The following is a 131425-nucleotide window of genomic DNA, read 5'->3' on the forward strand; positions in this document are numbered from 1 at the left end:
AGCGTAGAGCATATTTACCGCAAATGCAACTCTCGATACCAGAGTTGCTTACGGACGCGGCCGGCCTCAAAAACGTGCTCGTGCACGATTCTCCCATAGGAAACAATGGGGCTGTTTGAGCTGAAAAAAAACCTAACACCTGCAAAAAAGCAGCGTTCAGCTCCTAACGCAGCCCCATTGTTTCCTATGGGGAAACACTTCCTACGTCTGCACCTAACACTCTAACATGTACCCCGAGTCTAAACACCCCTAACCTTACACTTATTAACCCCTAATCTGCCGCCCCCGCTAATGCTGACCCCTGCATTACACTTTTAACCCCTAATCTGCCGCTCCGTAAACCGCCGCCACCTACGTTATCCCTATGTACCCCTAATCTGCTGCCCTAACATCGCCGACCCCTATGTTATATTTATTAACCCCTAATCTGCCCCCCACAACGTCGCCGACACCTACCTACACTTATTAACCCCTAATCTGCCGAGCGGACCTGAGCGCTACTATAATAAATGTATTAACCCCTAATCCGCCTCACTAACCCTATCATAAATAGTATTAACCCCTAATCTGCCCTCCCTAACATCGCCGACACCTACCTTCAATTATTAACCCCTAATCTGCCGACCGGAGCTCAACGCTATTCTAATAAATGTATTAACCCCTAAAGCTAAGTCTAACCCTAACACTAACACCCCCCTAAGTTAAATATAATTTTTATCTAACGAAATAAATTAACTCTTATTAAATAAATGATTCCTATTTAAAGCTAAATACTTAGCTGTAAAATAAATCCTAATATAGCTACAATATAAATTACATTTATATTATAGCTATTTTAGGATTAATATTTATTTTACAGGCAACTTTGTAATTATTTTAACCAGGTACAATAGCTATTAAATAGTTAAGAACTATTTAATAGTTACCTAGTTAAAATAATTAAAAATTTACCTGTAAAATAAATCCTAACCTAAGATATAATTAAACCTAACACTACCCTATCAATAAAATAATTAAATAAACTACCTACAATTACCTACAATTAACCTAACACTACACTATCAATAAATTAATTAAACACAATTGCTACAAATAAATACAATTAAATAAACTATCTAAAGTACAAAAAATAAAAAAGAACTAAGTTACAGAAAATAAAAAAATATTTACAAACATAAGAAAAATATTACAACAATTTTAAACTAATTACACCTACTCTAAGCCCCCTAATAAAATAACAAAGACCCCCAAAATAAAAAATTCCCTACCCTATTCTAAAATACAAAAATTACAAGCTCTTTTACCTTACCAGCCCTGAACAGGGCCCTTTGCGGGGCATGCCCCAAGAATTGCAGCTCTTTTGCCTGTAAAAAAAAACATACAATACCCAAGCCCCCCAACATTACAACCCACCACCCACATACCCCTAATCTAACCCAAACCCCCTTAAATAAACCTAACACTAAGCCCCTGAAGATCTTCCTACCTTGTCTTCACCATCCAGGTATCACCGATCCGTCCTGGCTCCAAGATCTTCATCCAACCCAAGCGGGGGTTGGCGATCCATAATCCGGTGCTCCAAAGTCTTCCTCCTATCCGGCAAGAAGAGGACATCCGGACCGGCAAACATCTTCTCCAAGCGGCATCTTCTATGTTCTTCCATCCGATGACGACCGGCTCCATCTTGAAGACCTCCAGCGCGGATCCATCCTCTTCTTCCGACGAATAGACGACGAATGACGGTTCCTTTAAGGGACGTCATCCAAGATGGCGTCCCTCGAATTCCGATTGGCTGATAGGATTCTATCAGCCAATCGGAATTAAGGTAGGAATTTTCTGATTGGCTGATGGAATCAGCCAATCAGAATCAAGTTCAATCCGATTGGCTGATCCAATCAGCCAATCAGATTGAGCTCGCATTCTATTGGCTGTTCCGATCAGCCAATAGAATGCGAGCTCAATCTGATTGGCTGATTGGATCAGCCAATCGGATTGAACTTGATTCTGATTGGCTGATTCCATCAGCCAATCAGAATATTCCTACCTTAATTCCGATTGGCTGATAGAATCCTATCAGCCAATCGGAATTCGAGGGACGCCATCTTGGATGACGTCCCTTAAAGGAACCGTCATTCGTCGTCTAGTCGTCGGAAGAAGAGGATGGATCCGCGCTGGAGGTCTTCAAGATGGAGCCGGTCGTCATCGGATGGAAGAACATAGAAGATGCCGCTTGGAGAAGATGTTTGCCGGTCCGGATGTCCTCTTCTTGCCGGATAGGAGGAAGACTTTGGAGCACCGGATTATGGATCGCCAACCCCCGCTTGGGTTGGATGAAGATCTTGGAGCCAGGACGGATCGGTGATACCTGGATGGTGAAGACAAGGTAGGAAGATCTTCAGGGGCTTAGTGTTAGGTTTATTTAAGGGGGTTTGGGTTAGATTAGGGGTATGTGGGTGGTGGGTTGTAATGTTGGGGGGCTTGGGTATTGTATGTTTTTTTTTACAGGCAAAAGAGCTGCAATTCTTGGGGCATGCCCCGCAAAGGGCCCTGTTCAGGGCTGGTAAGGTAAAAGAGCTTGTAATTTTTGTATTTTAGAATAGGGTAGGGAATTTTTTTATTTTGGGGGTCTTTGTTATTTTATTAGGGGGCTTAGAGTAGGTGTAATTAGTTTAAAATTGTTGTAATATTTTTCTTATGTTTGTAAATATTTTTTTATTTTCTGTAACTTAGTTCTTTTTTATTTTTTGTACTTTAGATAGTTTATTTAATTGTATTTATTTGTAGCAATTGTGTTTAATTAATTTATTGATAGTGTAGTGTTAGGTTAATTGTAGGTAATTGTAGGTAGTTTATTTAATTATTTTATTGATAGGGTAGTGTTAGGTTTAATTATATCTTAGGTTAGGATTTATTTTACAGGTAAATTTTTAATTATTTTAACTAGGTAACTATTAAATAGTTCTTAACTATTTAATAGCTATTGTACCTGGTTAAAATAATTACAAAGTTGCCTGTAAAATAAATATTAATCCTAAAATAGCTATAATATAAATGTAATTTATATTGTAGCTATATTAGGATTTATTTTACAGCTAAGTATTTAGCTTTAAATAGGAATAAGTTATTTAATAAGAGTTAATTTATTTCGTTAGATAAAAATTATATTTAACTTAGGGGGGTGTTAGTGTTAGGGTTAGACTTAGCTTTAGGGGTTAATACATTTATTAGAATAGCGGTGAGCTCCGGTCGGCAGATTAGGGGTTAATAATTGAAGGTAGGTGTCGGCGATGTTAGGGAGGGCAGATTAGGGGTTAATACTATTTATGATAGGGTTAGTGAGGCGGATTAGGGGTTAATAACTTTATTATAGTAGCGCTCAGGTCCGCTCGGCAGATTAGGGGTTAATAAGTGTAGGTAGGTGTCGGCGACGTTGAGGGGGGCAGATTAGGGGTTAATAAATATAATATAGGGGTCGGCGATGTTAGGGGCAGCAGATTAGGGGTACATAGGGATAACGTAGGTGGCGGCGATTTGCGGTCGGAAGATTAGGGGTTAATTATTTTAAGTAGCTTGCGGCGACGTTGTGGGGGGCAAGTTAGGGGTTAATAAATATAATATAGGGGTCGGCGGGGTTAGGGGCAGCAGATTAGGGGTACATAAGTATAACGTAGGTGGCGGTCGGCAGATTAGGGGTTAAAAATTTTAATCGAGTGGCGGCGATGTGGGGGGACCTCGGTTTAGGGGTACATAGGTAGTTTATGGGTGTTAGTGTACTTTAGGGTACAGTAGTTAAGAGCTTTATAAACCGGCGTTAGCCAGAAAGCTCTTAACTCCTGCTTTTTTCAGGCGGCTGGAATCTTGTCGTTAGAGCTCTAACGCTCACTGCAGAAACGACTCTAAATACCAGCGTTAGAAAGATCCCATTGAAAAGATAGGCTACGCAAATGGCGTAGGGGGATCTGCGGTATGGAAAAGTCGCGGCTGAAAAGTGAGCGTTAGACCCTTTAATCACTGACTCCAAATACCAGCGGGCGGCCAAAACCAGCGTTAGGAGCCTCTAACGCTGGTTTTGACGGCTACCGCCGAACTCTAAATCTAGGCCTATATTTTCTAAGACACTGTATGTATATAATTTTGTCTCTGCATTCCTGTCTCACTGCCCTCACACCACCAATCCATTTAGGGAAATATTTATCCATGGCATAAACTAATATCACCAATTCTCCAGCACCAAAAGGTTCAGGACGCGACATGTTTGACGATGACGTGATTAATCGTTATGTCAATCATTAGCGCATTGATATTGATATGTATCCCCGAAAAATTTAAAAAAATATAATGTATATGTAGATTAATGTATTTTATGAAGGTTTGTAAATTGAATCGATGTTTATAGTTATTACAAATGATATTTTGTTTCTAAACATTTTCTAAACATTTTCTTTGTTTCAGATGTGTTGATATGTATTAAAATTTACTTTGGTTTACAATTGTTATTTTGTTTCAGATGTGTTGATATGTATTAAAATTTACTTTGGTTTACAATTGTTATTAATAATATTTAATATATAATGTTTCAAGATTGTCATTTTGTAATAAAATAATTTATTTTCCATTATTTTCTATATGCCACTATTCTTTTAACAAATCTTGAATGGAAACAGATATTATTAAGGATAAGAAAATAAGTGTTAAGAGTAAGCCCTTAAGGTATTTTTAATTGGAATATGGGACAACCTAGTAGCTGTTAAAAATTGAGATTATAATAAAACAAAGCAAATTAGCAAGTCTTTTTTAACTCAAAAATCCTATCTGAAAACATAAAGCACTTTGGAATATTCTGTCGCTTGTTACAGCTACAATTCAATGACACAATACAATGAATTAGCATCAGCTATGGAGGGATTACATTTCACTAATCACATTATGTAAAAGAGTGAGAGCAGCTGTAGACACTAGTGTGATGTCACAAAGACAATGTATTACCTATAATATATTGTCTGTAATAACTTTGATCATAAACTTTATTTATTTGAAACCTTTGATAATTGAAGAGCAACAACTGTTATGTATTTAACTGTTTATCATGAGTGATTTTTAATAACCTTAATTCTTAAAAAAAAGTAGAAGACAAGTTAATAAAGAAAGTTTTTTTATTTATCAACTGAAACTTTAATCTTCAAAATATTGTTCTGAAACCATGTCATTTGTTGCCATACCACGCCTATTAGCTTGTTCTACACATATTTCTTCTGGTAAATCATCAGCATCTATGGTATCTTCATCTTCTAATGGACAGCCTCTTTTTATTGCTATATTGTGCAGTATGCAGCAAACCAATATAATTTTTGCAACTTTCTCAGGTGCATACTGCATAGCACCACCAGAACGATCAAGACATCGAAACCGCATTTTTAAAAGACCGAAAGTCCTCTCAATAACCCCCCTGGTAGATCGGTGAGCTTCATTGAAACATACTTGACTTCTGGTCTGTGGGTTGTTATAGGGAGTCAACAGCCATTCTGTACATGAGTACCCTCCATCTCCTAATAGAAGATATAATAAATATAAATATTAACATAAGAATAATTATAAAGATTGAGAACTATACAATACAAATTTAAAATATACAGATTACAGTCGACAAATTGGGCGTAATTTTTGTACATTGAAATGAGAGACAAATTAGACGCCAGTTATGCTTACCTAGAAGCCATCCTTCAGGCATATTTCCGTCCTCGAACTTCCGGTATAAGCCAGTCTGACTTAAGATGTAAGAATCATGACAGGAGCCAGGAAAGTTAGAACGGACACTGATAATCCTCATGTTGGGGTCACAGACCATCTGGACATTCAAGGAATGGAAATGCTTTCTATTCCTATAGATCTCCTCACGAACTTGAAGTGGTCTTACAGCAACATGGGTACAGTCTATGACACCAAGGACATTGGGCATCCCAGCCATCCTATAGAAATTTGACTTTTATAGATTGCCATTCTTCAGGGGTAGATGGCAAACAAACATATCGAGGAAAAATTACCATCATAGCCCCAATGACTTTGGATAAGTGGCGTGAAAAAGCTGATTGACTCATTCCAATAATGACGCTAGAAACTGCCTGAAAGGAGCCTGTTGCCATAAAATGCAATGCAGCTAATAGACATCGAAACCGCATTTTCAAAAGACCGAAAGTCCTCTCAATAACTCCCCTGGTAGATCGGTGAGCTTCATTGAAACGTACTTGACTTCTGGTCTGTGGGTTGTTATAGGGAGTCAACAGCCATTCTGTACATGAGTACCCTCCATCTCCTAATAGAAGATATAATAAATATAAATATTAACATAAGAATAATTATAAAGATTGAGAACTATACAATACAAATTTAAAATATACAGATTACAGTCGACAAATTGGGCGCAATTTTTGTACATTGAAATGAGAGACAAATTAGACGCCCGTTACGCTTACCTAGAAGCCATCCTTCAGGCATATTTCCGTCCTCGAACTTCCGGTATAAGCCAGTCTGCCTTAAGATGTAAGAATCATGACAGGAGCCAGGAAAGTTAGAACGGACACTGATAATCCTCATGTTGGGGTCACAGACCATCTGGACATTCAAGGAATGGAAATGCTTTCTATTCCTATAGATCTCCTCACGAGCTTGAAGTGGTCTTACAGCAACATGGGTACAGTCTATGGCACCAAGGACATTGGGCATCCCAGCCATCCTATAGAAATTTGACTTTTATAGATTGCCATTCTTCAGGGGTAGATGGCAAACAAACATATCGAGGAAAAATTACCATCATAGCCCCAATGACTTTGGATAAGTGGCGTGAAAAAGCTGATTGACTCATTCCAATAATGACGCTAGAAACTGCCTGAAAGGAGCCTGTTGCCATAAAATGCAATGCAGCTAATAGTTTCAGAAGTCCTGGAATAGCTTGTGAACGAGCCGTCATCGGCTCCAAATGATCTTCAATCTCTCGATACAGGTGTAATATGGATTCACGATCAAGCCGGAATCTTTGTATGATCTCTCGGTCAGAAAGGCCGTGCAAACCAACCCGTGGAAGGAATACATGGGGGACACGAACTCTCCTTCTTCTAACCATTCGATTAGCGACATTTCCAGTATTCTGGCTTCTAGCCCGGATTTGCATCACACGGAGAATAAACAAATACAGAATTCTCTCCATAGCTGCTGAAATGAACAATGTAAGTACAATGCTGATATTACTGCCTTTTATATATGTCTAGACTGGCGTCTAGAGTGACTTTCCTATTGTTTTGTACCTTGCCCACCACCTAAAAGGTGGCGAGGCAAAAATAACGAGGTGGGGGCGGAAATTGATGCGAGCGGACAAATAGATTTTTTAGTACATTCGTTTTTGGCGAGTTGGTGGTCAAATGTGTCTAATTACAGTGAAAAATGGAGAGGTAGCGAGGTTTGGCGGATAAGTACGCTCGCAATTTTAAAGATGAGAGTTTGAACATAGTTGACGGCTTTGTACATATCAGTTTGCGAGTTTTGACGCGAGATTTGTTGCGGGTAGCTCGCTGACTGCTTAGTACATGGAGCCCTAGGTCTGTACATTGTTAATGGAAGGGTAACAGGAGATAGGCTGGGAAGTTTTACATTTAAAGGGCCATTATACACCCCAAAAAATATAGACTATTTAAATAAAGCACCAACAGAAGATAAAGTTTGTAATTGGCAATTTTGCTGCTAAATCCCCTAAAAATGATTATAAGGTTTCTAATCCTCTCAGTGCATGAGAATACGAACGTAATCAACACTAGCTTCAGAGCAAGGCTTTTTCTACACTCCCTATCCTGTCCTTTACACCCAGCCCCCATGCTGGGGCTGTCTGTGTAACAGATAAGGCTGTCACAAATCCCCTCACCTCTCTCAGCGTTTCTCCCTGACTGTTTACACGGGGCACAATCTCACTCCCCCCTCTGTCCTCCCGGTAAGCTCTGTAGACACAAGGGGAATATTTCACTCACAGCTCTATGAAACATGATCCTGAGATGTTTTACAGAGCTGTGTGTGAAATAGAGTGAAAAGTAGATTGTGTTTTTATTCCATTCAAACAGCCAATATCTGCATTAGCAAGTCACACTAGTTTTGAGAATCATTCGTATCTCACAATTTATGGGATGTTTGCATTTGCATAATGTATACATCTCTTACAGAAATGTCACTGATATCTTATGTGTATAGCAGATAAATGATGGATTTTACTATCTATTAATGTCATTTAATAACAGACTGTTACCAACAAAGTTTATTCACCCTAAGTAATAGTGGTAGCCAAATGTGGTAGAAGAAATTGTTTGTTTCCCCTAAGCCAGCCGTTTCATCTGCACCTCGGCAACATCCAAAGCTCCGCCCCCTGCTTTACAGATAATAAAATATGAATATTTATGAGGAGGCAGAAGAGTGGGAGTAGCTGCAGGGGGGCGGAGCTCTGAATGTTGCCGAGGTGCAGATGAAACGGCTGGCTTAGAGGAAACCAACAATTTCTTCTACCACATTTGGCTACCACTATTACTTAGGGTGAATAAACTTTGCTGGTAACAGTCTGTTATTAATTGACATTAATAGATAGTAAAATCCATCATTTATCTGCTATACACATAAGATATCAGGGACATTTCTGTAAGAGATGTATACATTTATGCAAACATCCCATAAATTGTGAGATACAAATTATTCTCAAAACTAGTGACTTGCTAATGCAGATATTGGCTGTTTGAATGGAATAAAAACACAATTTAATTTTCACTCTGATATTTCACACACAGCTCTGTAAAACATCTCAGGATCATGTTTCACAGAGCTGTGAGTGAAATATTCCCCTTGTGTCTACAGAGCTTACCGGGAGGACAGAGGGGGGAGTCCCAGAGGGGGGAGTGAGATCGTGCCCAGTGTAAACAGGGAGAAATGCTGAGAGAGGTGAGGGGATTTGTGATAGCCTTATCTATTACACAGACAGCCCCAGCATGGGGGCTGGCTGTAAAGGACACTAGATAGGGAGTGTAGAAAAAGCTTTGCTCTGAAGCTAGTGGAGATTACGTTCGTATTCTCATGCACTGAGAGGATTAGAAACTTTATAATCATTTTTAGGAGATTTAGCAGCAAAATTGCTAATACATGTCAGTTACAAACTTTATCTTCTGTTGGTGCTTTATTTAAATAGCCTATATTTTTTTGGGTGTATAATGGCCCTTTAACTCATTAAGTGGTAAAAGTGTAATTGACTATGTGATCACAGACCTGGACATCAGAAAGATAAATTCTCTGATAGTAAGATCCCAGTCCTACCTATCAGACCATGACCACATTGTCCTACACATCAATAGTTCAAAGAAAATCCCAACAGGGAAATCCAGTAAACATCTGTACAAAATGCCCCCTAATTACCTGTGGTCCCAACAAAGTAAGGAAATCTATATGAACAGCTTGGAAACAATGGAGATAACTAATTAAATTAATTATTTCATTAACAGAAGATACAGTTATACTCCATATGAACCAAATAAAGCAACAAATAATATAGCAACTATTCTCCATAGAGCAGCAAACAAATCCCTTAAACTGTTAGACAAAAGACACAGGAAAAATAACAATAACAATTATTGGTTTTGATAAAGAGTGTGCAGCTCTAAGTCTAGAGAAAATTATCAAACCTTAAACACAGAGAACCACTGAGAGAGGATCTGAGGTCCACATATAACAGTATTGTAAAAGAGTACAAAACTACCCTCAAACACAAGAAAATAAACAACCTAAATTAAACACTTTCCCATATTCAAGAATCAATAGATAATAATTCCTTCGGGAGCTTGTGGACAAAATTTACCTCAAAAGCCACTGGGCATATTCCAATACAAGATGGTGACATATGGACAGATTATTTTCAAACATTATACAAAGATCTAGAACCTAATAAGCTCAGTATGTCACAAAAAGAAACTCAAGAAAAACTGTTAAAATTAGAAAATGTAATAAAGAAGTACCAAACTCCTCTAGACTTCCCCTTCATACTACGGGAAGTTCCAGAAGGCATACGGTCATTAAAACCAAGAAAAGCTTGTGGATCTGACCAAATACTAAACAAGATGCTGATTCACAGCAGCCCACAGCTCCAAGAGGCTCTCACAAAACTGTTTAATATCATCTTACAATCAGGACACTTCCCAGAAACATGGACAGATGGTCTGATTACCCCAATCCACAAACATGGGAATCTAACTGACCCAAATAACTACAGGGGAGTCTGTGTAAACAGCAATGTGAGCAAGCTCTTCTTCACAATCCTTAACCAGAGAATATTAAAATTTCTAATAGACAGCAGAACCCTGCACATGAGTCAGATAGGTTTCCTCCCTAAACAAAGAACCACAGACCACATATTCACATTACAAGCTATCACTAACAAGTATGTGAAAAGCTCACCAAAAGGGAAGATGTTTGCATGTTTTGTGGAATTCAAAAAAACATTGACTCGATCTGGCACCCTGGCCTATACATGAAACTGCTGCAAAGTGGAATTGGTGGGAAGACATATGACATAATAAAGACCATGTATTCATCCCTCAAATGTAAAGTAAAAATAAACACACTACAAACAAAGAGCTTTGAACAAAAGAGAGGTGTCAGAAAAGGATGCAGCCTTAGCCCCACATTATTCAACCTGTACATTAATAATCTGCCCACAGTACTAGAGAAATGCACAGCACCGGGTATATCCCTGAATGGGAAGGAAATCCATTGTATCTTGTATGCAGATGACCTGCTCATCCTGTCCCCCACAGCAGACATACTGTAAGTCATGGGCAATGGAATGGAAAAGTTATTATGGAAAAAAACTAGTCATGATTTTCCAGAAAAAGCCCCAAAATCTCCAGCAAAAACTCAAATTCCTATTGTTCTCTAAAGAGGTAGAGCACACATTAAATTATACCTATCTTGGGCTTACACTGAGTGCATCAGGAAGCTTTAAACTGGCCATCAAAACACTGCAAGAAAAAGCCATTAGAGTATTCCACGCAATCAAGAAGCCGCTAGCCAGTTTAAACCCGCCTACAGAACTGTTACTTAAGGAATTTGAAAGCACCATTGTACCAATCCTGCTTTATGGCTGTGAGGTCTGGAGCCCAACACTGACTCAGAACTACCGAGAATGGGACAAAACTCTCACAGAAATTGCACATCTCCAATTCTGTAAATATGCACTGCGGGTACACAGAAGTGCCCCTAACAATGGGTGCAGAGCAGAGCTGGGAAGATTCCCATTGCTGCTACCAATGCAAAAAAGGGGGTACAAATTCTGGTGTCACCTCACAAATAGTGACACAAGTACACTTTACCACCAAGCACTCTGTGACCCAGCATCAAAAGCATTTAGAGAATATATATCAGACCTGCAAAACCACATCAGTGAAAGCACAGCCCATGAGAGAGTGTCACCAAATACCTTACAAACAGCTCTGAAGGAGAGGTGCACTGGGAGGAAGAGATAGGACAACAGAACAAGCTGGAGTGTTACAGGTTGCTACAAAGGAGTACAAACTAGCTGAGTATCTCACAAGTGTCACCAACCCAAAGCACAGACAGATATTCACTAAATACAGAATCTCTAACCACTAATAGAGACTGGCAGGTATCAGACAAAATGGAGACCCAGGGCAGCCAGACAATGTGCACAGTGTAACATCGGGGACATAGAGACTGAAGCGCACTTCCTCTTGCACTGTACAAGATACAAACTCTTAAGGGATAAATACTTCCCAAAAATAATGACAGAAATAACAGACAAGGATAGTAGCAAAATATGTAGCAGACTGTCACATGACCAGAACCCCCAATCTGATTAAATGGAATGTTATCATATTTACTCACTATACTCTTACTTTATAGATTGTTATTTATCTGTTTTATTGTAACATATTACTTTGGCAACACATGTAATAATGTCATGCTAATAAAGTATTCTTGACTTGAGAGAGAGGGGGGTCTGAGTCTGTACAGGGACTGAGGTGTGAGGGGGATGATATTCTGTACAGGGGCTGTGGTGTGAAGGGGTTGAGTACAGGGGCTGGGGTGTGAGACAGAGAGGGGCTGAGAGTCTGTACAGGGGCTGTGGTGTAAGGGAGCTGATATTCTATACAGGGGCTGCGGTGTGAGGGGGTTGAGTACAAGGACTGGGGTGTAAGACAGAGAGGGGCTGAGAGTCTGTACAGGGGCAGACGTGTGAAGCAGAGGGGGCTGAGAGTCTGTACAGGGGCAGACGTATGAGACAGGGGGGCTGAGAGTCTGTACAGGGGAAGATGTGTGAGACAGAGGGGGGCTGAGAGTCTGTACAGGGGCAGATGTGTGAGACAGAGGGCGGCTTAGAGTCTGTACAGGGACTGGGGTGTGAGACAGAGGGGCTGAGAGTCTGTACAGGGACTGGGGTGTGAGGGGGGCTGATACAATGAGCAAGCTGTATTTGAGGGAGTGAGGACTTGATAAAGTACAGTTTGTGTGTTAAAAACAGTGTGTGGTGGGTCTGGACTGATACCTCAATAACTCAAAGCCAACTCTAGTATAAACTGTGATCCCTCAAACACAGTTAGAAGCTAATGGATAAACAAGAAAAGATAAGAGTGGCGCACTGGGCTGAGTTATAATAAGATCAAATGCAAATATCCAATACACTAAGAAATATACTACAAATTAGAGGTAGTGGTAGTTAAAATCCGGACCCTGGAAAAACAAGATGATAAGGCACGTTGTGCTGAAACGCGTAGAATGACTTACAACCTATGAATCACCCTCAATTGGATTATCTGAGAATACCAGTGAACTTTTCAAATTTGGTACATTTTTCCAGGGTCCGGATTGGTCAATCCAGTCAGGTGACGAAGACACGTACACGCTGACAGTGAAGACGCTGAAGCCACGCTTAGGAGTGAATCAATACTCGGCGTGTAGTGCCCGTAGTTGATTGCTCAGTGAAAGCGTTCACACAGCACTGGAGCTGCTTACAGCCATCAAGTCTGTTAGGTACGTTCAAGCTATCCTAATCTAACATTGGAACGTTGTTTTAACTGACCGGTCAGCACTTGTTATGTTTCAGGAACTTTTCTGTCTTAACTAGGACTCATTAAACTGGCTTAGGAACAATTGGAAAAACATAGGACATCTACTAAGTGACAGTTTGTTATCCGTATATATACCTGGACTGCAGACAACTTTTTATCTATATTCACCACAATTGTCTGCTAAACTGATTCCAACAGACTATTTCACAGACCTATTTTCAGGAAACAGACTTTGCTGGATGATATTAAATCACCATTTGGTCTGTCACAAACGTGCAGCTGTCTTTTCTACAGTTTTTTCAAATTTTATAAATTATCACTTGCACTATTGGGTTTTATTAATACCTTTTCAAGGAGCCAACATACGAGTGATATTATTAGTTGATTAGTTTTATTAGATGTGGCCACATCTTATTCCATTTGAATGAATGTATACATATTTTGTTTCTGATTTAATACTTGAATGAATGCATTTGCCTTTTTGTGTCTGAATAAATACCTTTAATGAACTTTATTTATTATTTATGATTTTTTAGCACTGTTATTAAACGTTTCTATATGATATATTTATCTTGTTATTTTATGGTATTTCGCTACAACAATTTTTCATTACCTTTAGTGATATTTATGACATTTTTTAACTACCACTACCTCTAATTTGTAGTATATTTCTTAGTGTATTGGATATTTGCATTTGATCTTATTATAACTCAGCCCAGTGCGCCACAGTTTGTGTGTTAGGGTGATGGGTACAAGTCTGACCTGTTTATAATAATTGTATATTTATCACTTATATATGTGATGGGGTCACAGGAAGCCAGTCTGCATGGTTGCACCATACAGGATGTGACATAACTGGGAAAAAGTTTGTAAAAAATATGTTTCTTATTGCTATGAGATATTATTATTATCACTGTTGCTATAATTGACCATTTATGACTATCTTAATGGCATTACGAGAGGTGAATAGTAAAGGGCGACATGAAGCCATTTAATTAAATATGAAGAGGAAACCACATCTCAGAGTAATGCAATAAATATAATTATATGAAGCACAAGCACAGCTGTTCAGAGGGTAGTAGGTATAAGGACCAGGCTTACAGCACATGTAGTAGGGCAAATACTTACTTGGTGCACAGTATTTGTTGTGTCCTCACTTTAGCAGCCTCACATCATTTGTAAGTTTATCCTATGATCAAGATAAAATGTTGGGTATATTATTTGTGGCAGATTCCGGTTTGAGCATAAATAGCAGATGAAGAACTGAGGGTCATTAGGACAGAGCTACCAGTTTGGGATAATCCCATAAATTACAGGATGACTGGTAACCAGGGAGCTTTGATACTTAGTAGTTAACATTTGTTTCCTTATTTGTTATATAACTCTGCATATTCCTGTATACAGTCATTTTCTCTTGCTTCTCATGATACTAATATTAAATAAATGTGTCACCCCATAACATTTGACAAACCTGCTATATAGAGATTGTCACATTTTATAACTTTATATGTTATCTTCTCTATATGCAGCTGGTCACATATATAGTATTAGATTGTGTATAAGTGAAATAAATATCACATAATCATCTCTTTACCATTATAAAAATACAGGAAGAGCTCTGATTATTTCTGATCTCTCATGCTGCCATCTTTCTTTCTTCTTGCAGTTGTCATATTTATAGCATCTGACTCAGTCACTGAGAAAAAAAACAAGATGAACAAATACAGGAATCAGATGGCAGAGCAGTTCCTGAGTCAGGCCCTGGGCATCATCTGCCTGCTGACCGGAGAGGTGCGAGCTGCTGGGTAATGTCATGTGACACTGGTCCTATTTACTGTGCTGCTTCTGATACACCAGACCTATCTTACTAACCATAACTTTAGTTTACCCAGAGCATCTCACTAACCATAACTTCATCTCACCCAAACCATCTCACTAACCCTAACTTCATCTCACCCAGAGCATCTCACTAACCCTAACTTCATCTCACCCAGACCATCTCACTAACCCTAACTTCATCTCACCCAGACTAACACTCAACTTCATCTCACCCAGATCATCTCACTCAACTAGACCATCTCACTAACCCTAACTTCAGCTCACCCAGACCATCTCACTAACCCTAAATTAATCTCTACCAGACCATCTCACTAGCCCTAACTTCATCTCACCCAGACAATCTCACTAACCCTAACTTCATCCCTCCCAGACCATCTCACTAACCCTAAATTCATCTCTACCAGACCATATCACTAGCCTTAACTTCATCTCACCCAGACCATCTCACTAACCCTAACTTCATCTTTCCCAGACCATCTCACTAACCCTAAATTAATCTTTACCAGACCATCTCACTAGCCCTAACTTCATCTCACCCAGATAATCTCACTAACCCTAACTTCATTTCTCCCAGACCATCTCACTAACCCTAAATTCATCTCTACCAGACCGTCTCACTAGCCCTAACTTCATCTCACCCAGACCATCTCACTAACCCTAACTTCATCTCTCCCAGACCATCTCACTAACCCTAACTTCATCTCTCCCAGACTATCTCACTAACCCTAACTTCATCTCTCCCATGCCGTCTCACTAACCCTAACTTCACCCCACTGAGACCATTTCACTAACTCCAACTTCAGCTCACCCAGACCATCTCACTAACCCTACCTTCACCTCACCCAGACCATCTTACCCAGACCATCTCACTAATCCTAACTTCATCTCACCCAGACCATCTCACTAACCCTAACTATATCACACTCAGACCATCTCACTAACCCTAACTTCAGCTCACCCGACCATTTCACTAACCCTAACTTCAGCTCACCCAGACCATCTCACTAATCCTAACTTCAGCTCACCCAGACCATCTCACTAACCCTAACTTAAGCTCACCCAGACCATCTCACTAATCCTAACTTCAGCTCACCCAGACCATCTCACTAACCTTAACTTCCGCTCACCCAGTCCATCTCACTAACCCTAACTTCAGCTCACCCAGTCCGCCTCACTAACCCTAGCTTCAGCTCACCCAGACCATCTGACAAACCCTAACTTCAGCTCAACCAGACCATCTCACAAACCCTAACTTCAGCTCAACCAGATTATCTCACTAACCCTAATTTCAGCTCACCCAGTCCATCTCACTAACCCTAGCTTCAGCTCACCCAGACCATCTGACAAACCCTAACTTCAGCTCACCCAGTCCATCTCACATACCCTAGCTTTAGCTCACCCAGACCATCTGACAAACCCTAACCAGACCATCTCACTATCACTAACTTAAAGGACCACTCAATGCAGTAGAATTGCATAATTAACAAGTGCATAATAAAAAGACAAAGCATTAACACCTACTCTTTATTTCAAATAAACAGTTTTTTTCCTGACAAATTTCTTTTTTCTCCCATTTTGCCGGCCCCCTGTATCATGTGACAGACATCAGCCAATCACAGACTAGTATATGTTTACCCTGTGAGCTTGTGCACATATTCAGTAGGATCTTGTTCCCCAGAAAGAGTGTATATAAAAAATATTGTGTAAAAATTGATAATGGAAGTAAATTGGAAAGTGTCTTAAAACTGCATGCTCTATGTTAATCTTAAAGGTTTATTTTGACTTGAGTGTCCCTTTTAACGATTTAATGCCGTTGTATTCCGCCACAACGGCACTGAGATTTAAAGCAGTTATGACGGAATACAACATCATCGCAAACGGCTGTCCTGAAGCCTACTAGGCTTGCAGGATTTGATCGCGGTCTGGAGGGCGTTCCTAGTGTCTTAGGGACGAACCCCAGACCCGATCCCATAATTGAAATCTCGCGATCTTTTGCACGATCGCGTGATTTCAATTTGTCTACATCGGAACACTGTTCCGATGTAGACTTTTTAAGCAGGTCATGAAAGGGTTAAAGTTGTTATTGTTTCAAAAGATAGTTAATTTCTTTATTACCCAATAACTAGTTTTGGATAACCATCACTGTTATACTAATATACTTTTTGCTTTATGATTACCTGTATCTAAGCCTCGGCAAACTGCCCCTTATCTCAGTGCTTTTTACAAACTTGCATTTTCGCCAACTAGTGCTGGTTCCTGCATTACTCCACAGTAGTGAGCACAATATTATCCATATGGCACACATAGACTTGCAGTTTTTTGCTGTGTAAAACTAATAAAAAGCCAACCAGAAAGAAAGAGCAATGAGCAGCAACGATGAAGTAAGATAAAACGTAGCTTTTATTAATACATAGGCTTTAAAAGTTCATGGAGGTGCAAAGATACAAGTGAAATATGACAGTATACGCGTTTCGGCGTTGTGCCGTAATCACTACTTACGGCACAACGCCGAAACGCGTATACTGTCATATTTCACTTGTATCTTTGCACCTCCATGAACTTTTAAAGCCTATGTATTAATAAAAGCTACGTTTTATCTTACTTCATCGTTGCTGCTCATTGCTCTTTCTTTCTGGTTGGATTTCTATGCCCTAAAGAGCAGCAACACTTCCTAAGTGGCAAGCCGTGGAGTCGGCTGTTTGGTGAGAGGATTCATAGTATCGATATCTGGAGATCAGCATTGGCTCAGACGCACAGGCCCACGGACGCACCTCCTGTTTCCAGCTCCCCCATTGGTTCACAGAGTATTGTGGTCACTTCCGGTTTTGACGGCTCTACAGAAGCTAGCGGCTGCACATCGGTGCAGCGTCTCTTCACCGGGACCCACTGTGACGAAGCCTGGTCTTCACAGGGACGACTGGAGAACCAAGGATTGATAAACAGCAGCTGAGGTGCGGGGCGGTCGAGTGACAGCATCTGTAACGGAGCCTGGACTTCGAGAGGACAGATCGGTGAGTGCACTGAGCCGGCTTATAATTACAGATATTGTTTGGCAAGTACTGTTTTCTTTAATTGCACAAGGGATTTGTTTTCCCCATTGCCATCGTGGACATTCGATGGCAACAGCATCAGTATCTACATGAAAGAGCAGTTTCCGATCTAATCTGGAACTTTTTTACTTGCTTTCTGCATTGGTTGTTTTCCATTGAATTAATACTCACTATTTACCACACTGAGTGATTTCTATGCCACATTAATCTCTTGCTCATCCTGCTATTTGGTTAATTTATTAAACTAATAAAAAGCACTGAGATAAGGGGGGGGCGGAGCTAGCCACGGACTAGAGCAGACGTACAGTGAAAGAGCTCCGTGGCCACTACGGCATAAAACTGCATATTCAGGCAAAAGAAAGGACCTAGAGAGCATGTATACTGCGAGTCTACACTCCTGTACTACTTGGGTTTGAGAAATCTTCTTAAACAAGGGGAGACATTTATTCAGCTTGCTGGACCGAATCACTGAGAGAAGTGGAGAGCGGACATCTTTTTACCCGGGTGGCACAGCATAGCCGGCTGGTATGGAGGCTCTCTATAACAAAGTGGATGCAGTACTACAAGGCATTGAGAAGGAGCTTAGTCTCTTAATAACAAGTCACAACTCCCCTCAACATCTGCCCAAAACGGACCGAGGAAGCATGGAAACAGACTGTTCCTCTACTGATGGAGAATGGAACATTGAGGCACAACCGGAACTTGACAATACTCCTGAAGCGGAGCAAGAGACAATTGCGGTGAGTGTGACAGGAGACTACACACCTACCTTGCAGATACATATTTTCCACACAGCTAAGTCTCTTCTTGCCCCAACACGATCTTCAGACCCATATGGCAGTTACGATGCTGTTTGGGCGCAACAGATCTGCGTGACTTTGGCCCTTAAGAATCCTGTTCTGGATAACCCTGAGTCAGATGACCTGCAGATACTCTCGAATCTTTATAGTGACCGCGATCACTTACTCTTTCAGATCTGTTCCACCCCAGGAGGGTGTCGCATCAGTGAGACTGATCCGAGCGACATGGAGGGGAGAGAGTCTAGACCCCATGATTGGAAATTCAGGCCTCTGGATTTTGCAGGACTAAAGCAGCTTACTAAGTTTGATCTTTACAGGTTGGGAATTGGTTGAAGATTAACCTCTGGCTTTTCATATGGCTCATTGTGGATAATGTGGTCGTACATATTTGCAGTGACTTTTCTCAATTTAAACTTTTGTTCTTTTATGGTTATTGTGCATTACGGTTGATGCCATAGGATAATGTTCTCATATATACTCCCTGTTTACGCAGATTAATTTGTTAGAGGTTTGTAAATATTTGAGATTTAGATCTGATTCTAGTTAGAACCTCTCCTGTTCATCTTAATCTTTCAATTATACCTCACTATCATAGGCTCCTGTGTTTTAGATCTATTACAGTATTAGCCCTGCTTATGCCACCAGTGTCCACCCTGGTTACTTCACTACCCATAGTTCATGCCACCATATTGACAGAGAAAGAAAGTTTGTCTGAGATGTTTACTTAATAAAGGAGCCTACACATGGGTCATAGGATTTCAATGGTTTAACATCAGAACTCATCCAGGGGCAGGTGGTCCTGTAAATTAACCTATGTTATTCAGAGGCCCTATGAAAAGATACTGTAAGGTGTTTTAGCTGCATATTGCTCAGTTTAAATTTTCATAACCTCACCCTAAAAGGCTTCCTCTTAAATTTCCCTATTTTTAGTTAATCTCAATTCAATATATGCGGCCCTACAGGGATATAACCTATGTAAGCTAGTTCTTAACAGATATAGGTAATTGCTTATATAATTGGTTGGCCCTCATAGTACACTATATTGACATACCCACTATGTCTCCGACCAATTGATCTGTATTACAGTTCTTACTTTTACACAATTTGGTATATAGATGTAGTGAGGTGGGGTGCTGTCTGCGGCCGGGACGGTATCCTTTTCAGATGATAAACTGCATACCTAAAAAACTCTATTACTATTATTCTATTCTACCCTTAGAAACACAAACTAGTATATATATATATACATAAAAGGTTAGATTGGGTTGGCTTTCGCCATACTTGCTGATACTCCATTATTACATTTGCATATGAGTGAATATCATTTAAGCTATTCAGTTATGTAGGGTCTGGTAACAAAGGATGACTCACTATTATACTTTAGGGGGCTTACCACTACTAAAATCTTGGTCCTGTTCTTAAAGTTAATAATTACTAAGTATAGTGTCAGGATTAGGCTAGGTTTTTGTACATTGCCCTTGCAAATACCATTATAAGTGTGCCATGTGTATATTTCCTGGTGTGCAAACAGCGAATACGCTGTTCTTTAAGGTCCGGGTGTGACTCCTGTGAGCTCAGTGCTAATCAGTTTCCATATGAACTAACAACTACTCACTCAAGTTATATAATGACATTGCTATGGTTCAAGGCATACTATAAAACACTACATAATTAATACTTTTACATTTAGCTCCGCCCCCCCTAAATATTGTGTTTATTAAATAAACAAAGGAACACAGATTCCAACCAAACTTTTCCGTTAACTCTTGATTTATATGTTTCACCTATAGGAAGCAAGAATCCATATTAAATCCACGGGGTAAGAGATTTATAATATCACAACGACTAGTTCGGATGTCTTAATTCACTTGCCGAGACATATTCTCACTCCATTAATACCTCTTATATTTATATATTACTATGCTTCCTCAGCTTGTTATCACCACCTCCCTTGTTGTTAATGACTATACATATGTTTATTTATGCAAATGTAGCTGCAAGGGCTTAAGTGTGTCCCTATATGATACATATTTGATAATCCTACATATAAACGGACAACTATAGTCACTAGGGCTTAAAAGTGGCCCTATATGTTTACCTGAAACTCTGAGGTTGGTAGTATTATGGTTTCCTTAGTCTATGAACAGTACTGTATGTTGTTATCGATTGTCCTTACAGGGCGAGGGACTATGTAATTGGTTGGTTTTTTTTGCTGTACTGTACTGTACTGTACTGTTTTATTCTTAACCTCAATAAAAATTATTAATAAATAAAAAAAAAGCACTGAGATAAGAGGCGACCTGCAGGGGCTTAGAACAGGCAGATATTTAGAGGTTTAGTGGTTATAAAATATATAAATACAGGTATACCCCGCTCATACAGCGGGTTAGGGACCGGAGCCCTGCTGTAAAGTGAAAACAATCTTAAAGTGAAACAAGGCAGTTTTAGCTTTATTTTCACTTGCCAGTGTGTTTAAAAACTTGAAAACCTGTTAGGACTAATATATATTAGGCAATATAGTGCTATTTTTAGTTTAACACTAGCACAGTATTCAATAAATACTGTACCTGTAAAATAATGACAATTACTGTAGTAAAATTTGGCAGACTATAACACTGAGACACAGATTGCACTGTGATGCTGTAAACAGAATGAACTGCGCATAACAAAATGGTGCCAGTCACTTTTCTTGCAATCTAACGAAGATTACAGCACTGTTTCAAAATCCTTGGAGGTTGAACCTCAGCTCCACAAAACACTGTATTAGCGAAGTGCTGTAAAGTGAAGTGCTGTAAAGTGAAGTATACCTGTATAAGATTATTGGTTACGCACATCTGGGGAATGGGTAGTAAAGGTGTTATCCATCTTTTTAAATATTTTTTAAAAATCAAGTAGACTGCCCCTTTAAGCTTACTCACCTGCACAACCCTCCAACACAAATCCTCCCCCAGTACCCAGGACCCCCTGCACATCTGCTGCTGCAAAAAAATACTAATCCTAACACCCAAGACCCCTCCCACCATAAAGAAAAATCCCAAGCATACAAAGCCCTACTACATGACCTCTATTGCTAAAACTCCCTCCAGAACCTAAAGGCCCCCAACTATAAAAAAGCCTTAATACCCAAGGGACCCCAGCACCGAAGGAACCTCCTGTCAATCAAGGGCTCAACTCACCCCTCCCCCATCACACCCTCTCAAATGTTCCAGTAATGTCTATATTCCTGAGCTCATGTCCTCAGTCTGTAGCAGCATTTATCCATAGAGGTCCCACAAAATTATCCACTATAATTTATTTATTTATTTATGTTTTGTGATGATCAAGAGAAGTAAACAAGAACTTGTTAGTCCAGGCAAATGGAGTCTGATGATCTTTCTCATACATATTATAGGAATACACCATTGTGAAGAAGAGGCCCTCCCACAGCAGCATTCAATGGCTGAGCGGAGAGGTGAGTACTGCTGGGGAATGTGACTTATACACAGTGACTCACTTTACTGACCCATCTGACCCTGTGTGTATTTCCTGCCTTCTGTCTGTGTCTCTGCATGTTCTCAGTAACATTATTCTGGCTCTGTCAGTAAAAGTGTGTGACAGAACCAGTCCCTGTGTCAGCACTGAATGAGTTGTGTGTGTTTCAGGTGCCTATAAAGTGTGATGATGTTGCTGTGTATTTCTCTATGGAGGAGTGGGAGTATATAGAGGGACACAAGGAGCTTTACAAGGACGTCATGATGGAGACTCACCAAGCACTAAGGACTATGGAGATCCCAGGAAACAAGAGCTCAGGTAACGCTGTGTAGTAATAAATATCTCACTCAGGAAATGCACAAACACTACAGAAGTAACTGAAAGAGTGTAAATCTACAATCTGTCATGTGTGATATGAGCTGTCTGATTATAAACTAGTTTTATACCCAACAAAAATAATAAAAACAAAATTAAAGGGTAAAGCAGGATTAATGTTAAAGGAATTATATATTCATTTATATATGTAAATATTTTAAACGTAAAAAGTAACAGATGCTTTGTTTTTGTTCTTAATTATATATATATATATATATATATATATATATATATATATATATATATATACCTGTATATATTTTTAGATGCAGTAAAAAATTGTTTCATATCCATTTAACAAAATAAACTGATTTTATTCTTTATTAGAACTAACAGGTCACAGAGATGAAAATTTAGACACTGGATCACATAGAGACCTTGTACAGAATATTCAGCCAGTGGAGACCCCATCAGACATCTCTGCAGGTAACAGATCTATGGCAGAAGCTACTAGAAATGTTTTCAAATAATTGTGTAATATTACTGTATAATCAGATTGTGTGAGATAACTGCACTTAAATCCATTTAACCAAACAACTTATTTTATTCTTTATTATAACTAACAGGTCACAGTAATGAAAATCTAGACACAGGATCACATGGGGACCTTGTACAGAATATTCAGCCATCAGATGTCTGTGCAGGTGAGTGATCTATGGTATAAGCTTCACAATTAGAAAATGTTTTCCTTTGTTACCAAAAAGTAAAGTGTAAGTCCGTAGCGCTGAATAAATGACATTTCCTAGCTTGCAGATTGTGACAGTAACCTGTCAATGCGCTGTTCCCTTACTTCAAATGCCCGCTTGATCTTTATTTAGCTGTATTAGATTGGAATAAAGCAGCCTCATTAATTATCATCTCTTTTATATATTCAGCGCTATGGACTGACACTTTAGTTTTTGGTGACGGTGGCTCACACAGCCTTTCCCCCTCTATCTGATCGATGCAATCAGCCGGGAAATCACAGGCGCTACTTTTAATCACAGTAGTGCTGTGAGAGCTGATACCAGCTACAGCAATTTGCTTCAATCAATGCCACTTAGGAAGGGTACAGCGCACACAGGTGGGAGGCAGAGATCGGGGGGGGCTGTGAGAAAGCACAAAGCTCTACACTTGTGAAAAGCAAAGCAAGAACTTAAGTTTTTAACAGCAGGTGGGAATCTCTGAGTTTGCCTAGAAAGCATCTGTGCAATATGCAGTGCTTGACTGCAGGTCACAAATACATCTTTATCCTCTTGACGAAAACGGCACATTGAGCATGCGGGAGATATAGGAACGCGCAGGATCTACAGGATCCTGTAGTGGAAGCTTTGGGAGACGTCAGAGAAGGAGGGGTCAGGCGGCCATTTCAAAACGGCCAGATGAGAACTAGTAAGTGTATTTACTGGCAAAGTTTATTTAGATGAAAATTGGGCTACAGTTGGCTGTAAAAATCGTTAATTAGCTAATCTAAATAAGTTTTTTTGGGTTGACTGTCCCTTTAAGGTCTGAAATATGTTTTGGGTTTATATGCCTCATACTCATACCTTCACATTTGCAGTATATTTGAAATATTTAACGTAACATTGGAATTTACAAATCTAATAAAATTACATTTTTGATGTTATTGATCAATCTCAATATGCCCCAAATATTAAAGGGACAATCTAATTTTTTATGTTTTTCAAAAAAGATAGATAACGCCTTTACTACCCATTCCCCAGCTTTGCATAACCAACATCGTTATATTAATATACTTTATAACCTCAGTTTACCTGTTTTTAAGCCCCTTCTGGCCACCTCTTATCTTGGTGCTTTTACAGCAATACAGTGCTAGTTCATGTGTGTCACATGGATAACATTGTTATATTAATATACTTTATAAACTCAGTTTATCTGTTTCCAATCCCCTCTTATCTCTGTTCCTTTTATTAGCTTTTTACAGCCATGCAGTGCTAGTTCGTGTGTGTCATATAGAGTGCTCACTCCTGTGTAGAATGATAATAATTATGCAGGAACAACACTAATTGGCTGAAATGCAAGATTGTGAAATAAATTGAGATAAGGGGGCCATCTACATAGGCTTAGATACAAGGTGATCAGAGGTAAAAAGTATATTAATATAACCGTGTTGGTTTTGGGTAATAACGGCATTGTCTATCTATTTAAACAATAACAATTTTCATGTAGACTGTCCGTTTAAGTGTATGACAATTAAGTACCCATTACTTTGTTAAACATTAGTAGATTAGCTTTTGGGGTGAAATGAAATATTATTTGCAATAAATGTTCTTACAGGTGACATTAATACTGACGTAGATGTTAAAACAGAAGATCTGAGTGTAACGTGTCAGCTGGAAGCTCCAATGCAGGAAATGTGTGACAATGAAGGTAAGTGCATGTGTGTGATAGTGAAGGTAAGTGCACGTGTGTGACGTGGCTTCTGTTTATGAGGTATTCCCTGGCTTTTATAGCTTATTATCTGTAAGTGCTGTACATTATATCACCAGTCAGGGTGTCACCTCAATCACACACTGAGTGTCACAGTACAATATAGCCTGATACTCACTGCCTAGTGTTTAGTTATCCTGATCACATAACACCCAAGCCCAATACAGCTGCTGTCATTTATATCTGCCAGAGTATAATCATTACTGTTGTCATTTCATCAGCTGCAGATACATCAATAGCACTTTGTAGGGGCATAAAATAAACCCCACAGCACTATATGATCTGCTTATCTGTATGACCTGTCTGTATATTGTGAGTTAAAGGGGCATTGTAAACCTTCTATAATACTGTCAGGGTTTTTTCCCTGTTGTTTTCCATGTGCTGCTGGCAGCCATTTTACTCACCTCTCTTCCTGACTATGGTGCATTGTGGGGGATGCTGCTCATTTCCTACACTTCATTTTATGGCCAGACTGGTGTGCATCATCCATGTGAGACAGGATGCAGCCTCAGAATTGTGATGTTATCACTTATTATTTAAAGGGCCTCTGTTCAGTATGCTTTGCCTTTGCATTGTCTCAGACCTGTTTGTGAGAGCTCCTGTGTATTACCTGGCTGCCTGACGTTCCTCCTGGTTCCTGATCCCTGGCTTGTTCCTGACTCTGCTGTTTTCCTTGTTCCTGATTCCGGCTCGTCTGACTATTCGCTTTGGCTCCTGACTCGGCTCATCTGACTACCAGCTCTGGTTTTGATTCCTGGCTTATTTGACTTATGGACTTTTTATTATTTTTTGCTATTAATAAAGGTGTGTTTATTTTTGCACTTCTCGTCTCAGTCTGATTCCTGGCACCCTGACATTACGCAAAGGCCATGAATCCTGATGGTGCTTATAATCCACCTTTACCTGCCATCATTTCCAGGATGGATGAACAGGATCACCGCTTGGATTAATTTGCACTAACCCTGCAAACCCTGCTGACTCGCACTGCACATTTGGATCAAAGTGTCCCGCAAGTTATGGCTGCTCCTGTTTCCGCTGCTGCACCTATGCCTACCAGGAGCATGTCCGGTTCTGCACCTATACCTCAGCGATATGGAGGCAATCCTATTCAGTGCATAGGGTTTTTGAACCAGGTGGGCATTTACTTTGAGATGTTACCTCAGATGTTTCCCTCTGACAGAGCTAAGGTGGGATTTCTCATCTCGTTACTCTCTGACACAGCGCTTGCCTGGGCTAATCCCTTGTGGGAGACTAATAAACCTGTGATTTCAAATTACCCTGAATTTGTGGCCTCCTTTTGAAGGGTATTTGATGTTCCGGCTTGCTGCTCCTCTGCTGCTAAAAGACTCATGTCCATTCAGCAAGGTACAATATCTGTTGCTCAGTATGCTATTGAGTTCCGTACGCTTGCCGCAGAGGTAGGTTGGAACAATGAAGCCCTTGTTGCCGCCTTCTTTCATGGGCTCTCTAAAGACGAAGTTGCTGCCAGAGATTTACCAGAGGATCTCGAGGCATTGGTGTCTTTTTTGATCCTAATTGACATCAGACTCAGAGAGAGGCCCTCTTTCAAGGAGCGCTTGCAGAAGCCTCCTGTTCCGTTGTCTCCTACGTGTTCATTCCCACCCATGCCTCCCTCTCCTCCCATGCCTCCTGGTCCCGAGTCACCAGGTACTGCTGAGCCAATGCAGTTGGGATTCATGCGTCTCTCCGCGGCAGAGAGGGCCTTTAGGAGGAGGGAGGGGCTCTGCCTCTATTGTGGGTTACAGGGCCACCTTTTGAAGTCTTGTCCTACACGGCCGGGAAACACTCACACCTAAGGTCCTGTCGGGGCAGACCTTGGGTGGTTTATCCTCGTCCCCGGAACCGCTTAAGGAGAAACCTTTTGTCACGGTTGTCCTTTCCTGGGTGGACTCCTCCATAGTCACTCAGGCTCTTGTTGACTCCGGTGCTGCGGGCTATTTCATTGACAGTGCTTTTGTATCAAAGCACTCCATTCCTCTTTTGCCTCGGTCCGTTCCGCTTGCTATTGAGGTCATTGATGGCAGGCCCCTTCAGCCCGCACTCGTTACTCACAAAACTGCTCCGTTGTCCATGGCTGTTGGGGCTCTCCATTTTGAAACCCTCCAGTTGCAGGTGATAAACTCTCCACATTTTCCGGTTGTTCTGGGTTATCCCTGGCTCCAAAAGCACAATCCCAGTCTCGACTGGCGCAGGTCCGAAATTTTGTCGTGGTCCCTGCAATGTATTTCCACTTGTCTTCGGAAACCAGTTAAAGTCTTGTGCACTTCTTCGGTATCTCAATTGCCAGAGGAGTACTGAGAATTCCTAGACGTGTTTGACAAGGTGCGTGCCGGTACGTTGCCTCCTCACCGGTCTTACGATTGTGCCATAGACCTGCAACCCGGAGCCATTCCTCCTCAGGGCCGGGTGTACCCTCTGTCTGTTGCAGAGAATTGTGCTATGGAGGAGTATGTTGCCGATGCTCTGTCGCAGGGAATCATCCACAAGTCCTGCTCTCCTGCAGGGGCTGGCTTCTTCTTTGTGAAGAAAAAGGGTGGCGAGTTAAGACCATGTATCGATTATAGGGGTCTTAATCGTCTTACCATTAAGAATGCTTACCCTATTCCGCTCATTACGGAACTCTTTGACCGCCTCAAGGGAGCTATGGTCTTTACTAAACTTGATTTGGGAGGAGCGTACAATCTCGTTAGGATTAAGGAGGGTCACTAATGGAAAACAGCATTTAACACCAGGAGCGGGCATTATGAGTATCTTGTAATGCCCTTTGGCCTATGTAATGCTCCTGCTGTTTTTCAGGAATTTATTAATGATGTCCTACGAGATATGTTGCAACAGTGTGTTGTGGTGTTCTTAGACGACATCCTCATACACTCACCCACACTTGAGGCTCATCGTTCTGATGTTACACAGGTTCTTCAGAGACTACGTGAGAACGACCTGTTTTGTAAACTCGAGAAATGTGAGTTCCATCAGACTCAAGTAACCTTCCTAGGTTATGTTATGTTATCTCTGTTGCAGGGTTCTCCATGGATCCTGACAAGTTATCTGCAGTGGCCTTGCCCAGTTGGTCTTCGGTCTATTCAATGTTTTTTGGGGTTCGCCAATTACTATAGAAAGTTTATTAAAAACTTTTCTTCCTTGGTCAAACCTATCACAGACATGACCCGTAAAGAGACTGCCTTTGCTGCCGCTGCGTCTGAGACTGGAGTAGGTGCCCTCTTGTCTCAACGTCCTACACCTGATGGTTCCTTGCATCCGTGTGGTTTCTTCTCTAAGAAATTGTCTCCAGCGGAGTGCAATTATGAAATTGGCGACAGGGAATTACTGGCCATAATTTTGGCACTCAAGGAATGGAGGCATCTTCTCGAGGGTACTAGCGTGCCAGTGCTCATTCTTACTGACCACAAGAATTTAACTTATCTATCTGAAGCAAAACGTTTGTCGCCCCGACATGCCAGATGGGCGCTATTTTTGTCTCGGTTTAATTATGTGGTCTCCTACCTGCCTGGTAGTAAGAATGTTAGGGCTGATGCCTTCTCTCAACAATTTTCACCTCTGTCCAAGGAGGAGTCTGTACCTACTCCAGTTATACCTCCTGACTATATTTTGGCTACCATACGTACTAATTTGACTTCTCCCTTGGGGAGGAGATCCTGGCTGCACAAACCAATGCACCTCCTGAGAAACCTAGTGGTAAGTGTTTTGTTCCTGAGAATCTTCAAACTAAACTTTTGCACACTTACCACTATCCTAAAGCCGCAGGTCACCCAGGCAAGAAACAAATGATTTGGTCTGTCACTCGACAATTCTGGTGGCCAGGTCTTCGTTCTGATATTGCTGCGTATGTTGCCTCCTGCTCAGTTTGTGCACAGAATAAGACTCCTCGACGTCTTCCTGTGGGTCTTTTTCAACCTATTGCTAATGGTGAGCGTCCTGGGACACATCTTTCCATGGACTTCATTGTCAAGCTCACTGTTTCCAATGGCAATACTGTTATCCTTATGGTGGTTGACCATTTTTCTAAAATGTCACATTGTATTCGCTTGATGAAGCTGCCTACCGCTCAGGAGCTTGCTTCAATTTTTGCCCGGGAGGTCTTCCGTTTACATGGGTTACCCAAGGAGATAGTGTTGGACCGGGGTAGCCAGTTTGTCTCCAGATTTTGGCGTTCCTTTTGTGCTCAAATGGGGATCCAGCTTTCCTTCTCCTCGGCATATCACCCCCAATCCAATGGGGCTGCGGAACGGTCTAATCAAACTCTGGAACAGTTCCTCCGTTGCTATGTCTCAGATCACCACAATAATTGGTCTGAACTGTTACCTTGGGCAGAGTTTGCTCGTAATAGTGCTATTAATGCTTGCTCCAAGTTATCCCCGTTCATGGCGAATTATGGGTTTCAACCATCCTTGTTGCCCGATTCATTCATGTCTCAGGGTATTCCGGCTTTGGAGGAGCATCTCCGGCAACTCCGTTCCATGTGGGTGCATATTCAGGATTGCCTTCATCGCTCTATGCAGCGCCAAAAGTTCCAGGCTGATCGTAGGCGTCTGCCCGCACCTTCCTACCAGGTTGGTGAGAGAGTTTGGCTGTTCTCCCACAACTTGAACCTTTGTGGGCCTTCCAATAAATTGTCTCCCCGTTATGTTGGTCCTTTTCGAATACTCAGACGGGTTAATCCTGTGGCCTACGCTCTTGACCTTCCTCCTGCTATGCACATCTCCAAAGTTTTTCATGTCTCCCTCTTGAAACCATTGGTTTGTAATCGGATTACCACTGTGTTGACTCGTCCCCGTCCTATCTTTGTTGACAACCATGAGGAGTATGAGGTCAGCAGCATTATTGACTCTCGTATGTCCAGGGGCCGTGTACAGTATTTGTTTCACTGGAGGGGCTACAGTCCGGAGGAGTGTTCTTGGGTTCCCTCCTCTGATTTTCATGCTCCCGTCCTCCGTGCCTTCCATGCCCGTTTCCCCAATAAGCCTTTTGTCATACCGCCGGGGAGGGGTCGTTGAGGGGAGGGTACTGTCAGGGTTTTTTCCCTGCTGTTTGCCATGTGCTGCTGGCAGCCATTTTACTCACCTCTCTTCCTGACTATGGTGCATTGTGGGGGATGCTGCTCATTTCCTACACTTCCTTTTATGGCCAGACTGGTGTGCATCATCCATGTGAGACAGTATGCAGTCTCAGAATTGTGATGTTATCACTTATTATTTAAAGGGCCTCTGTTCAGTATGCTTTGCCTTCGCGTTGTCTCAGACCTGTTTGTGAGAGTTCCTGTGTATTACCTGGCTGCCTGACATCCTTCCTGGTTCCTGATCCCTGGCTTGTTCCTGACTCTGCTGTTTTCCTTGTTCCTTATTCCGGCTCGTCTGACTATTTGCTTTGGCTCCTGACTCGGCTTGTCTGACTACGAGCTCTGGTTTTGATTCCTGGCTTATATGACTTATGGACTTTTTATTATTTTTTGCTATGAATAAAGGTGTGTTTATTTTTGCACTTCTCGTCTCAGTCTGATTCCTGGCACCCTGACAAAATACATGTGAAAGACCAGCAGAGAAACATGTTTGTAATATTTATTTTTACGTGGAAAATGTTAAAGGGAGATTGTACTCTGCCAGCAAGCCACATCACTAAAGACAGAACCAGCTAATTATTATTAGTGATAAATATCCAGTTGAGAAGTGGCAGGAGCGATGACTATGAAAATGTACAGATGTGCAATAGTGTACGCAGTTGAATTGCATATTCTAATGAGTTGTGAAGACGCACGAACAAATGCAGGGAAGCAGCCCGTGGGTGAAACATTTATTTTAGATACATTTAGGGACAGATTACGAGTGGCGCATTAAGTTATACGCGAGCCATAAGGGGTTTTATCGCAGCTATTTGCAGGCGTCCACTCGTATTACACGTTGAAAGTACGCTAGAATGATTACCGCGTCCTCAGAGCCCTGGTTAACTGTTTTGGGAAACACAAAAGTGTCACAAAACAAATCAAAAATAAATTACAAGGTACAGTTACACTCATAGCATCATCTAATAAAAACTATTTAAAAATATATTGCACAAAAAAGTTATAAGGGCTCAAAGATATGAGGTCTCAGTTGTTAGAAGAAAAAAAAAAACAGTCAATGGGCTTTAACATAAAGATACATACCTACACTAAAGATGTGTGTGTGTGTATATATATATATATATATATATATATATAAATGCGTTGGAGCCCTTTGCATTTAAGTAGATGGAAGCATATTTATGCAATATTCATATTTAGGGCTAGATTACAAGTGGAGCACTAATATATTGCGTGCCTGTAAATGGGAAAATCTGCCCGTTTACGGGCGCTCAATAAATAACCAGCTATTACAAGCTTGCGGAAGCAATTAGCGCTCATAAAATTAATATCAATTTTCCCCAATTGCCCCCCAAATAAGGTTAAGTGCCTTTACATTGCGGCCTATGGAGAACTGTGTGTTCCCTGCAAATATATAAATGTATATGCTTTTTATATATATATATATATATATATATATATATATGTTAATGTGTATACACACACAAACACACACATATACAGTATATATTCATATATATATCATTTACACTTTTGCTGCCCATCACTGCATGACTTACCCCCTTTGCTGCGCTAGATTCTCTGCCGTGTCTCATGGCATGAGAACGAGGCTCCCGTTGGAGCCTAAGGAAGTGCGCTCTATTTAGAGCAAAGCTTCCATGCTATAGTTTGCATTGCACTCCACTTCAAATACCTGCGCACAATTGCGTGTATTATGTATTTATGAATAAATAGAACCTATTATTCTATGTGAAGAACATAGGAATGTGAAATATTCATAGTTTCATGTCAGGTTAGTGCACTTGAGAATATGGGATCAGGTTTGTGCGCCAGTAGGGTTTGTCCCCCACTTTTTTTGCTCTATTGACTTCTATGGAGGAATAAGTTATCGCATGCACAATATCCTGATTTCAGCTTTTTATGCTCTTCGGGTTATCGCGCAAGCGAAAACAGTTTACTTTCAACTCATAATATGAGTGCAACCCACACAAAAAGCTTACTTCTAGCGCACTTAACAAGCAGGAGCGTTAAACTATGCTCCACTTGTAATCTGACCCTTAGTAAGAAAAACTACGATCCCCTCTCTATATTGTATATGTTTGTATAAGGATTTTACTGTGTGAGGGAGATTGTGTTGTGTGTCTGTGTTTCCAGGGGCTGTTGGAATACTAGAATAGCACAGGTGAGTGTATGTGTGACGTGTCTCACTTTTAGAGTCCCTATTCCCCCTCAATAAAACACATAGATAAAAACTCACCTGTTATTTGTGGCAATTGTGATATAACTAATGTAGGGCTGAATTCTAACTACAATGAATTCAAAAGACTGAAAACGGCTTCAGCACAAGGGTATGAAATGGCTCAGTGGTGAAAAGGTTAAACTTGATAACTTCCATTCAACTAGATTACGGCCTCCATTACATATGCAGTGTCGCCCGCAAAATCCTCCGGCGCCAGATTTTACGCGATTTTTGGTATTACATATACGGCGTAGCATACAAGTTACACGCGTATAGTTCACCCGTCGCTATTAAATAACTATTGTACCTAGTTAAAATAAATACAAACTTGCCTGTAAAATAAAAAATAAATCCTAAAATAGCTACAATGTAATTATTAATTTTTATTGTAGCTATCTTAGAGTTTATTTTATAGGTAAGTATTTAGTTTTAAATAGGAATAATTTAGTTAATAATAGTAAATTTATTTAGATTTATTTAAATAATATTTAAGTTAGGGGGTGTTAGGGTTAGGGTTAGACTTAGGTTTAGGGGTTAATAACTTTATTATAGTGGCGGCGACGTTGGCGGCGGCAGATTAGGGGTCAATAAATTTAATAGGCTATGTGGGCTATGGCGGATTAGGGGTTAATACTTGAATAGGTTTATTGCGTTGTGGGTTAATGGCGGATTAAGGGTTAATAGTTTTAAGAGGTAGTTTGCGATGTTCGGGTTGGCGGATTTAGGGCATAATAATTGAGTTATTACTTGCGGTGTGGGTTTGATGGCGGATATAGGGGTTAATAGTTTAAATAGGCAAATTGCGTTGTGGGGGGTTGTCGGTCTAGGCGTTAATACATTTAATATTAGTAATGAGAGGGGGGGATTGCGGATATAGGGGTTTTACGTGTCGGGCTTATTTTTGGGAGGCATGTTAGACTTTTTATGGGAGATTTGTTATTTTCTTTACTTTTCTTAGGCGCCGGCAGTTTCTAAAGTGCCGTAAGTCACTGGCGACCCCAGAAATGTGTATTTACGCTTATTTCTGGACATCGCTAGTTTATCAGACTTACGGCACTTAGGAAATGCCGGCGCCGTATATGTAATACCCCGATGTGCAAGGTGAAATTACGGGCGGCGTGGGTTTCTGCGCTTACGATGAAACCTGCGCCATATTTTTGATCGCTCCCTACGAGTTTTGCGGTAAGCTAAAAAAGCAGCGTTAGCCGGTCCTAACGCTGCTTTTTAATGCCTGCTGGTATTACGAGTCTTGCAGGTACAGGTCTACCGCTCACTTTTTTGGCCAGACTTGGCAATACCGCAAATCCACTTAAGTAAATTGCGTATCCTCTTTTTTCAATGTGACTTGCATAGCGCCGGTATTACGAGTCTGCCAAAAAGTGAGCGGTAGACACTCTCCTGTCAAGACTGGTACCGCATTTTAAAGTCAGTAGTTAAGAGTTTTACACTACAAAGCCGTAGCATAAAACTCTTAAAGGGACACTGAACCCATATTTTTTCTTTCGTGATTGGGTGACACCATCTTGGATGACGTCACTTAAAGGTACCTTCATTCTGTGTTAGTCGTCGGATGAAGAGGATGCTCCACGTCGGATGTCTTGAAGATGGACCCACTCCGCGCCGGATGGATGAAGATAGAAGATGCCTTCTGGATGAAGACTTCTGCCCGTCTGGAGGACCACTTCTGCCCTGCTTGGATGAAGACTTCTGCCCGTCTGGAGGACCACTTCGCCCGGCTTGGATGAAGACGTCTCCCAGTAAGTCGATCTTCAGGGGGTTAGTGTTAGTTTTTTTAAGGGTGTATTGGGTGGGTTTTATTTTTTAGATTAGGGTTTGGGCGGCAAAAGAGCTAACTGCCCTTTTAAGGGCAATGCCCATCCAAATGCCCTTTTCAGGGCAATGGGGAGCTTAGGTTTTTTTAGTTAGGGTTTTATTTGGGGGGTTGGTTGTGTGGGTGGTGGGTTTTACTGTTGGGGGGGTTGGTTGTATTTTTTTTTACAGGTAAAAGAGCTGATTACTTTGGGGCAATGCCCCGCAAAGGCCCTTTTAAGGGCTATTGGTAGTTTAGTTTAGGCTAGGGGTTTTTTTTTTATTTTGGGGGGGGGCTTTTTTTATTTTAATAGGGCTATTAGATTAGGTGTAATTAGTTTAAATATCTGTATTTTGTTTATTATTTTCTGTAATTTAGTGGGGGGGGGTTGTACTTTAGCTAATTTAATTTAGTTAATTTATTTAATTATAGTGTAGTGTTAGGTGTAATTGTAACTTAGGTTAGGTTTTATTTTACAGGTACTTTTGTATTTATTTTAGCTAGGTAGTTATTAAATAGTTAATAACTATTTAATAACTATTCTACCTAGTTAAAATAAATATAAACTTGCCTGTAAAATAAAAATAAACCCTAAGCTAGCTACAATGTAACTATTAGTTATATTGTAGCTAGCTTAGGGTTTATTTTATAGGTAAGTATTTAGTTTTAAATAGGAATTATTTAGGTAATGATAGGAATATTTATTTAGATTTATTGTAATTATATTTAAGTTAGTGGGTGTTAGGTTTAGGGTTAGACTTAGGTTTAGAGGTTAATAACTTTAATATAGTGACGGCGACGTTGGGGGCGGCAGATTAGGGGTTGATAAGTGTAGGTAGGTGGCGGCGACATTGGGGGCGGCAGATTAGGGGTTAATAAATATAATGTAGGTGGCGGCGATGTTGGGGGTAGCAGATTAGGGGTTCATAAGTTTAATGTGGGTGGCGGCGGTGTCCGGAGCGGCAGATTAGGGGTTAATAATATAATATAGGTGTGGGCGATGTCGGGGGCGGCAGATTAGGGGTTAATAAGTGTAAGATTAGGGGTGTTTAGATTCGGGGTTCATGTTTGGATGTTAGGTGTAAACATAAATTTTATTTCCCCATAGGAATCAATGGGGCTGCGTTAGTGAGTTATACGCTGCTTTTTTGCAGGTGTTAGACTTTTTTTCAGCCGGATCTCCCCGTTGATTCCTATGGGGAAATCGTGCACGAGCACGTTACACCGGCTCACCGCTGACTTAAGCAGCGCTGGTATTCAAGTGAGATTTGGAGCAAAATTTTGCTCAACGCTCACTTTTTGTCTTTTAACGACGGGTTTGTAAAAATCCGTAATACCAGCGCTGCATGTAAGTGAGCAGTGAGAGAAAACTGCTCGTTAGCACCGCACAGCTTCTAACGCAAAACTTGTAATCTAGCCGATTATTTCTATTATTTTTACTCTTTTATTAAATAAATAGAAAATACTTTTGTCTTGAACTATATAAATCCCTTTATATATCTGATATCTCTATCATATCACTGTGGTACACTCTCTCACACAGGCAATACAAGTTAAGATAATTAAATGGGCTATAGTGAGGTTTTAATAACCAATAGAAAATGGATTTTATTTTTAAAACCTCACAGAGCCCTGTAATACGTCTCATATGGGTATTCTGATTGGTTACAATGAGGCTGTATTTGTAGCAAGTAAAGTAACTGATTCCCAGCTACCTCCCTTTACTGTATGACACAGGTTGTATTTACTGTTGTGCTGATGTCATTTCATGGGTTGTTTCTTCCAGATGTGACTGCTACTGATGTAGGTTCAGGTGCTTTTAACTTAAATTACACTGTTTTTCACATTTTGTTTTAAACTAACTTTTTTTAAATATCTTTTTATTGTTGTCGGGCAAAGCAATACACACATTCTTACTTTGATGATACATGAAAATCTCAGAACACATAATACAAACTTTACTAGGGTTCATACACATGCCTCCAACGCCTGCAATAAACATAAAATGATCACAGAACAGCAATGATATGTTGAAAGCACAGTACAACCCCCATAATCATGCACTTTGACTCTATGTTGATTATCAACTTTATCTTGGTCGTGATTGCACTTCCCCAACATTTCGGTTTTCCGTTATCTTTTCAATTCAAATCTGAAGCCTAACTATACTGAATCTAATCTTTCTATCACTAACCTAAGGAGAGGAAAAAAAAAAAAAGGAGAATAAAAACCTAACTAACTATCTAACTAACCCAGCATTAAATTTTCGGTTGTGAGGCCCAGCGGTGGCAAGAGAAGTGAGGAAAAAAAAAAAGGGAAGGCAATAGAGGGGGAGGGGGAAAGGGGGCCAAAGAGGAGGGTATAGGGTATCAGGAGGCAGGGGCACAGAAAAGGGTAAGGAGGGGGGCAGAACGGATCCCCCATCACATGATAGTTGCTTCTTAAAATAAGTGTTCCCACTCACCCCTAAGCCCTCCCTCCATAAAAATGACAGAGTCTTTAAATGTTATCAAGATCAGTCTTTGTATCTCTAACTCAAAAGTAAGTATGAGCCTACGCCACTTGCGCAGAAATAGGCCCAGTCTATTCTGGACATCCATCCTAACATCCATCTGTTCAGTGAATATTTGTGTTCTCAGTAAGCTCTTGAAGCCCTTAAAAGAAGGACCTCACCGTCCAATTTTTCAAAATACATTTTCTAGCTATCAATATTACCAAACTCAATACTGCATCATGTTGTTTGTGTTGTGGTTCCCAGTGTAAAAGCAAGATCGTTTCCGGGTGGAGAGTGAGTCGTATCTGCAAGGATTGGTTAATCCAGTATTGTACTCTACCCCAATATTGCTTAACTGATGGACATTCCCACATGTAATGTAGAAGAGTAGGGGCCTCCAGTGCACATTTGACACACTTATTAGAGCGAGTGGGTGCCCATTTTGCTAATGCTCTTGGTGTGAGGTAGGCTTTATGAAGAAAACGTATCTGGGATTCCCTGAACATAGCGGACAACGTGGCTGACTTGGTTCTTTCCAGGCCTCTCCGAATTTCCTCCCACGTAATTTCACTGATTCCCTCCCAACCCGCCCGCAGCGATTCCCGCAAGCTCTGTGAGCGTTGCTGTATGAGTGTCTGGTAAATTTCGGATAAAGAGAACCTACCCATTTGATACAATGTCTGCGTGATACGGAAGGGAGAACCCTCCCAGAATTCTGGCGCATCCCTAACTAAGGTGTTGACATAGTGGCGCGCCTGCAGAAAAGCAAAGAAATGTGTCTTCGGTAACCCGTATTCCCTTTGTAGGGTACCAACATTTTTTACATTTTTCGAGAGTGGGTCTAATAATTGTTTGAGCGATCTCAACCCCCTCCGCTCCCAAACCAGGAAGGGCTGGGTCTCTGAACCCGCCGGGAAATCTGGGTTTCCAACAATGGGCAGATAGCTTGAAATATGGCACGATTTTTTCAGAAACTTGTGAGCCTGATGCCAGGCCTTCAGCGGTTCTCTAAATAACATATTGAGACCCAGGGCCTTCACAGATCTCATATTCGTGATATGTGGCAAGTATGCTAAAGAAATGTCCCCCAAAACTGCCTGCTCCAGAGATGGGCGACAGAAGTGGTGTGTGCCCACCTGCCAGTCCAGCACCAAGCGTATCAGGGCCGCCCAGTTATACAACCTGAAGTCCGGCAAAGCCAGACCCCCATTGAGGAAATTCATACTTAGCTTCTCTCTCAAAATACGTGGCTTACCCCCATTCCATATAAAGTGGGTCGCAGCGGAGTTTAACATTTTAACATCTAATTTATTTAAGAGCAGGGGTAGCATAAGAAGTGAGTAGAGAAGCCGGGGCAGTACTACCATCTTGAGGAGACTAATTCTACCCGAGAGCGAAAGGGGCAGAGACCTCCAGCTATTCATTTGTGCTTGCAATTTCACACATATGGGTGCCAGGTTATTAGTATAAAGTTTGTTGGGGTTAGCGGAGATTTTGATGCCAAGATATGTGATATCATGTTTGGCTACCGTGAACGGAAACTCCTCATCAGAGCAAGTCTTCCTGAGTAACCACAGGATCTCCGACTTCTGCATATTAACCTTATAGCCTGAAAACAGGCCAAAGTCAGTAAGAGTCTCCAGTATGTGAGGTATATGTGTTTGAGGGTCTTGGACAAACAAGAGCATATGGTCCGCATACAGTGCTAAGTGCTGTGAGTGACCTGCCAAATCAATGCCAGGGAAGGCATATCTTAGCTTGATGGCTAGTGGTTCAAGGGTGATATTAAAGAGAAGGGGCGACAAGGGGCAACCTTGTCGGGTTCCTCTGTGTAAATGAATGTTTGCAGAGAATATATTATTGACAAGTATATTAGAAAAAGGGGAATGATACAGGTTTTTTATAAATGCTAGAAAAGGACCAGAAAAATTGGCCTTAATCATGGTGTAAAAGAGATGGTCCCATTCTACTCGATCGAAGGCCTTCTCTGCGTCAAAAGACAGCAGGAAGGCCTCAGTACCATCTCTCACTGAGTCATCTCGTTTTTTAGTCCAGAAATACTGAATAACCTGCAGGACTCTACGAACATTTACTACCGATGATCTCGCATACATAAATCCTGTTTGATCCATGTGGATAATGTCGGGTAATATGAATTTTAGCCTCTCTGCCAACAATTTAGTCAATATCTTGTAGTCCGAGTTTAGTAGAGAAATCGGACGGTAAGATTCTGGCAATAGACTATCCTTCCCTGACTTCGGTATTAAAGTGATATACGCCGCAGAGAACTCAGGAACAGGAGCTCTCTCCCCTTCAAAGTAGGTGGAATATAAATTTGCAAGAGTTGGGGATATTTGCACTTTTAGCAGCCAATAAAATTCTATTGGCAGCCCATCTGGGCCCCGGGGCTTTACTCAATGACATGGACATAATTACCCTCTGAATCTCTTCCTCTCCTATGTGAGCATTTAGTTTCTCCAGTTGAGTTTCTGAGATCTGCGGAATACTGATGTTTTCCCAAAACTTATCTCTCAACTAGGCCCCCGGGGAGCGTTCACTGGAGTATAGGGAAGAGTAGTATGATGCAAACGCCTCAGCGATTGATTCAGCATCCCTTACAATTTTGCCCTGGGTTTTCAGAGCCGCAATGTGTTTAGAAGTAGTATTTATGTTTACTAATGCTGCCATGAGTTTCCCCGATTTGTCCCCGAATCTATAATATTTACCTCTGGTTCGCAAAAGGGCCTGTGAGGCTTAGTTAGCTAGTAGCACATCATATTCCTTCTTTTTATCTAAGTATTTACAATAGTTAAGGCTAGAGGGCTTTGTACAATAAGTACGGTAAGCTTCCGCCAGGCACTCCCTCAGTCTCCCAATTTTCTCTGTGTATTGCTTTTTCCTACGAGCCAGATAAGCAATAATGTTACCCGACAAAACAGCCTTAGCCATTGTCCAAAATAGTTCCGGCGAATCTATATGCTGAGCGTTATTTGCCCGATAGTCATCCCAGCAATGAGCCAAATAGCTCTGGAATTCCTGGGAGTACATTAAATACCTCGGGAATTTTAAGGTCCGTCTATTACATACCGATGGGTTCCTATCTACAAAAAACGCTATGGGCGCGTGGTCCGAGACAGCGACTTCCCCAATTTTGGTGTCAATGACATGTGTGATTAAGAAGTTTGAGACTTGAAAAAGATCGATACGGGACATAGAGGGCGAGACACGTGACGCACAAGTGTAGTCTTTCCCATCTGGGTTTAGTTGCCTCCAAATGTCCACCACATCCAGGGAGCTTCCCAGTAACGCAAAAATATCCCTTTCAAATGTTTCTGAAACTCTGTCTTCCCGTCCCTCCGACTATGCACCTTTCTCACCCTTTCACAGTGGGGGTTGGGGGTGAAGTTAAAATCCCCTCCCTATATGATATGGGTGCCTAAGTAGGGGGTAATGACTGCCACAATAGAATTCCAGAATCCTCTATCTCTCTGATTAGGGGCATAAATGTTGCATAATGTGTACATTTTCTCTGAGATACAAATTTGCACTATTATATATCTGCCCTCTGGGTCTTTAAGCACACCCCTACTTCATATTCTAGCCTCTTTCCCAGAAGTATCGCAACCCCCCTAGTAGCAAAGCTGTACGAAGCATATTCGACTCTCCCCACCCATTCAGATCTCAGTTTCTCATGTTCTGAATCTAGGAGATGCGTCTCCTGAAGAAACAAAATCTCTGCTCGCTTTTTTCTGAGCTGGGTAAGAATTGTTTTCCTTTTTATTGGGGAATGAATACCCCCAATATTCCATGAGTAGAGATTAAATCTTAATTTCTAGACTGGGTCCCACATACATGATGTAACTTCTAGTGTAAAGGTGTGTGAATGGTATTCCAATGTAAATGCATAAGGAGAAGAGGTAGACAAAGGTCTGGGGAGAAAGAAAAGAAAGAGGGGAAAGGAGGAGGAGAAGAAAAAAACAAACAAAACACCTCTCACCGCAATATACAGGCTCCCGGTTCAGCCTTCCATTACGACGAGCCACCGCCAGGCCCCAGTGTATTTCTTGAATCAAATGTTGTTCTATGAAAGGAAAAAGAGAATTTGTCATCTTGACACTTATCATTGCAATTTTAATATGCAAGCAGGAGAACGTAAAAATAATAATAAACTTCAAACAATCTATAAAAAACTTAACAAACCTCCCGTAGGAAAAACCTGTCCCCCTGGGGTCTTTACCCTGGGCATTAACTAGGGGCCTATCAATACTCCAGTACCTGTAGATATCCACTGTCTTTCTCAGATGGGCTGTGTGGTATCGTTTTTGTCCTGAGAGCAAGACCCCACCAAAAAGAGCAAAATACACTATAACATAACCTGCCAAATATATCTTCAGTTGGCTCTCCCCAAAAATCTTCTGAGCCATTATGTATAATGATATTAGCTGTGCAACTTAAAATCTTATTCAGTAATCACACAACCAGTTACCCCTTCAGCCTAAGTCCCCCCCATCATGTCCCCGTGCGGGACTATGTGCAGGTGACCCCCCCTTTTCCACAAATTCCTGAGCCTCCAAGGGGGAGTCAAAAAACCTTGGCCCTCGTGAAGTGACAATTTTCAGCCTAGCGGGGTATAAGAGAAAGGCCTGTCTACCCTCGCTATGCAACCTAGAGCAGAATTCCCTGCGCCTCCGCATGAGATCTGTGGAGAAATCTTGGAATAATAGCAAGCGTGCAAAAATTTAATCATAATAGGGCGAGGTTGTGACCTGTCTGCTCTTGATCTTTCTGGCCACACTCTGTGCGCCCTCTCAACTCCTCCGACTAAATCTCTGACTGGAATATTTAACAAAGAAGGCAGAGTGTTTTCTACAAATTGTAGTATGTCAAACTGTTTGACCTTTTCAGTTAGACCTAGAAGATGCACATCATTGCGCTGCCATCTGTTTTCCAGATCGTCTATTTTTAATTGTAGGGTCAAAGCTTGTCATTCAAGGCTCTCAATTTTATTAACATTAGCTAAATTACTATCCTCCAAATCAGATATTCTACCCTCCGCTTCAGTTACCCTGGTTGAGAATTGTTTGACATCATCAGTGAGCGTATCTTCCCCTCTCTGTAAATTATCTATTTTGGGCATAAACAGCATGGAGATTTGCTTCACTATGAGGTGGGTATCTATCAAATTGCTCTCCTGAAAAGGCTCCATGCTGGTGCCCTGAGTGGCCTGATCATTTCCCGTTTTGTTTCTGTGTTCACTAGTTTTATTGCGGCCTGCCATTGTATGATTAGTTAAGTATTTCTCCATGTACCCATAAGGCAGTAAAAGCAAGGCCGATATTGCAGGAGTACAAGTGAGGTAACACAGTAACTCAAAATGCAATGTAACCTGTACAGTCTAAACAATACAATACATCAAAAGATTACAGTGATATATATGTTTGAGCTTATCAACCCAAAACCTTCTGGACATGCAACAAAAAGAGATGTGATTCGGAGGAAGAGTGTGACGCAGCACACCGGCAGTTAACAAGAAATTTATCAGTTTCAAGTTTTATAGGCAGTTTCCAATATATAATTTTCACCTGTTACACACTCTCTGGAGATATGTTAGAGCCTGTACCCAGGCAGCAAGATTCAATCACCACCCTATATTACCACAATCAACCTTTCTCTCACTCACACAAATTATACACACTGGGGAGGGGCCCCTCTGATAAACGTAGGACCGATAAAATCCTACCACTCCCCGCAGTGCAAGGCTGTAATAAGAGTACAAGTTATATTAGAAACAATGAGTGCAGACAAATGCGTAATTCTATTTCTGGACAAAAGTTATAACCAATTATGTCCGTGCCATGGGGTGGAAAAAGAGAAAAGCTTGAGGGGCAAAGTTCTGTCGCAAAGACCTCCAAATAAGCAGTTATCTGCAGCCCCTCGACTACTGGATGGGTAATTCACAAGCCTGTTTTAAAGTCATTGTCCCCGCTGATCGAAGTATTATAACCAGCCGCCTTTATCAAACTGTTATATCAGCTGCGTCAAGGTATGAAATGTATAGTTCAGACAGCATCCCAGGTCCTGTACCAACCAGGTGGCACTCTGCTACCCCTTGTACAGTTGAGGGCCAAAGTCACTCTGCAAGAGCAATGGGGCAGTACCTGAGGCTGGGCCAATCTTAGGCTGCTCACAAATAGGCCGGTGTGACAAGGTGGCAGTGCTCGTTGTGCCAAAAGTTAATCCAGTAGTGAGAGGCACTGTAGTGACTGGGGCCCTAATACAAGGCAGTACTCTAAGTTTAATGCGTTAGTGTAGGGGTTAAAAGAGTGTCTTTCAGGGACCCGATGACCCAACAAGCCTCCATGAGAGCTATTCCCGCAGTGTGCTTGTTAAATCCTCTCCCCCGGTTGCTAAACACTTAGGGCTATGAGGCTCTACAAAACCCCGCCAGGGATTCCTGTCACTTACCCCAGCGTGTCAGCTCTCAAAGATGGCGCCGGGTTTCGCGCCAAAAGAATTCTCAGTGCGTGAGAGAGGTATGCAGGGCTGGGGGTATTTTACCTCTGTCTTTTGTCAAAAAGTCTCCTTGTCACACCTCTGTACTCACAGAGGGGTCCACCCAAGAGGTCTGGGAGGCCGGGGTCAGCAGTAAAGGAGAGTCGCAGGGACTTGCACCACTCCAAGTTACATCCCTTACCAGACACCACTGCCTCTCCGCTAGATCCGTTCCGTCTGCAACAGTAATTCTCGGGTCCTCTCCCTCCGAAAATCCTCCTTTTAGGTTAGGTTGCGCTCCCGATGAGCCAAGGTCCGCTGTGTCCTTCCGGTAGTGGAGCGGTGTTGTGCTCTCAAGATCCCAATGGAGGTCGGATAAAACTGGATTCCTCCACTCCAGGCAGCTTTTTTTCCTGATATTTTGCCCCAGTTTGCAGTTACAAAACTGTATTTAATATAGATCTAGGGTCCATATAACACGGAGCTCTGTACTTCTGCTGCTCACCCTTAAGCCCGCCCACCGGAAGTCCTTAAACTAACTTTTAAAAATATACCATGTAAAGACTGATATATTTATTTATTTCTATTACTGATATTTTTTTCAGATGAAAACGATGCTAACATTTTATGTAACACAGAACAAACAGAAGATCAGGGGCTAGCAAATATGCCAGAAGCTGCAAAGCAGGAAATATGTGACAATATAAGTACAGGTAGGTGTACTAGTGTGACGTGTGTCTGAGGGATACAGGACACAGGTTAGTGTACGTATTTCATGTGTCTGAGGGATACAGGGTACAGGTAAGTGTACATGTGTGATGTGTCTGAGGGATACAGGGCACAGGTGAGTGTACATGTGTGATGTGTCTGAGGGATACAGGGTACAGGTGAGTGTACATGTGTGATGTGTCTGATGGATACAGGGCACAGGTGAGTGTACATGTGTGATGTGTCTGAGGGATACAGGGTACAGGTGAGTGTACGTGTGTGATGTGCCTGAGGGATACAGGGCACAGGTGAGTGTACATGTGTGTGATGTGCCTGAGGGATACAGGGCACAGGTGAGTGTACATGTGTGATGTGTCTGAGGGATACAGGGCACAGGTGAGTGTACGTGTGTGATGTGTCTGAGGGATACAGGGTACAGGTGAGTGTACGTGTGTGATGTGCCTGAGGGATACAGGGCATAGGTGAATGTACGTGTGTGATGTGTCTGAGGGATACAGGGCACAGGTGAGTGTACATGTGTGATGTGTCTGAGGGATACAGGGCACAGGTGAGTGTACATGTGTGATGTGTCTGAGGGATACAGGGTACAGGTGAGTGTACGTGTGTGATGTGCCTGAGGGATACAGGGCACAGGTGAGTGTACATGTGTGATGTGTCTGAGGGATACAGGGCACAGGTGAGTGTACGTGTGTGATGTGTCTGAGGGATACAGGGCACAGGTGAGTGTACGTGTGTGATGTGTCTGATGGATACAGGGCACAGGTGAGTGTACATGTGTGATGTGTCTGAGGGATACAGGGTACAGGTGAGTGTACGTGTGTGATGTGCCTGAGGGATACAGGGCACAGGTGAGTGTACATGTGTGTGATGTGCCTGAGGGATACAGGGCACAGGTGAGTGTACATGTGTGATGTGTCTGAGGGATACAGGGCACAGGTGAGTGTACGTGTGTGATGTGTCTGAGGGATACAGGGTACAGGTGAGTGTACGTGTGTGATGTGCCTGAGGGATACAGGGCACAGGTGAGTGTAAGTGTGTGATGTGTCTGAGGGATACAGGGCACAGGTGAGTGTACATGTGTGATGTGTCTGAGGGATACAGGGCACAGGTGAGTGTACATGTGTGATGTGTCTGAGAGATACAGGGCACAGGTGAGTGTACATGTGTGATGTGTCTGAGGGATACAGGGCACAGGTGAGTGTACATGTGTGATGTGTCTGAGGGATACAGGGCACAGGTGAGTGTACATGTGTGATGTGTCTGAGGGATACAGGGCACAGGTGAGTGTACATGTGTGATGTGTCTGAGGGATACAGGGCACAGGTGAGTGTTTGTGTGTGATGTGTCTGAGGGATACAGGGCACAGGTGAGTGTACATGTGATGTGTCTGAGGGATACAGGGCACAGGTGAGTGTACATGTGATGTGTCTGAGGGATACAGGGCACAGGTGAGTGTACATGTGTGATGTGTCTGATGGATACAGGGCATAGGTGAGGCATAGGTGAGTGTACGTGTGTGATGTGTCTGAGGGATACAGGGCATAGGTGAGTGTACGTGTGAGATGTGTCTTAGGGATACAGGGCACAGGTGAGTGTACGTGTGAGATGTGTCTGAGGGATACATTGATAGGTGAGTGTACATGTGTGATGTGTCTGAGGGATACAGGGCACAGGTGAGTGTACGTGTGTGATGTGCCTGAGGGATACAGGGTACAGGTGAGTGTGCGTGTGTGATGTGTCTGAGGGATACAGGGCACAGGTGAGTGTACGTGTGTGATGTGTCTGAGGGATACAGGGCACAGGTGAGTGCATGTGTGTGATGTGTCTGAGGGATGCAGGGCACAGGTGAGTGTACGTGTGTGATGTGTCTGAGGGATACAGGGCACAGGTGAGTGTACATGTGTGATGTGTCTGAGGGATACAGGGCACAGGTGAGTGTACGTGTGTGATGTGTCTGAGGGATACAGGGCACAGGTGAGTGTACATGTGATGTGTCTGAGGGATACAGGGCACAGGTGAGTGTACGTTTGTGACATGTCTGAGGGAATCAACACAAATGATTCTATGTTTGTGACATGACTGTGGGAAACAGGTGAGTGTACGTGTGTGACATGTATGGGGGATGCAGGGCACAGGTGAATGGATTTTATGTTCAAAAACCTCACAGAACCCTGTAATACGTCTCATATGGGAATTCTGATTGGTTACAATGAGGTTGTAATTGTAGCAAGTAAAGTAACTGATTTCTCCAACATAGGTGTGTCCGGTCCACGGCGTCATCCTTACTTGTGGGATATTCTCTTCCCCAACAGGAAATGGCAAAGAGCCCAGCAAAGCTGGTCACATGATCCCTCCTAGGCTCCGCCTACCCCAGTCATTCTCTTTGCCGTTGTACAGGCAACATCTCCACGGAGATGGCTTAGAGTTTTTTAGTGTTTAACTGTAGTTTTTATTATTCAATCAAGAGTTTGTTATTTTAAAATAGTGCTGGTATGTACTATTTACTCAGAAACAGAAAAGAGATGAAGATTTCTGTTTGTATGAGGAAAATGATTTTAGCAACCGTTACTAAAATCCATGGCTGTTCCACACAGGACTGTTGAGAGGAATTAACTTCAGTTGGGGGAACAGTGTGCAGTCTCTTGCTGCTTGAGGTATGACACATTCTAACAAGACGATGTAATGCTGGAAGCTGTCATTTTCCCTATGGGATCCGGTAAGCCATGTTTTATTAAGATAGTAAATAAGGGCTTCACAAGGGCTTATTAAGACTGTAGACTTTTTCTGGGCTAAATCGATTCATTATTAACACATATTTAGCCTTGAGGAATCATTTAATCTGGGTATTTTGATAAGTTTATATCGGCAGGCACTGTTTTAGACACCTTATTCTTTAGGGGCTTTCCCAAATCATAGGCAGAGCCTCATTTTCGCGCCGGTGTTGCGCACTTGTTTTTGAGAGGCATGACATGCAGTCGCATGTGTGAGGAGCTCTGATACATAGAAAAGACTTTCTGAAGGCGTCATTTGGTATCGTATTCCCCTTTGGGCTTGGTTGGGTCTCAGCAAAGCAGATACCAGGGACTGTAAAGGGGTTAAAGTTAAAAACGGCTCCGGTTCCGTTATTTTAAGGGTTAAAGCTTCCAAATTTGGTGTGCAATATTTTTAAGGCTTTAAGACACTGTGGTGAAATTTTGGTGAATTTTGAACAATTCCTTCATATTTTTTCGCAATTGCAGTAATAAAGTGTGTTCAGTTTAAAATTTAAAGTGACAGTAACGGTTTTCTTTTAAAACGTTTTTTGTACTTTGTTATCAAGTTTATGCCTGTTTAACGTGTCTGAACTACCAGATAGACTGTGTTCTGAATGTGGGGAAGCCAGAGTTCCTTCTCATTTAAATAAATGTGATTTATGTGACAATGACAATGATGCCCAAGATGATTCCTCAAGCGAGGGGAGTAAGCATGGTACTGCATCATTCCCTCCTTCGTCTACACGAGTCTTGCCCACTCAGGAGGCCCCTAGTACATCTAGCGCGCCAATACTCCTTACTATGCAACAATTAACGGCTGTAATGGATAATTCTGTCAAAAACATTTTAGCCAAAATGCACACTTATCAGCGTAAGCGCGACTGCTCTGTTTTAGATACTGAAGAGCATGACAACGCTGATAATAATGGTTCTGAAGGGCCCCTAAACCAGTCTGATGGGGCCAGGGAGGTTTTGTCTGAGGGAGAAATTACTGATTCAGGGAACATTTCTCAACAAGCTGAACCTGATGTGATTACGTTTAAATTTAAGTTGGAACATCTCCGCGCTCTGCTTAAGGAGGTATTATCCACTCTGGATGATTGTGACAATTTGGTCATCCCAGAGAAACTATGTAAAATGGACAAGTTCCTAGAGGTCCCGGGGCTCCCAGAAGCTTTTCCTATACCCAAGCGGGTGGCGGACATTGTAAATAAAGAATGGGAAAGGCCCGGTATTCCTTTCGTCCCTCCCCCCATATTTAAAAAATTGTTTCCTATGGTCGACCCTAGAAAGGACTTATGGCAGACAGTCCCCAAGGTCGAGGGAGCGGTTTCCACTTTAAACAAACGCACCACTATACCCATAGAAGATAGTTGTGCTTTCAGAGATCCTATGGATAAAAAATTAGAAGGTTTACTTAAAAAGATGTTTGTTCAGCAGGGTTACCTTCTACAACCAATTTCATGCATTGTTCCTGTCGCTACAGCCGCGTGTTTCTGGTTCGATGAGCTGATAAAGGCGGTCGATAGTGATTCTCCCCCTTATGAGGAGATTATGGACAGAATCAATGCTCTCAAATTGGCTAATTCTTTCACCCTAGACGCCACTTTGCAATTGGCTAGGTTAGCGGCTAAGAATTCTGGGTTTGCTATTGTGGCGCGCAGAGCGCTTTGGTTGAAATCTTGGTCAGCTGACGCGTCTTCCAAGAACAAGCTACTTAACATTCCTTTCAAGGGGAAAACGCTGTTTGGCCCTGACTTGAAAGAGATTATCTCTGATATCACTGGGGGTAAGGGCCACGCCCTTCCTCAGGATCGGCCTTTCAAGTCCAAAAATAAACCTAATTTTCGTCCCTTTCGTAGAAACGGACCAGCCCAAAGTGCTACGTCCTCTAAGCAAGAGGGTAATACTTCTCAAGCCAAGCCAGCTTGGAGACCAATGCAAGGCTGGAACAAGGGAAAGCAGGCCAAGAAACCTGCCACTGCTACCAAGACAGCATGAAATGTTGGCCCCCGATCCGGGACCGGATCTGGTGGGGGGCAGACTCTCTCTCTTTGCTCAGGCTTGGGCAAGAGATGTTCTGGATCCTTGGGCGCTAGAAATAGTCTCCCAAGGTTATTTTCTGGAGTTCAAGGGGCTTCCCCCAAGGGGGAGGTTCCACAGGTCTCAGTTGTCTTCAGACCACATAAAAAGACAGGCATTCTTACATTGTGTAGAAGACCTGTTAAAAATGGGAGTGATTCATCCTGTTCCATTAGGAGAACAAGGGATGGGGTTCTACTCCAATCTGTTCATAGTTCCCAAAAAAGAGGGAACGTTCAGACCAATCTTAGATCTCAAGATCTTAAACAAGTTTCTCAAGGTTCCATCGTTCAAGATGGAAACCATTCGAACAATTCTTCCTTCCATCCAGGAAGGTCAATTCATGACCACGGTGGATTTAAAGGATGCGTATCTACATATTCCTATCCACAAGGAACATCATCGGTTCCTAAGGTTCGCATTCCTGGACAAGCATTACCAGTTCGTGGCGCTTCCTTTCGGATTAGCCACTGCTCCAAGGATTTTCACAAAGGTACTAGGGTCCCTTCTAGCTGTGCTAAGACCAAGGGGCATTGCCGTAGTACCTTACTTGGACGACATTCTGATTCAAGCGTCGTCCCTTCCTCAAGCAAAGGCTCACACGGACATTGTCCTGGCCTTTCTCAGATCCCACGGATGGAAAGTGAACGTGGAAAAGAGTTCTCTATCTCCGTCAACAAGGGTTCCCTTCTTGGGAACAATAATAGACTCCTTAGAAATGAGGATTTTTCTGACAGAAGCCAGAAAAACAAAACTTCTAGACTCTTGTCGGATACTTCATTCCGTTCCTCTTCCTTCCATAGCGCAGTGCATGGAAGTGATAGGTTTGATGGTAGCGGCAATGGACATAGTTCCTTTTGCGCGCATTCATCTAAGACCATTACAACTGTGCATGCTCAGTCAGTGGAATGGGGACTATACAGACTTGTCTCCGAAGATACAAGTAAATCAGAGGACCAGAGACTCACTCCGTTGGTGGCTGTCCCTGGACAACCTGTCACAAGGGATGACCTTCCGCAGACCAGAGTGGGTCATTGTCACGACCGACGCCAGTCTGATGGGCTGGGGGCGCGGTCTGGGGATCCCTGAAAGCTCAGGGTCTTTGGTCTCGGGAAGAATCTCTTCTACCGATAAATATTCTGGAACTGAGAGCGATATTCAATGCTCTCAAGGCTTGGCCTCAGCTAGCGAGGGCCAAGTTCATACGGTTTCAATCAGACAACATGACAACTGTTGCGTACATCAACCATCAGGGGGGAACAAGGAGTTCCCTAGCGATGGAAGAAGTGACCAAAATCATTCTATGGGCGGAGTCTCACTCCTGCCACCTGTCTGCTATCCACATCCCAGGAGTGGAAAATTGGGAAGCGGATTTTCTGAGTCGTCAGACATTGCATCCGGGGGAGTGGGAACTCCATCCGGAAATCTTTGCCCAAGTCACTCAACTGTGGGGCATTCCAGACATGGATCTGATGGCCTCTCGTCAGAACTTCAAAGTTCCTTGCTACGGGTCCAGATCCAGGGATCCCAAGGCGGCTCTAGTGGATGCACTAGTAGCACCTTGGACCTTCAAACTAGCTTATGTGTTCCCGCCGTTTCCTCTCATCCCCAGGCTGGTAGCCAGGATCAATCAGGAGAGGGCGTCGGTGATCTTGATAGCTCCTGCGTGGCCACGCAGGACTTGGTATGCAGATCTGGTGAATATGTCATCGGCTCCACCATGGAAGCTACCTTTGAGACGAGACCTTCTTGTTCAGGGTCCGTTCGAACATCCGAATCTGGTCTCACTCCAGCTGACTGCTTGGAGATTGAACGCTTGATCTTATCGAAGCGAGGGTTCTCAGATTCTGTTATCGATACTCTTGTTCAGGCCAGAAAGCCTGTAACTAGAAAGATTTACCACAAAATTTGGAAAAGATATATCTGTTGGTGTGAATCTAAAGGATTCCCTTGGGACAAGGTTAAGATTCCTAAGATTCTATCCTTCCTTCAAGAAGGATTGGAAAAAGGATTATCTGCAAGTTCCCTGAAGGGACAGATTTCTGCCTTGTCTGTGTTACTTCACAAAAAGCTGGCAGCTGTGCCAGATGTTCAAGCCTTTGTTCAGGCTCTGGTCAGAATCAAGCCTGTTTACAAACCTTTGACTCCTCCTTGGAGTCTCAACTTAGTTCTTTCAGTTCTTCAGGGGGTTCCGTTTGAACCCTTACATTCCGTTGATATTAAGTTATTATCTTGGAAAGTTTTGTTTTTGGTTGCAATTTCTTCTGCTCGAAGAGTTTCAGAATTATCTGCTCTGCAGTGTTCTCCTCCTTATCTGGTGTTCCATGCAGATAAGGTGGTTTTACGTACTAAACCTGGTTTTCTTCCAAAAGTTGTTTCTAACAAAAACATTAACCAGGAGATTATCGTACCTTCTCTGTGTCCGAAACCAGTTTCGAAGAAGGAACGTTTGTTGCACAATTTGGATGTTGTTCGCGCTCTAAAATTCTATTTAGATGCTACAAAGGATTTTAGACAAACATCTTCCTTGTTTGTTGTTTATTCCGGTAAAAGGAGAGGTCAAAAAGCAACTTCTACCTCTCTCTCTTTTTGGATTAAAAGCATCATCAGATTGGCTTACGAGACTGCCGGACGGCAGCCTCCCGAAAGAATCACAGCTCATTCCACTAGGGCTGTGGCTTCCACATGGGCCTTCAAGAACGAGGCTTCTGTTGATCAGATATGTAGGGCAGCGACTTGGTCTTCACTGCACACTTTTACCAAATTTTACAAGTTTGATACTTTTGCTTCTTCTGAGGCTATTTTTGGGAGAAAGGTTTTGCAAGCCGTGGTGCCTTCCATTTAGGTGACCTGATTTGCTCCCTCCCTTCATCCGTGTCCTAAAGCTTTGGTATTGGTTCCCACAAGTAAGGATGACGCCGTGGACCGGACACACCTATGTTGGAGAAAACAGAATTTATGTTTACCTGATAAATTACTTTCTCCAACGGTGTGTCCGGTCCACGGCCCGCCCTGGTTTTTTAATCAGGTCTGATAATTTATTTTCTTTAACTACAGTCACCACGGTATCATATGGTTTCTCCTATGCAAATATTCCTCCTTAACGTCGGTCGAATGACTGGGGTAGGCGGAGCCTAGGAGGGATCATGTGACCAGCTTTGCTGGGCTCTTTGCCATTTCCTGTTGGGGAAGAGAATATCCCACAAGTAAGGATGACGCCGTGGACCGGACACACCGTTGGAGAAAGTAATTTATCAGGTAAACATAAATTCTGTTTTCCAGCTAACTCCCTTTACTGTATGACACATGTTGTATTTACTGTTGTGCTGATGTTATTTCATGGGTTTGTTTCATCCAGATGTGACTGCTAGTGATATAGCCTCAGGTGTATTTAACTTAAATTACACAATATATAGCACACTACACTCATTTTTAAATAGAGACCATGTAAATAGTGATTTATTTACTAGACCTAAAGCCCGTGTACACAGGCCATTTTTTTGCAGTACAGCGGTCCTACCCCTTGCTCTCTCTCCCCCCTCTCTTTTACTCTCTCTCTCCTACTCTATTTTGTGCTTTCTCTCCCCCTCTTTTGAACTCTCTCCCCCCTCTCTCTTCCTTGTTCTCTCCCCCTCTTTCTCTCCCCCCTCTCTCTTGTACTCCCCCCCTCTCTCTTGCTCTTTCTCTCCCCGCTCTCTTTTGCGCTCTCTCTCCCCTTCTCTTTTGCCCTCTCACTCCTCTTCTCTTTTGCTCTCGCTCTCTCTCCCCGCCTCCTTTTTTTTTTTTACTCTTTCTCTCTCTCCTGTCTGATCCTAACGGCCAGCTATGTTTGTCCTCGTGTGCATGACAGCTTCGGACAAACATACCTGGCTTTTTATATTATAGGATTCTTTTTTTTTTTTTTTCCTCAGATGAAAAAGATGCTAAGATTTCATGTAACACGGAACAAACAGAAGATCAGTGGCTAAGTAATATGCCAGAAGCTGCAGAGCAGGAAATATGTGACAATATAAGTACAGGTGAGTGCACTTGTGACATCTGTGGGACCCTGGGCACAGGAGAGTGTACACATTTTTCAAAGAAATACCTTATTTGACTGCTGTGCTAGCTTAGTCCTAAATATGTAAATAAGTCTCCTTTTGACTGGTTGCTAGGCGCCTCTATGGACGAGTTTACACTGTGCAGTGATTTTGTGACATTTATTGTTTGACCGTGTGCTATAGATCATTAGCAAGACCAAAGTTATCATATGGCACCGCACTGCAGAGGGTACGTGTGCCTTAGCAGTAAATTTCAAAATGCTAGATTTCTAATATAGTATTGTTTTACCTTTTTTATAATTATATTCCTTGTTTTCATTTTAATTTACCTTCTAAATAATACATGATTTTCTGAGACTGGTGAGTCCTTTGGGAAATCAAGGGTTAAGTCATCATGTAGCGACTACAAAATTACTGGCTTCTGGATTTTTGGACGGCCTCTTAGTTTTGTACAAATTTCTCAGCCTTACAATACCCCATATAGAAAAAGACGATGATAGATAGACAGATATTTAACATTCACATACATTTTAATACGGCAAATGGACATACATTTTATTTCTTTCTAATGACACGATGAGTCCACGGATCATCTAATTACTATTGTGAATATCACTCCTGCCCAGCAGGAGGCAGCAAAGAGTACCACAGCAAAGCTGTTAAATATCACCTCCCTTCCTTCCAACCCCAGTCATTCTCTTTGCCTACGTTAAAGCAAGGAAGTGGTAAAGTTAGGTGTTGGAAAGAAGATTCTTCAAGCAAGATTTTTTTTTTTTATTATTAGGCAGCACATGGTTACACAACATTTATGGTTACATAACATTGACATCTTAAGCGGTTTGACACATATTTAAGGCTGTCAAGCCATGCATAGAGTATATGATATTCCTGGGTGTTTGTTGGACTGGCAATCAAGGTCAATGTAGCTTCTTGGGTCATTGGTGGGTTATTGTGCAAAGAGTCCATGTGATAGCCCAATATCTTCCTGTCTTTTTCACATTTTCTAACTCACCAACTTATTTAAACTAAAACATTAAATAACACAATTTCAAATAACAAAACATCAAATAACAAATAACTCTGCATGTGGTCAGAGTGTCGCACCGTGGTCAGGGTTATGATATGGCCAATGTTTAATGAGTGCAATCTCTCAAGGGAATCATGGGGGACTCTCTCTCTCCGCTCCCTCCCCCCTATCCACAGTCGGTGTGCAAGGAAGGCACCTAGTATAAACTCGTTAATTGCAAGGTTATCCCTCAATCAGTATCTCCCCCCAGCCTATATTTTGCGTAGTATTACAACTCCAACGGTCCGGGGCAGTCCAGTCCCTCCTAGGGGATGCCTCCAGTAGTATCTTATGTTGCAAAAAAGGTCTTAATACTTGTTGTTGCAATGCGTGCGGCAGTGTATTTATATAATACTGCCATTTTTTGAGAAATACTTTTAGTCTACAGTTTATGTCTAACTTGGTATCTAACTGTTCAATTAATAATTGTTTGAGTAGTTTATGTTTAAATTGGGCCAGCGAGGGCACTTTAGTGGAGATCCAGAGGGCCACTACACACTAGCGAGCCAGTAAAGTACAGAGAGTAAGTATAGTGTATAAGCCACTGTCCTGTCCGTCCCATATAAATAACTTGATATTATTGAGATCAAATGCCACGTCAATCTTTAATGTGATCTTGATCCAATATTGTAGTTGGCTCCAAAATCGTTTAATATATGGACAGTCATAGAAGTAGTGGCTGCGTGTGGGTTTGAGCTTACAACATTTAATGCATTTCTTTGGACATGAATGATTCCAGTGTGCGAGACGGGCCGTGATGTAGTCGCCATGAAGTATTCTGGTTTGCATCTCTATGGGGGATCGCCAAACTGGCCAACTTGGTTTTGACTTTTTTAATGTCATCTATGGTGATCTCAACCAAGCCCTCCTCCTGCATCCCAGTAAGGATATTACTCATGATTTTATCTGAAGTATGATTGATCAGTTTCTGATAGATTGTGGATAGAGAAAAGCGGCCTAGCTTAAAGGCTGTGTGAGGAATACCAAAGGGCGAGAGCCCCCAGAAACCCACATCCTCGGACATTAGTGTGTTTATATAGTGTCTAGCCTGCAGATATGCGTAGAAGTGTGTGTTGGGTATCCCAAATTTATTTCTTAGATCTTGAAATGTCTTGACTGTGTGTAACAGTGGGTCCAGGAGCACACCTACAGAGTCAGTACCAATTGCCCTCCAGATGCGAAATGGAGCTGTCTCATTCCCAGCAGGGAAATCTTTATTACCTGCCAGCGGAATGAACTTAGGGGAGGGGTAATCTCTATCAAGGTAGCGAAGGGTCAGCCACCATGCTCTCAACACGTCCCCATATTCTCGGAACAAAATATATGGCCTCCTCCAATGATAGGGCTGTGAAGTGAGCCGTGTTCAATTGCCAGTCTAAGGGCAATCTTGCCAAAGCCGCCCAGTTATACAGCTTCAAATTTGGAAGTGCCAGACCCCCCTTGAGATAAGGTTGATGCAGTTTGTTAGTGGCTATGCGTGTCTTCCCTCCCTTCTAGATAAACAGTTGAATCACCTTGTTTGTGGAGGTTATATCTGTTTTTGTGAGGAGAAAGAGCAACATCAGCAGTGGTTACAACAATTTGGGCAAGATAGCCATTTTCACCAGGTTGATAAGACCTGATAAGGCCAGGGGAAGTTTTGTCCAAGCTTTTAACTGTGATTGTAGCTGATTACACTTTTTTGAAATGTTGAGTTCATAAATTTTATAGGGGTTACGATGTAGTTCAATTCCTAAGTAGGTTAGGGTATTATGTTGTACTACAAAAGGAAAGTGGGATTTGTCGGTTTTGTGATCCGTGAGCCATAATATTTCAGATTTATGCATGTTGACCCTATACCCCGAGAAATCCCTGAAAATGGTCAGTACCTCTATAATTTTTGGGATATATACTGTGGGGTTGGTAATAAACAGGAGCATATCATCAGCATACAAGGCCATATGTACGCTGTGATCATTAAGGGGCGTTCCCGGGTAGGTTTGTTTTAGTCGAAGGGCCAAGGGTTCCAAAGCCAGATCAAAAAGAAAGGGAGACAGTGGACAACCCTGACGGGTGCCTCTTTGAAGTGCAAAGGAGGGGGAAAGGAAACCATTAACTAGGATATTAGCAGATGGGGAAGAGTATATCTCGCCTAGAAGGTTCAGAAAGGGCCCCTCGGAACAGAATTGCTTGAGAGTATGAAGGCCACTTGACTCTGTCAAAGGCCTTCTTTGCATCCAGAGATAGCAGGAAGGCCTCCTGGCTCGCTTTACATTGCGCAGCTCTCGTCTGTAGCCAATAATGATTTATGGCATGCAGGACTTTACGTATATTGACCACAGAAGTTCTACCATGAACAAAACCAGTTTGGTCTGGGTGTAATAGAAGGGGGATTATTATTTTTAATCTGTTGGCCTTAAGTTTCATGAGGATTTTGTAGTAGGTATTTAAAAGGGATATGGGGCGATAAAATTCTGGGAGGGTGTGATCTTTTCTGGACTTGGGGATCAAGGAGATATCTGCTGCCACAAAGGATCTAGAAGGCGTCCCCTCCCCTAGGAAGAGTGTATTATATACCTTGGAAAGGATAGGGGTTACCTGGGTGATAAAAGTCTGAAGAACTCTATAGGAAGGCTGTCTGGGCCTGGGGTTTTCCCCAACGATAGGGATTTAATGGTGAATTGAATTCCCTCGGTGGATACAGGTGCGTTCAGGGTGTCCCTCAGATCTGTTGTGAGTTGTGGTAGTTCAAGGGAGTGCCAGAACTGTTGATGTGAGTCCACGCTAGTTGGTTGTTGTTTTGAATATAGGTGAGTATAGTACTGTGTCATACAGTGTGCTAGTTCTGAGGGAGTTTTGTAAATTTTCCCTCCATATCTCGGTGCTGCAATATCTTTTTTGGAAGTTTGGGCTTTCACTAAGGTGGCTAGGAGGCTACCCGACTTATTCCCAAACCGATAGAATTTACTTGCTGATTTCAGCAGGCCAGCAGCAGTTTTCTGGCTCACAAATGCTTCTAGTTCAGTCTTGGCGGAAATATATGCGTCATATAGAGCTTGTGATTTGTAAATGCAATATTCTAAATAGGCTTGGCCTAGAGTGTGCTGTAAGGAGTTATGTTTGTAATGGGTTTTTCTCTTAAAGTCAGCTACATATGAGATTATATGTCCTGTGAGAACAGCCTTGGCGGCTTCCCAGAATAGCTGCGGATTGTTCATATGTACGGCATTGTCTGTGCTATATAATCATTCCAGGCATGTATAAGGGATTTCCGAAAAGGTTCAGAAGTGAGAAGATATGATGGGAAGCGCAAGGAGTTTCTAGTTGGGCGCGGGCGAGCACTGCCCACGGCAATCTCAATCGGTGCATGATCAGAGATCTCTATATCGTGGATAGTCTCCGAGGTGATTTGTGAGATTAAGGAGTCAGTTACCACAAAAAGGTCAATGCGGGATAGAGAGAAATTGGCCTTAGACAAGCACGTGTAGTCCCTGCCCTCAGGATGTCTCCTACGACCAGATGTCACACACGGCCAAGGATTCTGATAACAAGTCAAACACTTTCCCCTCACATCTCCCCTTGTAATTTTGTAGTCTTTTATCTTTTGGGACATTCTGTATCCATGTTCTATCTAGAAGAGTTTGCGGGGACAGATTGAAGTCTCCCCCTATTATTAATCTAGTGCCTGCAAAAGGGGCTAAGGTTTGTGTCAGGGTTTCCCAGAAGGACATGTTCTTAAGGTTTGGTGCATAGATATTGCATAATGTGTAGTTAACTAAGTCTATGGAGATCTGTAAGACTAGAAACCTGCCCTCCAGATCAGCGATAGTTATGTATTTCTACCTGCAGGTGTTTACCAAATAGATCGCTAGTCCTCTACTGGATGATTTATATGAAAGATCATTTATTTTTCCCACCCAGTCACTTTTTAATTTTTCGTGCTCTTCATTTCCCAGATGTGTTTCCTTCAGGAGGGCTACGTCTGAATTTAGTCTAGGATTGATTTACGCTTTATGGGAGAGTTAATACCTCCCACATTCCAAGTATGGATTTTAAGTGCCATTGTCACATATTACAGGAAAGCTGGACATAGAACACCCACCCCACCAGGGAAGAGGAGAAACAGAGAGAGACGTAGGGGACAACAATGGCTGAGAAAGTCTCATTGGGCAGAGGGGGCCAAGTGATGGTGGGACCAGGGGGTGTACACAAAAAGTGTTTGTGACCACGGAGAGACACTTCAGAAACACATAAACACATGGCTGTGTATTCCTGTAAGGAGAAAACAAATGTAATAACAATAAAAGCACCAATAGCCACCTAGCTTTAGAGCTAGAACCCTTCATTTGAGGACACCTGTGGGCACTATCCCTGCAACACAGGTCAGGGGACGGAACTCTTGATAAGCAAATGAGGGATCCTAATCAGCCCCTTACTATCTCAAAGGCTAGTCTCGGGACAAGGAGAAAAATGGTATTAATAGTTAGGTGGTTGGGGCCATTCCCTAGGAGATGACAATTACACTGTAGGTCATAACCAAACTCAGAGGACACAGGTCTCAGTTTCCCCATGATAGAATCATGGGAGAAACATCAAATCAAGTTAAGGGAGACCAAAAGGTTCACAACCCAGAGCAAGTCAGTATATGCGATGATTATTCTTTGAGGTGTATAGGACGTGCCCCTAATCTCTAATCTCATGGTGTTAGGTGTTATGTCCAGAAAGATGGAGAGAGTGGGCAAAATAATTAGCTCAGAGTGACTGCTAGGGGCTAAGGGTATTCCGCCTCTTCCTTGTAATATAGGTGGCATTGTCTCGACTACTGTGTGCAGGGTCAACCTAATGGGGTGCGGTTGTGTATCATCACAGTTGTGAAAAACATCAAGCAGAGTATGAACCATCAGTTTGACATATGTGGCCCAGGTAAGGTTTACACAGTGCAGACATTTCATAACAAACATTGAAATTTGCATATAAATAACAATTGAACTATATAGCATTGTGGGAGAACTGGGTGCAAAACCACAGACTATAATCTTATTGGTAATAATTGTTTTGTTCCCGCTCCCGAGGCCCAAACATTTCAGTACACAATAGTGCTTTGACAGCCAGCAAAAAGCAGAGTTCTGTCTGCACCTCAGGCCACGTGAACAACCTCGAAATGTAGTGATACCCCCAACCACCCACCCAACTGAACACAAATAATAGACAGTAACCAATAAATAAACATTTGAAAGAAAACATTTTGCAGGCTCACGTGGAGGTGGAATGTAGTCCAAAGCGTCCACCAGGCAGCTGCTATCACAGAACTGAAATGAATAGTTCCCATATTTTTCCGCCAAATGTCCTTCCTTACACAGGTGCGGAAGAGCAGGGAACGCTTTGACTGGAAAACTTTCATAGCCACTTAAATGGCAGCATTAGGTTGTAGATAACATATAGATGATATCAGCAGGTTTTTCAGGTGTCTGCCAGACGGTCTTCAGTGGCCAGGTAATGTTGCAGGGCTTTAGGTGAATGAAAGATCTTCACTACTGAAGAGGTTTGAAGACGAAGTTTAGCAGGAAATAAAAGTGCTACCTGACGGCCCTGTTCGTGCAAACGGGAGCAGAAAGGGGCGAACTCCTGTCTTTGCTTGGTGACTTCAGCCGAATAGTCTTGAAAGAGGAGCAGTCTAGAATCCTCATACATCACTTCTTTGTGTGCTCTATAGGCTCTTAGAAGTTTGATTTTCTCTTGAAAGTTGAGGCATTTGAAAATGACCTGTCTTGGTTTCATTTTGGCATGTTCTAGGGTGCGTTCAGGGCCTACATGATGAGCCCTCTCCACATCGATGTGCAATATGTCTGGAGACAAATCGAGCAGTCTAGGGAAGGTCAAAGCAGTAAACTCCAACAGATCTTTCCCCTTCACCGCTTCCGGGACACCCACTATATGCAGGTTATTGCACCTGCTCCTATTCTCTAAATCATCAATGCGATCTTGTAAGTGTTGATTCTCCTTGCAAAGTTGTCTTAGCGAGGTGTCTGTGGTTGTTTGTCTGTCTTCCACCTCTGATATGTGGCTTTCTGCCGCAGTGAGACGAGAGGAGAACTGCCGTACTTCACTAGTCAGTGTCCACCCCAGTTTGCAATAAGTCCTGTAGGACTAGTGAGTGGTCCCCAAGCTGCGCGGCCGAGAATTCCGAAGCTTGGTGTGTCTACGTGTGGATTTCAGCAGTGTGCTTTTGCCACCTCTCTGTTGTTTTTGTTTTTTGGCTCATTTTATTTGTTGCCGTTCGGGAAAGTTTTTGAAAGTATTTATCCACTTTCATGGACATTCATATAGACAAAGTAGGTGAAGATTTTATTGTCCACTTTTCTGAGGGTGAAGGTAGTAGTATGCATAATACAATGAACTGAGTATATATCTAGTGTGTTGTGCTCAGCCAAGCATGAATTGGTCATATAAGGCACCTTTTTAAAGATTTGGATGTCTCTTGTAAAAGAGGGTGAGGGCTGATGGCCTACCTCTCCTCCTCTGCAGCTCGGTATATGATACCTGTTGATATTTGGGAATCTATGCAGAGATTTAAACAAACCCCATGACTGTTCCAGGTGGGATGCAGGCCCAAGACACATGGCTTTTTTATGTGCAGTAATATGCGCTCACTTCTTGGCACCTTATATCCTAGTATATCCACCATATGTAATCTAGTCTGTTAGGTGAGCTGTGTCCAGTCTTATGTAACACCTTGCCCCCACTGTCGGCGTGTTCCTTTCGTACAGTTAACTGCTGGCGACCTTTATATCTTACTCGATCTAATCTCCCAACTCACCTCATCTAGGCGCAGTTGCTCACTTGGCTCCGCAGCTCCCACAGGGGCAGGACTCCTATCTGGCTTGAGTGCGGTCTGTTGTCTACTTCCTTTCTGACTGCAAAGGTGTTTGGAGGCTTAAAGGCTGTTATCACCCCTGGTAAGCTGCAGCCGTAGCTGAACCAATATGGCGCCTCCAGATCTTTTGTGCCTAATGTTCCCAGCACCCAGCGGCTAGAACAGCTGGTTATTGTCCTGCCTCCAGTAGTATCTCATGTTGCAAAAAAGGTCTTAATACTTGTTGTTGCAATGCATGCGGCAGTGTATTTATATAATACTGCCATTTTTTGAGAAATACTTTTAGTCTACGGTTTATGTCTAACTTGGTATCTAACTGTTCAATTAATAATTGTTTGAGTAGTTTATGTTTAAATTGGGCCAGCGAGGGCACTTTAGTGGAGATCCAGAGGGCCAATACACACTGGCGAGCCAGTAAAGTACAGAGAGTAAGTATAGTGTATACGCCGCTGTCCTGTCCGTCCCATATAAATAAGTAGATATTATTGAGATCAAAGGCCACGTCAATCTTTAATGTGATCTTGATCCAATATTGTATTTGGTACCAAAATCGTTTAATATATGGACAGTCATAGAAGTAGTGGCTGCGTGTGGGTTTGGGCATACAACATTTAATGCATTTCTTTGGACATGAGGGATTCCAGTGTGCGAGACGGGCCGTGATGTAGTCGCCATGAAGTATTCTGGTTTGCATCTCTATGGGGGATCGCCAAACTGGCCAACTTGGTTTTGACTAGGCTTTTTTTAATGTCATCTATGGTGATCTCAACCAAGCCCTCCTCCTGCATCCCAGTAAGGATATTACTCATGATTTTATCTGAAGTATGATTGATCAGTTTCTGATAGATTGTGGATAGAGAAAAGCGGCCTAGCTTAAAGACTGTGTGAGTAATACCAAAGGGCGAGAGCCCACAGAAACCCACATCCTCAGACAGTGTGTTTATATAGTGTCTAGTCTGCAAATATGCGTAGAAGTGTGTGTTGGGTATCCCAAATTTATTTCTTAGATCTTGAAATTTCTTGACCGTGTGTAACAGTGGGTCCAGGAGCACACCTACAGAGTTGTAACGGTATAACCCTGGCATAAAAGGGCAGATGCACAGGCAGCATACAGTAAATTTCCCCACTCCCTCCCCCCAAACATGAGTCAAAGCTCCATGGTGAGGGTCCAACAGATATCAGCAAAATGAATAGTTTATTTAAAAGCAGCACACATATTTATACACCCTGGCTTCAGGTTACAGAGGGCATTGGTTAAACAGTAAAGCAAACATATGAACAATGCATCAAACCTCTAAGAATTGTCTATTCACAGGTAAAACAGATTAACATATTAAGTACTCAGACAATCTGATGTTGGCCAGTCTAGTTAACATAATCACACAAAACACAATCAGTTTACCCAGACAGACTCCTGAGACACAATCAAATCTGAAACATACATAGAATACATCTTATTACAGAATATAGGAACAGTTCTTATTAGCTATAAAGTCTTTTATGCCCACTTTGCTTATAGAGTCACAATTGCTCCCACAAGGTGCACTCACACCCTGTACCCATCCTGTATTTATGGATACATGGTGACATAGACATTAGACAGAGTTATGAAAGTACATGGGGTGTCCAGCATATACAATTCCATATTTCCATGCAGTCTCTGGGTATCCTTAAGCCCATGTACCTCCAGCCCAAAGAATGTTCCATAACAGGCCCTCCAATGCACAGTGGCGAGATTGGTCTCGTCACATCTCTCCCCTTTTCCAAACAGACTAACAGGGTATCTGACCTCCTGATGGTCAGTGCCCTGGTTAGTCCAGCAACCCACCCATAAAACACAATTAGTAGTACAGCCCACCCACAATAAATGGTTACTACACCTGAGTACGGGGAAAACTTGTCCATGTCCAGGTGCCTCACCACAGCTGTGTGGGGGACTGGTACGATGAATTGGTGGGTTGCGAGGTGGGCAGAGACCAGCTGTACTCTGCCCGGGTGCCAGCACTACCATGGAAGTAGCCTGGTGGGAGCCTGGTTGCTGGAGGGGGAGACCGACTGTCTCCCCTTTGGATACATAGCTGTGCTGCTGGAGGGGGAGACCAATCGTCTCCCCTTTGGCTAAACAGCCCTGTTGCTGGGGGACAGGACCAACTGTCCCTACCCCCTGTGCTGTAAGTGCAGAGACCACGGTCCCATCTGCACGGTTGTGGAGCTTACTGTCTCCCCCTGGTGCGTTAAGCTGCCGCTGGGGAGAGGGGGTAACAAGCTCCTCTCCCATACATACTTCCAGCCGCTGGGGAATGGAGACTGGGCTCCCAATCCACTGCATCTCACTCTGCTGATGGGGGGCAGAACCAACTGTCTCTGCCCCCTGTAACTCAGCCTGCCGCTGGGGAATGGAGTCTGGGCTCCCAATTCCCTGCATATTCCTCTGCTGCTGGGGGACAAGACCAACTGTCTCTGCCCCCTGTAACTCAGCCTGCCACTGGGGAATGGAGTCTGGGCTCCCAATTCCCTGCAGGACCGGTGGAGAGACCTCGGTCCCATCTCCACCGGCCACCTGGGGTCCTTCCCAGTAAATCTCCACAATATCTTCCCAGCTGAATGGGTCTGGATCTGGGTCTTTCACCTTGCTGTCCTGCTGAGCCTTCCCAATGGAGTGGAAGAGATCTCGGTAGTCCTGCTCCTGTTCCCACTCCAGGGCTGCTAAGTGAGCCAGGTCTGGCTCTACCTCATGGGGGTCAGCCCAGTCATGCCTAGCCTCACTCTCATAGAAAATGTCCTGAAGTCTGGTCTGCGCAGGGCTCCCAAAATCAGGCTCTGCAAAGGACTCCCATAACAAGCCAGGACCATCAAACTCCTCTCCCTCTGGTTTGTCATGCTCGGCTATCCAGGGTATATACTGTGCCATATACCACCAGAGCGCCTGGTAGGCATCCTCCAGCCATAGCTCCTGCCATACCCGGTGCTCTAGTTCCTTCACCCATTCCTCCAGGGGCTGCTCTCCCAGGAAGGGCATCCGCAGGGCCACTTGCTTCTGCAACCGCTGCTCTTCACTGGGGAGACTCTTACCCTGCTGGTATTGTACATTATCCAGGGCCTGGTACCAGATGCCTTTCCTTAATGCATCCCGGCCATCCAGGTCCTCCTCCTCATATAACACTGCTGGTTCCATTCTGTTGCTTTTAGGGTCGCTGTACTGGGACATGCGTTGCCCCCAACTTGTAAATCCACGGAAAGGTGTCTCCTGTAGCTGTCCTTCTGGCTGTGAGAACAATCCCGTCGCTTTCCACCAATTGTAACGGTATAACCCTGGCATAAAAGGGCAGAGGCACAGGCAGCATACAGTAAATTTCCCCACTCCCTCCCCCCAAACATGAGTCAAAGCTCCATGGTGAGGGTCCAACAGATATCAGCAAAATGAATAGTTTATTTAAAAGCAGCACACATATTTATACACCCTGGCTTCAGGTTACAGAGGGCATTGGTTAAACAGTAAAGCAAACATATGAACAATGCATCAAACCTCTAAGAATTGTCTATTCACAGGTAAAACAGATTAACATATTAAGTACTCAGACAATCTGATGTTGGCCAGTCTAGTTAACATAATCACACAAAACACAATCAGTTTACCCAGACAGACTCCTGAGACACAATCAAATCTGAAACATACATAGAATACATCTTATTACAGAATATAGGAACAGTTCTTATTAGCTATAAAGTCTTTTATGCCCACTTTGCTTATAGAGTCACAATTGCTCCCACAAGGTGCACTCACACCCTGTACCCATCCTGTATTTATGGATACAGGGTGACATAGACATTAGACAGAGTTATGAAAGTACATGGGGTGTCCAGCATATACAATTCCATATTTCCATGCAGTCTCTGGGTATCCTTAAGCCCATGTACCTCCAGCCCAAAGAATGTTCCATAACAGGCCCTCCGATGCACAGTGGCGAGATTGGTCTCGTCACAAGAGTCAATACTAATTGCCCTCCAGATGCGAAATGGAGCTGTCTCATTCCCAGCAGGGAAATCTTTATTACTTGTCAGCGGAATGAACTTAGGGGAGGGGTAATCTCTATCAAGGTAGCGAAGGGTCAGCCACCATACTCTCAACACGTCCCCATAGTCTTGGAACAAAATATATGGGAGATAAGCAGTAGAATGGGTCGCAGTCATCGCCTCCTCCAATGATAGGGCTGTGAAGTGAGCCGTGTTCAATTGCCAGTCTAAGGGCAATCTTGCCAAAGCCGCCCAGTTATACAGCTTCAAATTTGGAAGTGCCAGACCCCCCTTGAGATAAGGTTGATGCAGTTTGTTAGTGGCTATGCCTGTCTTCCCTCCCTTCCAGATAAACAGTTGAATCACCTTGTTTGTGGAGGTTATATCTGTTTTGGTGAGGAGAAAGAGCAACATCAGCAGTGGTTACAACAATTTGGGCAAGATAGCCATTTTCACCAGGTTGATACGACCTGATAAAAGTTTTGTCCAAGCTTTTAACTGTGATTGTAGCTGATTACATTTTTTTGAAAAGTTGAGTTCATAAATTTTATAGAGGTTACAATGTAGTTCAATTCCTAAGTAGGTTAGGGTATTCGGTTGTACTACAAAAGGAAAGTGTGATTTGTCGTGTTTGTGATCTGTGAGCCATAATATTTCAGATTTATGCATGTTGACCCTATACCCCGAGAAGTCCCCAAAAATGGTCAGTACCTCTATAATTTTTGGGATATATACTGTGGGGTTGGTAATAAACAGGAGCATATCATCAGCATACAAGGCCATATGTACGCTGTGATCATTAAGGGGCATTCCCAGGTAGGTTTGTTTTAGTTGAAGGGCCAAAGGTTCCAAAGCCAGATCAAAAAGTAAGGGAGACAGTGGACAACCCTGACGGGTGCCTCTTTAAAGTGCAAAGGAGTGGCAAAGGAAACCATTAACTAGGATATTAGCAGATGTGGAAGAGTATATCTCAACTAGAAGGTTCAGAAAGGGCCCCTTGGATCGGAATTGCTTGAGAGTATGAAGGCCAATCTACTCTGTCAAAGGCCTTCTCTGCATCCAGAGATAGCAGGAAGGCCTCCTGGCTCGCTTTACATTGCGCAGCTCTCGTCTGTAGCCAATAATGATTTATGGCATGCAGGACTTTACGTATATTGACCACAGAAGTTCTACCATGCACAAAACCAGTTTGGTCTGGGTGTAATAGAAGGGGGATAATTTTTTTTAATCTGTTGGCCATAAGTTTCATGAGGATTTTGTAGTAGGTATTTAAAAGGGATATGGGGCGATAAGATTCTGGGAGGGTGTGATCTTTTCCGGACTTGGGGATCAAGGAGATATGTGCTGCCACAAAGGATCTAGAAGGCGTCCCCTCCCCTAGGAAGAGAGTGTATTATATACCTTGGAAAGGATAGGGGTTACCTGGGGTGATAAAAGTCTGAAGAACTCTATAGGAAGGCTGTCTGGGCCTGGGATTTTCCCCAACAATAGGGATTTAATGGTGGATTGAATCTCCTCAGTGGATACAGGCGTGTTCAGGGTGTCCCTCAGATCTGTTGTGAGTTGCGGTAGTTCAAGGGAGTGCCAGAACTGTTGATGTGAGTCCACGCTAGTTGGTTGTTGTTTTGAATATAGGTGTCATACAGTGTGCTAGTTCTGAGGGAGTCTTGTAAATTTTCCTTCCATATCTCAGTGCTGCAATATCTTTTTTGGAAGTTTGGGCTTTCACTAAGGTGGCTAGGAGGCTAACCGACTTATTCCCAAACAGATAGAATTTACTTGCTGATTTCAGCAGGCCAGCAGCAGTTTTCTGGCTCACAAATGCTTCTAGTTCAGTCTTGGCTGAAATATATGCGTCATATAGAGCTTGTGATTTGTAAATGCAATATTCTAAATAGGCTTGGCCTAGAGTGTGTTGTAAGGAGTTATGTTTGTAATGGGTTTTTCTCTTAAGGTCAGCTACATATGAGATTATATGTCCTGTGAGAACAGCCTTGGCGGCTTCCCAGAATAGCTGCGGATTGTCCATATGTACGGCATTGTCTGTGCTATAATCATTCCAGGCATGTATAAGGGATTTCCGAAAAGTTTCAGAAGTGAGAAGATATAATGGGAAGGGCAAGGAGTTTCTAGTTGGGCGTGGGTGAGCACTGCCCACGGCAATCTCAACCGGGGCATGATCAGAGATCACTATATCGTGGATAGTCTCTGAGGTGATTTGTGAGATTAAGGAGTCAGCTACCACAAAAAGGTCAATGCGGGATAGAGAGAAATTGGCCTTAGACAAGCACGTGTAGTCCCTACCCTCAGGATGTCTCCCACGCCAGATGTCAGACATGGCCAAGGATTCTGATAACAAGTCAAACACTTTCCCCTCAAATCTCCCCTTGTAATTTTGTAGTCTTTTATCTTTTGGGACATTCTGTATCCATGTTCTATTTAGCAGAGATTGCGGGGACAGATTGAAGTCTCCCCCTATTATTAATCTAGTGCCTGCAAAAGGGGCTAAGGTTTGTGTCAGGGTTTCCCAGAAGGACATGTTCTTAAGGTTTGGTGCATAGATATTGCATAATCTGTAGTTAACGAAGTCTATGGAGATCTGTAAGACTTGAAACCTGCCCTCCGGATCAGCTATAGTTATGTATTTCTACCTGCAGGTGTTTACCAAATAGATCGCTAGTCCTCTACTGGATGATTTATATGAAAGATAATTTATTTTTCCCACCCAGTCACTTTTTAATTTTTTTTTGCTCTTCATTTCCCAGATGTGTTTCCTTCAGGAGGGCTACCTTTGAATTTAGTCCAGGATTGATTTACGCTTTATGGGAGAGTTAATACCTCCCACATTCCATGTATGGATTTTAAGTGCCATTGTCACATATTACAGGAAAGCTGGACATAGACCACCCACCCCACCAGGGAAGGGGAGAAACAGAGAGAGACGTAGGGGACAACAATGGCTGAGAAAGTCTCATTGGGCCGAGGGGGCCAAGGGATGGTGGGACCAGGGGGTGTACACAAAAAGTGTTTGTGACCACGGAGAGACACTTCAGAAACACATAAACACATGGCTGTGTATTCCTGTAAGGAGAAAACAAATGTAATAACAATAAAAGCACCAATAGCTACCTAGCTTTAGAGCTAGAACCCTTCGTTTGAGTACACCTGTGGGCACTATCCCTGCAACACAGGTCAGGGGACGGAACTCTTGATAAGCAAAAGGGGGATCCTAATCGGCCCCTCACTATCTCAAAGGCTAGTCTCGGGACAAGGAGAAAAATGGTATTAATAGTTAGGTGGTTGGGGCCATTCCGGGGGTCGCTACCAGAAGTGTAATATATATGTAGGAGATGACGATTACACTGTAGGTGATAACCAACTCAGAGGACACAGGTCTCAGTTTCCCCATGATAGATTCATGGGAATAGCATCTAATCAAGTTAAGGGAGACCAAAAGGTCCACAACCCAGAGCAAGTCAGTATATGTGATGATTATTCTTTGAGGTGTATAGGACGGGCCCCTAATCTCTAATTTCATGGTGTTATGTCCAGAAAGATGGAGAGAGTGGGCAAAATAATTAGCTCAGAGTGACTGCTAGGGGCTAAGGGTATTCCGCCTCTTCCTTTTAATATAGGTGGCATTGTCTCGACTACTGTGTGCAGGGTCAACCTAATGGGGTGCGGTTGTGTATCATCACAGTTGTGAAAAACATCAAGCAGAGTATAAACCATCAGTTTGACATATGTGGCCCAGGTAAGTTTTACACAGTGCAGACATTTCATAACAAACATCGAAATTTGCATAGAAATAACATTTGAACTATATAGCATTGTGGGAGAACTGGGTGCAAAACCACAGAAGATAATCTTATTGGTAATAATTGTTTTGTTCCCGCTCCCGAGGCCCAAACATTTCAGTACACAATAGTGCTTTGACAGCCAGCAAAAAGCAGAGTTCTGTCTGCACCACAGGCCACGTGAACAGCCTCGAAATGTAGTGATACCCCCAACCACCCACCCAACTGAACACAAATAATAAACAGTAACCAATAAATAAACATTTGAAAGAAAACATTTTGCAGGCTCACGTGGAGGTGGAATGTAGTCCAAAGCGTCCACCAGGCAGCTGCTATCACAGAACTGAAATGAATAGTTCCCATATTTTTCCGCCAAAAGTCCTTCCTTGCAGATGAGCAGGGAACGCTTTGACTGGAAAACTTTCATAGCCATTTAAATGGCAGCATTAGGTTGTAGATAACATATAGATGATATCAGCAGGTCTTTCAGGTGTCTGCCAGACGGTCTTCAGTGGCCAGGTAATGTTGCAGGGCTTTAGGAGAATGAAAGATCTTCACTACTGAAGAGGTTTGAAGACGAAGTTTAGCGGGAAACAAAAGTGCTACCTGACGGCCCTGTTTGTGCAAACGGGAGCATAAAGGGGCGAACTCCTTTCTTTGCTTGGTGACTTCAGCCGAATAGTCTTGAAAGAGGAGCAGTCTAGAACCCTCATACAACACTTCTTTGTGTGCTCTATAGGCTCTTAGAAGTTTTATTTTCTCTTGAAAGTTGAGGCATTTGAAAATGACTTGTCTTGGTTTCATTTTGGCATGTTCTAGGGTGCGTTCAGGGCCTACATGATGAGCCCTCTCCACATCGATGTGCAATATGTCTGGAGACAAATCGAGCAGTCTAGGGAAGGTCAAAGCGGTAAACTCCAACAGATCTTTCCCCTTCACCGCTTCCGGGACACCCACTATACGCAGGTTATTGCGCCTGCTCCTATTCTCTAAATCATCAATGCGATCTTGTAAGTGTTGATTCTCCTTGCAAAGTTGTCTTAGCGAGGTGTCTGCCGTTGTTTGTCTGTCTTCCACCTCTGATATGCGGCTTTCTGCTGCAGTGAGACGAGAGGAGAACTGCCGTTCTTCACTAGTCAGAGTGTCCACCCCAGCTTACAATGAGTCCTGTAAGACTAGTGAGTGGTCCCCAAGCTGCGCGGCCGAGAATTCCGAAGCTTGGTGTGTCTACGTGTGGATTTCAGCAGTGTGCTTTTGCCGCCTCTCCGTTGTTTTTGTTTTTTTGCTCATTTTATTTGTTGCCGTTGGAGAAAGTTTTTGAAAGTATTTATCCACTTTCATGGACATTCATATAGACAAAATAGGTGAAGATTTTATTGTCCACTTTTCTCAGGGTGAAGGTAGTAGTATGTATAATACAATGAACTGAGTATATATCTAGTGTGTTGTGCTCAGCCAAGCATGAATTGGTCATATAAGGCACCTTTTTAAAGATTTGGATGTCTCTTGTAAAAGAGGGTGAGGGCTGATGGCCTACCTCTCCTCCCCTGCAGCTCGGTATATGATACCTGTGGATATTTGGGAATCTATGCAGAGATTTAAACAAACCTCATGACTGTTCCAGGTGGGATGCAGGCCCAAGACACGTGGTAATATGCGCTCACTTCTTGGCACCTTATATCCTAGTATATCCACCATATGTAATCCAGTCTGTTAGGTGAGCTGTGTCCAGTCTTATGTAACACCTTGCCCCCACTATGGGCATGTTCCTTTCGTACAGTTAACTGCTGGCGACCTTTATATCTTACTGGATCTCCTCTCCCAACTCACCTCATCTAGGCACAGTTGCTCACTTGGCTCTGCAGCTCCCAAAGGGGCAGGACTCCTATCTGGCTTGAGTGCGGTCTGTTGTCTACTTCCTTAATAACCGCAAAGGTGTTTGGAGGCTTAAAAACCTTTATCACCCCTGGTAAGCTGCAGCCGTAGCTGAACCAATATGGCGCCTCCAGATCTTTTGCGCCGAATGTTCCCGGCACCCGGCGGCTAGAACAGCTGGTTATTGTCCTGCACACTTTGGTAGACAGCCGGCGAGGATAGTATCAACCCAGCAAGTCTGCTGTGTCGGGCTAGGCAGAGAAAAGGCTTTGTTAAATCCGGTATTTTCACTCCATTATACGGAGCTCCACAAAGATGTGTCTTCTCACTAAGTCCACCCACTGGAACCTCTCTTCAAGCAAGATTATTATTATTTTTCAGGAGGGCAGGATTGTTCTGCTTTGTCCTAGGGTGTAGCCGTAGTCCATATCAGTCTCTTCAGTAGAGCAGTGGTGGCTTTCAAGCAATGGGAACTTGTGGGGTACAATCCTCACTGTGCCTCCCATGTAGTTAATGCTGCCCTAATACTGAAAGCCTGAGTAAGATTACTCAGTCTTTATCTCTTTTTCCACAGGTCCATGTGATGGAGAAGACCTCTCAAACCTAGTGAGCTGCCTTGCTGCCGGCCAGTTCAGGAAAAATTGGGCACTTTATTTCCATTAATAATTGGGACACAGGAATTTCTCCTATATGTTTGGGGGAACATATACAGGAAAGGCAGTATTTGTTATGACAGGCACTGGGGCTGAGGAGTTTATATAAGGCTCATGTTTGGTATGGTGTTCACTTCTCCCGGCGGCTTGACTTTGTGAGACATTTAATCGACCGGGAGGTTAATCTTTTAGACGCCCACGATGAGCGGGGCTAGCTGAGGCGGCAATTGCTTTGTGCACCTTGTTTCTCCTTCACTTCCTGATCGGAGGAGTGACTAGATCTGTTGCAGAGTCGAACGCAGGAGAGCACAAGATAAACGCTTATACAGCGTTGTTAGACCGGACAGCTTTTCACTGTGCTTTAAGACGAGTTCCGGATTGCTTCTACTAAAGGGAAATTCTATCCGGGGTCAGCAGGGCAGGTAGGCACCTAAGCAAAGCTAAACTGAGGTGTAGAGGTTGTCCGGAGACTTTCTGTATTTTTTATCTATTCCCTTGCTATAAAAATTAAAAAAAAGCTATGTTTTAAATTTAAAGAGACAGTAAAAAAATGTCTATTTTATTTTTTTTCAAAGATTTTAGTTTATTTAGTGGTAATTTTTTCCATTGTGAGTTAAGATGGACCAAGAGGCCTTGCAAAATGTTACTTGTTCTTTATGTTTTGATGCCAATGTGGAACCACCATTCCCTTTCTGTTCCTCATGTATTGAGAGAACTTTGAATTACAGGGATAGACTTTTTCTGAGCCAACATTGTCTAAGGCGGATGCTGTCCATGATTCTAATGACAATGTTCAATATATGCCGCAGCTTTCGCCTCAAGTGTCCCAAGTATCGCCCACACATGCAGTGCCCTGCGCTTCCTCTCTAACTCCGCCTGGAGTTACGTTGCAAGACATCACTAGCCTCATGTCCTCTGCTGTATCTGATGCGTTGTCTGCTTTTCCCATGCTGCAGGGAAAGCACAAAAGGAAATGTAAAGAATCAGCGCGTAAGGTTTCTGGCACCGTCGTAGCTATTGCGAATGTTCCCTCCCAGAAGTCTGAGGAGGAAGATACTTCAGTAGCATCTGAGGGTGAAATATCAGACTCAGTTTAACGCCTTCTTCTGATGCTGAAGTTGTATCCTTCAGGTTTAAGCTGGAACACCTCCGTTTGTTACTTAAGGAGGTTTTCGCTACCTTGAACGACTCCGACACTATGGTCATAATCAATCCTAAGAAGTCTAGCAAGCTAAACAAGTATTTTGATGTACCTTCCATGGTGGAGGTTTTCCCTGTACCAGATCGGGCTACAGAGATTATTGCTAGGGAATGGGAGAGACCGGGTATCCCTTTTTCTCCATCCCCTATTTTTAAAAAGATGTTTCCTATAGCAGACTCTATCAAAGAGTCTTGGCAAACGGTCCCCAAGGTGGAAGGGGCAATTTCCTCTTTAGCCAAGAGAACCACTATTCCCATAGAGGATAGTTGTTCCTTTAAAGATCCTATGGATAAGAAGTTAGAGGGGTTGCTCAAAAAACCTGTGGTGTGTATTGCTACCGTCCCTAGTGTGGCGGCATTCTGGTTTGATGCGTTGTCTGATTCTATTCAGACAGACACTCCCCTTGAAGAGATACAGGATAGGATAAAGGCCCTTAAGTTGGCCAATTCCTTTATTACTGATGCTTCCCTACAGGTTATCAAGCTAGGAGCAAAAATATCTGGGTTTGCTGTACTGGCCCGCAGAGCCTTATGGTTAAAATCCTGGTCTGCGGATGTGTCGTCTAAATCTAAGCTTTTGGCGATTCCCTTCAAGGGTAAAATTTTATTTGGGCCAGGCTTGGCGGAAATTATTTCCGACATTACGGGAGGCAAGGGTCATTTCCTCCCTCAGGATAAGAGGAATAAGCAGAAGGGACGTCAGAGTAATTTTCATTCCTTTCGAAACTTCAAGGGTAAGCCTTCCTCTCCCTCTACAAAGCAAGAACAGTCCAAGTCTGCCTGGAGGTCCAACCAGTCTTGGAACAAGGGTAAGCAATCCAAGAAGCCTGTTAATGACTCAAAGTCAGCATGAAGGGTCTGTGGGGGGCAGACTTTCCTTCTTCGCTCACGCTTTGGTTCGGGATGTTCAGGATCCCTGGGTGGTGGACATTGTGTCCCAGGGATACAAACTAGAATTCAAGACTTTTCCTCCCAGGGGCAGGTTTCTGCTCTCAAGATTATCTGTAGACCAGATAAAAAGACAGGACACTGTGTTCAAGACCTTTCCAACCTGGGAGTGACCGTTCCTGTTCCATTGCAGGAGCAGGGTCTGGGATTTTACTCCAATCTGTTTGTGGTTCCCAAAAAAGAGGGAACCTTCAGACCAATTCTAGATCTCAAGAGTTTAAACTTGTTCCTCAGAGTACCGTCCTTCAAGATGGAAACTATTCGTTCCATTCTTCCCTTGGTTCAAGAGGGTCAATTCATGACAACAGTAGATTTAAAGGACACATACCTTCATGTTCCCATCCACAGGGATCATCAGAAGTTTCTGAGGTTTGCCTTTCTAGACAAACACTTCCAGGTTGTGGCTCTTCCATTCGGCCTTGCCACAGCTCCCAGAATCTTTTCAAAAGTCCTGGGATCCCTGTTAGCTGTGCTCCGGTTGCGGGGCATTGCAGTGGCTCTTTATCTGGACGACATTCTGGTTCAGGCGCCATCCTTTCAACAAGCGAACTCTCACACGGAGATGTTGTTATCCTTCCTGCGTTCTCACGGATGGAAGGTGAATCTAGGAAAGAGTTCCTCAATTCCGGCTAGGATAGTGTTCTTGGGAACCATAATAGATCGATGAAAATATTTCTGACAGAGGTCAGAAAATCAAGGATCTTCGATTCTTGTCTGGCGCTTCAGTCCTCTCCTCGGCCATCAGTGGCTCAATGTATGGAGGTAATCGGTCTGATGGTAGCTGCCATGGACATCATTCCGTTTGCCCGTTTCCACCTCAGACCTGTGCAGTTATGCATGCTTAGGCAGTGGAACGGGGATTATACGGACCTGTCTCCATGATTACATTTGGAGACAGACCCACCTGGGTGATTGTGACAACGGACGCCAGCCTGTTGGGATGGGGAGCAGTCTATGACTCTCTAAAGGCTCAAAGGACTTGGACTCGGCAGGAGTCAGTTCTACCCATAAACATTCTGGAGCTGAGAGCACTCTTCAATCCTCTCCTGGCCTGGCCTCAGTTGGCTTTGGCCTGGGTTTTTCAGGTTCCAGTTGGACAACATAACTTCAGTGGCTTACATCAACCATCAGGGGGGAAGTCAGAGTTCCTTAGCCATGACAGAGGTAGCCAAGATTATTTAGTGGGCAGAGACCCACAACTGCTGTCTATCTGCAATCCACATTCCGGGAGTGGACAATTGGGAGGCGGATTTTCTGAGCAGACAGACCTTTCACCCGGGGGGACTGGGAACTCCATCCGGATGTGTTTTCCAGCTTGATTCTCAAATGGGGACAGCCGGAACTGGATCTCATGGCATAACGTCAGAATGCCAAGCTCCCGAGGTATGGGTCGAGGTCGAGGGATCCTCAGGCTGTACTGATAGATGCTCTAGCGGTCCCTTAGAATCTCAGTCTAGCATACCTGTTTCCTCCGTTCGCTCTCCTTCCTCAGGGTATTACTTGAATCAAACAGGAGAGGGCGTTGGTGATCCTCATTGTACCGGCGTGGCCTCGCAGGATCTGGTATGCAGACTTGGTGGAGATGTCATCTCTCCCACCTTGGAGACTTCCTCTGAGGAAAGACCTTCTACTTCAAGGGCCCTTCCTTCATCCAAATCTCGTTTCTCTAAAACTGACTGCTTGGAGATTGAACGCTTAATCTTATCTAAGCAGGGATTTTCTGAGTCGGTCATTGAGACGATGATTCAGGCTTGTAAGCCTGTTACCAGGAAGATTTACTACAAGATATGGCGTAAATATCTGTATTGGTGTGAATCCAGAGGCTACTCTTGGAGTAGAGTTCAGATTCCTAGAACTCTGGCCTTTCTCCAAGAAGGTTTGGAGAAGGGTTTATCGGCCAGTTCCTTGAAGGGTCAAATATCTGCCTTGTCTATTCTGTTACACAAACGTCTGGCAGATGTTCCAGACGTGCAATCGTTCTGTCAGGCCTTGGTCAGTATCAGGCCTGTGTTCAAACCTAAACAACTAGAAAAACTAATTGTATGAGGAATACATTAGGATTCATAGCAGAGATTACCACAAATTGTATATCATGTGAACTCCAAGTAATGGATTCAGATAAAGATTACACTATATATTTAAAAAGTTCCATAACATTCATACCTTAAGTCTTTATTAGTATAACTAGGAAGCAATATTCACACAGTAGTAGCGAGAAAAGAGTTAAAAACACTTAAACCCAGTCAAGAGTAATTACTTATGTGCTTATAAAGCCAAAAAGTATACAGATATACATGGGCCCACTTTCAAATATTGTAGAGTAAGCTAAGCCCTTACAATCCGAGGGCTGATTTACTTTTAAGTATTAGTATATAATCTTAGTAGGCACCATGAATAGTAAACAATTAGCGAGAAAATTCTTATTTTGACATAGGCAAGCAAATTAAAAACGGCAGACAGGAGAGACAGAGGCAGCTGTTTACCACCCTTTAAAAAAGGTACATTGGGCGGTATTGGGGAAATAAATACTCACAAGGGTCTGCCATATAACATCCCTAGAAAATTAATCTGCCCTCTGGGTCCTTCTCAGAGTGTGTGATTTGAAAGGGCAATTTGTTATGTAAAAAGATCCCTACTCTTTTTTTTTTTATTAGAGCCAGATGCAAAATGAGCAGTTGAAAAGTGTCTGGTAAGCCATTTGGGTTCACTACTCTTAGAGAAATGTGTCTTCTATAAGAAAATTATATCACCCCCCCCCCCCCCCATTTTATGAAGGTCGTGGAGCACTATTGATCTTTTGCCTTGGTTGTTTAGGCCTTTTACATTAACTGTAATAAGTTCAACATTGAGGGCTCAGATGTGACTGTGTGTGGGCACCATGGAAAATTAAAGGGGGGTTGGGGAAGAGAAGAGTTTAAAAAAAGACTACCATAATGAATTTTATGTCCCTCCTTTTCTGCAGGGTGACTGAGCATAGATCAGAGAATATGTGCAGTGCCAACATGTGTCATTGGCTGTTTTGCTTGTGCATGTTTCGCTATTTCTTTCTTATCTTTGTAGTGTAGAAGCTTCACTATGACATGTCTGGGCTGAGCCTAGTCAAGAAGTCTTGGCCTGAGGGCTTTATGTACTCGCTCAATACAATATAAGGGACATGTGTGACTACATTAGAGGTTTCAAAGGCCGACTATTATTAAGGACGAGTGGGACAGGATTAGATTCCTCTTCCCCGTCGTCTGCCTTTTAAAGGATCCTGGTTCCGGGCTCTCTATGAGGGTGGGTTTTCTTTTTCCCATCCCTGCTTGGTTGGCGCTATTTTACGCTTGCCACACGTAATACTAGCCGTGTGAGAATAGTTTGTCGTTCATAAAGCCGCCGGATATAAGGATGGAAAATCTGTTAAAGAGGATGTTTCAACCTATGGGATATTTTCTTTTACTGGCGGCGCTTGTCGCTACAGTTGCTGGAGCGGCTACCTTTTGGTACGTCTCCTTTGCGAAATTGATTGAGGTGAAGAGGTTCCCTCGACATTTTTCATGAAAGACTTACGGCCTTCTGGGTTACTAATTTTTTTATCTGTGCTGTTATTACGTAGATTAATTAGCCTAAGGCTAGGACTTTAGGTTTTCTGTTCAGGCCCGTAAGGCACTCTGGCAGATATAACTTCTAAGTCTAGTCTCTTTCCCTCTCCTTTCTTCTAAGTCTAGTCTCTTTCCCTCTGATTTATGGGAAAGAGTTTGTTTGACTATCTTCACGGTTTCAGGGGCCAAGGGTGCCTTCATACCGTAAGATAAAGAGAACAAACCTAAGGGACAAAGTTTGTATATTTGTTCCTTTAGTTCTGATAAAAGCCCAGCGTCAAAGGCCTCCACTAAGCCAGAGCAAACCAAGAGTTCTTGGAAGCTGGCTCAGTCCTGGGATAGATCCAAGCAGAGCAAGAAGCCTGCCAAGACTAAGTCCGCATGAAGGGGCGGCCCCCGATGCTATTTGGGATTGTGTAGGGGACAGTCTGTCGCTTTTTCAGAGGCTTGGTTCAGGGACATGCAGAATCCTTGGGTCCTGGAGGTCATAGCTCAAGGTTACATGATGTTTCAAATCTCATCCACCCAGGGGCAGTTTCATCCTCTCAACTTGTCTTCAAGACTAGGAAAGAGGTAAACCTTTCTGGGGTGCGTAAGGGATCTGTCCTCCTTTGGAGTCATTGTCCCAGTGCCTATCACAGAGAGAGGTTTGGGATACTATTCAAACATTTTCGTGGTCCCAAAGAAGGAGGCAACTTTCCGTCCAGTTCTGGACCTATAGTGCTTAAACAAATTTCTAAATGTCCCCTCGTCAAGATGGAGACAATAAGGTCAATCCTTCCCTTAATCAGGAAGGGCAATTTATTACCACTATAGATCTGAAGGAGGCATTCCTTCACCTTCCAATCCACAGGGAACACTTCCAGTTCCTCAGGTTTCCTGGACCAGCACTTCCAGTTCATTGTATTCCGTTTGGTCCAGCTACTGCTCCAAGAATTTTTACGAAGGTTCTAGGGGCTCTTCTAGCAGTTGCCAGAACCCGGGGTATAGCAGTAGCTCCCTACTTGGACGATACTCTGGTACAAGCACCATCGTTTTGTCTGGCAGAAGACCATTCGGACTCTCTCCTCTGTATTTTTTGATCCCACGGAGGGAGGATAAATAGAGAAAGGAGTTCTCTTATTCCAAGCACCAGGGTGGAATTCCTGGGCACGATAATAGACTCCCATTGAATGAGAATATTTCTAACAGACCAGAGAAGTTGCAAGCTAGCTTCAACATGTCTTGCCCTCCAGACCTCCTTAAATCCATCTGTGGCTCAGTGTATGGAGATGATTGGTGTCATGGTGTCCAGCATGGACATCGTTCTCTTTGCCAGGTTCCACCTCAGGCTGTTGCGACTGTGCTTGCTGAGGCAGTGGAATGGCGATCATTTGGATCTGTCTCAACAGATTTCTCAAGACAACCGGTCGAGATAATCGCTCTCTTGGTGGATCTGTCTGGATCACCTGTCCCAAGGAACATCCTTTTTAAGACTATCCTGGGGGATTGTGACTACGGACGCAAGTCTGTCAGGATGGGAAGCTGTTTGGGATGCCAAGAAGGCACAGGGCTGGTGGACACAGGAGGAGAGCTCCCTCCCGTTCAACATCCTATACCTTTGGGCAATGTTCTGAAGGCTTAGCCCCTACTGGGTTCGTCCCAATTTATATGATTCCAATCAGACAATATAACCTTGGTGGCTTACATAAACCATCAGAGGGGAACTAGAAGCTCCCTAGCAATGAGGGAAGTATCTCGGATTCTGGAGTGGGCGGAGACCCACAACTGTTCGCTGTCAGCGATCCACATTCCGGGTGTGGACATCTGGGAAGCAGATTTTCTCAGCAGACAATCTTTTCATCTGGGAGAATGGGCTCTCCATCCCGAAGTGTTTGCGGAGATATGCAACAGGTATAGAACGCCGGAGATAGATCTCATTGCGTCCCGTCTCAATACCAAGCTACCCAGATATGGGTTGAGGTCCAGGGATCCTAATAGATGCATTACCGGTGCCTTGGAGGTTCACTCTAATTTCTCTTTTCCTGCCATTGCCACTCCTTCCTCGAGTGGTGGCTCGAATCATACAGGAGCAGGCGTCAGAGATGCTGATTTCTCTATTGTGGCCCGGGAAGGATATGGTTCACGGATCTAGTGGGGATATCTTCACTTCCTCCTTGGAGTTTACCTTGTCGAAAGGGATCTGCTGGAACAAGGCCCCTTTCTTAATCAAAGTCTAGATTCTCTGAGGCTGACTGCGTGGAGATTGATCGCTTAGTCTTAGCCAAGAGAGAGTTTTCTTAGAGTGTTCTTGATACTCATTCAAACTCGTAAGCCAGTTACTCGTCACATCTCTCATAAGTTGTGGAGGACCTACTTATTCCGGTGTAAAGAGTGTTTTTTGTCCTGGCACAAAGTAAAGGTTCCCAGGATTCTTTCTTTTCTTCAGGATGGACTGGAGAAGGGCCTCTCAGCTAGCTCCTTGAAGGGACAAATTTCGTCCCTCTCTATTTTACTGCACAAGAGGCTCGTTGAACTTCCGGATGTACAGTCTTTTGTTAAGGTTCTGACTAGGATCAGGTCAGTGTTTAGATCTAATGCTCCTCTTTGGAGTTTTTAAATCTTGTTCTTAAAGTTTTGCAACGGGCTCCATTTGAGCCTATGCATGAGGTTGACATTAAGTTGTTTGTCTCGGAAGGTTCTTTTTCTACTAGCTATTGCTATTGCGTGTATAGTCTCTGAGATTGCTGCCTTGCAATGTGACCCTCCTTATCTGGTGTTCCATGCTGATAAGGCTGTTCTACAAACTAACGCCTAGATTTAAAGTTCTGCGCTAGCCGTCAAAACCAGCGTTAGATGCTCCTAACGCTGGTTTTCTCCCCGCTGGTATTTAGAGTCAGTCAGGAAAGGGTCTAACGCTCACTTTGCAGCCGCGACTTTTCCATACCGCAGATCCCCCTACGCCAATTGCGTATCCTATCTTTTCAATGGGATCTTTCTAACGCCGGTATTTAGAGTCTTGGCTGAAGTGAGCGTTAGAAATCTAACGACAAGACTCCAGCCGCAGAAAAAAGTCAGGAGTTAAGAGCTTTCTGGGCTAATGCCGGTTCATAAAACTCTTAACTACTGTGCTCTAAAGTACACTAACACCCATAAACTACCTATGTACCCCTAAACCGAGGGCCCCCCACATCGCCGCCACTCTAATAAAATTTTTTAACCCCTAATCTGCCGACCGCACACCGCCGCCACCTACATTATCCCTATGTACCCCTAATCTGCTGCCCCTAACACCGCCGACCCCTATATTATATTTATTAACCCCTAATCTGCCCCCCCCCACGTCGCCGCCACCTACCTACAATTATTAACCCCTAATCTGCCGACCGGACCTCACCGCTACTAAGTTATTAACCCCTAATCCGCATCACTCCCGCCTCATTAACCCTATAATAAATAGTATTAACCCCTAATCTGCCCTCCCTAACATCACCGACACCTAACTTCAAGTATTAACCCCTAATCTGCCGACCGGACCTCACCGCTACTCTATTAAATTTATTAACCCCTAAAGCTAAGTCTAACCCTAACACAAACACCCCCCTAAGTTAAATATAATTTTTATCTAACAAAATAAATTAACTCTTATTAAATAAATTAATCCTATTTAAAGCTAAATACTTACCTGTAAAATAAACCCTAATATAGCTACAATATAACTAATAATTATATTGTAGCTATTTTAGGATTAATATTTATTTTACAGGCAACTTTGTAATTATTTTAACCAGGTACAATAGCTATTAAATAGTTAAGAATGTCGTGAGTGAGCTCGTCTCAGGTGCAGTAATAAAGAGGTCCAGACCAGATATTTATCAAACAAGGGCTCACCTCAGGAGAGGTAATCTTTATTACAATGTTGCAACAGTGTCCCAGCACAAAAAACAGTAACGCAAGACTAACACATTTTCATATACATGCATTTTTATACTATTACAGTAACTTACAAAGCAGAGAGCTAATTGGCTGATAATGATTGGCCAATAAATCTCACGTGATTAGTGGTTGCTAAAAAAAAAACAGGTTCTCTATGTTAGAATTAGTAAGATATGATTTCTTGGAATTTGGCCAGATACTAATTGGGTTGGAAAAATAATACTAGACAAAGAGGCCTTGATTTTAAGACATTTAGAAAACAATCCATGAGAAAAAGCCAAAACAAAGTTATATGTATGTGTAACTTATTAGGTTAGAAGCAAGTTGTTAGAAAAATTCAGATACGTAGGTTATTAGGTTATAAGTGAATTGCTGGAAAATACAGAAGTAATATATCTGCAGTTTCAGAGAAGAGTTCAGAAAAAGAAAAGGAAAAGTTTGGTTAGACATATAAAATAATGAAAATAGAATAAGCAGCTCATAACATTCCCCCCTTTGATCGCAAACGTCAAAGTGCCGCGATCACAAAAAGTAAATGCGACTCATGGCGGTTTGACAATCACAATGCTATTAGTACATGGGTGCTCCCGTCCAAGATGGCTCACAGGACTACAAGAGGGTAAGCAAAAACAAGGTAGGAGTGAAGTTATTAGGTAGTAGGCAATTCCGCTATTACCGGACGCTAGTCGCCATCGGGTGGAGTAGACAACTACCTAAACATTCCTATGCTGTATATGTGTGTGTGGCATGACATATGTGTGTGGCATGACATAGTGCAGAAACATCCCCTCCCAGATTTATTAACAACAATTAACAATCCCCATCATTCTTGCTTAGTTGATGGCGAATAGTGGGTTGTCGTTCAGTGTCATGCCATGTTTGGGAGGTGAAGGAATTCTGCACCTGTGAAGGAAACATAGAGAGTATAAGTATAAGGCAATCCAATATGAAGGCAAAATAAAACAATACAGAAAGACAATGAAGAAATAGAAACCACCAGGGAGGGAAAAAGGAGTGGGTTATGGGTATACAGGTTACGACCGGAGTGGCCATCAAGGTAGATGATGGTCTGTGGTCTGTCCGTGGCCATTTTCCCAATGTAGGAAAGTTCTAGACGATCCTAGGGACGTAGTGCATCCTGCATAAGGATAAGACAGGGAAATTTAGGGCACAGCTGGTGCTTAGGCAATAACATTGTAAGATCAAGAGGTCAAAAGAGACATAGAGTAGGAGAGAAGTAGGTGAACTCAGAAGAAATCAGGGTCAAGAGAGATCTCAACATGGTGGGGAGATTCAAAACGGATAGAGGAAAACAAGTACTTGGGAGAAGAATGGGACACAGAGAAAACACTCTTGCATGTAGAAATTAAACCAGGTACACATTGTATACAGCAACACATCAGTATAAGGCATACTATAATAACAATGCCATACAGAAAAAGGGAGTGTAACCATCCCAAATTAGGTAGCCAATCAAAGAGATGGTTAAAAATACCTCCAAGGCCAAATTTGTCATCAATCACATCTTGGACATCCTGGGATAGGGACCTAATAACTGGGAGATGGTGACTCAAATTAAGTGATTGATCAGTAACATAGGTACAACATTCTTTGCTCACAAGACTACACCCCCCCCTCCCCTCCTTGGGAAGCCAGGAGGTAATCAAGGGCCATCCTATTCTGCAATGCTAGTTGTCTAAGCTGCTTCAACTCTTGGGCCACACTCTGAACAACTCCTGCACTCTCATTCATGAAGGTCTGTAGTATCACAGATAACATGATGATGTCCTGATGATTCAGGTAGACACCAACGGCCGGGAGGATAGCTCGACCAGTTGAATCTCCAGCATACTGTTGGACAAGGGGGGGCAGCGAGCTTCCAGATTCACGTTTATTGCGAATTGGGCCCAAGGGCAGCGTGGGGACAACACGGATGGCTGGGGTTACCACACCCAGGAAGCAGATGGCTGTATAGTTACCAGGGAGGACTGACACCGCTGTCTGTCCACATATCCAATACAACCCAGGGGGTGGTCTGCTGAGGAAAGATTGTACAAGGGATGGGGGAAAAAAATACAATTGGGGCCCTGGAGGAAACAAAAAAGTGCAGTGAGATTATGATTCACAGTTAGGATCATACCAGAGGAATTTACCAGCCGGAAATGAGTGCCATTACTGGAGATTACATACTCACATAGGGAGGCACCCAACCGCACCGTACCTTGGCCAATTTCCCTGCAGATAGTACCATATGAGGTGCCTCCCAAAGAGATAAAATTACCTGATAGGTTGAACAATGGTGTACCTGGAGGAATAAAAGTAGACAAATCAAAGGTAAACAAATCAACATTAATACCCATAAGAGGAATACCTCCTTATGATGAGTGGGAATGCGAGCACAAATATAACAATTGCCCTCGGTGTGATTGGCTATAGTTTGGAGTAGGACAACGTGTGAGTTTAGTCCCCATTCACCTAAAGGACCGTTCTCTGAGGACAATTGGGCATTAGGTAAATTATCATTATGGGGAAAAGAATAATGGGGTAAATAGGGGTTGTGGCAAAGGTAGTTATATGGGAACGTCAAGCAAGAAGGGGTGACTTTCGTTTCTCAGCTACCCACTTCATAATTTTCAAACCACATTCACTAGTGGGGCTATGCAAATAGACTGGATAACAAACCCTTAGGCCCTTTAAATACAAATTTTGAGTATAATTACTTGTTGAGGGCAGCTAGTAGTAGGAGGAAAAACTGCCACAGATACAAGGTTACCAGAACAAGAGTATTTAGTAAAGGGGTTAGGACAAACACACTGACCAGAAGACACATATTGGGAAATAGAGTAAGAGAGCATGGTCAAAAGTGTGACACAAAACAAAGGAGACATATTGAGGAATGTTACTCAAGATATCAACAGAGGAGTGAGACAATGAAAATAAGAGTAAGGAAGGCAAAGCTTTCAGTTTCACTCATTCAGATAGTTGGATTTTACTATTTCTGTTTAGTCTGAGTTTCAAACCAGGAAGGGTCTGAATTAACCAATCATTGTCAGGGGTCTTGGTTACCCCTTCTTCAGAGGCCTTGGTTGCCCCAGCTTCTTCTTTCTTTGGCTTGTTGCAGGCTGCTTCTTTGTCTGGGCTGTATCTTTTACACCTGGAGTAGTGGATCCAAGAGTCAACCTTGGCAACTTTGATAGCCGTTGGAGTAGTCAGCAAAACCAGGAAGGGACCTTTCCAGAGAGGCTGCAGTGGCTTCTTTTGATAAGTCTTGACCAAAATGGAGTCACCTGACTGGAAGGGATGTGCAGTCACATCCAATGGCAAGGGCTGAGAGAGAGAGGCATGTCTGTGGAGAGAATGTAATTGCTTTTGCAGTTGCAAAAGATAGGCAGTTAATTATACATCACCTACTGCAAGGTCATGCAGGTGTAAAGTGTTGGCACTATACAAAGGAGGTGGCCTACCAAACAATAGTTCATATGGTGAGAGCTTGAGGGTCCCCCTATGATTTGTGCGAGTCCCAAACAGTGCTAGGGGCAAAGCATCTACCAATTTAAGGCTTGCTTGAGAACAAATTTTAGCAATAGTCCATTTTAGGGTCTGGTTCTTTCTTTCCACTTGGCCCGAGCTTTTCTGGATGACAAGGGGTATGGAGATGCTAAGTAAAGCCTAAGGCTAATGTCAGTTGCTGAATAATATTACTTGTAAAATGTGTTCCTCTGTTAGATTCAATTACTCTGGGGAGGCCAAACCTGGGTATGAGTTCTTTTAGCATTCACTTGCCAACTTCTTGGACTTTCACAGTTCTAGTAGGAAAGGCCTTGACCCATCCAGTAAGTTGGTCCACTATCACAAGTAAATGTTTGAAACCCCTACAGGGAGGTATGTCAGAAAAGTAAATTTGTAAACATTCAAAAGTTTGACATGCCCATGGGCATCCGCCTGGTGGGCCTTTAGGTTCCCCCCCTTGGATTGAATTGAATATCTCACAATTCAATACAATCCATTTTGCAGCTTGATGGGGGGGGGGGGTCAAACCACTGTCTGTTAAGGGTTTCAGCAAGTTGTGCGGTACCTCAGTGTGTTTGGTTATGCAGAAAAGATAGCATATGAGAGAGGTGCAGTTGAGGTAGAGCAGGGCATCCATCTGGAGTGGACCAGATACCAAAAGAGTCATAGGTAAGACCAAGAACAGTCCAGAGGTGAACAGCTTGTTCAGGAAGAGAAGTGTAAAGAGAAGACAATGTAGTGTAAATGGCAAAGAAGCTGCATGCTAAGCAATTTGATCAGCATAACTATTACCAAGTGAAATGGGTTCCTGTGAGTGGGTGTGTGCTTTGCAATGCATGACAGAGATGGAAGTGGGTAAATGGATTGAGTCAAGGAGTGTAGAAACTTGTGGTGCATTGGCAATTTGGGTACCAGCAGAAGTTAGAAAACCCCTTAATTTCCATAATTGACCAGTGGCATATACAATCCCTAAAGCATATTTACTATCAGTGTAAATGTTTACTGACCTGTCCTTTGAGAGCTGACAAGCAAGTGTGAGTGCATGTAGCTCAGCTGCTTGGGCACTGTAGTGAGATGGGAGGGGCTCGGGCCTCTATAACAGAATCAGTCATGACTACACCAGAAACATTCACCATCCTCAAACTTCCATCACAGAACAGTGTCCAATCCAGGCTAGGTAGAGGCACATCAGAGAGGTCATCCCTTAGTTTGGAGGAAAAGAGAGATACAGATAAACAGTCATAGTGTGGGGTACCATCATCAGGCAGAGGTAACAAAGTTGCTGGGTTGAGAGAGGTACAGTGGATGATAGTGATATTAGAAGGTACAAGAAGCAATGTCTCATACCTAGTGAGATGTTGGTTTAATTTTTTGTGTGTGTATTTTTCTGATTGAGTAAGAGATGTACTGTGTGTGGCAGATAAATGTGTAAAGAATGTCCCTGTACAAGCTCCTTTCCTCTATTTTGGCATTTGAAATAGCTAATTTAGTCTGTGGTATTCCCACCTATAGTAAAAGTTTTATACTGGAGTCTCAGCTATCAATCAGCCTAAGTAAACAAGCCAGCATAAGAAACCACACTCACAGTGGGGTGCAGGATAAGTTAAAGGGACAGTTTACCCAAATTAAGAATATTTTGAATTGAAACTGCTGACATAGTTAAATATACTAGTGCTGAGCATATAATAAACTTCATTTTCTTTCTCTGTAAATATTTTTTGAAATCTCAGATTTTATATCAGTTTGCCTATACCCCTTTAAATATTTTTTTTTTCTTTCCCTGCCTTCTGTGCATAGCACTTGCTCCACCCCCTGACTCCGTGTTGAGCAGTGAGCAGTTTTTTTTTTAGAGCTTGAATACATTCAGGTCAGTGATATCTCTCAGTTTGCAACTTAAAAAAAAAAAAAAAAAAAGTTTGCAACATGCAATTCCACTCCTGTATTTGAACAGACTTTTACACAGACCTGTATGTATTCAACTCAGAAGTCAAATCCACATCGGCATGAAGCCTCAATCAGCTGGAAAGCAAATGTAACTCTTCTTTTTTTTTCACTGCTAGTCTCACAGATTTTATATTATACTGTATATATATATATATATATATATATATATATATATATATATATATATATATATATATACAAGGAAAGGTCTGCACAAGGTGATTATGTAAGCAAACTATTGTAAAACAAACTAAAGTAAAAATATAGAAAATCATCCAGGTCTTATGCAATTATTATGCTCCCAGAGACAGGACCAGTAAACACAGCAGATTTGCATAATCAACAAATGCAAGATAACAAGACAATACAATAGCATCTAGTCCGAACTTCAAATGAGTAGTAGATTCTTTTCTAACACATATCTAAGTTATGTATATCTCCACTCCCCCTGTACCATGTGACAGTAATCATCCAATCACAAATGCATACACACATAGTCCGAGTTCCTGCACATGCTCAGTAGGAGCTGGTGACTCAAAAAAATAAAAAATAAAAATGTAAATATAAAAGACTGTGCACATTATTTTTAATCGAAGTAAATTGGAAAGTTGTTTAAAATGACATGCTGTATCTGAATCATGAAATTTTTTATAAAACCTGAGTGTCCCTTTAAATGTAAAGTGTGGGGAGTGATATTTAAATTTATTTTGTTAGCTGCTAATTGTGTGTGCACATTGGAGGTTTACTGCCTTTAGCATATCATTTACTAAAGCACTTTGATTGGCCATGGGGCGGGATAATAGAGCATTGCAGCACTGCCCTTTTATCAGGGCATTCCAGGGACATTTAGCTGAACTGCAAAGAAGAAAAAAAAATGTAAAAAAAAATATATTTTACAAACTACTACATTTTATGTATTATCTCCTTTACTTGTTAATCCAGTGTTATTGCTACTCATGTCCTTTAAGTAATAAAATGACAATTTTCCATTGCTCTGTCTAAGCACTGAGCTCCAGTTTTACAGACAAATATAAGATAACGAACACAATGATATATGCTTATTATCTGAAATTCAACCCATTGCCATAACGGTTTTAAAAACACAAAACCAGCTACTTCATATTTACAAATAAACTTGCAAATGCAAGTAATTGAAAATACATTAATATAAAAACAATTTTACAGTGTACTGTCCCCATAAGGGCTGACCATTTATCATGTATATTACATATTCAACCTTATTGTCTTATTTACCATCAAAACTCCACCTCCCCACTGCATCACAACCTGCATATACTTAAATATTTATTGCAAAAGAAACAGACCCAAATACATACATCTAATGACGCACAGTCCATAATACAGCAAAGAAGCAGAACTCCAATGGCAAACAAGACAAGTTTTTTTTTACCTTATTATCTTTTCCACAAACATACTTAACCCATTAATCATATACAAGAAAAACTCTCATATTTACTAGAGCGTGACAAAAATGACACACACCATCGCACATTCACTTAGTTACTTCACTTGCATATATTTTATATGCCTCAAACAGATGGAAACACATTAAATCTCTTATCAGCCCATACATAAAACAAATATCACTTAAAACAAAAAAAAAAAAATGCTATTATTGGTGCACAAAATTAAGAACATACATATGACTTTAAACCCAAGTTACAGCAATAACAAGCAAATCCTTACGTCATCAAATTTCTTAGCTAAGAATCCCTGATACACACACACACAGCTCCAGCCTGCATCAAACATCAAGGCCAGCTTTCTTTTGCAGCGATCGTACACAGAATTCATATCAACTCGCATACCTCAAATATTTCACTCCCAGCATTTATTCTAAAGCAATGTTAACATACATGAAACTTTTAGTAACACAGAAAACACAATTTCATTTGGGTTTTGACGTCCGCAACCCTACTATTCTCAAACAGATAATAGTAGTCCATCTGGTCAGGGCATAAATCAACCAGAAGATTGCGGAGGGCAATTAATTTAGGGAGCTCAAAGGACCCAAATCTCGGCCACCCTAATTCAGGATCAAGGCTGAGAGTATAGGAAACTTAGAGCTCTGTGCACAAAGTATAAAGTCTATTTTTTTTTTTTAACCAAGCAGTACTGAGTTTTCCCTAATTTGCATATACTTTAGCAAGGGGAGAGTCTTTGTCTACTTTAGACAGCCGGGATCCTATTATTATATCCCTGTTCCTTAAAGTGAATGTAAATTTTGATGACAAAGTGCCCAGTCTACAAAAATTAGACCAAAAACAGGGGCACTTTAACTCCTCAAAATCCACACCTCACTTCAATCCCTAATCAAGTCCCTGCAGTTACCGGACGGACACTTCCTCGACGTCCCTGCCTAGCGGGAGAGATTAGCACTATAGTCAATCAAGTCCCTGCAGTTACCGGACGGACACTACCTCAACGTCCCTGCTTAGCGGGAGAGATTAGCACTATAGTCTCAAGTCACAATATGTCTTGGATCACTATTTCTGCCTCTGTAAAATCCCTACCACCTGAAACTTTATTTTATAGTGGGCTGGCACCCTAATGGTGTTTAACTGCCAGACAGATGTCCCACTGAATTTAATAGTGATCCAGTATATAAAACAAAAACAGGGTAAAAGACCCACAACATATATTACACGTACATGAACACAAAAGACAAGAAGACACTCACAGACTGGTCCAAGGGGTAGATTGTGTCCGTTGTTTGTGGTCTGTTCCTCAGGACGTACTCCCTTATCGCCCCCCGGGACTCCCTGGCCAACAAGACAAAACCTCCCACAGGTAAGCTATAGACCTGAATCAGATGGGTGCGCACAGATGTTGGTTCCCAGCCAGGGAGGCACGGAAGGTCGACCTGAAGCACGTCCCACCAGAGTTGCCAAGTTACTGTCTAGAGTGAGCTCGTCTCAGGTGCAGTAATAAAGAGGTCCAGACCAGATATTTATCAAACAAGGGCTCACCTCAGGAGAGGTAATCTTTATTACACTGTTGCAACAGTGTCCCAGCACAAAAAACAGTAACGCAAGACTAACACATTTTCATATACATGCATTTTTATACTATTACAGTAACTTACAAAGCAGAGAGCTAATTGGCTGATAATGATTGGCCAATAAATCTCACGTGATTAGTGGTTGCTAAAATAAAAACAGGTTCTCTATGTTAGAATTAGTAAGATATGATTTCTTGGAATTTGGCCAGATACTAATTGGGTTGGAAAAATAATACTAGACAAAGAGGCCTTGATTTTAAGACATTTAGAAAACAATCCATGAGAAAAAGCCAAAACAAAGTTATATGTATGTGTAACTTATTAGGTTAGAAGCAAGTTGTTAGAAAAATGCAGATACGTAGGTTATTAGGTTATAAGTGAATTGCTGGAAAATAAAGAAGTAATATATCTGCAGTTTCAGAGAAGAGTTCAGAAAAAGAAAAGGAAAAGTTTGGTTAGACATATAAAATAATGAAAATAGAATAAGCAGCTCATAACAACTATTTAATAGCTACCTAGTTAAAATAATTACAAAATTACCTGTAAAATAAATCCTAACCTAAGTTACAATTAAACCTAACACTACACTATCAATAAATTAATTAAATAAAAAACCTACAATTATCTACAATTAAACCTAACACTACACTATCAATAAATTAATTACATACAAATACCTACAAATAAATACAATTAAATAAACTAACTAAAGTACAAAAAATAAAAAAAGAACTAAGTTACAAAAAATAAAAAAATAATTTACAAACATTAGAAAAAGATTACAACAATTTTAAGCTAATTACACCTACTCTAAGCACCCTAATAAAATAACAAAGCCCCCCAAAATAAAAAAATGCCCTACCCTATTCTAAAATAAAAATAGAAAAGCTCTTTTACCTTACCAGCCCTTAAAAGGGCCTTTTGCGGGGCATGCCCCAAAGAATTCTGCTCTTTTGCCTGTAAAATAAACATACAATACCCCCCCCAACATTACAACCCACCACCCACATACCCCTAATCTAACCCAAACCCCCCCCCCCCTTAAATAAACCTAACACTAAGCCCCTGAAGATCTCCCTACCTTATCTTCACCACGCCGGGTATCACCGATCCGTCCAGAGAAGCCTCCAAAGTCTTCTTACAAGCCCAAGCGGGGGCTGAAGAAGTCCATGATCGGGCTGAAGAGGTCCATCATCGGGCTGAAGAGATCCATCATCCGGCTGAAGTCTTCTATCAAGCGGCATCTTCAATCTTCTTTCTTCCGGATCCATCTTCATCCCGCCGACGCGGAACATCCTTCTTCACCGACGACTAGACGACGAATGACGGTTCCTTTAAATGACGTAATCCAAGATGGCGTCCCTAGAATTCCGATTGGCTGATAGGATTCTATCAGCCAATCGGAATTAAGGTAGGAAAATTCTGATTGGCTGATTGGATCAGCCAATCAGATTGAGCTCGCATTCTATTGGCTGTTTCGATCAGCCAATAGAATGCGAGCTCAATCTGATTGGCTGATTGGATCAGCCAATCGGATTGAACTTGAATCTGATTGGCTGATAGGATTCCATCAGCCAATCAGAATTTTCCTACCTTAATTCCGATTGGCTGATAGAATCCTATCAGCCAATCGGAATTCGAGGGACGCCATCTTGGATGACGTCATTTAAAGAAACCGTCATTTGTCGTCTAGTCGTTGGTGAAGAAGGATGTTCCGTGTCGGCGGGATGAAGATGGATCCGGAAGAAAGAAGATTGAAGATGCCGCTTGATAGAAGACTTCAGCCCGATGATGGACCTCTTCAGCCGGATGATGGATCTCTTCAGCCCGATGATGGACCTCTTCAGCCCGATGATGGACTTCTTCAGCCCCCGCTTGGGCTTGGATGAAGACTTCGGAGGCTCCTCTGGACGGATCGGTGATACCCGGCGTGGTGAAGACAAGGTAGGAGATCTTCAGGGGCTTAGTGTTAGGTTTATTTAAGGGGAGTTTGGGTTAGATTAGGGGTATGTGGGTGGTGGGTTGTAATGTTGGGGGGGGGGGTATTGTATGTTTTTTTTTACAGGCAAAAGAGCAGAATTCTTTGGGGCATGCCCCGCAAAAGGCCCTTTTAAGGGCTGGTAAGGTAAAAGAGCTTTTCTATTTTTATTTTAGAATAGGGTAGGGCATTTTTTTATTTTGGGGGGCTTTGTTATTTTATTAGGGGGCTTAGAGTAGGTGTAATTAGCTTAAAATTGTTGCAATCTTTTTCTAATGTTTGTAAATTATTTTTTTATTTTTTGTAACTTAGTTCTTTTTTTATTTCTCTTGTTAAGTGTATCCAGTCCACGGATCATCCATTACTTGTGGGATATTCTCCTTCCCAACAGGAAGTTGCAAGAGGATCACCCACAGCAGAGCTGCTATATAGCTCCTCCCCTCACTGCCATATCCAGTCATTCTCTTGCAACTCTCAACTAAGATGGAGGTCGTAAGAGGACTGTGGTGTTTTATACTTAGTTTATTTCTTAATGGGAGTGATCCATCCAGTTCCGCGGACGGAACAAGGACAGGGATTTTATTCAAATCTGTTTGTGGTTCCCAAGAAAGAGGGAATTTTCAAACCAATCTTGGATCTAAAGATCTTAAACAAATTCCTCAGAGTTCCATCATTCAAAATGGAACTATTCGGACCATCCTACCCATGATCCAAGAGGGTCAGTACATGACCACAGTGGACTTAAAGGATTCTACCTTCACATACCGATTCACAAAGATCATCATCGGTTCCTAAGGTTTGCCTTTCTAGACAGGCATTACCAATTTGTAGCTCTTCCCTTCGGGTTGGCCACTGCCCCGAGAATTTTTACAAAGGTTCTGGGCTCACTTCTGGCGGTTCTAAGACCGCGAGGCATATCGGTGGCTCCGTATCTAGACGACATCCTGATACAGGCGTCAAGCTTTCAAATGGCCAAGTCTCATACAGAGATAGTTCTGGCATTTCTGAGGTCGCATGGGTGGAAAGTGAACGTGGAAAGAGTTCTCTATCACCACTCACAAGAGTCTCCTTCCTAGGGACTCTTATAGATTCTGTAGAGATGAAAATTTACCTGACGGAGTCCAGGTTATCAAAACTTCTAAATGCTTGCCGTGTCCTTCATTCCATTCCACGCCCGTCAGTGGCTCAGTGCATGGAAGTAATCGGCTTAATGGTAGCGGCAATGGACATAGTGCCATTTGCGCGCCTGCATCTCAGACCGCTGTAATTATGCATGCTAAGTCAGTGGAATGGGGATTACTCAGATTTGTCCCCTCTACTAAATCTGGATCAAGAGACCAGAGATTCTCTTCTCTGGTGGCTTTCTCGGGTCCATCTGTCCAAGGGTATGACCTTTCGCAGGCCAGATTGGACGATTGTAACAACAGATGCCAGCCTTCTAGGTTGGGGCGCAGTCTAGAACTCCCTGAAGGCTCAGGGATCGTGGACTCAGGAGGAGAAACTCCTCCCAATAAATATTCTGGAGTTAAGAGCAATATTCAAGGCTCTTCTAGCTTGGCCTCAGTTAGCAACACTGAGGTTCATCAGATTTCAGTCGGACAACATCACGACTGTGGCTTACATCAACCATCAAGGGGGAACCAGGACTTCCCTAGCGATGTTAGAAGTCTCAAAGATAATTCGCTGGGCAGAGTCTCACTCTTGCCACCTGTCAGCGATCCACATCCCAGGCGTAGAGAACTGGGAGGTGGATTTTCTAAGTCGTCAGACTTTTCATCCGGGGGAGTGGGAACTCCATCCGGAGGTGTTTGCTCAACTGGTCCATCGTTGGGGCAAACCAGAACTGGATCTCATGGCGTCTCGCCAGAACGCCAAGCTTCCTTGTTACGGATCCAGGTCCAGGGACCCGGGAGCAACGCTGATAGATGCTCTAGCAGCTCCTTGGTTCTTCAACCTGGCCTATGTGTTTCCACCGTTTCCTCTGCTCCCTCGACTGATTGCCAAAATCAAACAGGAGAGAGCATCGGTGATTCTGATAGCGCCTGCGTGGCCACGCAGGACCTGGTATGCAGACCTAGTGGACATGTCATTTCTTCCACCATGGACTCTGCCTCTGAGGCAGGACCTTCTAATACAAGGTCCTTTCAATCATCCAAATCTAATTTCTCTGAGACTGACTGCATGGAGATTGAACGCTTGATTCTATCAAGGCGTGGCTTCTCCGAGTCAGTCATTGATACCTTAATACAAGCTCGGAAGCCTGTCACCAGGAAAATCTACCATAAGATATGGCGTAAATATCTTTATTGGTGTGAATCCAAGAGTTACTCATGGAGTAAGGTTAGGATTCCTAGGATATTGTCCTTTCTCCAAGAGGGTTTGGACAAAGGCTTATCAGCTAGTTCTTTAAAAGGACAGATCTCTGCTCTGTCTATTCTTTTGCACAAGCATCTGGCAGAAGTTCCAGACGTCCAGGCATTTTGTCAGGCTTTGGTTAGGATTAAGCCTGTGTTTAAAACTGTTGCTCCCCCGTGGAGCTTAAACTTGGTTCTTAAAGTTCTTCAGGGAGTTCCGTTTGAACCCCTTCATTCCATTGATATTAAACTTTTATCTTGGAAAGTTCTGTTTTTGATGGCTATTTCCTCGGCTCGAAGAGTCTCTGAGTTATCTGCCTTACATTGTGATTCTCCTTATCTGATTTTTCATTCAGACAAGGTAGTTCTGCGTACCAAACCTGGGTTTTTACCTAAGGTGGTTTCTAACAGGAATATCAATCAAGAGATTGTTGTTCCATCTTTGTGTCCTAATCCTTCTTCAAAGAAGGAACGTCTTTTGCATAATCTGGACATAGTCCGTGCCTTGAAGTTTTACTTACAGGCTACTAAAGATTTTCGTCAAACATCTGCCCTGTTTGTCGTTTACTCTGGACAGAGGAGAGGTCAAAAAGCTTCGGCAACCTCTCTCTCCTTTTGGCTTCGGAGCATAATACGCTTAGCCTATGAGACTGCTGGACAGCAGCCCCCTGAAAGGATTACAGCTCATTCTACTAGAGCTGTGGCTTCCACCTGGGCCTTTAAAAATGAGGCCTCTGTTGAACAGATTTGCAAAGCTGCGACTTGGTCTTCGCTTCACACCTTTTCAAAATTTTACAAATTTGACACTTTTGCTTCTTCGGAGGCTGTTTTTGGGAGACAGGTTCTACAGGCAGTGGTTCCTTCCGTTTAAGTTCCTGCCTTGTCCCTCCCATCATCCGTGTACTTTAGCTTTGGTATTGGTATCCCACAAGTAATGGATGATCCGTGGACTGGATACACTTAACAAGAGAAAACATAATTTATGCTTACCTGATAAATTTATTTCTCTTGTAGTGTATCCAGTCCGCGGCCCGCCCTGTCCTTTTAAGGCAGGTCTAAATTTTAATTAAACTACAGTCACCACTGCACCCTATGGTTTCTCCTTTCTCGTCTTGTTTCGGTCGAATGACTGGATATGGCAGTGAGGGGAGGAGCTATATAGCAGCTCTGCTGTGGGTGATCCTCTTGCAACTTCCTGTTGGGAAGGAGAATATCCCACAAGTAATGGATGATCCGTGGACTGGATACACTACAAGAGAAATAAATTTATCAGGTAAGCATAAATTATGTTTTTTTGTACTTTAGTTAGTTTATTTAATTGTATTTATTTGTAGGTATTTTATGTAATTAATTTATTGATAGTGTAGTGTTAGGTTTAATTGTAGATAATTGTAGGTATTTTATTTAATTAATTTATTGATAGTGTAGTGTTAAGTTTAATTGTAACTTAGGTTAGGATTTATTTTACAGGTAATTTTGTAATTATTTTAACTAGGTAGCTATTAAATAGTTATTAACTATTTAATAGCTATTGTACCTGGTTAAAATAAATACAAAGTTGCCTGTAAAATAAATATTAATCCTAAAATAGCTACAATATAATTATAATTTATATTGTAGCTAAATTAGGGTTTATTTTACAGGTAAGTATTTAGATTTAAATAGGAATAATTTATTTAATAAGAATTAATTTTGTTAGATAAAAATTATATTTAACTTAGGGGGGTGTTAGTGTTAGACTTAGCTTTAGGGGTTAATAAATTTAATAGAGTAGCGGTGAGGTCCGGTCGGCAGATTAGGGGTTAATACTTGAAGTTAGGTGTCGGTGATGTTAGGGAGGGCAGATTAGGGGTTAATACTATTTATTATAGGGTTATTGAGGCGGGAGTGAGGCGGATTAGGGGTTAATAACTTTATTATAGTAGCGGTGAGGTCCGGTCAGCAGATTAGGGGTTAATAATTGTAGGTAGGTGGCGGCGACGTTGGTTGCAGCAGATTAGGGGTTAATAAATATAATATAGGGGTCGGTGGTGTTAGGGGCAGCAGATTAGGGGTACATAGGGATAACGTAGGTGGTGGCGGTGTACGGAGCGGCAGATTAGGGGTTAAAAAAAATATGCAGGGGTCAGCGATAGCGGGTCGGCAGATTAGGGTTTAATAAGTGTAAGGTTAGGGGTGTTTAGACTCGGGGTTCATGTTAGGGTGTTAGGTGCAGACTTAGAAAGTGTTTCCCCATAGGAAACAATGGGGCTGCGTTAGGAGCTGAACGCTGCTTTTTTGCAGGTGTTAGGTTTTTTTTCAGCTCAAACTGCCTCATTGTTTCCTATGGGGGAATCGTGCACGAGCACGTTTTTAAAGCTGGCCGCGTCCGTAAGCACCGCTGGTATTGAGAGTTGCAGTGGCGGTAAATATGCTATACGCTCCCTTTTTGGAGCCTAACGCAGCCCTTCTGTGAACTCTAAATACCAGCGGTATTTAAAAGGTGCGGGAGAAAAAAAGCACTCGTAGCTAACGCACCCCTTTGGCCGCAGAACTCTAAATCTAGCCGAAAGTTGGGATTTCTTCTTAAGGTTGTGTCAAATCGCAACATCAATCAAGAAATTGTGATTCCTTCCTTATGTCCTAATCCTTCTTCATCAAAGGAACATTTATTGCATAATCTGGATGTGGTTCGTGCCTTGAAGTTCTATCTTCAGGCTACAAAGGAATTTAGACAAACTTCTCTGTTTGTTTCTATTCTGGGAAGTGTAGGGGTCAGAGGGCCTCTTCGACTTCCTTATCTTTTTGGTTGAGGAGTATCATCCGCTTAGCATATGAGTCAGTGGGTCTTAAGCCTCCTCAGATGATTACGGCTCATTCTACGAGAGTAGTGGCTTCCTCTTGGGCCTTTAAAAATGAGGCCTCTATGGATCAGATTTGTAAGGCTGCTACCTAATCCTCCTTACATACTTTTTCCAAATTTTACAAGTTTGATGTTTTTGCTTCTGCTGAAGCAGCCTTCGGGAGAAAGGTTTTACAGGCTGTGGTGCCCTCAGATTAGGGTCTGCCTCTCTTTTTTACCCTCCTGTTAGCATTCAATATCCTCTGGAACTTGGGTATAATTTCCCACAAGTAAGGAATGCAGCTGTGGACTCTCCCTGTATTAAGAAGTAAAACAAATTATGTTTACCAGATAATTTCCTTTCCTTATGTACAGGGAGAGTCCACAGCTCCCGCCCGTGTTCTCCGATGGGCTGCCCTAAATTTTAATTTATTCTTATGGCACTTTTTTCACCCTGATATTTCTCCTACTGTTCCTTGTCCCCTCGGCAGAATGACTGGGGGATGAGGGAAGTGGGGGAGGTATTTAAGCCTTTGGCTGGGGTGTCTTTGCCTCCTCCTGGTGGCCAGGTTCAGTATTTCCCACAAGTAAGGAATGCAGCTGTGGACTCTCCCTGTACAGAAGGAAAGGAAATGATCTGGTAAGCATAATTTATGTTTTTATAGACCAGCAGTTAGGCCTCTATGGTACAAAAAAGTGGTAGCCCCTGAGCTGTAGGAATTAAGCTGCACTTTTGAGTATTAAACCATGTCAGATGTTCTGCTGCAATTAGTTAATTGTTGTAATGCTGTGGAGAAATGATAAATGCCTAGGCCAGATCCTGATTATAGTTCCACTCTAAGTATCAATTTTGAGGCTATCGGTTTATAATGTGGAAAGCCCTCTAATGTCGTTGTGTGAAGTAGGAGCAGAAGATATGCGTTTATATGTTTGGCAGTAGTAATGTTAATGCAATAGAGATTCAGTTCCTTTACTAACTTGCTCCACGTGTGCAGACAGTTGCCGGATACCTGAAGATCTCTGTTGTGTATGTGAGTCTTAGTACATTGTTGTATTTGCGGCTCGGCAAGTTCTGTGTCTTTTGTGTGTCAGCTGTATGTGTTGGCTCCGTGTCAATGTTCGGCATGCAATTTGCAAATCTGTCTCAGCCACATACACTTCGATGTAGGCCGTGCAGGTCTCTATGCGCCACACACTTGCAGCCTGTCACACTACTAGATCTACAAAACTCTGCTCGTGCTTCAAAACAAAGCGACTGCCAGATGTTGAAACAGATCCGGCTCTTCTTCTATGATGATTATGGTGTATTAAGAGAAGTTTTAGGTGCCCATTTGTCTCATTTAGAGTACACGGGATGTTGGAGCTCGTCGTCTACGCAGCCATCTTCCTGAGAGTCCAGGCTCCGCCCCCCATAGCCTTTTTTAAGTAAACTCATTAAAATTAACTGTGGTGGTTTGATGTTATTTTTGAGATTTGTCACTAGTGATGTCGCGAACATAAAATTTTGAGTTTGCGAACGCGAACTTCCGCAAATGTTCGCGAACTGGCGAACCGCCATTGACTTCAATAGGCAGGCGAATTTTAAAACCCACAGGGACTCTTTCTGGCCACAATAGTGATGGAAAAGTTGTTTCAAGGGGACTAACACCTGGACTGTGGCATGCCGGAGGGGGATCCATGGCAAAACTCCCACGGAAAATAACATAGTTGATGCAGAGTCTGGTTTTAATCCATAAAGGGCATAAATCACCTAACATTCCTAAATTGTTTGGAATAACGTGCTTTAAAACATTAGGTATGATGTTGTATCGATCAGGTAGTGTAAGGGTTACGCCCGCTTCACAGTGACAGACCAAACTCCCTGTTTAACGCACCGCAAACAGTCCATTTGCACAACCGCAAACTCCCCATTTGCACAAGATTGGATACCAAGCTAGCCATGTCCCGTTCCTTGTCCTCACTGATGTCATTGAAGGTCTCTTCCTCCACCCAGCCACGTACAACACCAAGGGTCCCCGAAAGGTGACAACAAGCCCCCTGGGACGCCTGCTGTGTTTGGTCTTCCACCTCCTCAAAGCCACCTTCCTCCTCTGACTCCTCTTCTTCAGACTCCTCTCTCTGCGTTGCCTCGCTCTGCGTTGTTATAAGGTGTGTTAAGTAGTTCTATTCCTATCAGTTTAATCCCTGTTACGTCCCCTATCAGGGGACGTGTATATGGCATGGATTTTAGGAACCGGGAGATGGAAAAAGATGCTTGGTCGGTCCTCCTACTTCAAATTTGGGGCACTGCGCATGCAATCTACTGTGCCACCAGATAGGAGTGGTGTGTTAAGTAGTACTATTCTTATCAGTTTAATCCATGGCATGGATTTTCGGAACCGGGAGATGGAAAAAGATGCTCGGTCGGTCCTCCTACTTCAAATTTGGAGCACTGCACGTGCAATCTACTGTGCCACCAGATATGAGTGGTGTGTTAATTAGTACTATTCTTATCAGTTTAATCCCTGTTACGTCCCCTATCAGGGGACGTGTATATGGCATGGATTTTCGGAACCGGGAGATGGAAAAAGATGCTCGGTCGGTCCTCCTACTTCAAATTTGGGGCACTGCGCATGCAATCTACTGTGCCACCAGATATGAGTGGTGTGTTAATTAGTACTATTCTTATCAGTTTAATCCCTGTTACGTCCCCTATCAGGGGACGTGTATATGGCATGGATTTTCGGAACCGGGAGATGGAAAAAGATGCTCGGTCGGTCCTCCTACTTCAAATTTGGGGCACTGCGCGTGCAATCTACTGTGCCACCAGATATGAGTGGTGTGTTAAGTAGTACTATTCTTATCAGTTTAATCCCTGTTACGTCCCCTATCAGGGGACGTGTATATGGCATGGATTTTCGGAACCGGGAGATGGAAAAAGATGCTTGGTCGGTCCTCCTACTTCAAATTTGGGGCACTGCGTGTGCAATCTAATGTGCCACCAGATAGGAGTGGTGTGTTAAGTAGTACTATTCCTATCAGTTTAATCCCTGTTATGTGCCTTTTTTATTGGTTTGGTTTTTGAAGCCACAGTGCTGCACCAGAGGCCAGAAAAAAAAAAGAGGTATTGTTGCATCCGCTGCTGTAGCAGCGGCCAGAAAAATTGATGTTTGTTTCCCAGGCAGAAAGTGCCCTTAAACATTGCGGCTTGAACCCTAGTTGGTGGCGGATAAGTCATGCAAGTCATCCGGCATTCAGAGATAAAATACAGCAGCGTGTGGACCATTTTTAGCCCAAGGCAGCTCATTTCATCAGGCCTTTTTTAGTCGAATGTATCGTCCAATGTCAGTCCCTTCGGGATCCATCCCTCATTCATCTTAATAAAGGTGAGATAATTTAGACTTTTTTTACCTAGGCGACTTCTCTTCTCAGTGACAATAACTCCTGCTGCACTGAAGGTCCTTTCTGACAGGACACTTGAAGCAGGGCAGGCCAGAAGTTCTATCGCAAATTGGGATAGCTCAGGCCACAGGTCAAGCCTGCACACCCAGTAGTCAAGGGGTTCATCGCTCCTCAGAGTGTCGAGATCTGCAGTTAAGGCGAGGTAGTCTGCTACCTGTCGGTCGAGTCGTTCTCTGAGGGTGGACCCCGAAGGGCTGTGGCGATGCATAGGACTTAAAAAGCTCTGCATGTCCTCCATCAACAACACGTCTGTAAAGCGTCCTGTCCTTGCCGGCGTGGTGGTGGGAGGAGGAGGATTACTTTCACCTCTTCCCCTGTTAGATTCCCGTTGTGCTGTGACATCACCCTTATACGCTGTGTAAAGCATACTTTTTAATTTCTTTTGGAACTGCTGGATCCTTTCCGACTTGCGGTAATTCGGTAACATTTCAGGCACTTTATGCTTATACCGGGGGTCTAGTAGCGTGGAAACCCAGTACAGGTCGTTCTCCTTCAGCTTTTTTATACGAGGGTCCCTCAACAGGCACGACCGCATGAAAGACCCCATTTGCACAAGGTTGGATGCCGAGCTAATCATGTCCCGTTCCTTATCCTCAGTGATATCACTGAAGGTATCTTCTTCCCCCCAGCCACGTACAACACCACGGGTACCAGATAGGTGACAACGAGCACCCTGGGATGCCTGTTGTGGTTGGTCTTCCTCCTCCTCCTCAAAGCCACATTCCTCCTCTGACTCCTCTTCCTCACAATCCTCTTCCAGCGTTGCCGCTAGTCCAGCAAGCGATGCTGATAAGGCTGTTTCTGGTGGTGATGGTGACCAAAACTCTTCCTCTTCACGCTCATCTACGGCCTGATCCAGCACTCTTCGCAGGGCACGCTTCAGGAAGAAAACAAATGGTATGATGACGCTGATGGTGCCTTCGGTGCGACTGACTAGGTTTGTCACCTCCTCAAAAGGACGCATGAGCCTACAGGCATTGCGCATGAGCGTCCAGTAACGTGGCAAAAAAATTCCCAGCTCCGCAGAGGCTGTCCTAGCACCCCGGTCATACAAATAGTCGTTAACGGCTTTTTCTTGTTGGATCAGTCGGTCGAACATTAGGAGTGTTGAATTCCAACGTGTCGGGCTGTCGCAAAACAAGCGCCTCACTGGCATGTTGTTTCGCCGCTGGATATCTGAAAAGTGCGCCATGGCCGTGTAGGAATGCCTGAAATGGCCACACACCTTCCTGGCCTGCTTCAGGACGTCCTGTAAGCCTGGGTACTTATGCACAAAGCGTTGTATGATCAGATTACACACATGTGCCATGCACGGTACATGTGTCAACTTGCCCAAATTCAATGCTGCCACCAAATTTCTTCCGTTGTCAGAAACCACTTTGCCGATCTCCAGTTGGTTCGGAGTCAGCCACTGATCCACCTGTGCGTTCAGGGCGGACAGGAGTGCTGGTCCGGTGTGACTCTCTGCTTTCAGGCAAGTCAACCCCAAGACGGCGTGACACTGCCGTATCCGCTATGTGGAATAGTACCTGGGGAGGTGCCGTTGATGTGGAGCAAGACGCAGCAGCAGAAGAGGACTCAGCTGAGGAGGTGATGGAAGAGGATGGAGTAGGAGGAGTAGAGGAGGTGGCAGCAGGCCTGCCTGCAAGTCGTGGCGGTGTCACCAACTCCTCTGCAGAGCCACACATTCCATGCTTGGCAGCCATCAGCAGGTTTATCCAATGCGCAGTGTAGGTGATATACCTGTCCTGACCATGCTTTGCAGACCAGGTATCAGTGGTCAGATGGACCCTTGCCCCAACGCTGTGTGCCAGACATGCCATTATTTCCTTTTGCACAATCGAGTACAGGTTGGGGATTGCCTTTTGTGCACTGCGGTGTCCCAATAGTTACAAATTTTTTGAACGGTAAAAGCTGGCGGGCTAAGAGTTCAGACAAGCCAGCTGTCAGACGCCGGGCAAGGGGGTGACTTTGTGACATTGGCTTCTTACGCTCAAACATGTCCTTGACAGACACCTGACTGTGGGCTGATGAGCAGGAACTGCTCAAGGCGAGAGACGGAGTGGCGGATGGTTGAGAGGTGGCAAGGAGGACAGCAGTGGTTGACGTGGCTGAAGATGCTGGAACAGGAGGAGGATGGCGGCTTTGAGCTTGTGTGCTGCTTGTACTCATGTGTTGATCCCATAGGCGTTTGTGATGTGCGATCATATGCCTTCGCAAAGCAGTTGTACCTAGGTGGGTGTTGGACTTCCCATGACTCAGTTTCTTTTGGCACAGGTTGCAAATGGCATCGCTGTTGTCAGAGGCAGACACACAGAAAAAATGCCACACTGCTGAGCTCTGCGATGACGGCATTCTGGTGGTGGCAACAGCATGCGTTGATTGGCGTGCTGTCTGGCTGACCCCGGGTGCCAATGCATGCTGTCTGACTGTGCCACTAACTCCTTGCGACGACCTCCCCCTGCTTCCAACTCGTCTCCTCCTCTCTGTCTCCCCATCTGAACTTTCCCCCTGTTCTTCTTCTCTTCTAGCGGGCACCCACGTGACATCCACGGACTCATTGTCATCATCAACCGCTTCACTTGTATCTGACAACTCAACAAAGGAAGCAGCAGCGGGTACAACATCATCATCATCACACCGTACGTCCATGTCTGTAATGCTGCCTGACTGAGACATATCACTGTTATCTACATCCTCTGTCAATGATGGTTGCGCATCACTCATTTCTTCCAACTGATGTGTAAATAACTCCTCTGACAGATCAAGTGAAGCGGCTGTGGTGCTAGTGTTGGTGGTGGTGGCAGGCGGGCGAGTGGTAACTTGAGAGGTGCCCGAAGCTAAGCTGGAGGAGGATGGTGCGTCAAGGTTCCGAGCGGAAGCTGTAGAAGATTGGGTGTCCTGTGTTAGCCAGTCAACTATGTCCTCAGAACTGTTCGAGTTCAGGGTACGTGGCCTCTGAACACTGGGCATTATTCTAGGGCCAAAGGGAATCACAGCACCACGACCACGACGGCACCTGCGGGGTGGCCTGCCTCTGCCTGTCATTTTTTTTTTAAATGTACACTAACACTACTATTAAACAAGATATGAGTGGTGGCACTGGGCAATTGGGCACAGTATACGCTGTGAGCCTGACACAAAAGAGCAGACTGATGTTTCACAGTCCAAAAAGTTTTTTTTTTTTTAAATGTACACTTACACTACTATTAAACAAGATATGAGTGGTGCCACTGGGCAAGTGGGCACAGTATACGCTGTGAGCCTGACACAAAAAAGCAGACTGATGTTTCACAGTCCAAAAAGTTGTTTTTTTTTTATATTTGTACACTTACACTACTCATAAACAAGATATGAGTGGTGGCACTCGGCAAGTGGGCACAGTATACGCTGTGAGCCTGACACAAAAAAGCAGACTGATGTTTCACAGTCCAAAATTTTTTATTTTTTTTAAATGTACACTTGCACTACTATTAAACAAGATATGAGTGGTGCCACTGGGCAAGTGGGCACAGTTTACGCTGTGAGCCTGACACAAAAAAGCAGACTGATGTTTCACAGTCCAAAAAGTTTTTTGTTTTTTTTAAATGTACACTTACACTACTATTAAACAAGATATGAGTGGTGCCACTGGGCAAGTGGGCACAGTATACGCTGTGAGCCTGACACAAAAAAGCAGACTGATGTTTCACAGTCCAAAAAGTTTTTTTTTTTTTAAATGTACACTTACACTACTATTAAACAAGATATGAGTGGTGGCACTGGGCAACTGGGCACAGTATACGCTGTGAGCCGGACACAAAAAAGCAGACTGATGTTTCACAGTCCAAAAAGTTGTTGTTTTTTTTAAATGTACACTTACACTACTATTAAACAAGATATGAGTGGTGGCACTGGGCAACTGGGCACAGTATACGCTGTGAGCCTGACACAAAAAAGCAGACTGATGTTTCACAGTCCAAAAAGTTTTTTTTTTTTTAAATGTACACTTACACTACTATTAAACAAGATATGAGTGGTGGCACTGGGCAACTGGGCACAGTATACGCTGTGAGCCGGACACAAAAAAGCAGACTGATGTTTCACAGTCCAAAAAGTTGTTGTTTTTTTTTAAATGTACACTTACACTACTATTAAACAAGATATGAGTGGTGGCACTGGGCAAGTGGGCACAGTATACACTGTGAGCCTGACACAAAAAAGCAGACTGATGTTTCACAGTCAAAAAAGATTTTTTTTTTTTTTAAATGTACACTTACACTACTATTAAACAAGATATGAGTGGTGCCACTGGGCAAGTGGGCACAGTATACGCTGTGAGCCTGACACAAAAAAGCAGACTGATGTTTCACAGTCAAAAAAGTTTTTTTTTTTTTAAATGTACACTACTATTAAACAAAATATGAGTGGTGGCACTGGGCAAGTGGGCACAGTATACACTGTGAGCCTGACACACAAGCTGGCAGGCAGGCAACTGCAATTAGATTACACAAGCAGACTGATGTTTCACAGTCAAAAAAGTTTTTTTTTTTTAAATTTTCACTACTGTTACACCAGATATGAGTGGTGGCACTGGGCAAGTGGGCACAATATACGCTGTGAGCCTGACACACACGCTGGCAGGCAGGCAGGCAACGGCAATTAGATTACACAGGGAAAAAAAAGCAGCCCAAAAAAGGGCTTTTTGGGGTGCTGTCCTTACAGCAGAGATCAGATGAGTCCTTCAGGACTGTAGTGGACACTGAATACACTAGCCTAGCTATAGATTTCCCTACTAAGCAGCAGCTACACTGTCCCTCCTCTCACTAAGAATGCAGCTTCCGAATGAATCTAAAATGGATGCTGTCCAGGAGGTAGGATGGTCTGGGAGGGAGGGTCTGCTGCTGATTGGCTGGAATGTGCCTGCTGACTGTGAGGTACAGGGTCAAAGTATTACTCAATGATGACGAATAGGGGGCGGATCGAACATCGCATATGTTCGCCCGCCGCGGCAAACACGAACATGCTATGTTCGCCGGGAATTATTCGCCGGCGAACAATTCGCGACATCACTATTTGCCACAAGTTGATATCCTTTTGGTTTAGCTGTATTGGGGTCTTTAAGCCTAAACCCCAAGGCAGAACATAGTGCGATCTGCGATGTCATCGCAGAAACTGCAGCATGTCTGCAGAAAGATTGGGAAGACCTTTGCACAGAGAATTTTCCTAAAGTCAAAGATTATTCTGCCTATTCTTTTATTTTCTGATTGACCATTATAATTTAACTGTAATCAGTAATTCCAAATCCTTAGCAACAACAGGCACGTTACTAAAAACAGTTTGGTGCAGTGCAATAATTGGCTGTTGCTTGTTTGAACCCGCCAGAAGTTATGAAAAGAGTTGCTTTCACAGCTCTTGGATCTGAACTTCTGAAGTAAGTATTGGGGTCTTTGACATAACACTGTGTTGCAAGCTTATTATGTTTGAAACTCGAGTCCCTTTCCTGGATCCCTTCCTTGCCCATTATCGTGCAGGAGGTGGTGAGCACTAAATAGTATTTTATTGACGCTGCTGTGCTGAAGCTTCGTATTTTTCCTAAGGAGTATATGTGACAAGTGCCTCTCTTTCATCCCCAGCTTCATAATTACGAGGTTAACTATGTACCCAGTTCCGTATAAATAAATGGGCAGCTGTCACGTTATGTATACACTTACAGTATGATTATTTGTTAAAAGTTATTCACTTCTGGTCTCTCTAAACACGTTGCATTAGTTTAATTGGTGAAATCACTAGATAGCTGAGCTGTATAAGGTCACTGGAATATATATGGGATGCACCGAATTCGGCCAAATGAGGGGCAAACCAGCTGAAAATTATTTTCAAGAGTGTATTTGTGTGTGCACATTTAGAGAGAACGGTTCACATCCCATTCAACCCTGCTTTGATTTGTCATTTATTTTACCTTTTTGACGTAACAGGAGATGCCTGTCTGAATATTAAGGCAAAAACTGCAAAGTAAAAGAAGCGAGCAGCTGAGGGAGTTAAAGTGAGGGGAAAAAAACAAACAGTATTTGTGTGTGCGTGTTTAGAAAGAATGGCAACTTTATGTTTAGTGAGAGGACAGCAGTGATAGAGAGGGGAGGGGAATCCTAAAGTAAATAAACAGAGGGCGTGGAAGACATAGAGAGATGTGCTCAGCTAGTAAGTGCAGGCAGGGAGGGGTGGATGTGATCTGTGACCCGCACTAATCTGCCCCAGGAATGACAGGCATTCAGCTGAGCAGGAGCAGTCGGGCTGCAGCAGGCTGAGAGCACGGTGCTTGGTTGAGGATCCCAGGGGACTCAACACGGGAAATGAAGCCTGAATAGTTTTTACTGCTTTATGAGAGCTGCTTGAGGGCCCCACCTAGAGGTGAAAACATGGGCCAGACCTCAGTGTCCACTTTGTGTGAGCAGGCTAGCAGCTGTTAATGTGTTAAACATGAAGGGCTACTTATAAGGTGTATTGTATTTATTATACAAGCTGAGCACATTGTCCTTTGCTTATACAAAGAGAATGTATTTGTGGGTACACAGAGCACCCTACCCTGTTATATGGACATAACATGCTATTTCATATACACAGGGACTGTATCCTGCCCCACGCATATAGAAGGATTACATACTAATTGAAGTATATACAGGGAATTTAGTTTAATGCACATAACCTTACGATGGACTGGAGTTATATTGAGAGAACATGCTGATTATGGTATGTGCAGTCAGCATTCTGTCCGGTGTTTTATTGAGAGCATATTACTTACTATAGGGTAGTTCACAATCCTCTAGAAAAGAGTATGAAGTGATTCATCTACAAAAAGCATTGCAGGTTTTAATATTAAATTGTGTTGAAAAATCATTACATATGATTTTCTAAAGGAATGTGATCTATGTGTAGAACCAGTATTCCTGTGCAGTCTTGGACTTACATATTGAGTTTAGTGATTGTATACAGAACTAGTATGATGTACTTTCATAGATATCTTAGGGCCAACCAAGTGAGTATATACATAATTTACTTATGATGACTAAACAAAGAGCTAATACCATGCCCTTAGTTAACAGAACATATGTGTTTCTGTATGCAGGGCTAGAATGTTTTATGTACAAAATTCTTGTTCCTATGCATTTTATCTGGCTCTAAAATTCAAACTGAAACCCTTATGTGTTTGACCCAGCCTACATTTTTTTCAGCAATTTATTTTACAATATCACAGCATTAACTTTCAAGCAGGGAAATGTTATTTAATGGGCACACCATCCACTGATTTTACTGACCACCCAGATAAAATCGAACTCGGTATAAAAATTATATAATGTTAATTGTTTACAATGTTTGTTGCAGAAATTATCATTAAATGCATTTATAATACTTTATGCAATTAATCTGTTGTTTTGATAATTTAGCAACATTTATAAATAGAAAATGTTATAATATTCACCCCCACCCATCTACTATTTGGTGGGAAACACTGATATGTTAAATAACTGTACTGGCAGGCATTATAGATTGTAGCTATGCTGCTGTTTTCTTTCTATAAAGAGGCAGCTTGTAAAGTGTTTTAGTGACCACTGTCTAGTATGAGATTAAATGAACAACCCTTACAAAGCTTAATACCCTTACAAAAGTATAATACAAGATGTACTCAGTCTAATATACATACATACATACATACACACACATAAACACATATACACACACACACACACACACATATGCATACACACACACACACATTACATGTGAAAGTTTACAAAGTTTTAAATAAATGTTTGTTTATGAATGATTTAAAACCGAATTATATTTCAAAATGACCTGCAGAACATTTTTCACTACAAAAAATCTCATCGCAGAAAGTTTAAAAAAGTTCTGCTTCTGGGAGCCTAAATAATACTCATCATCTATATGGTATAACAGAATTGCCTGAGTAACACAGCTGGCTGGGGAGCTGCTGATTATCCCAGAAGGTGTAATTGACACATAAGTGAGATTCTTCTCTCTGATGAAGATTTTATATATTGCTCAGATATACTACACCACCTGGGGCCATTTTATTTATTTTTGTTGTTCTAGCGTCATCCTTGTTTTAACCACAAGCAGTAGTTATAAAGATTAGTTTAAGAGCTGAAATAATTGTATTACTAAAGGTTTCTGTGAACACAATTTTAAAAGATACATTAGGTAGAAAAACAACATTAATTTAAATTTCTCTTGCAAGGTGTATCCAGTCCACGGATTCATCCATTACTTGTGGGATATTCTCATTCCCTACAGGAAGTGGCAAAGAGAGCACACAGCAGAGCTGTCCATATAGCTCCCCCTCTAGCTCCACCCCCAGTCATTCTCTTTGCCGGCTCTAAGCAATAGGGTCTCTCTACGGGAGGGTAAAGTGAATGTGGTGTTAGATTTGTAGTTTTATATATTCGATCAAAAGTTTGTTATTTTTAAATGGTACCGGTTTGTACTATTTACTCTCTAGCAGAAAAGTGATGAAGAATTCTGCTGAGAGGAAAATGATTTTAGCATGTTGTAACTAAAATCCACTGCTGTTCGCACACAGGACTGAGGAGTACCAGAAAACTTCAGTTGGGGGGAACAGTTTGCAGGCTTGACTGCAATGAGGTATGTTCAGTCATTTTTTTCTAGACAAGACTGAGATAATGCTAGAAGACTGACAAGATCCCCATGTGGGGAGGGTAAGCTATGTTCTGAGACTTAGTATAGAATTGAAGGCTTACTTAAAGGGACACTGTACCCAAAAATTTTCTTTTGTAATTCATAAAGAGCATGCAATTTTAAGCAACTGTCTAATTTACTCCTATTATCAATTTTTCTTCGTTCTCTTGCTATCATTATTTGAAAAAGAAGGCATCTAAGCTTTTTTTTGTTTCAGTACTCTGGACAGCACTTTTTTTATTGGTGGATGAATTTATCCCCCAATCAGCAAGGACAACCCAGGTTGTTCACAAAAATGGGCCGGCATCTAAACTTACATTCTTGCATTTCAAATAAAGATACCAAGAGAATGAAGAAAAATTGATAATAGGAGTAAATTAGAAAGTTGCTTAAAATTTCATGCTCAATCTGAATCACGAAAGACATTTTTTGGGTACAGTGTCCCTTTAACAGGGCTAAATAGGCTGGGTGACACTAATACAGGGCAATCGATTATTTATTTTAAAAAATACTCGTTGGAGACACTTTTTAAGCTCTTTGGTGTGTTTTTCTGTGGTTATTTTCCACATGGCATAAATTTAGTCACCTAGAAGTGATTTTGGTTGGCCTTACAACTCCGGAGTGGAGTGGGAGGGGCCTAATTTCGCGCCTCAGATGCGCAGTTAGTATTGAAATACAGTTTCATGCTGCTTCACATGGAGGGTCCAGCTGCTGATTGAGGACTTAAAAGAAGCTTTATTTCCCCAAAACTGATCCCTAAGGGCAGGTAGGGCCACAGCAGTAAGCTGTGGCAAGGTACTGTAGTTAATTAACCGGTTGTTGGCTTTAGGCTGCTCCAGGTTTGGGCATTAAGGGGTTAATCGTTCTGAAACTTGTGGTGCAATCATATTAAAGCCTTAGGTACATACTGTGAAAATTTCAAAAGGATTGGTGCATTTTTCACTGTTTTGTAAAATTGTGTGCTCTTTTTATTTCTTAAAGGCACAGTAACGTTTTTTTCAAATTGTGTTTTTTATTTGATTAAAGTGTTTTCCAAGCCTGCTTGTGTATAATACTAGTCTGTTAAACATGTCTGTGTTTAGAAGCCATGGTGGAACCCCCTCACAGAATGTGTCCCAATTGCACCAATATGTCTATACACTTTAAAGATCATATTGTTGCGCTTAAAAGTGTGGCCCTAGATGATTCTCAGACTGAAGGTAATGAGGATAGTCCGTCTACCTCTCCCCATGTGTCACAACCAGTTACGCCCGCTCAAGCGATGCCTAGTACATCTAGTGCGTCTGCCCCTGTTACATTGCAACAACTAGCGACAGTCATGGATAATTCCCTTGCGGCCTTTCTATCCAAACTGCCAGTTTTTCCTGCAAAGCGCGATAGCTCTGTTTTAAGAACAGATTATGTGCAGTCTGAAACTTTGGTAACCTTATCTGATGTACCCTCACAACACTCTGAAGTGGGGGTGAGGGATTTGATGTCTGAGGGAGAAATTTCCGACACAGGAAAGATTTCTCATCAGGCAGAGTCAGATTCATTAGCGTTTAAATTTAAATTGGAACACCTCCGCGTATTGCTTAGGGAGGTATTAGCCACTCTGGATGATTGTGACCCTATGGTGGTTCCAGAGAAATTGTGTAAAATGGACAAGTACCTAGAGGTCCCTGTATACACTGATGCGTTTCCGATCCCTAAAAGGGTTGCGGATAATGTTTCTAGGGAGTGGGATAGACCAGGTGTCCCTTTTGTCTCCCCCCCCTATTTTTAAGAAAATGTTCCCCATAACTGACCCCAGGCGGGACTCGTGGCAGACGGTCCCTAAGGTAGAGGGGGCTGTTTCTACACTCGCTAAGCGCACAACCATACCAATCGAAGACAGTTGTGCTTTTAAAGATCCTATGGATAAAAAGTTAGGTTTACTAAAGAGAATTTTTGTCCAACAAGGTTTCCTTCTCCAACCTATTGCCTGCATTATTCCGGTAACTACTGCAGCGGCTTTCTGGTTTGAGGCGCTGGAGGACTCGCTCCAGACGGAGACCTCATATGACGAAATTATGGATAGAATTAAGTCTCTAAAGCTGGCTAATTCTTTTATCGCAGATGCCACTTTGCAATTAGCTAAGATAGCGGCAAAAAATTCAGGTTTCGCCATTATGGCGCGCAGAGCGCTTTGGCTCAAGTCATGGTCGGCCGATGTGTCATCAAAATCCAAATGATTAAATATCCCTTTCAAAGGAAAGACCCTTTTCGGGCCAGAATTGAAAGAGATTATTTCAGAAATCACCGGGGGAAAGGGCCATGCTCTCCCTCAGGACAAGCCCTTTAGGGCTAAAAACAAAGCTAATTTTCGTTCCTTTCGTAACTTCAGGAGCGGTCCCGCTTCAGCCTCTACAGCTGCAAAGCAAGAGGGTAATGCTTCACAGCCCAAGGCAACCTGGAAGCCTTACCAGGGCTGGAACAAGGGTAAACAGGCCAAAAAGCCTGCAGCTGCTACCAAGACAGCATGAAGGGGTAGCCCCCGATCCAGGACCGGATCTAATAGGCGGCAGACTCTCTCTCTTCGCTCAGGCTTGGGCAAGAGATGTTCACGATCCCTGGGCATTAGAGATTGTTACCCAGGGATATCTGCTAGAGTTCAAGGACTCCCCTCCAAGGGGAAGGTTCCACATTTCTCGTCTGTCTATAGACCAGACAAAGAAAGAGGCGTTCTTACGCTGTGTAGAAGATCTACATACGATGGGAGTGATATACCCAGTTCCAGTTGCAGAACAGGTACTGGGTTTTTACTCAAACCTGTTTGTGGTTCCCAAGATAGAAGGAACTTTTAGACCAATCCTGGATCTAAAAATTCTAAACAAATTTCTCAGAGTCCCATCATTCAAGATGGAGACCATTCGGACAATCTTACCTATGATCCAGGAAGGTCAATATATGACTACCGTGGATCTAAAGGATGCGTACCTACATATCCCTATCCACAAAGATCATCATCAGTTCCTCAGGTTCGCTTTTCCAGACAAGCTTTACCAGTTCGTGGCTCTTCCATTCGGTTTAGCCACTGCTCCCAGAATTTTCACAAAGGTGCTGGGGTCCCTTCTGGCGGTTCTAAGGCCGCGGGGCATAGCAGTGGCGCCTTATTTGGACGACATCTTAATTCAGGCACCGTCCTTTCTCAGAGCCAAGGCTCACACGGAGATTGTATTGGCCTTTCTAAGGTCTCACGGGTGGAAGGTGAAGGTCAAAAAGAGTTCTCTATCCCCACTCACAAGGGTTCCATTCCTAGGAACTCTGATAGATTCGGTAGAAATGAAAATATTTCTGACGGAGGTCAGAAAGTTAAAACCTTTTAACTACTTGCTGAGTTCTTCATTCCATTCCTCGGCCATCTGTAGCTCAGTGCATGGAGGCAATCGGATTAATGGTAGCGGCAATGGACATAGTCCCTTTTGCTCGAATACATCTCAGACCACTGCAACTGTGCATGCTCAAACAGTGGAATGGGGATTATGCAGATTTGTCTCCTCAAATACAGTTGGACCAGAGATTCTCTTCTCTGGTGGTTGTCTCAGGATCACCTGTCTCAGGGAATATGTTTCCGCAGACCAGAGTGGATCATTGTAATGACCGACGCCAGTCTGTTAGGCTGGGGTGCAGTCTGGGACTCCCTGAAACCTCAGGGCTTATGGTCTCGGGAAGAAGCTCTTCTCCCGATAAACATTCTGGAACTGAGGGCGATATTCAACGCGCTCCAGGCATGGCCTCAACTAGCTGTGGCCAAATTCATCAGATTTCAGTCGGACAACATCACGACTGTAGCTTACATCAATCATCAGGGGGGAACAAAGAGTTCCCTAGCGATGAAGGAAGTAACCAAAATAATCAGGTGGACGGAGGATCACTCCTGCCATCTCTCAGCAATTCACATCCCAGGAGTAGACAACTGGGAGGCGGATTTTCTAAGTCGTCAGACTTTTCACCCGGGGGAGTGGGAACTGCACCCGGAGGTATTTGCCCAGCTGACTCAGCTATGGGGCACTCCAGAGTTGGATCTGATGGCGTCCCGTCAGAACACCAAACTTCCTCTTTACGGATCCAGGTCCAGGGACCCCAAGGTGGTATTGATAGATGCTCTAGCAGCGCCTTGGTCCTTCAATCTGGCTTATGTTTTCCCACCGTTTCCTCTTCTCCCTCGTCTGGTCGCCAGAATCAAGCAGGAGAAGGTTTCGGTGATTCTGATAGCGCCTTTGTGGCCACGCAGGACTTGGTATGCAGACCTAGTGGACATGTCATCTGTCCCACCATGGACTCTGCCAATGAGGCAGGATCTTCTAATACAGGGTCCATTCAAGCATCCAAATCTAGTTTCTCTGCGTCTGACTGCTTGGAGATTGAACGCTTAATTCTATCAAAGCGTGGTTTCTCTGAGTCAGTTATAGATACTCTGATTCAGGCTAGAAAGCCTGTCACCAGGAAAATCTACCATAAAATATGGCGTAAATATCTTTGTTGGTGTGAATCCAAGGGTTACTCATGGAGTAAGATTAGGATTCCCAGGATATTGTCTTTTCTCCAAGAAGGATTGGAGAAAGGATTGTCAGCTAGTTCCTTAAAGGGACAGATATCTGCTCTGTCTATCCTTTTACATAAACGTCTGGCAGAGGTACCAGACGTTCAAGCGTTTGCACAGACTTTAGTCAGAATCAAGCCTGTCTATAGACCTGTGGCTCTGCCATGGAGTCTAAATTTAGTTCTTTCAGTTCTTCAAGGGGTTCCGTTTGAACCTTTACATTCCATAGATATTAAGTTGTTATCTTGGAAAGTTTTGTTTTTGATAGCTATCTCTTCTGCTCGAAGAGTTTCAGAATTATCTGCCTTACAGTGTGATTCACCTTACCTGGTGTTCCATGCAGATAAGGTAGTTTTGCGTACTAAACCTGGTTTTCTTCCTAAAGTGGTTTCTAACAAGAATATTAACCAGGAAATTGTTGTTCCTTCTCTGTGCCCCAATCCTTCTTCGAAGAAGGAACGTCTGTTGCACAATCTTGATGTAGTTCGTGCTCTAAAGTTCTATTTGCAAGCAACTAAGGATTTCAGACAAACATCTTCCTTGTTTGTTATCTATTCTGGTAAGAGGAGAGGTCAGAAAGCGACTGCTACCTCTCTTTCCTTTTGGCTGAAAAGCATCATCCGTTTGGCCTATGAGACTGCTGGCCAGCAGCCTCCTGAAAGAATTACTGCTCATTCTACCAGAGCAGTGGCTTCCACATGGGCTTTCAAGAATGAGGCTTCTGTTGAATAGATTTGTAAGGCAGCGACTTGGTCTTCACTGCATACTTTTGCCAAATTTTACAAATTCGATACTTTTGCTTCTTCTGAGGCTATTTTTGGGAGAAAGGTTTTGCAAGCAGTGGTGCCTTCCGGATAAGGTACCTGTCTTGTTCCCTCCCTTCATCCGTGTCCTAAAGCTTTGGTATTGGTATCCCACAAGCAATGGATGAATCCGTGGACTGGATAGACCTTGCAAGAGAAAACAGAATTTATGCTTACCTGATAAATTACTTTCTCTTGCGGTGTATCCAGTCCATGGCCCGCCCTGGCATTTAAGTCAGGTAAAATATTTTTTCATTTAAACTACAGTCACCACTGCACACTATGGTTTCTCCTTTTTCTTCCTAACCTTTGGTCGAATGACTGGGGGATGGAGCTAGAGGGGGAGCTATATGGACAGCTCTGCTGTGTGCTCTCTTTGCCACTTCCTGTAGGGAATGAGAATATCCCACAAGTAATGGATGAATCCGTGGACTGGATACACCGCAAGAGAAAGTAATTTATCAGGTAAGCATAAATTCTGTTTTAGTTCAGTCTTTGACTGTGTGAATTCTTCGAAATAGTCCCTAATTTAGTTCAATCTTTGACTAAATGTGAATTCTTAGAAATAGCTGGGAAAGGTCTAGATGTCACAGTGTCTACTACAAGTGTAGGAGGCTGACTAAATTTAGAACAGTTTATATGATCTCATGATAAAATAATTATGTAATTAATAACATTACTCCCATTGTGTTTCTTATTGACAGGTAAATTCACAAACTGCAATAATCCTAGTTATGATCAGAGTGCAGATGCTTCTTTACATCTTCTTCAAAATCAAAGAAGCCACGTGGGAAATTTATGTTCTAAATGTGGGAAATGTTTTCTTAAGAAATCGCATCTTTATAAACATCTCAAAATACATACAGGACAAAAGCCGTTTACCTGCTCTATATGTGGGAAAAATTTTAACCGTAAAAAAAATATTGTTGCTCATCAGAAAATTCATATAGGAGAAAAAGGATTTTCATGTTCTGACTGTGGGAAATGTTTTACTCAGAAATCAATTCTCATTACTCATCAGAAAATTCATACAGTGGAGAAAGGATTTTCATGTTCTGACTGTGGGAAAAGTTTTAATCGGAAATCATATCTTATTACGCATCAGAAAATGCATACAGGGGAGAAAGCATTTTCATGTTCTGACTGTGGGAAATGTTTTACTTGGAAATCAAATCTTACTATGCATCAGAAAATGCATACAGGGGAGAAAGCATTTTCATGTTCTGTCTGTGGGAAATGTTTTACTCAGAAATCAAATCTTATTACGCATCAGAAAATTCATACAGGGGAGAAAGCATTTTCATGTTCTGACTGTGAGAAAAGTTTTAATCAGAAATCAAATCTTATTATGCATCAGAAAACCCATACAGGGGAGAAAGGATTTTCATGTTCTGACTGTGGGAAATGTTTTACTCAGAAATCAAATCTTATTAGGCATCAGAAAACTCATATTAAAAGTTTAACCTCCTAAGTGCAGAGGGTAATATGTAGTTGTCACCCACACAATACCAATTGCTGATGATGACTGCATGTGACCTGGGGCACACAGTTTTAGAGCAATTTGAGGCCCCTTCTGCACCTCAAGCATTTATGAGGTGACCCCAGGGTGGATGTGATTTAAATAAAATTGATTTCTACTCCAAACTATCTTGATTCTGTGTACATAAATTTGTAGGGGAGCAATGGCATTAAAGGAAAGGAAAGTCAAAATTAAACTTTCATGATTCAGAAAGATGACATTTTTAACAATTTTCCAATGAACTACTCTTATCTCGTTTGCTTTGTTCTCTTGGTATCGATTGTTGAAAAGCCTGCTAGATAGGCTCACTCAGATGCAATGCACTACTGTGAGCTAGCTACTTGTCACTTTCTCACCCATTGTATTCAGATAGGCCCCAGTAGAGCATTGTTCTCCTTCAACAAAGGATTCAAAGGAAGCAAATCTGATATTAAAAGTAAAAATGGTATGCTCTATCTGAAACCCAAAAGTTATCTTTCATTATTATGTCTATTTAACCCCTTAGTGACCAGACCATTTTTCAATGTTCTTACCGTTAAGGACCAGGGCTGTTTTTACATTTCTGCAATGTTTGTGTTTAGCTATAATTTTCCTCTTACTCATTTACTGTACCCACACATATTATATACAGTTTTTCTCACCATTAAATGGACTTTCTAAAGATAACATTATTTTCATCATATCTTATAAAAAAAAAAATTTTTTAATTTTTTTAAAATAATTTTTATTGAGGTAATCAGAACATACAAAAAAACACAATCAAATATTAATCATGGCAACACGCCTATAGACATACATCCAGACTCATATAACAAATACATAGGCATGTCTTTAAAACCTTGAACAATAATAGCTCCTCCTCAGGAGAATATGCACAAGCCATGTGCGATACCTCGTTTTATGTATAAACATGTTAATTTGGACAAGTCAAAAACAGTATAATAAATGTGAAATCTGAGACCTGGTTTCTGTAGAGAGATTCTGAACAGGAAAATGTAGGTCCTTGTGTGTGCACATCATTTAACTTCAGATACTTATTCTCAATATACCCTTTAGGTTACTATAGGCCTGTGTGAGGCCTCAAATCGCTTAGCGGTTCAGCATAATCTTTAATGGTAAAGCCACACGCACACTATACACACTGTATATAAAAATTCAATAATTAACATGTTAGGTTAGGCTAAAGAACCCAATATACAGATCACAGCGTGCAAAGTAGCATCAGGTGAGGTAAGTGTAGCACGAAACTGCATAGCAACTGGGATGTCTTCCCACACTGTGATCCCAATACACAAACCAATATGGCCCAAGTTCTGCAGGTGAATACAGTGTGCGCGCGATAGGACACATCTTGGTTTTAAGCTATCCTTATACACCACTTGTCTCATCTAACAGGGAGGGAAATTAGCAAGATCCAGTGCCGATATGCATTCCCTATCTTAACTTTAACCGTTAAGGGGGGATGGTCCTCAGAGCAGCACACACTGTGGATTCTTCCTTGTCTCTGGTATATGGGCCACTCTTGGGCCACTAGAAACTATAAAATATATCCTTATGAATCCTCTAATGTACTGTATATTGCCGCAATGAGTGCCATACCCCCCAGCGACATTGTTTAACCAGAGAGGTTTGTCGCATCGTCAGATAAAATAAACATAATAAAAACATAACCTCTCAATGCAAAATATCAGCCACATTTTCTATCTTGGGTATGGTAGTACAATAAGCGAACATTGCTAACAAAATAATCTGAGCGTTGGTCTGGGTTAAGTTAGATATCAAATAATTTTAGAAAATCTTCCAATCCAACAGTCCAGGCACAAAGCACCCAAATGTCCAAAACACAGGTCAGTGAGGTTTCAAGTAACTCAAAAAGTTCTGGGATCATGATACAATACCCACAGTCCAGATAGAACGGATTCGTGTCCACACACCCACATAGCTCTGTAGGTCCGCATATACCTTTCCCTGCTTTGATCAAAGACTCCTCCACTGTCTCTCTATGCTGGCAGGGGCTATGTGCAGTTAACCTATTCCGGACCGAGAGGCACTCTTCACAACCGCATTTTGACTTTGTGGGATCAGCCAAGAGGCAGCTCCTCTAATCAACAACGGAACAGCGGGGTTAAAATACAGAATCCCACAGCCTCCCTTTCTGAGCAAGGGGGGCCCTGTGTCAAACATATAAAAGAATCCCGGTGCCAGTACCTGAAGCCTGGCATGTAGAACGACTCCTGTCAGCGGTTCAGCTCGCACCTCACCCAGATCCCGCCCCAGAGAGCCGGCCGTATCTCCCCAGTTAGGAACCAGAGCAGGTAAAGAGCTCTCGCAGGCTTCCGGTCGCTCACACTTCTGTGTGTCCGTTGCGGTATGTGGGTATATCTTGGTTAATTTGTCACATAGCCCAGGGAGCTCCACATTCGCCCCTCTCTCATTTCCGGTCGGATCCATCTTGGTGTGAGTAATAGCCATCTGGGACGATAGGCAGTCAAATCTAGCGTGTATGGTATGCTCAATTCCGGACATCCAGCCCTGTATGGCCTCAAGCAGCTCCTCCATGTTTAGTTTTGTAGGGAATAGAAAAGGAGATTTAGAAAGTATCTCCACGTACCCGGTTCCCCGGGGGGGGGGGGGTGCTGAGAGATTCCCTCTGTAGAGGCCCCCAAAAATCCCCTCCAGCGGTCCGGTCTGAGAAGCCCTGAAGTTGTGCAGTATAGTTATCACTTTTGCCAGCACACTGTTCTCTTTCAAATGGTTCACTTTTCTATGCTGGATGACTTTGAAATATATTGATTACATGGCAGGATGTAATTCAATCTTCCAGAGCTCTCAGTTTTGCGGCTATCTTCAACCTTAGCCCGGACACGCCCCCATATCTTATAATTTACTATACTTTTTTTTATAAAATATGATGAAAAAATAAAAAAAACTACACTTATTCTAACTTTGACCCCCAAAATCTGTTACACATCTACAACCACCAAAAAACACCCTTGCTAAATAGTTTCAAAATTTTGTCCTTAGTTTAGATATACCCAATATTTACATGTTCTTTGCTTTTAGGGCAATAAGTACAAGTACAAGTATTATGCCCAGCAGTGAAGGGGTTAATTAGGTAGCTTGTAGGGTTCATTTTAGCTTTAGTGTAGAGATCAACCTCCCACCTGACACATCCCACACCCTGATCTCTCCCTGACCCCTCTTAAATAGCTCTCTTCCCTCCCCACCCCTCAATGGTGACTCCCATCTTAAGTACTGGCAGAAAGTCTGCCAGTATAAAAATAAATGTTTCTTTTTTTTTATATATATATATTTTTTTCTGAAGTGTAGGATCTCCCATTACCCCCCCCCAACCTCCCTAATCTCTCTAAGCCTCCGCCACCCTTTCCCTCATTCCCACTCACTAAATCATTGTAGCGTGGCTAAAGCGCTCCCACCCCCTCACACCACCTCCTGCCCCCTCCAGCGATAGGTCACACACCCGCCTTCCTCCTATCCCTCCCATGCCACCAAGATCGGCACAATCGCTGGCCATTACAGAGAGGGCACTGCTGGTTTCAAGTATCATCATGTCATGGTACTTATGTGTGTGCTCTGTGTACCATGCCAGTGCTGTGCTGCTCACCTTATGCTAAAGATAGGCATGTAACTCAATAGAACAGGGGAGAGCTGTACCTTTCTTTCATGTACGTGGCAAGAGTCCATGCGCTAGTGACATATGGGATATACATTCCTACCAGGAGAGGGCAAAGTTTCCCAAACCTCAAAATGCCTATAAATACACCTCCCACCACACTCATACCTTAGTTTTACAAACTTTTCCTCCTATGGAGGTGGTGAAGTGAGATGTGTTTGATTTCTTCTATGATAGGCGCTTCTAAGCATTTTGAAGCCCAATTCCTCTAAGAGTACAGTGTTTGTCCGAGGGATGTGAAGAGAGTATTGCCTGTTGATTTTATGGTTTCACCCATGGGAAATCTATTTAAAGGCTCTCTGTAATCGGTTGCAGAGATTCATCCCCTGTATCCCTTTTTTAGATCGACTTTATACTTCTATACCATTACCTCTGCTGATATTTTTCAGTACTGGTTTGACTGTCTGCTATATGTGGATGGGTGTCTTCCGGAAAGTATGTATCATTTTTTTAAGACGCTCTCAGCTATGTTTGGTGCTTTATATTATATTGTAAAGTTTTAAATGTATGTGTTTACTTATATTTGCCATGAGTCAGGTCTATGTATATTTTTCTTTTCTCTTGTTAAGTGTAGTCAGTCCACGGGTCATCCATTACTTATGGAATATATCTCTTCCTAACAGGAAGCTGCAAGAGGATCACCCAAGCAGAGCTGCTATATAGCTCCTCCCCTCACATGTCATATTCAGTCATTCTCTTGCAGCCTAACTAAAGATAGGTCGCTGTGAGAGGTCTGTGGTGTTTTTTAACTTAGTTTATTTCTACAATCAAAAGTTTGTTATTTTAAATGGCACCGAAGTGTGCTGTTTGTTCTCATGCAGCATTAGAAGAAGAATCTGCCTGCGTTTTCTATGATCTTAGCAGACGTAACTAAGATCCACTGGCTGTTCTCATCTGAGGAGTGAGGTAACTTCAGAAAAGGGGAATAGCATGCAGGGCCCCCCTGCAAATGAGGTATGTGCAGTAAATTATTTTTCTGAGGAATGGAATTGACTGAGAAAATACTGCTGATACCAATGTAAAGTAAGTTCAGCCTTAAATGCAGTGATAGCGACTGGTATTAGGCTGATGAGTGTGTGTACACTGAATGTATTTTTCTAAGGAATGGAATTGACTCTGAAAATACTGTTAATACTGAAATAATGTATGAGCCTTAACTGCAGTAAAAGCAACTGGTAGCAGGCTTATTAATAACAATTCATAACTTTTCAAATGTATGTTTAAAACGTTTACTGGCATGTTAATCGTTTTTTGTGAGTTACTTGGTGATAAAACTTATTGGGGCATGATTTTTACCACATGGCCATCTTTGTTTTCTGCATAGAAACAGTTATCTGAGCTTCCCCACTGTTGTAATATGAGTGGGAGGGGCCTATTTTAGCGCTTTTTTGTGCAGTAAAAATTCAGTCACAATCTGTCTACTTCATCCTCCATGATCCAGATCGTCTCTAGAGAGCTCAGGGGTCTTCAAAATTCATTTTGAGGGAGGTAATCAGTCACAGCAGATTTGTGACAGTGTGTTTTGACTGTGATAAAAACGTTAATTATTAAATTGTTATCCGTTTTTGGGTATTAAGGGGTTAATCATCCATTTGCTGGTGGGTGCAATCCTTTGCTAACTTAATACATTTACTGTGAAAAATTGGTTGCTATAACTATTTTGGTTCATTGTTATTTCAACTGTGACAGCTTTTTGTGCTTCTTAAAGGCACAGTAGCGTTTTTTTATATTGCTTCTAAATTTATTTAGAAAAGTATTTCCAAGCTTGCTAGTCTCATTGCTAGTCTGTTTAAACATGTCTGACACAGATGAATCTCTTTGTTCACTATGTTTAAAGGCCAATGTGGAGCCCAATAGAAATTTGTGTACTAATTGCATTGATGTTACTTTAAATAAAAGTCAATCTTTACATGTAAAGAAATTATCACCAGACAACGAGGGGGAAGTTATGCCGACTAACTCTCCTCACGTGTCAGTACCTTCACCTCCCGCTCAGGAGGTGCGTGATTTTGTGGCGCCAAGTACATCAGGGAGGCCCTTACAAATCACTTTGCAAGACATGGCTACTGTTATGACAGAAGTATTATCTAAATTGCCAGAATTAAGAGGCAAGCGCGATAGCTCTGGGTTAAGGACAGAGCGCGCGGATGAGGTGAGAGCCATGTCAGATACTGCGTCACAGTTTGCAGAACATGAAGACGGAGAGCTTCATTCTGTGGGTGACGGATCTGATCCAGGGAGACTGGATTCAGAGATTTCTAATTTTAAATTTAAGCTTGAGAACCTCCGCATATTGCTAGGGGAGGTATTAGCGGCTCTGAATGATTGTAACACGGTTGCAATTCCAGAAAAATTATGTAGGTTGGATAGATACTATGCGGTACCGGTGTGTACTGACGTGTTTCCTATACCTAAAAGGCTTACAGAGATTATTAGCAAGGAGTGGGATAGACCTGGTGTGCCTTTTTCCCCTCCTCCCATATTTAGGAAAATGTTTCCTATAGACGCCACCACACGAGACTTATGGCAGACGGTCCCTAAGGTGGAGGGAGCAGTTTCTACTTTAGCTAAGCGTACCACTATCCCGGTGGAGGATAGTTGTGCCTTTTCAGATCCAATGGATAAGAAATTAGAGGGTTACCTTAAGAAAATGTTTGTTCAACAAGGTTTTATCTTACAGCCCCTTGCATGCATTGCGCCTGTCACTGCTGCGGCGGCATTCTGGTTTGAGTCTCTGGAAGAGGCCATTCGCACAGCTCCATTGGATGAAATTATGAACAAGCTTAAAGCACTTAAGCTAGCTAACGCATTTGTTTCTGATGCCGTCGTACATTTAACCAAACTTACGGCTAAGAACTCCGGATTCGCCATCCAAGCGCGCAGAGCGCTATGGCTTAAATCCTGGTCAGCTGACGTGACGTCTAAATCTAAATTGCTTAATATTCCTTTCAAAGGGCAGACCTTATTCGGGCCCGGCTTGAAAGAAATTATAGCTGACATTACTGGAGGTAAGGGCCATGCTCTACCTCAGGACAGTCTAATTTTCATGCCTTTCGTAACTTCAAGGCAGGAGCAGCATCAACTTCCTCCGCTCCAAAACAGGAAGGAGCTGTTGCTCGTTACAGGCAGGGCTGGAAAGTTAACCAGTCCTGGAACAAGGGCAAGCAGGCCAAGAAACCTGCTGCTGCCCCTAAGACAGCATGAAGAGAGGGCCCCCTATCCGGAAACGGATCTAGTGGGGGGCAGACTTTCTCTCTTCGCCCAGGCTTGGGCAAGAGATGTCCAGGATCCCTGGGCGTTGGAGATCATATCTCAGGGATATCTCCTGGACTTCAAAACTTCTCCTCCACGAGGGAGATTTCATCTTTCAAGGTTATCAGCAAACCAAATAAAGAAAGAGGCGTTTCTACGCTGTGTACAAGACCTCTTACTAATGGGGGTGATCCACCCAGTTCCGCGGACGGAACACGGGCAAGGATTCTATTCAAATCTATTTGTGGTTCCCAAGAAAGAGGGAACCTTCAGACCAATCTTGGACTTAAAAATCCTAAACAAATTCCTAAGAGTTCCATCATTCAAAATGGAAACTATTCGAACCATCCTTCCCATGATCCAAGAGGGTCAGTACATGACCACAGTGGACTTAAAGGATGCCTACCTTCACATACCGATTCACAAGGATCGTTATCGGTACCTAAGATTTGCTTTCCTAGACAGGCATTACCAGTTTGTAGCTCTTCCCTTCGGATTAGCTACGGCTCCAAGAATCTTTACAAAAGTTCTGGGCTCACTTCTGGCGGTACTAAGACCGCGAGGCATAGCGGTGACTCCGTACCTAGACGACATTCTGATACAAGCGTCAAGTTTTCAAGCTGCCAAGTCTCATACAGAGATAGTTCTGGCATTTCTGAGGTCGCATGGGTGGAAGGTGAACGTGGAAAAGAGTTCTCTATTACCACTTACAAGGGTTCTCTTTCTAGGGACTCTTATAGATTCTGTAGAGATGAAAATTTACCTGACAGAGGCCAGGTTATCAAAACTTCTAAATGCTTGCCGTGTCCTTCATTCCATTCTACACCCGTCAGTAGCTCAGTGCATGGAAGTAATCGGCTTAATGGTAGCGGCAATGGACATAGTACCATTTGCGCGCCTGCATCTCAGACCGCTGCAATTGTGCATGCTAAATCAGTGGAACGGGGATTACTCAGATTTGTCCCCCCTACTAAATCTGGATCAAGAGACCAGAGATTCTCTTCTATGGTGGCTTTCTCGGCCACATCTGTCCAAGGGGATGACCTTTCGCAGGCCAGATTGGACGATTGTAACAACAGACGCCAGCCTTCTAGGCTGGGGCACAGTCCGGAACTCCCTGAAGGCTCAGGGATTATGGACTCAGGAGGAGAAACTCCTCCCAATAAATATTCTGGAATTAAGAGCAATATTCAATGCTCTCCTAGCTTGGCCTCAGTTAGCAACTCTGAGGTTCATCAGATTTCAGTCGGACAACATCACGACTGTGGCTTACTTCAACCATCAAGGGGGAACCAGAAGCTCCCTAGCGATGTTGGAAGTCTCAAAGATAATTCGCTGGGCAGAGTCTCACTCTTGCCACCTGTCAGCGATTTACATCCCAGGCGTGGAGAACTGGGAGGCGGATTTTCTAAGTCGCCAGACTTTTCATCCGGGGGGGTGGGAACTTCATCCGGAGGTCTTTGCTCAACTGATTCATCGTTGGGGCAAACCAGATCTGGATCTCATGGCGTCTCGCCAGAACGCCAAGCTTCCTTGTTACGGATCCAGGTCCAGGGACCCGGGAGCGGTTCTGATAGATGCTCTGACAGCCCCTTGGGTCTTCAACATGGCTTATGTGTTTCCACCATTCCCGATGCTTCCTCGTTTGATTGCCAAGATCAAACAGGAGAGAGCTTCGGTGATTCTGATAGCGCCTGCGTGGCCACGCAGGACCTGGTATGCAGACCTAGTGGACATGTCGTCCTGTCCACCGTGGTCTCTGCCTCTGAGACAGGACCTTATAATTCAGGGTCCTTTCAACCATCCAAATCTAATTTCTCTGAGGCTGACTGCATGGAGATTGAACGCTTGATTCTATCAAAGCGTGGCTTCTCGGAGTCGGTTATTGATACCTTAATACAGGCTAGGAAGCCTGTTACCAGAAAAATTTACCATAAGATATGGCGTAAATATTTATATTGGTGCGAATCCAAGAGTTACTCATAGAGTAAGGTTAGGATTCCTAGGATATTGTCATTTCTACAAGAGGGTTTAGAAAAGGGCTTATCTGCTAGTTCGTTAAAGGGACAGATTTCTGCTCTGTCTATTCTTCTACACAAACGTCTGGCTGAAGTTCCAGACGTTCAGGCTTTTTGTCAGGCTTTAGCTAGGATTAAGCCTGTGTTTAAGACTGTTGCTCCGCCGTGGAGCTTAAACTTAGTTCTTAACGTTCTTCAAGGCGTTCCATTTGAACCCCTTCATTCCATTGATATCAAGCTGTTATCCTGGAAGGTTCTGTTTTTGATGGCTATTTCCTCGGCTCGAAGAGTCTCTGAGTTATCTGCCTTACATTGTGATTCTCCTTATCTGATTTTTCATTCAGACAAGGTAGTTCTGCGTACTAAACCTGGGTTCTTACCTAAGGTAGTTACTAACAGGAATATCAATCAAGAGATTGTTGTTCCATCACTGTGTCCTAACCCTTCTTCAAAGAAGGAACGACTTTTGCATAATCTGGACGTAGTCCGTGCCCTGAAGTTCTATTTGCAGGCAACTAAAGATTTTCGTCAAACTTCTTCCCTGTTTGTCGTTTACTCTGGACAGAGAAGAGGTCAAAAGGCTTCGGCTACCTCTCTCTCTTTTTGGCTTCGTAGCATAGTACGTTTAGCCTATGAGACTGCTGGACAGCAGCCTCCTGAAAGGATTACAGCTCATTTTACTAGAGCTGTGGCTTCTACCTGGGCCTTTAAAAATGAGGCCTCTGTTGAACAGATTTGCAAGGCTGCAACTTGGTCTTCACTTCACACTTTTTCAAAATTTTACAAATTTGACACTTTTGCTTCTTCGGAGGCTATTTTTGGGAGAAAGGTACTTCAGGCAGTGGTTCCTTCTGTTTAATGTTCCTGCCTTGTCCCTCCCTTCATCCGTGTACTTTAGCTTTGGTATTGGTATTCCATAAGTAATGGATGACCCGTGGACTGACTACACTTAACAAGAGAAAACATAATTTATGCTTACCTGATAAATTTATTTCTCTTGTAGTGTAGTCAGTCCACGGCCCGCCCTGTCTTTAAGGCAGATCTAAATTTTAATTAAACTCCAGTCACCATTGCACCCTATGGTTTCTCCTTTCTCGTCTGCTTTGGTCGAATGACTGAATATGACATGTGAGGGGAGGAGCTATATAGCAGCTCTGCTTGGGTGATCCTCTTGCAGCTTCCTGTTAGGAAGAGATATATTCCATAAGTAATGGATGACCCGTGGACTGACTACACTACAAGAGAAATAAATTTATCAGGTAAGTATAAATTATGTTTTTTGCAGACTGTTGGTTTCAGTATAGAAATTATGTTTGGGAAGTTTATTTTAATCATTTTTTTCTTATCTGGGGTTCCAGTTCTTTCAATTTGACTTTGTTTTTCAAAAAAATTTGCGGGCAAACTAGACTCGCAAGGATGCAAAATTCAGTTTTCTTTCTAATGACACAATAAATCCACGGATTATCTAATTACTATTGGGAATATCACTCCTGCCCAGCAGGAGGAAGCAAAGAGCACCACAGCAAAGCTGTTAAATATCACCTCCCTTCCCTCCCACCCCAGTCATTCTCTTTGCCTGTGTTAGAGCAAGGAAGTGGTAAAGTTAGGTGTTAGAAAAGATTCTTCAAGCAAGATTTTATTATTTTTTAAGTAGTGCAAGATTGTGCTGTTTTGTCCTAGGGTGTAGCCGTAGTCCATATCAGTCTCTTCAGTAGAGCAGTGGTGGCTTTAGAGCAAGGTCCATGTGAGGGGGGGGACCTCTCAAACCTGTTAAGCTGCCTTGCTGTCTGGCAATGTATGAGGTAGGTGCTAACTTTAATTTTTCTTGGGTATTAAAGAAGACTCAGAAAAAAATTGGGCACTTTACTTACTAGAGATGGGACACACACACATAAAGGACTCGTTTGGGCTCTTTATTGCAAGGATCATATATTCTCCTATTGATAAGGAGACATTATGTGGAGAGCTGGGATGCAGGCACTGGGGCTGAGGAGTAATCAGGCTCTAGGTTTTTGGTGCTTTGCACAGCTTCCGGCAGTTTTACTATCAAGATGCTGACCGGAGATTTTTTTCTAAGACGCCCATGATAGGCGGAGCTATGAGGGGCGGCAATCTGAGTTGTGCACCACTTTCCTTCACTTCCTAGTGACCGGAGGGACAGAGAGTTCAGTCTAAAGTTTGATTACGCATGTTTTTTTTCACAGAGGCATGCGTTTCTAGATCGGAGACCATTTTTCTACAGCTACTGCCTTAGTCCGGATCATTTACTAGAAAGGTTTCTGCAAAGGAAGTGCCAATGTCAGCAGGGCAGTTAGGCACCTCAGCAAAGTAAGCTGAGGTGTAGAGGTGATCTAAAGTATTGTTTAGTCGTTAAGGCCTCTCTGCATATAATAAATAAAAAAGCTACGGTTTGACACTTAAAGTGACAGTAAAATTTTTCTGTTTTTAATTTTTATTAAAAAATTTGAAATTTTTATTTGATAGTTTGATCCATTGTGAATTAGAATGAACCAAGAGGCATTGCAAAGTGTAAATTGTTCTTTATGTTTTGATGCCAATGTGGAACCACCGATCCCTTTCTGTTCATTATTGAGAGGACTTTAAATTATAGGGATAAACTTTTTTCTGAGCCAATATTTTCTAAACTGGATGTTGTCCAGGAGTCTAATGACTATGTTCAATATATGCCGCAGCTTTCTCCTTAAGCGTCCCAAATTTTACCACCCACACATACAGTGCCCTGCGCTTCCCCTCTAACTCCTCCTGGAGTTACGTTGCAAGACATTGCTTCCCTCATGTCTTCTGCAGTTTCTGATGCGTTGTCTGCTTTCCCCATGTTGCAGGGAAAATGCAAGAGAAAAAATAAACCTTCAGTTAGCGAGGTTACTGATACAGTTGTCGCTAATTCAAACGCCTTCTCCCAGAAGCCTGAGGAGGAGGATACTTTGGTAGCATCTGAGGGTGAAATCTCAGTTTCTGACAGTGTAATTCCTCCTGCTGATACTGAAGTTGTATCTTTCAGGTTTAAAGGGACAGTATACACTCATTTTCATATAACTGCATGTAATAGACACTACTATAAAGAATAAGATGCACAGATACTGATATAAAAATCCAGTATAAAATGGTTTAAAAACGTACTTAGAAGCTTTCAGTTTAGCTCTGTTGAAAAGGCAGTTGGAAAGCCCACTGCAAGTGGGAAATAAGACACTCCCCCCCTTCCCCTTCTTTTGCATATGAAAAGACCCTTTACACAAACAGGAGAAAGCTGGAGAAGGTAGCTGACGGTATTCAAATAAAACTTTGGGGCTTGGTTAGGAGTCTAAAAAACTGAGCAATGTTATTTAAAAATAAGCAAAACTATACATTTTTTTTAAAAAACTAAAATTTATGGGCTTTATAAATAGATCATCTACAAAACATTTATGCAAAGAAAAAATGAGTGTATAATGGCCCTTTAAGCTAGAACACCTCCGTCTTACTCAAGGAGGTTTTAGCTACATTGGATGACAGCGACACTATGGTTGTGGTTAATCCTAAGAAATCCAGTAAGCTAAACAAATATTTTGATGTACCTTTCTCGATAGAGGTTTTTCCAGTACCAGACCGAGCTTCTGAGATCATTGCTAAGGAATGGGAGAGACTGGGTATCCCTTTTTCTCCATCTCCTATATTTAAAAATATGTTTCCCATAGCAGACTCTATCAAGGAGGCTTGGCAAACAGTGCCCAAGGTGGAAGGAGCTGTTTCGACTCTGGCCAAGAGAACTACTATCCCCATAGAGGATAGTTGTGCCTTTAAAGATCCTATGGACAAAAAATTACAGGGGTTACTCAAGAAGATGTATGTATACCAAGGTTTACAATGGCAACCTGCTGTGTGCATTGCTACCATCACTAGTGCGGCGGCATATTGGTTTGATGCGTTGTCTGATGCTATTAGGACAGACACTCCCCTTGATGAGATCCAGGATAGGATAAAAGCCCTTAAGTTAGCTAATTCCTCCCAGAGGCAGGTTTCTGTACGGGACCTCTCCGACCTGGTAGTGATAGTTCCTGTTCTGATGCAGGAACAGGGTCTGGGGTTTTATTCCAATCTGTTTGTGGATCCCAAAATGGAGGGAACCTTCAGACCTATTTTAGATCTCAAGAGTCTAAACAAATTCCTCAGATTACCGTCCTTCAAGATGGAAACTATTCGTGGATTTAAAGGACGCGTACCTGCATGTTCCCATTCACAGGGATCATTGCAAGTTTCTGAGGTTTCAATTGGTGGCTCTTCCTTTCGGCCTTGCCATAGCTCCCAGAAGTTTCTCAAAGGTTCTGGGATCCCTGTTAGCGGTGCTCCGATTACAGGGCATTGCAGTTGCGCTCTATCTGGACGACATCCTGGTCCAGGCGCCATCCTTTCATCAAGCAAGGTCCCACACGGAAATGTTGTTATCTTTCCTGCGATCTCACGGATGGAAGGTAAATATGGAAAAGTGCTCCTTAGTTCCAAATACAAAGGTAACTTTCTTGGAAACCATAATAGATTCCCTATCAATGAAGATTTTTCTGACAGAAGTCAGGAAATCAAAGATTTTAGATTCTTGCCTAGCGCTTCAGTCCGCTCCTCGGCCATCAGTGGCTCAGTGCATGGAGGTAATCGGGCTGATGGTGGCAGCAATGGACATCATCCCGTTAGCTCATTTCCACTTCAGACCTCTGCCATTAAACATGCTCAGTCAATGGAATGGAGATTATGCGGATTTGTCTCCACGAATACAGCTGGAGCAGTAGACAAGGGATTCTCTTTTTTGGTGGTTGTCTCATGATCATCTCTCCCAGGGAACCTGCTTTCGCAGACCCTCTTGGGTGATTGTGACAACAGACGCCAGCCTTCTAGGATGGGGAGCAGTCTGGGGCTCTCTAAAGGCTCAGGGAACTTGGACTCAGTCAGAGTCGGTTCTGCCCATAAACATTCTGGAGCTGAGAGCAATCTTCAATGCTCTTCTGGTCTGGCCCCAGTTAGCCTCGGCCCGGTTCATCAGGTTCCAGTCGGACAACATAAATTCGGTGATTTATATCAACCATCAGGGAGGAATGCAGAGTTCCTTAGCCATGACAGAGGTAGACAAGATAATTCAGTGGGCATCAAACCAACAATTGCTGTCTGTCGGCGATCCACATCCCAGGGGTGGACAACTGGGAGGCGGACTTCCTGAGCAGACAGACCTTTCACCCGGGGGAGTGGGAACTCCATCCGGAAGTGTTTTCCAGCCTGATTCTCAAATGGGGTCAGCCGGAATTGGATCTTATGGCATCTCAGCAGAATGCCAAGCTTCCGATATACGGATCAAGGTCAAGGGACCCTCAGGCTGTACTGATAGACGCCCTGGTGGTACCTTGGAATTTCAGTCTTGTATACCTATTTCCTCCGTTCGCTCTTCTTCCTCGGTTCATTGCTCAAATCAAGCAAGAGAGGGCGTCAGTGATCCTCATTGCACCGGCTTGGCCTCGCAGGATTTGGTATGCAGATCTGGTGGACATGTCGTCTCTTCCACCTTGGAGACTTCCGTTGAGGAAGGACCTTCTACTTCAAGGGCCCTTCCTTCTTCCAAATCTAGTTTCTCTGAAGCTGACTGCTTGGAGATTGAATGCAGAATTTTATCCAAGCTGGGATTTTTGGAATCGGTCATAGAGACCATGATTCAGGCTCGTAAACCTGTGACTAGAAAGATTTACCACAAGATATGGCATAAATATCTATATTGGTGTGAATCCAAGGGCTACTCTTGGAGTAGAGTTAGGATTCCTAGAATTCTGTCATTTCTCAAAGAAGATTTGAAGAAAGGATTATCGGCAAATTCCCTAAAGTGTCAAATATCTGCCTTGTCTATTTTGTTACATAAACGTCTGGCAGTCATTTTGTCAGGCCTTGGTCAGGATCAGGCCTGTGTTCAAACCAGTTACTCCTCCCTGGAGTCTTAATTTAGTTCTTAAGGTTCTTCAAGGGGCTCCGTTTGAGCCTATGATTGTGTCCTAATCCTTCTTCTCAAAAGGAACGACTATTGCACAATTTAGACGTGGTACGTGCTGTAAAATTTTACTTACAGGCGACTAAGGATTTTTCTGCTTTGTTTCTGCTTTGTTTGGGGTTTTCTCGGGAAAACGTAAGGGACAGAAAACTACGGCTACTTCTCTTTCTTTTTGGTTGAAGAGTATCATACATTTTGCCTTTGAAATTGCTGGACAGCATCCTCCAGAGAGAGTTACGGCTCATTCCACGAGGGCTGTTGCTTCCTCATTGGCATTCAAAAATGAAGCTTCTGTGGAACAGATTTGCAAGGCTGCAACTTGGTCCTCTCTTCACACTTTTTCAAAATTCTATAAATTTGACACTTTTGCCTCGGCCGAGGCCGCTTTTGGGAGAAAGGTTTTCCAAGCAGTGGTGCCTTCCTTTTAGGTTCCCTGTCTTGTCCCTCCCTTATCATCTGTGTACTCTAGCTTGGGTATTGATTTCCAATAGTAATTAGATGATCCGTGGACTCATCGTTTCATTAGAAAGAAAACAAAATTTATGCTTACCTGATAAATTTATTTCTTGACACGATGAGTCCTCGGCCCACCCTGTTCTTTAGACAGATGTTAGTATGTTATAAACTTTAGACACCTCTGCACCTTGTTACTTCCTTTCTCTCCTTTACTTCGGTCGAATGACTGGGGTGGGAGGGAAGGGAGGTGATATTTAACAGCTTTGCTGTGGTGCTCTTTGCCGCCTCCTGCTGGGCAGGAGTGATATTTCCAATAGTAACTAGATGATCCGTGGACTCATCGTGTCAGGAAAGAAAGACATTTATCAGGGAAGCATAAATTTAGTTTTTTATTGCGTTATTCTTGGTGCAAAAAATTTTTTGGCACAAAGTTGCGCCGATAGGGATGCGTCTTTGCTGACGTTAGTTCTTTTGGCGCGAAGTCGCGCTTGTTATGGCGCGAGTTGCGTCATTTCCTGGTGTTAGCTTTGGCGGCAAAAAAAATTTTCACTTCCTTTTGTGTCATGCGTCATACGTGGCGCCAACATTTTTTGTATATTACCCCACTTCCTTTAATGCTTTTTGTTCTCTTTATATTT

At 42.8% G+C, this 131425-nt stretch overlaps 1 protein-coding gene across 1 annotated transcript; it reads left to right on the forward strand.

The window, feature by feature from the left end:
* Positions 1 to 14767: 14767 nt before the first annotated feature.
* Positions 14768 to 115473, forward strand: LOC128657953 (oocyte zinc finger protein XlCOF7.1-like). Its single transcript, XM_053712379.1, has 9 exons — positions 14768 to 14888; positions 22178 to 22237; positions 22428 to 22569; positions 22960 to 23058; positions 23199 to 23276; positions 24910 to 25002; positions 43798 to 43905; positions 52668 to 52775; positions 114534 to 115473. Exons 1-9 carry the CDS (start codon positions 14811 to 14813, stop codon positions 115298 to 115300), a joined length of 1533 nt encoding a protein of 510 aa, XP_053568354.1. The 5' UTR covers positions 14768 to 14810; the 3' UTR covers positions 115301 to 115473.
* Positions 115474 to 131425: the final 15952 nt, after the last annotated feature.

The sequence above is a fragment of the Bombina bombina genome, chromosome 4 (genome assembly GCF_027579735.1).
Source record: "Bombina bombina isolate aBomBom1 chromosome 4, aBomBom1.pri, whole genome shotgun sequence".
NCBI lineage: Eukaryota > Metazoa > Chordata > Amphibia > Anura > Bombinatoridae > Bombina > Bombina bombina.

Coding starts and splice junctions, on each gene's coding strand:
- LOC128657953 (XM_053712379.1), top strand. CDS start 14,811: ATGAACAAATACAGGAATCAGATGGCAGAGCAGTTCCTGAGTCAGGCC. Junction 14,889..22,177: donor TCTGCCTGCTGACCGGAGAG/GTGCGAGCTGCT, acceptor TACATATTATAG/GAATACACCATTGTGAAGAA. Junction 43,906..52,667: donor ATGTGACAATATAAGTACAG/GTAGGTGTACTA, acceptor TTTTTTCCTCAG/ATGAAAAAGATGCTAAGATT.